The 125,319-nt window shown below is 40.6% G+C and overlaps 7 protein-coding genes and 6 non-coding genes across 13 annotated transcripts in view; 2 read left to right on the top strand and 11 right to left on the bottom strand.

Annotated features, from left to right (window-relative positions):
• tbc1d10b (TBC1 domain family, member 10b) overlaps nt 1–4,425 on the bottom strand; it is a 9,118-nt gene extending 4,693 nt beyond the window's left edge. The window contains exons 1-5 of the mRNA XM_008295343.1: nt 3,968–4,425; nt 1,997–3,031; nt 1,072–1,171; nt 808–915; nt 69–175 (exon numbers count right to left, since the gene is read on the bottom strand). Coding sequence (XP_008293565.1) covers nt 69–175; nt 808–915; nt 1,072–1,171; nt 1,997–3,012 — 1,331 coding nt within the window. The 5' untranslated portion in view covers nt 3,013–3,031; nt 3,968–4,425. The remainder of the gene's footprint in view (nt 1–68; nt 176–807; nt 916–1,071; nt 1,172–1,996; nt 3,032–3,967) is intronic.
• A 1,550-nt stretch (nt 4,426–5,975) lies between these two features.
• hsd3b7 (hydroxy-delta-5-steroid dehydrogenase, 3 beta- and steroid delta-isomerase) lies at nt 5,976–18,702 on the bottom strand. The gene is made up of 6 exons (XM_008295344.1): nt 18,507–18,702; nt 15,993–16,148; nt 11,124–11,232; nt 9,423–9,522; nt 8,737–8,899; nt 5,976–7,139 (listed from the first exon to the last, which is right to left on the bottom strand). Exons 1-6 carry the CDS (start codon nt 18,664–18,666, stop codon nt 6,727–6,729), a joined length of 1,101 nt encoding a protein of 366 aa, XP_008293566.1. The 5' UTR covers nt 18,667–18,702; the 3' UTR covers nt 5,976–6,726.
• Nucleotides 18,703–23,108: 4,406 nt separating this feature from the next.
• Nucleotides 23,109–50,433, bottom strand: setd1a (SET domain containing 1A, histone lysine methyltransferase). Its single transcript, XM_008295345.1, has 21 exons — nt 50,415–50,433; nt 48,512–48,656; nt 48,326–48,424; nt 47,109–47,379; nt 46,211–46,353; nt 45,773–46,029; nt 43,585–45,286; nt 42,063–43,055; nt 41,128–41,295; nt 40,358–40,442; nt 40,128–40,270; nt 39,807–39,840; nt 39,516–39,708; nt 39,308–39,351; nt 37,922–39,216; nt 36,624–36,978; nt 35,861–36,042; nt 31,962–32,072; nt 29,444–29,563; nt 27,035–27,172; nt 23,109–25,736 (listed from the first exon to the last, which is right to left on the bottom strand). Exons 2-21 carry the CDS (start codon nt 48,647–48,649, stop codon nt 25,563–25,565), a joined length of 6,645 nt encoding a protein of 2,214 aa, XP_008293567.1. The 5' UTR covers nt 48,650–48,656; nt 50,415–50,433; the 3' UTR covers nt 23,109–25,562.
• A 1,809-nt stretch (nt 50,434–52,242) lies between these two features.
• On the bottom strand, nt 52,243–60,556 carry ccdc47 (coiled-coil domain containing 47). The gene is made up of 13 exons (XM_008295346.1): nt 60,456–60,556; nt 58,875–59,161; nt 58,671–58,772; nt 57,359–57,533; nt 57,109–57,230; nt 56,954–57,019; nt 56,758–56,859; nt 56,465–56,575; nt 56,216–56,301; nt 56,062–56,120; nt 55,849–55,958; nt 54,445–54,612; nt 52,243–53,208 (listed from the first exon to the last, which is right to left on the bottom strand). The coding sequence occupies exons 2-13, from the start codon at nt 59,151–59,153 to the stop codon at nt 53,128–53,130; spliced, it is 1,461 nt and encodes a 486-aa protein (XP_008293568.1). The 5' UTR covers nt 59,154–59,161; nt 60,456–60,556; the 3' UTR covers nt 52,243–53,127.
• Nucleotides 60,557–62,758: 2,202 nt separating this feature from the next.
• Nucleotides 62,759–69,556, top strand: dcaf7 (ddb1 and cul4 associated factor 7). Its single transcript, XM_008295347.1, has 7 exons — nt 62,759–63,130; nt 63,430–63,588; nt 65,441–65,552; nt 65,628–65,746; nt 65,830–66,039; nt 66,841–66,958; nt 68,254–69,556. Exons 1-7 carry the CDS (start codon nt 62,993–62,995, stop codon nt 68,424–68,426), a joined length of 1,029 nt encoding a protein of 342 aa, XP_008293569.1. The 5' UTR covers nt 62,759–62,992; the 3' UTR covers nt 68,427–69,556.
• Nucleotides 69,557–69,701: 145 nt separating this feature from the next.
• On the bottom strand, nt 69,702–69,773 carry trnac-gca (transfer RNA cysteine (anticodon GCA)). The gene has a single exon. It is a non-coding gene; the product is annotated as a tRNA-Cys (tRNA).
• Nucleotides 69,774–72,654: 2,881 nt separating this feature from the next.
• On the bottom strand, nt 72,655–105,303 carry kcnh6a (potassium voltage-gated channel, subfamily H (eag-related), member 6a). The gene is made up of 16 exons (XM_008295348.1): nt 105,228–105,303; nt 101,110–101,340; nt 98,885–99,034; nt 97,517–97,620; nt 96,172–96,478; nt 94,876–95,078; nt 83,111–83,536; nt 81,166–81,583; nt 79,926–80,125; nt 77,972–78,224; nt 77,261–77,454; nt 75,991–76,087; nt 75,617–75,904; nt 74,516–74,699; nt 73,680–73,887; nt 72,655–72,921 (listed from the first exon to the last, which is right to left on the bottom strand). Exons 1-16 carry the CDS (start codon nt 105,301–105,303, stop codon nt 72,655–72,657), a joined length of 3,606 nt encoding a protein of 1,201 aa, XP_008293570.1.
• Nucleotides 74,403–74,474, top strand: trnac-gca (transfer RNA cysteine (anticodon GCA)). Its single transcript has one exon. It is a non-coding gene; the product is annotated as a tRNA-Cys (tRNA).
• trnac-gca (transfer RNA cysteine (anticodon GCA)) lies at nt 78,615–78,686 on the bottom strand. The gene has a single exon. It is a non-coding gene; the product is annotated as a tRNA-Cys (tRNA).
• trnac-gca (transfer RNA cysteine (anticodon GCA)) lies at nt 78,883–78,954 on the bottom strand. Its single transcript has one exon. It is a non-coding gene; the product is annotated as a tRNA-Cys (tRNA).
• On the bottom strand, nt 79,661–79,732 carry trnac-gca (transfer RNA cysteine (anticodon GCA)). The gene has a single exon. It is a non-coding gene; the product is annotated as a tRNA-Cys (tRNA).
• On the bottom strand, nt 99,072–99,143 carry trnac-gca (transfer RNA cysteine (anticodon GCA)). The gene has a single exon. It is a non-coding gene; the product is annotated as a tRNA-Cys (tRNA).
• A 9,691-nt stretch (nt 105,304–114,994) lies between the features above and the next one.
• LOC103367349 (glial fibrillary acidic protein) lies at nt 114,995–122,178 on the bottom strand. The gene is made up of 9 exons (XM_008295349.1): nt 121,658–122,178; nt 119,211–119,271; nt 119,017–119,112; nt 118,746–118,907; nt 118,515–118,640; nt 116,544–116,764; nt 116,415–116,458; nt 115,262–115,344; nt 114,995–115,036 (listed from the first exon to the last, which is right to left on the bottom strand). Exons 1-9 carry the CDS (start codon nt 122,176–122,178, stop codon nt 114,995–114,997), a joined length of 1,356 nt encoding a protein of 451 aa, XP_008293571.1.
• Between the last annotated feature and the right edge of the window lie 3,141 nt (nt 122,179–125,319).

Here is a 125,319-nt window from a genome sequence, read left to right on the forward strand (position 1 = left end):
GTGTGTGTGTGTGTGTGTGTGTGTGTGTGTGTGTGTGTGTGTGTGTGTGTGTGCGTGCGGTATTTTACCCATGGCCACCACGAGCAGCAAACATCTCATGAAAGGGGAACTGCCTGTGTAGATCCTTCTCTATAATGTCCAACCATTTAGCCTCACCCTGCTCTCTCTCCAGCTCCTGCAATGAACAAATTAAACACAAGCTGTAGATAAATTCTCATTAATTTGTGGAATCAACTATTAATTTATTTAAATTAGACATGTATGTGGATTAGACCGCCAAACCCTGTATGGAACAACAACGGGGACACTAAACAATAAATTAAAAAAACTAAAAGGTGAAAGATAAATTCTTTCTCAGATAACAAGAACAATAGTAAGTACACTGCTGGGCCCCAAACCCAGCCAAGGCCAGACCCTCCAGTGTGAGGCAGGGCCCTGACAGGGAGGATTACTGGTCCTGATAAGAGGCTTACAACTTACGAGGTCTGCGCTTGCGCCCCTTTAGCACCTCTGGAGCTGAAATTGCCCTGCTTAGCCACAAGTTCCCTTTAAAATGGTCCCCACTTTGAACCAATTACTCAATCTAAATACTGTAGCTTCTACACTGTCCGTGAATGTTCTCAAACCAACCACAAAGCTTTATAAATAGAAAGAGAGAGAGAAGTTCAAGAACTAAGACAGTTGGTTTGAAGCAATTCAAGACTTAAGACAAATTCAAGACAATGAAAATCTAAAAAAGAGAGAGGCATGTTTGCTGTTTGAGGGTAGGTGACATCAGTTTTGTAAACGACATGGTAACAGTGATACCTCAAATTTCCCAGCGTTGGCCATTAGAAGGTCTTGACTGTTAGATAGCAGCTGCCATGCTTTGGCTCTGAGAGAAGATGGAATCCCCTTCCGACATCGCATCTTCACCTGTAATGCAAAAACAGATACATACAATATTGCAATATTGGCTATGGCATAATGTTTAACATATCCAGTATAACAAATCCAAGAGCATAGCTAAATGCCGCAACTCACATACAGTTCTCATATCTATAAACTCTGCTGACAGGCCAGTGTTCATACCTTCTGGAAGCGATGTTTGACCCATTTATCCCAGTTGCCGAACATATCAAGCCATTTCATCTCCCTCTGCCTGGCAACTTCAACACGGACTTCCTTTTCACTGCAAGATTGAGTAATATAAAATGACTCCATCACTGACAGAACTGGGAAGTTCTTTTTTTCCTTTTCATAGTCCTGAATATTGCATAAATTTGTAACTCAAATGACACAAAATGAACTACCTCACTCTCACTCTTACATTCATTTGCACCACATTACGCTGAATCGCTCAGTTAAAGAACATTGCTAACAAGGACCAGAACGCACCGCCACCACTGATGGTAAATCAATACAATTTTAATTATTCAGCAGTCGAAAGGGCAATTAGCTTGTCGGAAAAGTAGAAGCAAATCTGACAAAGAAAAAAAAAAGAGGGGAAGAGAGCAGATGGGTGTGAGGGGCGATACCACAGAGACACAGAGTCAGTACATATTGAGTCACAAAAGCGCTCTCAGCATTATCTGAGTCAGACGAAGGGGAGATAAAGGACAGAGAGATATGTTTAGAGCAGCAGAGAAGAAGAGGAAGGCAGGAAAGAGAGGTTGAGCCCAAGAAGAGAGGAAGATCACTTTGGGTTGGATGGAACAAAGTGGCCAATTAAAAGATAGTAAAGCAGGATTTACATTTATCTTTGTAATACAATTCTGAGGCCATAATCTAATGGTGTCTCATATTGCAAATAGTGAACTGTCTGCATGGAAACACAGCGTAAAAAAAAAAAAAAAGATGTGTCTTTTTTCTCTCCTTCGCACAGCCACACTGAGAAAGTGTTTCAGTTCATTTGAATGTAGCTATTTGACATAATAAAAATTACACAGTGAACATGACCAACATTTTACAAATATGACTGGGAGTGTGAATGTGTGATTACTGTCCTTCTCCTTACCCGCTTTCACTGTACTGATTCCCACCTAGGAAGCCATATTTATCCGTGCGTCTGACGGTCAAGCCATTGATTTCTGAGTCTGAGCCCACAGAGCTCCCATCCTCTCCAAGTCCAGACAGAGACTCCAACGTCCCTGACATCAGGCTGGCTGATTCAAGATAGCTAAGGGTGTCAGGAGCTGGCCTGGGGTTGGGGTTGGGAAGGGGGAGGGCAGAGGCTGGTTCGTGGATGAGTGGGACAGTAGGGCTGGGGTGTTCGGCTCTAGTGGGGGTAGCAGGCAGTTCACCCTTCCTGGTTTGGCTAGGAGTGTCGGGCTTTGGGGACAGAGGAGGAGGAGGAGGAGGAGAAGGCTCGCTTTGAGGGTTTTGTGCTTGTTGAAGCAGAGGAGGTTTCTCCTCTTCAGCTGCTGTTGATGCTGAAAGAGCAGGTGCAGGACTAGAACCTGTAGTTGTTTGGGGTTGGCTCGCTGTAAGCTGACCATCATCCACGACAGGATTTGGGTTATAGGTGACATGCACACTGGGGTACAGATTAGGACCAGGATTTAGATCAGGAGAGGGAGATGCCTGTGGCATTTCACTTGGAGCTGATGGCTCACTTGCCAGTGCTGGGGTCTCTGTTTCATTATTTACGAGCTCCACAGCAGCTAGGTCACTGGTCATTGTCTCCTGCTTAATAACATGAGCTGCAGTGTCTGTATCATTCCCTGCTGTTTCCTCTGTTTGTGGAGCATCTCCATGTACCATCGATGGAAGTTGGGTTTCAGATGTGAGTTTGGGAGGACTCAAGGGTAGGTGGGAAGTCAAGGGTGACCCTCCTGACAGTGCTGCAGGAGTGTTTCCAGTCAAAGCTTTATCATTGTAAAGGGAAGACTTGGGTACGGGTAGCTCCCTGGCAGACCCTGGCGCAGGGCTATTAGGAGCAGCGAGTGCTGATGAAGACGGTGGGATGGATGGAGCAGCATGAGGATCACCTAATGCCGGCGGTGACGGCGATAAGGTGGAGAGTTCAGCCATCGTTCCACTCTGATCTCTCCTTTACAAACAGAAATAAAGTGAAGGTCAGTTTTCTTTTGCCAAAGAGTAGCTATCCATTCAGTCATAACTGTAGTGATAAAAAAAAAAACCCGCACTTTTTGAAACAATACCTTCAGATCATAAACAATCAGCAACAAGAAAACTCCCAGCAACATGAAAGGTCAACACTTTTCATAAAATACAAGACCTCTTGCCATTTTCTAGGGAACATAAGCACAGAGTTCCTCTTCTTAAAATAGTATCAGTGAATTGGATTGAAGAAGCAGCTAAATAAGTGAACTATGAAATCCTGGAAACTTCTGCGAGACAGTGTGCAGACATACCTCCCTGTGCAGATCTTATAGACTTGTTTGTATTGTAACGTCAAGTGTGATATTTTGATATATTGATTCTGCAGATAACATAAAACTACTGACAGCATTAGCTATCACAACCTTTGTTTTCTCACTTGTTACAATGAAATGACTACAGTACTAATGTGTAGTTCAAGGACTTTTTAAGCGAAATCACGCCCAAGTTCTATCACACCGAAAATCCAAAAGGTTGCAATGACTACAATGTTACGCTTTAGCACATTTTTACTTAATCTGTAGACAAGCCCGAGTGCCAAATCATGCATCAAAGCGCCCGGACAACCACGGGGATCCAGTATTTTGCTGATGAAGCAGGTTTAAGTCTGTAGTGGTAGTTCCAGGCGGCTATCGGTTACATGCTAACAGCTAATAACACCAGTCACTTTGTTGTCATATCCTCTCCAGAGGCCTCGCTCGAAGCGACTCAACTTCCCGATTCAGCGCACAGGGGCAACGGTTTACTAATAGCCAATAGTCAACACCCTCCCTGTGCCTGCCAGGCCCTGGCCGAGCAGCGTCCACGGCCTTGTCCACCCCGATGCCCCGGTCAACTACAACTTCAACTCCGCTGCTCAACTCACCCACGACCGGCGTGTCACTGCAATCCGTCCGCCTGGATAGCCAGGGGGTTCCTGTCGGCGCGTCCCCCCGCCACAGCTCCGGTTCCGCAATCTCCTCCGCTGAATTAAAAACACGAAAAAGCGACGCCGGAGCAGGAACCGCTGAACGAAAAGAGCTGTTGGAAGAGCAAACGTCCTGCACTCGGCGAGCTAGCTGGCTAAGTTAGCAGCTAGCTAAGTTAGCTTATTTTAGCCTAATGTAACTATTAGCATTAGCGTTGACAGTATTCTGTTTCTGTTAGCCTCGCTAGCAGGTTGAATGTCCCGGTTACCTCGGTTAGACATGCGGACCAGCTTCAACCATTCTCTCTGAGTTCAAGCAACCTTCTAAATGATAGTTTTCATTCTGAAAAACAAGGACTTTCTGTGATTAATTTATCCAAGCATAGCGGCAGGGTGCATCCTACACGGACAGCCTGCATTTCCTACTGACAGCTACGTGCGTGTTCACGTCAAAGTCGTCGGGCACGCACACGTACAGGAGCCTCCCTTTCACAGCAGGAATATGCTATTTATACCACTCTTAAATACTTACTGACACCTTTTGGGTTTTTTTCTCTTTACTACTGGTTTTGACGAAATTTTAAACCACTCGCACATTTATTACCGTGTCTCCTATGATTAAAATATGATTTTGCGAGGAACTCTATGTGCCTAAAAGTGAAAAAAAAGAAGTTCCAAACAAATAGGTTGAATGTTAATGTTAGGTTAAATGATAATAATTTTACCACAAGATATTTCCCAAATCAAAACAGTGATTGGGAGGGTTGAAAACATTTTTTAAAAATTCTATCAATTGAAAGTTTTTCAATTTGTTGGTGTATTCTGTTTTACCAGTGGATGGCGCTATAGCCTTTAATTACAGTGAAGGATGAGCTTTATTGTCATAGTACAAGAAATACAACAACATTTCGTTTGGCATTATCTTTGCAGCAGCTAATATGGTCACAGTACAGTGTTGTGGTGATCCACCAAAACACAATAACTAAATCATACTGATGCATGGTTTCTGACATATCATAATTTAGAATCAGACCACATTGTCTTACGTTACTTTTATTCATAAAGCACATAAAAAAAAAACACATGAATTGAGCCAAAGTGGTGTACCATTAAAATAGCAACCAATAAGACACAGGAAAACACAATGACTAAAATGCAAAACTAAATAAACACACACACACACACACAGAGAGAGAGAGAGAGAGAGAGAGAGAGAGAGAGAGAGAGAGAGAGAGAGAGATACAGCACAATAAAGGATTAAGTCAGGGTGTGCTCTTCTTGGGTCACTAAAGAGAAAAGGTGAGCCTTCAATAGTGACTTAAAAGTTTCTAAAATCTCATCAGTTTTTACTTGGAAATGAAACTGTTCCAGGGATTAGGAGCAGCTGCTGCAAAGGCTCAATCCAGGAGCATCTGGTCGGTTGACTTCAGTATTCCAAGCGGGGTATGAAGATGAAGATGAAGATGTAATATGCTGAATTCATCTATATTTTCCTGTAGGCTATATTAGCAGATGTATCGTTAATAACTTCAATACAATAAAAATCCCCATATCTTCAAATTGCTTCATGTAGTTTAGGAAAACCATTAGTGTTTTTGTTTGGGGATTTGTGAGTCATTCATCTGTTTTCATTTTCGGTGTTGTGAAATTTGCCATGGAAATCCTCAGAAATGAGGGACACCCTTTGATTTCTGAGTCATACATTTAAAGGCTTTCCAGTGAACAGTTATTGTTTATGTTTCTGTAGCAACGTAGTGCTGGAACACACCCATTGAAAGTGGTAAGGTGACATATACACTTGAAACAAAAATGGTGATCCCGCATCATGACTCATGTCTCCAGGCTACGCCAACTTATGTAATGACGTGTGTTTTTCATTGGAACAAAACATCAGTGATGGAAATAAAAACATAACCATTCATCCTTCCCTGTAACCAAGTGAAGAGTCACAAAAGGTAACGCAAGGTAAGTAACAATTTCATTTTATTTTATTAAAATAAGACAATTACCAAAATAACTATGTACTTTTTATACATCATATTAACAATTTTACAGATTATACAAAATAAAAAAAGTTAGTAATATATATTACTGACATTTATTAGTATATGCTTGTAAATTGTACAATTTACAGTGTGTCATGTACAATGTTTTTTAGATCTAAATACATTCTATTTAAGATATGCGCTATACCTTAATGATTTCATAATGTTTATTTATATTTGTTTTAAACACTGTACACGGACATAACAAAGACAGTAATAACAAATGTCTGACTTTTGCCGTGAGCTCCTTTAAGTGGCTTTGGAATGAAGCTTATACAAACAACATCAGAATCCATGTTTAATATTGCCTTCTCCCTTTGTTCTTATGTTTAACCCTGTACTCTCTTTGATACTGGTGTTAACATAATGACATTTGTTCTCAGAAGCTCAATTTAAGATCTCTTATAAATATAAATTACATAAAATACTATTAAAACTTTCACAATTTATTTTTTCTGAATTGAACAATTACTTGTTCATTAACATACGTTCTGTATGTGAGTCTGTATGTATGTGTATACAGTTGAAACTGATTTGTTTTTCTACAAAGCTCAATCATATACACTGTGCATACTGTGAGGTTGTTTTTGCTTTAAAAAAATCAGCAAATTTTACAAGCACAGATACCTGGGATCCTGCTTTTCTGCATAGCAATCTCTGGTGTGTGTTACATCAGGAGTCTTTGGTTTTACTTAAAGGGAATGTCTCGATCCATTTTTGTGTTCGGGTGAGACATTGATCCCAGCCATACAGGGGGCGATACTGGAAATATCGCTGGGCTTTGTCAGTGCTCACTGTGAAGGTGGTACAGGCCACAGCTAATGTGTAACTGTTTAGTAACGGTGTGTAGTTGTATACGGGGCTTACTATCCAGCGGAGCAGGTCATTAAACATGGCCAGGAACCAGAGCATAATTGCAGGGATACGCTTCTTTCTCAAGTTAAAGACGGAGAGCAATATCATGTTGAAATTCTCGTAGCTTTCGTAGGGTGAGTCATCGTAACAGAAGAAAGCTTCTCCTCCAATCTTCTGCGGGTTCTTCCTCAGCGCTTGGGCTGCCAGTAGATGCATCCAGGCCACGTTGCCTAGCAACACAAACAACTGGGTAAATACCAGAATGAATGATGAAAGAGGTACTTTAAAAATACTTAAGCATAGATATGTATAATAAAGGCCTTTGCTATACATATCTATGTACTTAAGCACCAAAAGGTATTTGAGTTCTATAAGAGAATGTTTCCAGTCTGAAGAATTCATACTCATTGTGTTTTACACTCTTTCACATTCTAGGGCCTTCTTTGGAACTTTTCCTTTTCATAGGTTCTAACTATGTGTTATTAAAAGCAAAGCGATAAAAAGTACAGTGTAATGTCAATTACTTAATTACATATAAAAAAAAAAATTAAAAAAAAAACAAGTCATGGCATAAGTACTGACCCCCTTCAAGTCAGTATTTCATAGATGCACCTTTTGCAATTTCAGCGTTAAGCCTGTGTGGATGTATCTCATTCAGCCTTGCACATCTGGACAAGACTGCAATTTTATGTTTAATGTTTTTAGTTAATTGACATTAGTTTGTAGAACTCCATTTTCACTGTGACATGAAAGAGTCTTTCTTTTTCATATGAAAAAGCAATAATAGGGGAAAACTTCCAGGGGATTGAATACTTTTATATGCACTGTAACGCATTTAAAACAACAGCTGTCGAGAGAAAAATAAGACAAAGCCGTGACAAATTTACTTAAAAAGTTTTGAAAAAAACAACGTTCGGATCCAAGTTTTATTTTTTAATTGAATTTACCTGAGTCATTCAGCATACATTTGTTTAATAAAATGTTTTCATTGAACAACACCAATGCAAATGTAAAAACTATAGTATAACCACTGCTAATAAAGAAACAACTCTCTCTCTAAAATTTGTAAGTCAAATACATCAAAACTGTTCCTGAGAAGATCTCTTGAGTAAATGTGCTGAGTTACTTCACAGCTGTGACCACATTATACTGACATCATTGCTAACCTCTGACATGCACATTTCAAACACTGGCAAAGTATTTACAGTGTCCTAATTGGAAAGTTGATTCTACATGTTGTGTAGTATCAGTCTGATATTTATGGTTGACATACTTAATTTGAAATCATGTTAAAATGTCATGTTGGTCGTTATTTATTTGGTCTGGTCAGGACTGGTGATACCATGAGGCTGATAAATGATGTCATCATTACAACAGGAGGGTATTTACTGTGTCCATACAGCTGTAAAAGCAGATGTTGACTGATAACATCCACCTGGTATTGTTAAAAAAAATCTATGAAACATCCCAGCTTTGAATCTTTGTCATGTTGTTCCATGTGTCTGTCTTTGATGTGACAGTATTTAGACTGTAAACTCACTCACTACCAGTTGTTTAGGAGTCTGCATGAGTTAGTTTTTAGGATGTGAAGTGGTAATGCTGGGTAGCTGTACTGTGAAGATTTATCAGATACAAAAACCTTCTAACTTCCTGTAAAACGTTGCGGAAGTACCTCTGTGTGACGACTCTACTTCTGCTTTCAGCCCTGGTCTGAACATATGCAGTTTAGTCTACTCGCCTGCGCTTTCAGAAGTAAAAATAGAGCAAACCGCATCCACAAACTAGTTTAAAATTGATGGCTGTGACTCACAAAAACAGTCATTTTACCTGCATAGACCCGGCCGTGTTCAATGTGGTCTGGGATGCCTCCAATAACCAGGCCTCCCCTTTGAACACTCATATCATAGAAGTCCTTGATAAGTGGATGGCCTTCGCCGTAAATCCCCGTTGGCCTCAAGGAGCAAGTGTACAAACACTTTTCGCCCTTTACCTAAATGGGAACAGGACAAACATCCAGTAAGGAATCAGATAGGACAGAAACGAAACCAAGAAAACGGAAAATTGGTCACAAGGAGGGTGTGGATTTTAATTTTAAACAGCAGGAATGACACTACAACATCCACAAGGGAGGTGATGTGGTATTCTGTTGCCACGTTGCACAACAAATCCCACATTGTGTTTTTGTTTTTTTTTTAGGCTGGAGTCCAACTGAGTCCATGGTATCTACTGCTTTTACACTGTGTTGCTCAGTGTTCAGAGTTTAAAATTACAATAACACACTGTATCTGGGTTAAATAAATGTTTTGTTTTTTTGTATACTTTTATAATGATTTCAACATCAGTGAGTCTCTGAAGTGCACTAAGCACTTCAAATATGCTTTTAATAAATAGTTATTTCTTTCCAAAATGTTGCCACTGTTAAGATTGTAAATGTGCAAAATGCGCTTAACAAGGAAAACACCAGAAACAATGACCATTTACTGGTGAAATAAATACTGTAAGACATTTACTACCTTGGTGCCATTTGCGGCCAACACCATTTTCTCCGCCTCTGTCTTGCTCCTTGGATAGGCCATTGTGTGTTTGACGAGGTATTTCGTGTCTTCATTCCCCCTGTAGAAACAGAAGTCGATCACTGAGTGAGGCGCTCAGCAGAAAGTAAGCAGGCTGTATTTTCTTGACCTTGCCACATGTATGAGAGGAATGTGTTTAAACTGGGCCAAATGGACAGCTCAAAAGGAAACATGCAGAGACGGAGAGAAAAAGATAGTGAAGATTATAAAGCAAACATGACAAAAAAAAAAAAAACTCTATCGTGTTTCCTTTGAAGCTTTCATCTTAACTTGTTTGCATTTGCAGAGCCTGAGCAGAAGCAGTCTGTTCAACATGAGCAGACAAAGGCTCATTCTTAGGGTCTGACTTAATGTTATGATGTCAGCAAAGACAGAATTGCAACAATTCTTTCAATGTAGCTGTAGCTACGTTTATCCCAACCTGCAAGTCCAACAAACACTATTAGGAGGAGTGGCAGTGATTTGTGATACTGAAAACCTTCTCTATTTTATAAAAAAAAAACATAACTACCATTTTATTTAAATGTTTGAAGCCAGATTTGTATCTATCACAGTAAAGACCATGACCTGACTGCATTGTTTCATGGTAAATAATGCAGGACAGACTTTTCCATGTCAGTCCACCATGATTATGTAACAATGAATGCACATGTGATTCTTGTTTCATGTGCTTGATTAAGTTGACTCACAGCTATGCAGACGGGTTTTTATATAACTATTACTGGTAAAGGTTGCACTGAAGTAGGAACCTTGAAAAGAGAAAAGGTGGTTACACCGAATAGGTATCTGCTTTAAGTTTTTCCAATTGTAAAGTCTTTGTAGTAAATGGACCGAAGCAAACGGAAAAACAAACACATACCTGCAACTAAATAAACTGCATCACCATGTGAAATAATCACTGAGCTCTGACTCACATCAGGTGTGACCTCTCTGTTTGTGGATTTTGTTTCTATTTTTCCTAAGTTATCTCTGTTATGGCGTCTTTGCACCCAAGGACCAAAATATTCCACTACAAATCAGAGGAAATGTCACTTCCAGGAGTGTTTTGTTTTCAGGTGGAAATCACGTTTCCAACCACATGTGTTTAGTTACTCCCAAGGTGTTGTGACTAACAGACATGTTGGTATGTGGCAAATCTCCTTCATTAACTAATTATGTAGTTTTTAAGTGGCACTGAACAGCAAGAGTGTTTGTTATATGTTTGTATATGTTGTGTCATGACAACTTGTAAAGCATGTTTGCTTTTCCAGTTGCCGACATGTCACGAGCTGTAACATTACGTAACTTATCTGTCAAACCAGACAGATAGCTGTTCTTTTTTTTTTTCATTCCACATCTGCTGAAAGGAACTTAAAACACCACTGATTGGACCACTCGGACACTGTGTGTGTTTCTGATCATATCTTTCAGAATGGGCCTCATGTTTTCCATGATGGTGCATTCAAGACAAGAAGAGAGAAAAGACACAAGACAGCAACAACAGAAAAGAAAGTAAAGGAGGCAAAGCATTCCTCAAAATGGGAGTCTAAATTACAACCACGTGGGCTTGGCAAGGACAACAATTGGACACAGGGTCACTGAGTTGACATAAAAACCAGTATACCATAATAAACCAGTAAAGAATGACATCTTGAGTTTTACCTCTTAAAGGGGTCTCCATTCATGTTGGGACCAATCACTTCCATGCTGCTGGTATAAACCAGGCATTCGATGCCGCAATCCACACAGGCATTGATGATATTCTTCGTCCCTGACAGGAGAGAAAACATCATTATTTATAGTTGGTAGTTTAGACGGAGCAGAATGGATTTTATAAGGAAACACCCAAGTTTTTCCTCTGAAGCCACATGGCTGGCTTTGACATAGCTAGATTCCTTCCTTGTGTCTGAAGGTTTTACTGAGGCAAAACTAACACGATCCTTTAAAGTGAAGTAAACACACCGTAGCATGTGTAAAAGGATGCAAGTTTTGAAATCATAATTGAATGCATAAGGAGAGAATAAACATGAAATGTATTAAAAGAGGCAATCAGTTCCACATGTGTTCTGCTTAGCTGATAGGAAACTATTTTTCCTCTCTGCGCCATAAAACCCTGATCTTTATTATCATCAGTGGACAAGCAGTGGAAAGAAATACGGTCACTGCGTAGTGGAGGAAAAAAGATCTCTCATTACTGCATTCAACACTTTTTCCAAGTGTTTCCAGTTTCCAATACTAAGGTTACTGTTGAGTTTAAGTAGCCTGGAGTTCAGCTTGAAGTCACAAAGGACACAGTTCACTGTACAGTGACATTTGGTCCAGTTTGGCAGAGGATGAAAAGTCCTGATGAGAATCTGCTGGAATCCGTTTCAGGAATGATAATTCACGGTTCTCCCTTTTACTTGCTTATCATGCAGCTGCAGGGATGTCAACTCAGTTTGAGGGCTTCAACCGGCAGAAACAAAGAGCTACAAGTTTACAGAAAGTTTGAGTTAAAACTGAATAAACAATATAAATGCTGTTTTACTGTCTGAACATGGTGCAGAGTAACTGCTGAGAAACTATAATTACCATCTTCTGTAATTACCACTAATCACCCTGTACAGCAAGGATTGTTGGGAATTGTCTTTGCAGGTATTTAGTCACAAACCAAACTGATGTTGGCACGATGATTGCTTTCAGTAAAACGTGAACGGATCACCAAAGTGCTCCACCCAATTAGTTGTCAACTAATAAATTAATCACCAGCTTTTTTTAATAATCACTTAATCCATTTGACTCATTTTCTACAGTAAACAATTTTCTGGTTTCTTTTCTTCTCTATCACAGAAAATTGGAAGTATTTTAGCTTCAGGATAAAGCAGGACATTTGAGCACACTGTCTTGGGCTTTGGAAAACACTGATCGACATTTTATACCCCAAACAGCTAATCAGTTAAATGAGAAAATAATCAACAAATGAATTGTCAATGGAAATACTGATTTGTTATACAGCCCGACTGCTGCCGATCTTGACTTGGACACACATGTTCTGGAAAAAGGTGATGGACTGAAATTACCAAAATTGCTGTTGTATTCGAATTAGGACAAGCTAAGCTAATCGGTTTGTTAAAAGGAAAATGATAAAGCCAATCTATTTAACAGCAGGTGTACTTGTCAGACCTTTTTCACAGAGGACATTGTGGCTCATCAAATCTGGAAAAGTACAGATATAATAGAAAAACTTTAAAATAACTGGAGTCTACTTAGGTGAGCCAGGTCCAATGTCCTGGTTTTATCCTGATTGTCATGACTTACTTGGACTCAGGATGGGACATTAATGAAATTTGTTCCAGCTATGCTCTTCTGGCTACATCATCTACACAGAGCCATGAATTTTCATCTGTAACCAGTGTCTAATGTTCTCAACTCTTTCACTCAGTAAACAGCCTCACACCTTGGACTCGTACGCAGAAGAGCAAGATTTTGTCTCTGAGATAAAGATTAGGGAGTTAACAGCTATCTGAAAAATGATATGATGCAAGCATGGAAACCCTCTGAGACCAATACAGGGGAAAAAACACCAAATTCTTGTAATATTTCTCAACTGGAGGAAGCCAAACTGAACCGTCTTCACTGGGTGAAACCTAATCATTGCCCTGGTTGCTATAACAGAGCTCTACACAGGTGGAAAAACTAACCATGCAGGAATTTGATTGCTTTTGGTGCATAGAAAAGTGAATAAAACCAGCCTCTGGCAAGTCGAAACATTAGAACCTCCAGACAGATGTGAGTCAACTATTCACTCAATTCAATCAACTGCACGAGGTCTGTTGTATTCGGTTTTTGGAAACATTGTTTGCAAAGCCCCCAGTCAGCTCGGCTTACAGATGACAAAGGTGCCTTTTGTCTATTTGCTGAATCACTGCAGACTATTTCCAGCCAAACAGTTCAACCAGAAACCATGAGCCTACAGAAACTAAAAGTCTTTACATGCATTTTTCTATTAATGTGAACACTGTCCTCAGCCTGGATCGGGATTAGTCCACAGCCACATCAATTAAAGACATGTATTTTTGGTTTTGTAAAAGACATCTGGCATACTGCTGTCAACAAAAGTGCTTCCTTAGTCAGTTAAGCCTCATGGCCAGAAGCATGTTAGGAATTGAGACAAATAAGCAGCGGTATTTCCTGGACACATGTTGTCAAAGATAACAAAGGTAATATTTTCTGTTTCTCTTACGTGCAACTAAACACGCAACAGTAAAAAACTCAACAATATGGATTGTCTGTGTATCCGAAGCTGGATACAGCTTATTCCTCTGAGCCATAGAGCTCCATTGTTGTCTAGACGCTATTCAATATATGCGCCTTCATTACACTGAACATGGGGCTGTAGTTCATTCTGAGTTCATTCCCTATGCACCAATCTGCTGCGAGGACCGTATGGATATTAATCGTCTCCAAAAAAGGCAGCATTTCCTCCCGATTTGCTAAAAACTACATGGTTTAGATGTTGTTTTTTTAAAATGTAACTTTATTTTTGTGATCTGGTATTGGGGAAGGACAAGAATGTTGTTAGTTTCTGAATTTGTTTTTTGAAATGTTGTTTTTGGATTTGTTGAAAAAAACATCCAATGATGAATCCCAATAATAAAACTGCTGACAGGTTGTGTGCATAAAATGAATCATCTCATCACAATGTAATGATCTGCTGGGAAACTCTGAGTCTGGCTTTCATGTGGCTGTTATTATGACATGCACCACCAATCCAAACATTGTTCCAGACTATGCACATCTCCACATGGCAGCAGGACAGTGCCACGCTGCAAAAACTGCTCAGGAACTGTGGCCAGGGCTTCAACTCAGCCTCCAAACACCGACTTTGCCAACAATCTGGTGCCAGACACAGCAGGACACCACCAGAGGTCACGTGTTCACGCCCTAGTGGGTCAGAACATGTTTTGTTGGCACATGGAGAATGTACGCAGTGTTACACAGGTTGTCCCAATGTTCTGGCTGATGTGTGTCGATGACATCACCAGCTTCACCCTTTAAAGGCCCTCCTCGGGTGAAAATCAAGTTTTTTAACCTTGTCAGTATGTTCATGTGGTGATTTTTTTTATATGCTGGAGAATGTATTGTGTGCAGAATACGCAGTCAGAACCATTGCTGAGGATTTCCACATTTAAAGATGTATGGCTGAATTGCTCCAATATCACATCTTGCCAATACTTTGTGCAGAGCAGTTTTACAGTGTAGGTGAGCTGGTGTGCTTGAGCTCAAGAGAGTTGCAGGAACTACACAGATCTGCCCATTCTAGAAGCTGCAGGAGTGCTGAGCTACTTCTAAGCCACTTGTAAATATGTAACTTGGACACAAAGGGGTTACATTTTTGAGATTTAACCGTAGATGGAGTTAATAAATCAGGACCCCTTGTTGGCTGTTAAGCTGTCAACAATGAGGTGGTAACGTGAGACTCTAAACCGCATAATGACGAGGTTATCTAAACTATACAGAACACCCTTTGTCACACAGTGAGATCAAACACAAACATTACCTTTGTGAACCAGATACTTCAGATAAAACACAAACATTACCTTTGTGAACCAGATACTTNAAACACAAACATTACCTTTGTGAACCAGATACTTCAGATAAAACACAAACATTACCTTTGTGAACCAGATACTTTGCTCATTTCAAGGCTGTGTTATTGGACTGTAAGATGATATGAATGTTAAAGGCTCTGACTGATGTCGTGGATCATTACTTTATTAAATCTGAGCAGCTTGGACAGGATTTTTACTTGGCTGGGACAAGGGCATCATTGAGTCGCCAGCGAACACGACTAAAAACTAGACAACCGCACTGACACACATTCTCCTTATATCACTTGGGCATCTATAAAAATAACCCTCTGGAGCCTGTGTTTAGTCATAGCTACAGTTGCGGTGAATGGTGGCACTATTACTGCCAGGTTCCCGAAAGAGAGGAAACTTTGTGGGTCCATGAGGAAAGTCCTGGCTCACATCCAAACTGAAGAAACTCTTAAATTGAATTTCTTTGGATTTGAACTTTATAACACCACACTGAGATCATGTTGTGTTCTGCTGGGAGCTGGGTTCTTGTTTGGGTGGAGAAATGCCTCTCCAATAGCATTTACAGCATTAGGTGACACTGAAATCCACACTAATAGCATTAGGCAGCTTAAGTTTCAAAAAGGGATGATGTGACACAACAGACCTTTTAGTGAACCAGTCATTGTATAATAATAAAAAAAAAAAGACATTTATGGACATGAGTAAAACTAGTTGTTGACCCACTTCAAGCCAGTAATAGCCTGTCTCAGTTTCCAGTACATGAATATGAATGGGTCTTCTAACTTTTCAGAGCTCATGAGTGAAGTAATGCCTTTGGAGACCCTGCAGAGCAGCCACAGGCGTGACTGTCTAATGGAAAAACAGCCAGAAAACTTCACCACCCATTCATGTTTCCTCTCCATCCCTTTCCGGTGTTGTCACTGGGATCACCGCTCCCTTTAGGACTTACCTGTGACGTTGACAGAGAAGATGAGTTTCTCTGGGACTCTGTGCCAGACGTCCACCAGGCTGGCTGTGTGGATGACGACGTCGACCCCCCGAGAGGCCTCCAACACACTGCTGTAGTCTGTGATGTCTCCCTGAATGGCCACCACCTTTGTCCTCTCTGCGTCACAAACAGGAAAGCACACAGTCAAAACCACTCGTGCGATCCAGCATCAACAATGTTGTCCTAAGAATTCCAACAGCACACACAAACACACAGTAAATAAAGCAGGGAGGAGCTGGTTGCTTTGTTTACCGCAACATTACAAAACATCCTTTTGCACTCGTAACAAAAGTGGTTTTCTTGAGAAACGGCTGTCCGGTTTGAAGATATAACCTTCTTCATAAGAGGCAGATTATCTGGGTCATCTTTAATCTCTAAAAATGCACTTTCTTTGGAAAATTCAGTTAAGAAACAGTTTCAAAAGAAAACACAAGGACCTGCTGTTGGGTTTGAAAGGCATGTTGTATTTACAAATCTGCCAAAATTAGACCATTTATCAGAGCAAGAAACTGCAAAAACATAAAGAATCAACACATCTGTATTTGCTCGTCAGTCCCCAAACTAATCATGTGTGACTTGTCATTCATTTGGGAAACCTAACCAAATCGAAGCTGAAAAAACGTTTCAAATTTCACCAAAACTAAACAGTTTGACCTAACCAGATATCTGTATAAAACAAAAGATTCTGCAGACTTGGTACAACTTTGAAGCCATTAGTTCCTTAGCTGTGACCAACAGTCATGTGACTAAATTCATGGGCTTTTTGGTTGAACTGCAGGCCGTGCAGGCTGACACTGAGCAGGAGACGAGTTTGGAAACAAATTTAAACTATAAAATATGTAGATTTGCCATGTTTGCTTTCCAGTATTGGTATCACCTGTGGGTGCTTGGGAAAATGTTGCACATGTTGACTGCGGGTAATTTAAATTTTTGTAAGATAAATATTCAAATCTTTGTTTTTAAAGTCTGATGGCATTATAGCTTTCTTATCGTGCAGAGGAGACATATTTGAGTTCTCCCTGCCTCTAGCCATGGTTGTGCTGTTTCCATAGAGGGGCAGGACTTGTTAAATGTGACAGGAGATGTTTTTTTTAAAGCATAGAAACTGCTTGCAGGTTGAGAGGGTTATAAACCTGACAAGTTAAGGCACTTCACCACATTAATGCAGAGGGTAGTTCTGCTCCCGAAACACTGCTATGAAACAACATGAGACAGCTCAGTTGGTGGAAAACGCATTTCACCGGCACAAGACGCACTGTGCCTTTTCAGTTGGGCAACAACGTTGTTATCATCATTCATTGAAGGTCTTGAACTCATTGTTTATCTTTGCCTTCATGCACTGTCCTTGAAATGTTGATAAGTACGGTGCTGGACTTTTGAACATCAGGTTAGAGATCCTTGCTTACAATTGTGCTCGATACAGATTGGAGATATTTTTACTTATTCAATATTTCATGGAAACTTAACACGCCCGAATCAACATCTCATGTTCCTGCAGAGTCAGAGGCCTCACAGTCACAGCCAGCCTCGGTCCCTTCACACAGTAAACAACACAAGCTCATCAAAGCACTTTCCACTGTGGCATACAGGCGTCATTTGTGGTCGTGAATTCCTCACACTAATGAGGCTAAGAGCTTTTTGTCGCACAGTCTAATTAACTGTACTTAAGGCAACCATATTTTATATATGTCTCCTAAACAGGAAGAAAAACACTGCTTAGCTGTTGCCTTAGTTAATTAGTGTGTGTTTCAGAAACAGATGGCATGTGAAGCAGGTCTGCTGGTTCTATGGAAAACACAACACGCCTTTCCACTTAACTGAAAGCTGTGACAATGAGGGCAAGGCGGTGACAAGTTAGAACATCTTTATCCTGCCACAGGAAATTTTGGAACCTTGCTGCCATAACTGCAGGCTGACCCGGTGCCTGCACTGCATATGAGATATTACTGTGTTGGTAGTGGGGTTCCTGTGACACAGAATCTGGCTGTATTTCAAGATCTCATCACTGGCTCACACTGCTGGTGCTTTAGGTAGCTGCCTTGATCAATTAACCACTTCTAATTAGGGGATGGGGTATACTCAGTCATCAGAATCACAGTACAGGGAGACGAATGTGGCAACACAAAGCACACCTAATGAAGTGTCACATCAAGCCTCTTGACAACCAGGAATCTTTCAGTGTTTTTCAAAACAGATGACAGATTATGCAAATTTAAATTCCACAGTCCTATTCAAGCAGAGACACTATAAATGTTGAAACCCGTGTATAAAGGCGTAATACAGATTAAAGCAAGAGCTCTATAGTAAACCATGTATCGCCGAATTGAAGTAGTGGTCATGAAATGAGAAACAGCTGGGTTCAGTTCTTTAAACAATGTACGTGCACATGCCGGTATAAGATTAAAAGCTTAAATTAGCAGATTTTAAAATGCAGTTCGGCAGAGAAAGCACGGATCAGCGCCTGTTCGTTTTTACCTGTGCCGAGTCCCTTTAAATCGGAGTCGATGTGTTTGTCAAACACTCGCACCTCCTCCAGTTTGTCCTCCTTCTCCAGCAGAACCCTCAGAAGGTGTTTGCCGAGAAATCCGCAGCCTCCAGTGATCAAATAGACGAGACCCTGCCGGTGTTCAGACATGATTGCTGCCTGCTGCTGCTTCCCTGTCGAGCGCCTCCACTGCAGGATGCAGCGCTCACAGCACTAATGTAGCAGAGAGAGGGGGCGTGGCAAAGGTTGGGCTGCTTTTTTTTTTTTTTTCCCACTTCTGCTGCAGCATAAAGGGCTATAGAAGTATGTATGGAAGCAAATATGCAGATTTGAATTATGTTGACTTTTCACGTCTATTTCTGCTTCACTACATTTCTATATATACAGTGGTATGAAAAAGTTTGGGCACCCCTGATCATTTTCAAGATTTTCCTTTATAAATCATTGGTTGTTCGGATCAGCAATTTCAGTTAAATACATCATATAGCAGACAAACACAGTGATATTTGAGAAGTGAAATGAAGTTTATAGGATTTACAGAAAGTGTGCAATAATTACTTCAACAAAAGTAGGCAGGTGCATAAATTTGGGCACCTCAACAGAAAAATTACATCAATATTTAGTAGATCCTCCTTTTGCAGAAATAACAGCCTCTAAACGCTTCCTATAGCTTCCAATGAGGGTCTGGATTCTGGTTGAAGGTATTTTTGACCATTCGTCTTTACAAAAACATCTCCAGTTCAGTCAGGTTTGATGGTTTCCGAGCATGGACAGCCCGCTTTAAATCACACCACAGATTTTCAATAATATTCACGTCTGGGGACGGAGATGGCCATTCCACAACGGTACACTTGTTTCTCTGCATGAATGCCTTAGTAGAATTTGAGCAGTGTTCAGGGTCGTTGTCTTGTTGAAGTATCCAACCCTGGCACAACTTCAACTTTGTTACTGATTCTTGAACATTGTTTGCAACAATCTGCTGATACTGACTGGAATCCATGCGACCTTCAGCTTTAACAAGATTGCCAGTATCTGCACTGGTCACACAGCCCCACAACATGATGGAGCCACCACTAAATTTTGCTGTGGGTAGCAAGCAATCTTGTTAAAGCTGAAGGTCGCATGGATTCCAGTCAGTATCAGCAGATTCTTGCAAACAATGTTCAAGAATCAGTAACAAAGTTGAAGTTGTGCCAGGTATGGATACTTCAACAAGACAACGAACCTGAACACTGCCCAAATTCGACTAAGGCATTCATGCAGAGGAACAAGTACACCGTTGTGGAATGGCCATCTCAGTCCCCAGACCTGAATATTATTGAAAATCTGTGGTGTGATTTAAAGCGGGCTGTCCATGCTCGGAACTTTCTGTAAATCCTATAAACTTCATTTCACTTCTCAAATATCACTGTGTTTGTCTGCTATATGATATATTTAACTGAAATTGCTGATCCGAACAACCAATGATTTATAAAGGAAAATCCTGAAAATGATCAGGGGTGCCCAAACTTTTTCATACGACTGTGTATGTAGGCCTACATTGTAAAGATGGTCAATGCCTGACAAACAAAAACTGTAAAAATAAATTCCAATCCTAATCCTAATTCAAATGACGTTTAAAACAATAAATTCACATTTCAATATTCTTTCTGCAGTAAAACACTTTTTTGACATTTTTTTTCCTGAACTATTACAATAAAAATATTCAATAAACCAATACATCAAATGGTTTTGCAGTGAAACTTTGTTATTTTACAGATTTTACCGGCATTATTAAAACTGAACGCCTTAAATAAAGTATCCCTGTGATAGACTGGTGACCTGTTCAGGGTGTCTCCTGCCTTCGCCCTAAGTCGGCAGGGATAGGCTCCAGCCTCCCCCGCGACCCTAGTGAGGATTAAGCGGTGTATAGATAATGGATGGATGTTTTTACTTTGACATGAAAGTATCTTTTTTGGGGGGAATTCTTGTCCAGAAAGTCCAATTATACTGGCCACAAATGAATGCTGAAACGCAATAAAAGGGAAAAGCATCCAAAGAGGGTGATTTTTTTTACTGGCACTGTAAGTGGACAAATAGTTGAAATTTTCATGACCTGGCAACCCAAATGTTTTATAGCTGATGTGAACTCTGTGTTGGAAATGGGAGCTATTTTGGTACTAAATGCTGCTCTGAGTGAGCAGCGGTGACACATTTAGAATCTAAGAATAGCGACTGTGCACAGCTGATACCACTTCAACTGACCAAACTCCCAGATTAGCTCAAGTTTCTCAAAAGACAAGAACATGTTTATTATGAACTAATTATTATAATGTGGTCACAAGGTATTGCTTCACAGAATCAAGATTCATGTTGGAGTAACAAGTCATTACTTTATGGAAACCTTTAATTAATATGTTGAAGAGTGTAAGATGGTCAGAAATGTAAAGCCAGCATATTTTCTTTTCAGCCCATGGAGCTGTCAATTATTATCAACTAATCTTTAAATATCCATCCATTATCTATACACCACTTAATCCTCACCAGGGTCGTGGGGGGGCTGGAGCCTATCCCAGCCGACTTAGGTCGAAGGCAGGGATTTTTAAATATGTACATTCAAAATAATTTCCTCATTTGACTCATATTTCAGAAGGATGAATGTATTTGCTGATCGGTTAAAACACAGTTTAATGGGTTACTTGCACTCACTAAACTTTGCAAATTTTCCAAAGAGGCCTTTAAAAAGTGGGTCATTCAGAGGCAGCAGGAAAACTGGTCAAAGTTCAGTGGTTGCTTTTATGGTGTCATCTGAAAGGGAAGCAGGACTGCACGATGTGTAAATGTGACAGTTAGCACACATCGGAGAATTTTCATGCTTTTACATCTGTGGCATTGTCACATTGCACTGCAGCATAGCAGATGCAATATTGAACATCCCTACTCTGAAAATTCCAATTTTTTTTCCCCACCTTGTTTACATGTCCACATGGGGTTTCTTTATGTGCTGGGACACACATCATGAGTGAAATATGCAATCAATGCCAGTGATCAGGATTTCTGGAAACTGCAGTGGATTGATAAAGGTCTCAAAAACATGGATTCAGACTTCTGGGGTTTCATAAGTATCAAATCTAATTAACCAATCCTGTGAACTTGGAGGGTGGGGTTTTATGTATTATTATTCTCCTTGGAGTAGTTTTACATTGATTGAGCAGAGCCGTAGAAGAACTGGTTGATGGGTTTTTAATGATTTCATCAATGACCAGAGAGGGACTTTAATCCTATTCAGGACTTTTGGGGTCTTTTGGACCCCAGGCCATTTGGTTTAGGTGACACGTATTGCTTTTTTAATTTTGAAGATGTTTTTTTTAAATATAAAAAGAGGGACATTTGTCATGCATTTGTAACCAAAAACACATCAACTTATCAGAAAATGTATTTAACATAGTATAAAAGTCTATAATGAATACCAACAAATACTTTGCACATAAAGACCTTCTACGTATGGCAACATGAAAGTCCTGAATAGGGCTAAACATCCTATTTTTTGCACTTTGGCAGTCAGCACAAAAAATAACTGCAGCCTCTGAGAGTGTCATTTGTTAAGTGTTGTCAAGATCAGCAGATATTTTGACCCGATTAAGGCATCAGGCGAAAAGTCATGGGATTAAAGTTCTGGCATGGCTACAATTAAAATTAAAGCAGAGACATAATCTTCTTTTTTTTTTTTTTAAATTGCCCTATTCTTCCCGCAGCAAAACATGACTGCCTGCAAATGCAGTCTCAAGATATGAGGAGTGGGGCTACAGAAGTCCGGTCAGCTCATTTCTAACTTCATACCCCCACATTTGTTTGGTTTTCTAACTTGCAGTCTTCAGGCCCAACAGAAGCTGTTTCTTGTAACATGTTGCAGTTTATCAACACTCTGAATCACTAAAAGCTTCAAAACTTGTTTAGATGCTGCCTCCACAGTCCTGCACTACATCCAAACAAATGCTCATTTGGACCATATCGTACCATAAAAGGTCAGTGTTTCATGTAGTTAGCTCTTGACGAAACTATCTGCAAAGAATTGCCGTCACTTCTGAAACAATAAGGCAACAACCTGGTCAAGAGGCGGCGGTTAATAACGTGACTGCACACAGAGAAGCAATATCCTGCCGTCTCATGACTCAAAACAAATCCGACTTTGTGTTTCCTCACACGCAAGAGCTACTTCCCCGTTCAGCTCTGATGACAAATGTCATCTTGCATGATGTTAGAAGCAGAGCAAAAGCTCGACAGATGTTTGTCGTCCAGATGTGGATTTTTCAAACTCGGGTCACCATCTGCTCTGTGAGCTTTTCTACCTTTCCACTTCCCTTTGTCGTCATCTGGTGACTTACAAAATCTTTTAGGTCAGATTTCAAACTTCCTCTCACCTATGTCGACGGGAAATGTTGCAGATGTGCTGATTTCCGCAACGGTTTCCTGTCGAGACTAATTGCTATTTATATGTAGCTTGTACACGGCGCATAAAGGCTTTGAATTAGCACTCGCGATCTTTCAGAGAGGCTGTAAAGGAAGCCCACACAGTCATCTGCAGCTCAGTGAAACACAACATGAGATTTTCATTTATTTAAAAAATATTTTAATGCACCATTAATAAAGGGTCCAACGCATTAATACAAGAGAAATATTGCAAATAATATTAAAATAATCATCAAATTAAAAGGAAAAACAATAAAAAATAAATGAATGGAAGGTATGTACATGTTTCCTCCTCATGGAGAGAGGAAAAGGAACAACATATTTACAGCTTGGAATCAGTGTGTTTCTACGAGAAACAAACACCTCTACAATATTTACATGTACTTCTTTGATTTTTTTTTTCCTTTCATCTTTTTGTCCTGTAGTAAAGAGGGTTGGTTTGTACTGAAAGGCTTTCATTGCAACAAGAAATATCTTACACATTTTGTGTTTGGGAGGGAACAAAAAAATAAAAAGGAGAATAGTTAAAAGTTCAACATTGAAGTCAAACTTGGACGGCCATGGCCATATGAAAAACAGGGACAACATGTAGACATCCCTCTCATAAAGTGAGCTGAGGCTCATCTGCCTACCAGGCAAACAGACGCCTTCCACTCATCCACACTGCAAACGCTTTCGAAGCCGGACATTTGTTTGCCTTATGATTAAAAACTTTTCAAGGAGGGATATTTGATACGGGGTGAACGACACACTCCCAACAAAAAAAAAATGCATTCTGGAAAGGTCCTCAACACAGAGGGAAACTACAAAACTAAACCTTTTACGAGATCAAGTCAAAAAACAATGTGCCTTTTAAAAACATCTCTCGCACACAGAGTGACGAAGCATCGAGGGAACAAGTAAACAGGGAGCGAGATCCTACAAACACTTAGGAAAAACAAGACCTGTTGATGACTTGGGTCGTGTGTAGACAACAGCTGCAGAGCCGACATCATTGCTCACATTGCTCATCATCCAGAACTTAAAAAATACACCCAAGTATGGATATACAATGGAATTTAAAAAAAAAAAAAAAAAAAACTTGACAGGCCGACATCCTACCAAACAAATGCTCAGTAAAAAACAAAACAAAAAAAAGACCTTTTGTTGAATTAGGTCACTGATATAAATGCCTTTAACCAATGTGTACATAAAGCCAAAGTCATTGTTCATGGACCGACTTATGCACTTTAAACGTATCTGGAGAATCTGAAAGTATACTCACAAAAGGAAAGATTAGGGTCTAATCAAATGTGTCCGAAAACAGAAAGCCTTCCTAGTGAACACGGTCAAACTTTAGCAGGTTACAGTACTGTTGATGCTGAGATTATGACAGAAAAAATGGAGTTTCCGTAGTTGTGGTGATGAAAACAGCCGCTGATATGACTTCATGATATTGTGCTGAACTGCATTTCGCAGATAATTAGCACACAAATGTGTTAAAAGCCATTACATCAGTGTCCATGACCTGGGGAGAGAATTTTAAAAAAGAGGACATGAGCCAGTTCTATGCTTTTCTGATCGTGCTGGCAACAATTCAGCAGCCATGTTAAAAAAAAAAAAACACTTTTAGCTGAAACTTAACTGACACATATTTTCACGGTGGGTTAAAAAGGCTTCACTCTCATCCAGACAGAAGGTTGTGGCAAATCAGGAGAGTAACAAACAGCGGAGGAGAGCAAATGACAGTTGTATAGGGCTGGTGAATCACGAAGCCACTGAAGACAGTGGGTGGGTACACTGAAGCTCATTTCACTGTAAGATACTTACAGCTAATGCAACTAAGTAACAATACCATTAATAACAGCAATAGTAATATTATATAATACTATGAAATTAAATAAAAAAGCTCCAAAACAACCTTCACACTTGGAAATCTTGCATAACTGAAGACCAAATTGATTGAAGTTTGTCATCTTAAAAGTGCGCCCGTAACGAGCGCTTTTAAAAACCCTGAATTTGTCTGGTATTCCTGTGCGTCTGTGTGCGGATCTGTATGGGTGGGTTAGTGGGTGCGGGAGGGGTTTGACACTGGAGGAGTGATCCCAGGCTGTGAGCTGATGTAGACACAAAATACCGGTGTTTTTTTCTTTGTTTTGTTTTTAGTTGTTGCTGTCTTCCTCCAAATGGGTTTTGGCATTGAAACAGAAATACATTTCATGCCTGGGTTAAAGGAACAACTTGCTCAATATATATCACCCATTCAAGTCCAACAATACTGCCACATAATAGCTGATGCTGAAGGCCTCCTCCTCCAATATTCACAAGCCAAATTACACAAACCCATCAAGCACCGGCTTACCGAACTGCCTAGTGAATGAAAAGTGTGCGTGAAAAGTGCAAGTGTGTGCGGCTCCATTTCCTAGGTAACGTGAGGGTGACTGTAAGGGCGTCTGGAGGAGAAGCAGGGGGGTATTGGTAGGGGGTATTGGTAGGGGGTGTAGCTTTGCTTTTTGTTGCACTCTGGGGAAGGTGAACCAGAAGGTGGGAAGGTGGGGGGGTGGGCGTCCGGATCTGGCTGGCTGGCTGTTGGCAAGTGACGGAGAGAAGCACGTTCACTAGTTGAGAGTTCCACGGCAGTTCTCTGTTCCACACAGGCAAGGGATCTTGTTCTCCTCCAGAGGGAATTTGTAGTCATAGGTGATCTCTTCGTTGACGGCGATGGCCTGCTTCGAGTAGATCACAATCTTTTTCTGGGACTCTATTGTGATAACCTTGGCATAGCAGTTTGGCTGGAGGAAGAAAACAGAGAAAGACTGATAAGCAACAGGTGCAGAAATCGACGTCAACTTAATGAGTGTCCGTCTAAAACATCAATACAGGGATTGGTACCGTTAACACTGTAATGCTAGAACTGCTTTTACTGATACTGCTCATCAGTCCAGTACTCTTATCGGTACTTCATTGTTTTAGTTTGCTTGTTTTATTTTAAAAGAGAAAAAACTAAACAAATTAAGAACAAAATAAAGATGTATTTGTTTTTGTCATACATACTGTGTCAAATTAAAATTTCTATAGACACTAATGTTGTGTTGACGGGATGATCAGAGCACTGTGTTACAGGTCTTACAAAATAAAACATTACGCATTGTGTGTCATTAAACTGTCCAGCATTATCAAAGAATTTGAAGCTCTACCTTGAACAGACATCAACCCTCCTATCACCTTCAAATTTATTGACCTCTTCTAGCCTTGGGTTTAATTTGACCCCATCAATTTAAACCTCCAGAAAACTATCATCATTGAAACTGCTACCCAAGTTTATGTGTAAATTGCCCTTTAAATAAAACTGAAAAAATTATGTCAATGACTTATTTAGAGACATTAAACATTGAATAGACTCAAAATGACCCCAATGATAATCGGAGGGTTAAGTAAATGTCAGTACATTGTGCTGATAAAACCTCTTTACTTCTGAGTATAAAATTAATGCAGGTCTTCTGCAGTATTTTTACTGTGATTTTAATGGTTTAGTGAAGTTTAAGTACCTCTTCGACCACAAACACCAACATTTAGTCAGAGAAAATATAAAGTAAGACAGAGTTTGTCTGCAGTCTCCGAATCACTAAATCCTGCTGCTCTGTGCTCTGAAAAAAATTCTGTACGACAGTTCAGATGATGCTCTGAATTTCCAACTGACTTTATAACCACAGACAGTGAAACAAAAGGCTGGCATTTACTGACATTTAACCATTTAGCCATGTTGATGCAGTTGAGTGAACTTTAATTATATTACTTAACGTCTGTCATCTGTGTGTTGCTGCATGGAGCTGCAGATGAGTAACAGAGATGTTCTGCCCCTCAGCGACCTGGTGTTCTGTCTATCAGAGCGTGTTGCCCCGACAGACAGAACTCCGTTTTGGAGAACGGAAATGCATCATAGACACAGACGCATCAGACACATGTGATGAGACAGAATGTGCAACACTGTGTTCATCTTGCTGTCTACAGCACCATTAACAGAACCGTTTCGTTCCAGGGGCTGGGTACCCATCCCTAGATGTGGACGAGTGTTTTTATAGGGACTCACAGTGCAGCAGTGGTTGATGAATCGTGCCAGGTTTCCACACTTGGTGGCATCTATAATTGTGTCGTGGTCCACTCTGAACAAGTAGCTGCTCCCGATGCCCTGTTGCGTGTAGCGTTTCTCTCGATTGTCAGCCACCATCTGAGCACACAACACAAAAAAACATGTTGACATCAAACCAACCTCAACATGCAAACATCTGGAGAAGTGCATGAGTAAATTTCATTTGCTGTCATATTTAAATATATCTTCCCGCTCTCAACGAAGGCAGACACTTTCTCTCTCGCTCCCAACCTTGCCCTTATCTGCCCTGCTTGCTGCTCTTTGTCTTGTACTGTCTCTGTTTGAATCTATCAGAGCCTCTCTCTGCATTTCACTCCAAAACCTAAAATCATGGATTTGATCAGCTGGTCTCTCAACGCAATTGATAAAATTTTCTCAACGAGAAGACTGGGCAAAGGAGAGCCTGCCTGCCCTGATGGAACGTTTGCAGCGGGATACACGATGGACTCCTGGAAGAAGTGGAGGGTCGCGTGCCTCTCTATACTTTCCGTGGAGGATGTTGAAGACGTCTACTTCATTGGGATCATGATAACAGGCTGCCTGCTGTTTGGAGTTTGCAGGTTCCTGCTTTTTTGCAAAGTTCGGAAGACGATGGCTGCAGTTTCGGCAATTGAGAAGCTGCCTGTCATTGAGGGAATGGTTCAGGCTGTCAACATGCAGACTCAAGCGATATGCGAACTTAATCGCAAACTGGACAGGATTCCAGAACTTATTAGCAAGATGGGCACCAACTTGGGGTAGTTGGACAGACCGATCCAGATGTAATGGGCCATTAACTTTGTCTCTGGACCAGAACTCTTCAGGGTCGTCTCCACGGCAACGGCCGTGTCTCGTCACCAGCATCGGACGGCAGAGGCAATGTTGAGTCTAGGCGGCGATGAAGTCCATGGACTTACACATACACGAAGACACACAACACACACACCCCCTGGACTCAACACCTTGGTTGGCTCCCCACCCCCTCTCCCTCCCTAGTCACAGGGCAGTATGCTGCAACACGCCTCGTGGCTGTGCGCTCCCCCAGCGTCTGAGCTGTGACACCTCCCCTCCCCAACACCCTTCCCCCTCCCACATGTACAAGTCTCGAGTTTTGTTGTGATGTTTTATTATGTTGCTTATGTGCTGAGGTGTTTTTTTTCCTAATCCCACACTGTGCCCCCCCTAGAGGAGCCTAGTTTGGGAATTGCCTTTTTTCCCCTCGTCTTCCCTCTTGTTTTTTCCTTTTCCTATCTAAAATAAGGGGCGCTGCTCATGCTGGTTGACCCTGAACAGTTTCTCCCTCCTGTCTCCCCCGTTTTTGGTCACTGTCTTTTTTTATGTTTCTTGGACGGGATGTAAGTGGTAATTTCGTTGCTCTGTACTTACGACATGTGCAATGACAAATAAATTTGATTCTGATTCTTCTGATATTTATTAGTGATGTTAATGATTAATTGTAGTCGCTAATAACTTACATGGTTAAAAATATATTAACTGATAGCGCAGAACAACATGCATGTCAGAAAATGTATTGTGGATTTGGTGCAGTATCCATCAGGTGGGTGGCATTATTCAGATGGAGTTCCAGGTGTGTTTGGTGACTGCACACATAGTTCCATAAAACAAGTGCACCTCACCGATATCTAATTGCTAACTGTGGTCACTGTGTTGATGAACTTTGCAGCATCAAGTTGTTGAAAAGTTGCTTGGCGACTGACTGTCCGGTTTAAGTGGCTACCCGAGGCTCAAGCTGTTTCAAAAGCGAATGCAGGCCAGGAGCTGAGTGTCTCAGCAGAGACAGCAGAGAGCACGCATATAGAGACGCTTCTTATGTTCAGGAGCAGCAGGACTTTCCAACATCACTCAAGCTGAAGTGTTAAAGTGTGTTGGCGACACTCTGCTCCGAGTATAAACATATTTCAGAGGCGACAGTAAATACTAGCACATTTTCTGGACTGATAAAGTTGCTGCAACACTATCTGTCAGCATCTGTTCCAGCTGCGCAGCTGTTTCCAGCAGCTGGATCAACTCCGTCATGTATTTCTGGTAGAAGGATAATTTTGATATCAAATCAGCGCCTTGAATTATTTATAGGTTATTTACTGTTTACAGTTTATTTACTTGCTACAGTAATCTGGTGTTTACCTTGTCTCTTGTCTAAATTCCAAAGGTAACAAGCTGATTTTGCAGTAAATATGAAGCGCCAGTGATTAAAAAAAAGTATATGGAAAAATATTTGCTGTATTCATCCAACAAATAACTGATTATTGATTATTAATGTGGCCAACTATCACTTAAGGAAATTGTTTAAAGCTTGTCTTTCAAAGCAACAAAATGGTTAGTGGGTTCACACAAAAGTGCAAGTCGTACCTGTCTGATGTTTTGACCCACATACTCAATGACCATCTCATCAGCAGCAATGGGCTCCATGGCGAACAGGCCCCACTCATGGATCCTGCTGCGTCCAAAACGAAGCTTCTTCTTGCGGAACTGCATAAGAACAGACAGGACTCACTTTAACAGCAGTCTATGTAGAAATTTCTGAAACATATAGGCCTTTACGTGAATACATAGTGAAGTAAAAGGGGCAGTTTTAATACTTCCATGGGTGGTTTGGTCTTTGCCTTATGCAGCAAAAGCTTTGAGGCTCAAACAATTTTTTTTAAAAAGCTGATAACTGTTCTGTGAACTATGTGTGAAAACCAGCAAATGTGTTGTTACACAGTGACTTTCATTTTCACAAGAATAATGAAATGCTCTTAGACATACTGCTTACAGAACATGCAAGAAGAGGATGATGATTATAGTATTTTAGCTGTCTACGCCTTCATTCTCGCACTTATCACAGTTCCAGTGCAAAATGCTCCCCACCCAAAGACTTGACCACCACCCTTTTTTATGGTGTTACTGATGTGTACTCAAAGCAGAAGTAGCTCTGTCACTGAGCTTTCCTTTGCACAAATACTTCAAGCAAGAAAAACACAACAATCTGTCAGAGCTAAACAAAATAGCACAAACACAACACACATTTATTTAAACATGAGAATTTGTTGGCAAACAAGCTGAAAACCGTTCTAAAAAAACATCCTAGAGTCAACAGGACTGTGAGGACAGCCATCAGGCCTATTTTCTGTTGATGGAAATAAAACAAAAGACGCATGTGAGCAAACTGCTTGTTAACGTATTAAGTTGTTGGATTTAATAGGTGTCGAGACTGGAACAGCAGTTTGCTCTCATTTCTAGTGTTTCTGAACGCTGTGTTATGCACAGGACAATGTCTACCGAGCTGTTCATTGGAGAAGGGACATCTTTTTAGATTCTGATAATATCATAAAGGGGTAGGAGTTATTTTTGGTTGAAGTCGTGGCTTCAACCACCTTAAAAATGCTGTGGAGAAACACTTTTTATCATGTCAGCTGGTGGAGATGGTACTTTTGGTCAGCAAAGACTCATCTGTAATTATCTTTTTTTTTTTTTTAAGTACTGCAACAAATCAAAGAGAGCTCTTTATTTGTATTTGTGGTTGTTGAAGATGTTTCAACTTCCTCCAAGAGGACTCCTCAGTTTAAATTGGGTGGTGAAAAGGTAGGTATGCTAATAATCATCAGCTCATCAATTAACTGTTGTTGATAATTATACGTTCGTATAATTCACTTATACGAACGTATAAGGCAGAAAACAAGCACATGCATGTCAGAAAATCCACGGTAGACTAGCTGTAGTACCTGGTCTTACTGTTTAACACTGTAGCAATCTGAGGAAGTGGTCACTGGGATTACAGTTAGTTCTGTGTTTGTGAACTGAAAGCATCGTAGAAGTATAGCTAGCAATGGGACACAATGACAGAAAGACTTCCGTCGTGGGCAATAGCTTGCGGACAGCACTCATATTTACAGGAAGCCATACTCCGTGAGAAAAATAGGCTGGAGTAAACAAGGCATTTGTGACCTCTGAATTGCATTCACATTGTGTTGTTGTTCAGTTTGTATATATAGGTCTGTACACTCCTCGCTGCATTGAACTGCATATACAACACCGCTCAGCTTGTGCTTGTTTTACCCTCAGGGAGAAACAGTTTTTGTTTAGGAGTGCTTTCAGTCCGAAATGCACCAGGATGTTGTGTTTCGGAGGAAATTTGGAAGACACGACAGCAACATGCAGGACAACTTTGTTAGGCCTATTGTTCTTTTCTTCTCTGTCAGATCTTGTGCTGTTTTTTCCAAATCTTTCTGCTGACTAAATAGAAACCCAGATGAGACGTTCACAGGTTTTAAGAGTTTTTCCAAGATGCGTGGACTCCTTTTCTCTTCCCCTTCGTCTTACAGAAAAACACATAGTCAGGGAAGTGGTGCAGGGTTTTTATAACCACCAGCTTATGATCCAGTGGGTGGCTCGAGACAGAGTAGGTGTTAGTCTGTTTGCGAGATTTCCGGTAAACTGTTCAACACTGAAGTTTACCAAAACCTACGCCAAATCCTACTTCCCCACACATCAGTCAGAGCAGAAGTGGGCCTTTGGATGAGACAGGTAACAACAACCAAAAACAGGTCCAGTTGTCTGGTCTTCTACTCAGTGCTTCGGATTAGTATAACCTGAATGACTAAGAATCTAAGAAGACAACCTTAATCACACATCTCTGTCATCACTACCATGCACTGTATCGGTATGTTTTACAGCCATTCAAGTATGTTTCAATACTGAAATATGACTTCATCTTCTTAAGGAATTACTGGGGTAATTTACTGGTAAATGCAAGGATCAAAAGTCAGTCAGGAAGGACTGTGTGAGGACAATGACGAGCTATAATGCAGAACAATGGGCTAAAAACTGTACAGTCAGCTTGTGATTCAGTGGCTACATGCAATACCATGGCTGCTGGAGGTCGTACCTTAAGCTGGTTGAGTTTGAGCAGGTCAGAGTCCATGACAGCCGTTGTGCCGATGACGGTAAGGAGGCGGCGCTGCTCTGAACGTCGCTCTGATAGCACTCGATTGGCTCCCTGGCAGGAAAGAAACATGAAAGAGCTATTAAAAAAATGCCACAATAATCCCTTTATCACATGGCCTTGAGTTGTAGGAAACGAGAGATGCACCTTGACCTTTATTTGCCTTAACATGTCAGTGTGGGTGAGGTTCGTTTTGAAACCAATGACTGAGATCAGAGGTAAGAGTTGAAACGACATCAGCAGAAATGGAGGAAGAGACACAGCAGCTTCATTACTGCTGATAGGGCATTGTGAAGCAACCAAAAAAATTCAAGAAACACACTTTAAGACTAGCGTTTCCTATACATGATATCAACAATTATTAGAAGTTGTATTAAATTGAACAAACCTTCAAAAACTCTACTAAGCACTAAAACTGCCTCGAATTAATATGGAAATTTGAAAAAGGAAGACAAGTAGAAGTCATTACTGACCAACAGTACAGCTGCAGGATAAATGTCAAACCATGAGGAAAAACCAAATGTATGAAAAAAAGTTCAAGAAGTGTATGTATGCACGTATGTATTAGTTTGTTTCCATTATTTAATGTAATGTTTTCAAGTTAACAGAATTATTTTACTTTATTTTTTAACCTTAAAACACCAAAACTAACTAGGACTTTACCCTCCCAAGCAAATATCTGCAGCTCATGCCTCGTTTTCAACAGTACAAAGATAAATACAATCCTTATGATATGAATCTCTATAAAATAAAATGCACCCTTAGTTTTATAAATTAAATATATGGATTAAACTATACATCAGCAGTACAGGTTTTGAATTTGGGTGTTAAAATCATGTTAAAATCTATGTTACAGATGGTTTACAGCTGGAAGGAAAGTTGAGCTTTGTTGCAGTGAGCAGCATCTTCTCTATCTCATAGAAGAAAACATGACTCACATTGTTTGTGCAGCTGGTAAATCCAGATCAATAGCACAGCATGTATTCAGAAATGTCACTTTTTTGTTTTTGCTTGCATAAATTATTTACTAGCAAAGACAGTATTGAAATTGTTGGAATGGAAATGTGACTGAAAGTAAAGAGGGCTGCATTGAAAGGACATAATAGTAAAAGACTGATCAGAAACACACTCCCTGGAACTCTTCAAAACAACATGATATGTGCTTTGAAAACACTGTTCACTCCTCAGACCACCAGGTAGCCTTATCCACATTCCTGTGCACCTGGCAGGTGCAGACTGTACTCAAAACAGTGCTGACGCCACAGAGCTGCACAGCCACTTTGATGAAGACAAAAAATGTTCACTGATATGCTGTCCAGGTACACTCTGTAACTCAGTACTGCACGCAGTCAAAGTGGAAAACACGTCACTGGCAAATCCCAGTTTTGCACTGCAGCATAACACAACTATGGTGATTTTCCCCTGAAAACCCCAAACCCCGTACAAGTATTTCTACTTTCCCTAACAACAGTCTGGCAGCCTGTGAAGAATAACTGACTGTACACGGGTTCAATGTTAGTGCATCGTGTGGGTGGAAAAATCAAAAAAGGGAGTCCAACGAATTCTGTCACTCCTGATGTGATCGGAACAGATATATTTAGGAGGAACTTAATGCTAAAAATAATACAAGTGAAACATGACTAAATAATTAAATATTGGGGGGGCGTGTGTGTGTTAAAGAGAAAAGGGGAGAATAAGAACATCTGAGCCCAAAAACTAAAAATGTAAAGATGGATATGCAATTTAGCAGTGAAAACATACATATTACTTAGTAATTTGAATAAATAATATCAAATGAAATTTTTAAAACTTTTTCTACATATTTGACCAAGAAAACTTTGGATTCTCTCTAAAGACAGTGTCTTTTAATAAAAGATGACATATTAAAACAAGAGACACATAAAACTGACATTTTGTAGTCATTATGACAGTTCAAATGAATAAAAACACGGATTTGTCACACCTACACAGAGAAAATACACCTATACATTTGTCACACCTTCCACCATTTATTAAATTAAGAAACTCCTTGGGGAGTGGCAGGTGGAACCCGTCTTTTTTTTAATTTTTTTTTTAAATGAATGTAAAGGAAATTCAAGATCTGATATAAAATAATTTAGAAACAATATGCTCATTTTGGCTAACATTGTAGTAAGTTTTAAAACAAAAATTATGGTCATGTTTTTTGCAATTATGTAGTAAAAGACAATTACAGATTAAATTATTCTAGCACGTGGCATGCAGATGTAGCAGTGGGTTTGGGGTTGGAAAATACTCGACACTGGGACAAACTTTATATTTAGTGAATTTGGTGGGCGAGAAATTATGGTCCAGGGTCAGCATGACTGTGTTTTCTTATTTCAGAACATGTAAAACAGAATTGTGATATAGAGAGATTAAATATTTATTGACTAAGTCACGACGGCAGGCTTAGTTTCATCTCTTGGGTAAAGTGTTGAAAGTTATGGCTATGTGTCTGTGTGCAATAAACATTTGAACATCTGCCAGCCATCTGTCTCACAGAACAGCCTTACATCAGTTCATGCCAGCCTGATGACACTGGTAAATCTGGAAATAAAATGAGTGCAAATAGGGTTTTCAGTGGTTTAAAATGACAAGTTATCCTACAACAGTTATTTACAAAACATAGGACTTGAGGTTAGTAATGGTAAAATCATTAAAGACACGGTGCTACTATTGTGATTACTGAATAATCTGCTTTTATGAGCACTTTAAAGAAGAAAAAAAAAACTTTTGTTTGAATGCACAGATAACAATATAAACGTATATATTAGCCACAGTATCTTTAAACCATATAAAAGAAAACTCAGTTTGAGGTTTGTGCAGCAGTTCATCCACGACTGCAGAGATGGTTTGACTTAAAATTCCATTTCAGAAAGTTGGCAACATGCAGTTCTGAAAAACTTTAACTCACCTGTTATGTTACTGGTTAGAAGTAATACAGGCACATTGTTTATAAAGCGCTTTGCCGTGTTCAACCATAAGCCAGCTTCTCGTGTGTTGTGCCAAACCTCTGGACAGGCAACACAAATGGCCTAGAAGTTAAGAGCTGAGAATCCATATCACTATTCCACACATCCATCAATGCCCTTATTTACCTTTTGGAAATATTCAGTAATTATCCCAAATCTTAAAATCACCAGTTTAACTGAGCCAAGTGACTGTGGGCAAACAGTTATTATTTCCCTGCCAACTCAACTCCTGAGGGGTGTTATCATGCATCATATTAACTTTATGTAATGATAAAACTCACAACCACTGGACCCCCTGAAGACTGTTTACATAGGCAGTTAAGAGTTGGAAAATATAATTTCTTTCCCCACAATGTGGTTATCTGGAACTTTGTTAGGATGCCAAGTGAACTTTGCCTCCACACAATCAGACCTGATTTACTTGCACACCGACATTTCAAATCTCACTGCAAGACTGATTCAAAGGGTTTTGCTAGTCGTCGTACTTGGATTTTATCCTGTTCTCTCAACATGAAATGCAACAACAAATGCAGGAACAAGCACACCGGACTCTGCAATCTCACCAAGAATAAGAGTGAAAATCATCCCAATAAGCTTTCCCTGTACTTCATTCTTAAATAGCACACTTTCTTTTAAAAATTGACAGAAGCTTTCTACTGGATCATACTGCAATGTTTTTGGTTGCTGCTTGATTGGATCACTACCTAAACACGTTAATCAGAGAAAGACATGAGCTTATTGTTGTTAAATAATTGCAGTAACATTTCTCAAATGCAGCATAGTCTGGGTTGACATAAATGTAAGCTGACTTATGCTGCAGAGACACAATAAAAATGGGAGTCTGCCTACCGAAGTGTCGACATTCTCCACCTCCCGGATGACCTGCTCGGGCAGGTCAAGGTCCAGGTAGACATCCTTCTCCTTGCGGCTGATGGCGTAGTAGCCCTCACTCCTAGCACAACCGGTTACATGCTCACGTAGCTGTCCATCTGCGCTCTTCTTTTTACGCCGAGGGTTTGGCAAATTGGTTAGTGCAGCTCGAAGGTCAAGGGCAATAGCAGGGAACCAAATGACAACATGAATGACAAAAATGTATGAAACTTGTGTCAGTTTGAAAAACAAAAACATTTTACACAGGCTACTAACTGATTTAAAGGTTCTATGTTGTGCCCCCTTTCAGGAAATAATACAAGTCTCACATGTCCCCACAGTGTCTCTCTCACATTTTCAGCATAAATGTGCTGACACTATGGATTCCTATTGCTGTGGTGACAAACCCATCAGAAATAAAGGTAGTCAACCGTGTAACTCAGATGATTATGTTCCTTCTTGCAGCCAACAGCAGATCATTTGGTGTGCTCTAATTGTGTCTGAGATATGTGGAGGTTAACTATTTGTGGGGAGACCTGAGGAATGGCAAAAGTAACCATCCTCATATCCTAACAGCTTTTACCTCACATCTCTGAGTTTAGAAAGGCCACATAAGAAAATAAAAATGGATTTCCACCACATTGGACCTTTAAAAACACTCAACAATGTCCTTGGACATTGTGTTATTGCTGTCGAAATTAATCCCAGTTGTCAGACATATTAAGGTCACTGAAAAGGATATTAGTATGGTTGACCCAGTGAGTGTCATTGAGCCAGTCAGAGCTGTGGTCGTCCTGCAGCAGCTTCTCATAAGTCTTCTTCAGCAGCATCAGATCTTCACCATCCAGACCAGAGTTCCAGATGTCATACAAGATGGTCATCTGCTCAAACTCACTGCGGTTGTCAAACTTCATGGCTGGTGGCTCAGGTGCTGGGACAGGTTTTGTCCAGCGCTGGGACGACGTTACCCCCGCCTCCTGCAGAAAGAGCCGCTCGCTCTTCCTCACCTCTTCAACCACCTCGTCCTCGGTGTCTGAGCTGGACAGCTCCCCTGACTCAAGCTCCTCCACATCCACATCTTCCTCAAAGTCTGAGTCCTGCACAGAAAGGTTATGAAGCGTGGCTTTAAAGTTACACTGACATCCAGGACACATTAGGTTACATGGACCTGGTTGCGTGACAAATAACATATTTACTAGATATTTCAGCCTATTCCAATATTAAGGGTGAATGTCAAAATACAGTTATTTCCATTTCTGGAAAAATGCATATATGCAGGATTAGGACACTGAGTGACTGATAACAAATTTTCTTTGGAAACAGACCCAGCGTATTGTTTGGACCATCATCTGGAAACTAAACTGAGTACAAGAAAAGAGATGCCTTCGGATCTGTGACTCAGTACAGGAGATGACTGTGACTGATTGATCACGCAAGTGTATGTTTGGTTCACTGTAATTACTGAAAAAAGCAATGCTGCAAAACAGGAAAGGGCACCATAAGACGCAAATGAGTGAAGAAAAATCTCTGGACAAACATAGCAGCCTAAACACGTAGTTAGTGCTTGTTGCAGAATACCTGGCCGATGTTACTTTTGAATAACACTTGAGGCAATATTGGTAAGTCTGATGAGCCTTATTGTGCAGCGTTGCCACGGGCTAAATACATCTCTGCCTCCCTGTCTGCTCGTCTGAAAACATCTTCTGGCTAAAACACATTGAGAATCTCACAAGCTAGCGATTTGAATCTAGTTGTGCCACTTTTGCTTTTTTTTTTTTAAACGAACTCTAAATATAGTGCAATTCTTGGCACAAGCACAGGAAAGAATAAATCCTGTAATTTCTTCACCTGGGGATATAAGACATTTCCAAAAAACATCAAAAGTCTGTTTGTCACCATTAGAACGGAAACGGAAAATCGCACCTAAAAATGAGTCCTGTTTCTATTGTGTTAGACACCTTACAGATTGTCTGTGACGCTGTATATGATTAAGACATCCTCAAACATTTATGGGAACAAAGAAGATAAAGTCTGACGTACCTCTAGTTTCCGCTTCCTCTGTTTCTTTCCTGGTTGCTCTTTCTGTTTTTTTGTATGATGAACCTCGAGGTTTTCTTTGTCTTTCCTCCTCCTCTTTTTACTCTTATCCTGTTCAAGTTCCAAACCTTTGCCAACCAGGTTCTTCTTCTTTGATGATGGAGATACAGCTGCAACCTGGCCCATGTCCTCAGAGTCACACAGCACTCCCACTGCAGACAAGTACTCTCCTGTATCTCCCCTGGACGGTAGCGCCTCTCCAATGACCTCCTCTGGGGCTTCAAGCACCCCAGAAATAGCGTTGAGGTCTGCTGGGAGCAAGACAGAAGAATCTTGCCTGGAGGAAGTCCTTTTGGTAGCGGGTGGCGCTGAGAGAACAGGGGGTTTGCAGTAATTGTGCTCCATAAGGACAATTACACCTCCTGCGCTCATAACCAAGGCCAGTGACTCTGGCGAGAAGAGATCCTCCTCCATCTTCTGTTCCTCTGCTTCATCAGATGTCTCCGTCTCCTCGGAGTCCCCAGCATCAGGGTCCATTTTCAAGGCTATGTCAGCCAACACAGATAGGTCAGTGGTTGAAGCAGAGGCCAGCTGCAGGAGGCTGGAGGCTCCCAGCTGCTCTCTGAGTCTCAACCTCTGCTCACTTTCCTCCTCTTCCTCGTCTTCCTCTCTGAGGGAGTGACAGGAAGAAGCTGACATGCTGGATGTCCGAGGTCTGCCTCTGGACCGTTTGCTGACTGAAGGTGGAGGTGGGGCCTCCTCGAAGGCCATCCTGCACATAGAGGCATGATCCAGCGGCAGGTTCTGCACAGTGCGGCATACCATAACAGGAGGGGCGGGAGATTTGGGAGAGTCTTTGCCTGCACCCCGTTTGCCAGGGGATTTGACAGGGGTGGTCTGGGGGGAAACAGGGGGTCCTTTTTTGGACTCCTCAGAGTCTTGGGTCCGACCAGATGGGGGAACAATGAGGGCGTTGCCTTCACCTGGTTTTGAGGCAAAGGGGAGAAGCTGGATACCCTGACTGGGACGAGATGAGGAGGCAGCAGTGATGGGAGAGTCTGGAAGCCTGCCAGAGAGGAGGGAAGATTCACCCACCGCTTGTGATGAAAGTGGGGATTGTGGTGCAGTTGGCAGTTGCGTTTTGCTGTCGTTCTCGTCTGTGGAGAATGAGACGGTTTTCCTGCGTTTCTTGAGAGGGGGCACGAGAACAACTGGGGATGAAGGGCGCGGGTATGGCGGCGATGAAGGGTGCTTGGTCGGTGCTGCTGTTGCATCAGCCTTGCTGTCTTTTGAATCACCTACGGGAAGATGAGAGTTTTTAAAAACTGATCCAAACTAAACATAATTTATTTATATTTTTGCATTTGTTGATGATGACTTCGGACTAACCTGTTTTGACCTCTGCCTTTGAAACAGCAGCTGCGTTATTTTCCCTGTGAAAAACAGAACAAGAATTTGGCAAAGGAAGAAAAACAAAATGATGAAAAGCACAACATTCAGTGTTTTGTAATGTTTCCAAATGCACTTCTAAGGACAGTTTTCTAATCACACTGATTAAAGATAATATGGTACAAACACAGAACATCCAGTGTTGTACCTGTCATCCTCTTTCTCAGTTGTGCTGTCCATGGTTGATTCATCCATGGTGTCTGGGCCTTCACTCTCAGCCCGCTCTCCTTCCTCTTCATCCTCATCCTCAGAAGAGGACGAAGATGAGGAGGCTGAAGAGGAAGAGCCTTCAGAGGACGAGGAGAGACTCTCATCATCACTATCAGCACTAAGGGCGTCATCTGAATAAAAAAAAAACAAAAACAAAAAAATGGTATCACTGCTGCCCTAAATAAAAGTAACACAGACTTAAAGATGTGGATTACTGCTTGTGCTTTACCATCAGACTCCTTTTCACTTTCTTCTTCATCATCCTACACAAGAAAAAGGGTTTTTGGTTAAAAACGCTGAAAGTGAAATGCTGCCATCTAGCTGACAACAATAAGATTTTTATCAAACTTCTTGTCAATGTTAAAACATATAAACATTCACCTAGTTACATGCCATATGGATCAAAAGTTATTTATTGGATACAATGCTCAGTCTGCTATTTAATGAGTGATTTAAAAAAGTCTGCACACGCTCATTTATTTTTAAGTGACGAATCACTGTACACCAAAAACCCACCAAACATGTACATGTAAACTTTTCGGACCCATACCTTTTCAGTTGATGAGCCATCAGACGTTTCTTCTCCCTCACTGTCAAGCTCCCAAGGTTTACGACTCCTTGGCTTCTTTTTCCTCCTCTTGTTGTCCCTTTCAGCTCCATGCCGGTCTGCCTCTGGCATTCTCCCATCAGCAGCTGGAAGCAAGAAAGCAGTTTCAGCTATTTGCACCAAGCCTCGTATCCAGCCATCCTGTTAAAGGTTTTAATGTCAGCAAAACAAACCTTCTTCATCCTCATCTGGTGGCGTTGAGGGTCGCGGCCTCTTCATATCTCCCTCTTCAAGCTCCAGAGGTTCTTTCCTTTTCACCTACACAATTGGACACAAACATTTTGTAAAAGAAAAAAATCATCACTGCCAATAATGTGGATCAAGAGTTCTGGCCATTTTTCAAAGCTACTTTATGCTAACAACAAACTTCTTGTTTTTTTTCATATCACTGTTCGAGACAAATATCAACATAAATTCTCATCGGTCAGACAATCGCCGGTCTCCTTTTCATTTGGAGAAAACCACACATACACAGCCTTCCTGAATTAAAGTTTTTTGTTTCGTTTTTTTGGTGGTAGGAGGAACAGACTACCTGTGAACATTTCACAATTTTGAACTAATGGACTCTGCTAAATCTAACTGATTTAGCATTTAGGCTATATTTGCTGGTTCCAAATGAACTGAGACCATGTGAAAGAAGTCATCAGTGTGGCTGCATGTTGTTCAAATGGATGGCCCAACAGTTGACCAAAACTTTCTTTGGCTGACTAAAGTCCTGAACTCTGCTATTATTAAGCCTTCAAGTCTCATTGTAATCCAGAACCAGCATGGTCTTCTGTTAAGAAGCAAAGTGCAGCACTACTTTAACCTAATGCAGACATATTTCTTGGTAACTGTAAATTACATGTACATATATAGACAAATTACATGTTCTCAAATATACAGTCTGAGCAGTCAAACATGGAAAAAAAGTCCAAGATTTGCAGTATTGCAGTGCTTTTACCTTGAAGGAAGGCAGCCGTAGTGTACCACGAAGAGCAAAGCCCTCCATGCCACCACTCTTTGCCCAATCCACAAGAGACATGTGAGGCTCCCGTGGACGGTTGACCTTTTCCTCTTTTTTCTCATCGTCCCGTAAGGCAGACACTCCCCTAACCATTGTCTGGAAAGGCTGGAAAAAGAAAATGTTGAAGACTTTAAAAGATTAATCACATCTTTGTTATGATATTTCCATCTAACAGCATAACAGTCCCTCTTTCACATAATTTGGTGCCACATGACTGCTTAAAATAAAGTCAAACTGACATCTGTGATAACAAAACATTCCTTTGCTAGCTATAAGACAGTAAGAGGTAATAAAGTATGTGTTAATATATAACTGTAGGAAGTGCAATTTTAGGAGCATGACAACATGTAAAGAGGATGTCAGTAGTTATTAATCTGATCAAAAAATACAGCCTGACATACAGCTGAGCGATCATTTGATTTTATATAGAAATTTGAAGCACTTCAATTATGAAATCACAAAGGCTAAAATTTAGAATAAACATTAATCAGCATATCTGACCTGATGTTTAAACTAGCTGTATATGCATTTTTATGATATTTCATATGTTAATGCTTCATTACATTGTAAATCTCTTACACAGAGAATACTGAACTAAAGTCTGACTGCAAAACAAAACATTGTATCACAAACAAAATCGCATCCGCCAGAAAAATCACAATTACATATTTTCCTGACATCCTTCAGGCCTAGCCTGAGGGAAAGGACATTTTTTTAAAAGAAATGTAGTCAAATTTCAGTTCAACAAACATTTGTTTCAATATTCCTACAAAAAAACAGATAAAATAGCATTTTTTTACTTTTACAAATAAGCAAAAACAGCAAGTTTAAAAACACTTAATCCCATCCCTGTTGTGATTAGTCTTCCTTACCTTGGCCTTGGTCTCCTTCCTCTCCCACCACTCGTCAAAGGTGGCAAAGGCTACGTTCTCCACCATCTTGCGGTTCAGATCTCTCTGCATGATGTTTTTCATTTCCTGGATCAGAGTGGCCAGGACCATCTGTACCGTGGCCTCATGTGGATTCTCAGCCAGCATGGGCATCTCCTCTCCTGGTGCCCTGTACTCCTCTCCATCCCCAGGCAGCATGGTGCCGTAGCCAGGTGGGGGCATGTAAGAGGGGTAGTGTGGAGGTAAGACATGTGGCGGCCAGGCAGTGTGGGGAGGTGGGATGCCGTGGTGCGGAGGCGGTGGTATTTGTGTGCTGTGGGGGTCTGCGTAGGGATAGGGCATGTGTGGGGGCATGTAGCGGTGGTCTTGGTCATAGTGAGCGCCTGCCCCACTGCCTTCTTGGTCCATGTAGGGGTGGTGTGTGTGAGGTGGCGGCATAGAATGGAGATGGTAGGAGGTGTAGTCAGCAGTGGCTGCCTCGCCCGGGCCTGGGGTGCCATTGGATGACGACATGCGCAGCTGGTGGAGGCGACTTAGCATGTGGGTCTGCATTTGGAAGGACATGGGGGTTCCACCACTGTACTGGTTCATCAATTCCATGGAGGTGGCATAGTCATACATGTGGTGGGGCATGGGAGGAGGATACTCAGGGTGCAGCTCCATGTGGGCAAGTGGAGGAATCCCTGGTGGAGGTGGAGGCTGGAGGGAGTAACCAGGGGGAGGTGGAGGAGGCAAATGAGGAGGGTAGGAGGGTATGGGAGGGTGCATGGAGGTGCCAAAGTGCTGTGCTGAGTCAGAGATGGGTGGGGGTGAGGACGAGGGGTCTGTTGTTTGGGAAGGCATGGCAGCCTGAGATGAGGATGGTGAGGAAACTGAGGTGACGGATGGCTGGTGGGTGGTCACTGTTGTTATGGTAGTCGTCTCTTCCTCCTCATCTGAGATCTCCATGTCTTCCCCTGAGGAATGAGGGGAGGCCTGAAGGAAAACAGAGTTTACAGTTTTAAATTTGGAAATCACTCATGTGTTTAAGCACCATCCACAGAGACAAACACACTCACAAAAAGAGAAATCTCCACCACAGAAACATAGTGACACAATAAAGAAAAAGGAAACATGTGAGGGTACTTCAGATAGTTCTTGGCTTCACCAAGAAACAAGGGACACAACTTCCTTTTTAGGGCATGACTGTATATATTTATGTTATCGTGGACAGTGAAATATGGCTTTATAGTATACAATTATGTCCCAAAATGGGTGTTACATTCCTCATCTGTAGCTGAGGCCAAGAACTTTTTGAAGTACCCTTGTACACACTAAGCTTAAATTAGGTGTTGACAGTCTTCTTGTCTTTTTTGTGTGCACTGAAGATGTTTTTTTCCTTCTTTTCTTATTGTTCCTTTGCACCAAAAGATCCTTTGTTTGCTCACCTGTGTATTCCTTTTCTCTTGTGGTTAGCATTTTAATTAACTAGTTTAAAAATGTATAACAAAAGTACTGATCATACCTGACTCTGCCCATTATAAGGTGGTGTGTGTGCTCCTGTCCTGCTCCGTGCATCAGCAGATCCGACCTGGGAAGACTCTTCCTGCAAAGCTCCAATCCCAGACAGGGCAATCTGGGGTTGGGGTTCCTCAGGGGGTATGATGTGGGGAGAATAGGTGGAGGAAGGTGGTGTGGCCACTGCAAGTACAGTGGGACTCTTCCTACCTTCTCCACCTTTCCCCCGTTTCCTTCCTCTGTGGCCATCTCTGTCTTTTTCCCCTTTCCTCCTATAGTCCTTCTCCCCATTGTCTCCCACCTGCTCCCCTGTTCCGTCACCTGAACCACCTCTTCGCTCTGCTCCATCCCCACTTCTGCTCCTTTGCTTCTCCTCTTTCCTGTCTTCCTCATCTTCCTCATCAGACGCAAGAAAAGAAAATTTAGCTTTTTGTTCCTTTAGGAGCATCTCGATACGAGAGTCGAGACTGCTGCTGTGGTAGACGAATGGTAAACTCTCATTGGTGGAATCTGGCTCCGGCGAGGAAGAGTCTCGTTGAGGAGGCGGCGGAGAGCTGGAAGAGGAAGGAAGATGGTGGGGAAGGGAGGTGGAGGAAGGAGAGTTCGAGGAAGAAGCAATGGAAGGGTGGGGCGGAGAAGAAGGTGGCGGTGTCTTGGGCGGGGCTGGCGGGGTGCTGGGACGGCGTTTTGGCTTTGTCCATTGCTCTTCACGAACCGGACTGTCTTGGTTGAAGTCCAGTGTTCCGAGCGTCTCAGCTACAGCCGCTGCAATGACAGAGGCTGGCGGGAGTGGAGGAGGCGGTGGTGGAGGTGGAGGCAGTGCACTGTGGTGACCAGCATGGTAGTCTTTGTCAGCACCTACCGAAGGCAGAGGGCCCCTCTCTGCCATGCTCGTGCCCCCTAGACGGGTGGAAACATCCAATCCCTGAGGAGGGGCTGGGGCAGGCTCTTTGGAGGAGGAATATGTGGAGTAAGATGACGGGGGAGGAGACATGCTGTTGGAGGAAGAGCGGTAAGAGTTGGAATTGTATCTGGGGTCAGAGCTGTTGGAAAAGTCACTGTCTCTGTCCCGGTCTCTGTCTCTATCTCGGTCTCTGTCCCGGTCCCTGTCCCGGTCATGGCTGCTTCTCCTACGGCTGCTGCTGCCATGGTGGTTGTGAGAATGATGGTGGTTGCGGTGTCTCTGGTGGCTGTGCTCACCTGACCGAGAGCCCAGGCTGTCTCGCCGGTACCCCCTGTCATCCCTGCGATCTGAGTGGTGGTGGGAGTGATGAGAATGGTACTTTGAGGAAGAGTTTGTGTCCTGCTGGTGATGGTAAGATGACCTTCTGGAACCGATGCCCCCAGGCCCATACCGCCCCCCTGAGTCTCTGTCACGGTCCCTGTCCCTGTCCGACATCGGGAGCTGGTCATACTGGTTGCCAAGGGGAGGTGGAGGCATTGAGGAGTGGTGTGCCATGTGTGGCCCAGGTCCTCCAACATTGGGGTAGGGAGGGTAGCAGGGTGGCTCATTGGGACGGTATGATGCGGTTGGGGGGTACATAGGGCGACCTCGGTGGTACACCGAAGGTTCCTGTGCATCGTCAGAGTAACGAGACACTTTGTATCCTCCGACAGTGGATGAGACTGCAGAGGATGAAGACGAGGAAGGTAACATGTCCTGGGGAGGGTAGCCGCTGCCCAAAGTGCCAGTGTTGTAGCCAGTATGCCTGCAAGACAGAGATGAGGGGGGTACTGTACTATTTCATGGACCGACATTCACAGCACTTACTTCACTTCCTATCTATGTTCAGTGCCGGTTGAGTCAATGATTAAAAGCATAAACCACCAAATTTAACTCAGAAAAATCAAAGCAGATGACATAAAGCTTTTGATGCTATCATACGAATTTATGTCCATCTAACTGACACGCATCTATAGAGCTGTACTAATGAATGCATTTAAATGTGACTTCGGTTCCCAGTTGCATCAGCTGCTTTCGTCTCTTCAATGCATAACATATTAATGTTAAATATTTGTACTGCAATGTAACGGGAGCAAGCATCACTGCACTGCGTCTTGTAATTAAACCGATCATGATTTATACTACAAAGTGCAGTGCGACAACATACTCCAAATCAGACAAAAAACTTGAATGTGCATCGTGATATTGACAGTAATGCGAATAACTTTCTGTATGCTAAATATCAACTAACCTGCTGCCAGTGTAACCAGAGTCTTGTGAGAAAGGAGTTCCAGACCTGGAGCTGTAAGGTGTTCCTCCACCACCCTGAGATGAAGCAGAGGAGCTTGGGGTGAAGGTGCCTGCCATTGAGGAGGGGGGTGTGTCCAAACGCTGGTCACTGTAGACAGTATCTGCAGAACAAGGTGTGATGCTTCCCGATGTGAGGGCTTGGACTCCTGCTGCCAAAACCGCAAGCTCACTGGAAAGCCTCCGCCTGATTTCCGATGACTGTGCAGAAAGGGAAAACACATTAGAATTTAGAAAATCAATCAAGAGCAAAATGATCACTTTCTAATTACATAATCTGATTCCCAGAGAGAGTGTCACTGCTGACAATACTTATGACATACCTAAATGCATGGTAATACTTATTCAAATAACTGAAGAGACAAACACGCTGTGACAATACCGTGTCAGGCTGTGGCTGTGGCTGTGGTTGTGTTGGGGCCTGAGGCTGGAGCCTGTCTGTCAGAGCTTTGCCTCCCAGCGGCACTGTCTGAGGAGTGTAGGACCCATTTACTATCAGGTCGTAATACTTCTGCCTCTGTTGACCTGCATCAAAAACAAAAAACACAAGAAGATGAATGCAGGCTGTGAAATGAGCTCAGCACTGACTTATACTGTAACTGCTTTATAATTAGGTTGTCACAGCAAAATTCATTAGGTTCGACTGTCAACATTCAGGTATAGCTGATGCTTTTTTCTGTCTCATTTGTTTGTTGCTTAGAGTGTTGGTGAACAGGTCCTCTCAAAATCTAGCTAACAAACTTCATTTAAATTTAACAGGGAGTTCAGGCCAGGAAGGAATTTTTTGCTTTTGATGAAAACTAGAAGAGGTGCTGATAGAAGAATCTCAAGACAAGATACACTTAAAAACCATAAGCTATAGCGCAATCTTAAATCTAACAATGAGCTGACATACATATGTCACATGATTGTGTTTCAATGTGTATGCATAGATCCAGGCACAAAATAAAAATTCCCCAACCTTTTCAATTATTAAATAACACATTTAAAGGCTTGTGCAGCCTGTAGGAGGCATGCATTCCTTTGCTGCTTTATAGCTCAAAGTGAACTAGCTTTTTAGAAACAAGCATATGTTATACTTCCATTTGGGTAAATAGCCAGATTGTTTAAATGTATTTTGATTAACTAAACCACAGCTTTGAACCAAAGTGCCAAATGTATGTCATGTTTATATTAAGTTGTCACTGCACAAACACTGCTATTAACAAAATTGTCTGAAGTGTCACTGTAATAACCAGCTCACATGTTAAAGATGGCTCAGAGGAGGGGTTTTTGCTCACCTTTGATGTCCAGCTGTGCATGAATGATGTTACCCATGACAGAGGTGTTGTGCAGATGCTTGACTGTGTCCTTGGCTCCTCTGGTGCTGGTGAACAGCACTCTGGCCAGGCCCAAGTGTTTCCTGGTCTTGGGGTGAAACAGGATCTCCATCTCCTCCACCTCACCAAACTTGGCGCACATTTCTGCCAAGAAGGGCTCCTTGATGTTGTCATTGAGTCTAGCAAAGGTCACCTCCTTGAGAGGAATGGGACCCACATAAAACTCATCCAGCTGTGAAGAAAAACAGCAGCATCAGGGAAAAGTTCAGAAGAAATGAAGCTTGTGAGATGTGTAACATGAATCTTGTCTGGTGTTACACAATGTATCGTTTCAGCATCGAATAGTCATATCGCATGAAGTGCAATGTGAAGGAAAACTAACTCAAACACATCATCGTGTTACAACATTTTGTTCTGCTTGATGCAGAAAACAAACTCTCACGGTTTTCATTTTCTGGCTTACACTACATAATTGACGACAGTTTAAGGGTTCTTGAATTAGTTTTTGCTTTTTAACTTGATTTAGAAGACACAGAGTTTGTTGACATGTAGGCTCCACATTTGTAGAGCAACACAAATTAAGAATAGGAAAGAAACACTGAAAAGGAAGACTTGGTTGCAAAAAAAAAAAGGCAATGTCAGCAGGATGTAGATCTTTTGACTATAGAAAGGATGATGTTCATCAAAACAGAAATACTCTGTTGGCAGTGTTTTACAATTGTTGCACACTGCACAAGACAACACTTATTTTTTTTTGACTATTTAACTCGGCATCATATAGCTCTGTATGGTGAGTGCAAAGCCAAATCTGAGTGCCATCCAAAGCAAAATCATACTTTGGGTGCGTTTACCAGTGCCTGAAAAGTCGCGGTTTGCAAACAGCATTTTTGTCTGAATGATCATACAAGTGAGAACAGAGGGGACAAGAAGCATTGGTTGCCTGATGAGCGACACTGAGTCTGTATAACAAAGGACAAAGCGGTGAACATGGTGAAGCCTGCAGCCGTGAACAAGTGGAGCAGGCAGCAATGCTTTGGCCACAGACTAGATGTAAAGGTGGGGAAGTTATAACCATATCATATTTTACGAGTTCTTCCTCCATATTGCAGAAAACTAAATACTGCAATGTCAGTTTCTGCTAATACTGTTCAGCCCTAATGTTGACCAGCTGTTCTCACCTTAAACTTCGGCACTGGCAGGGATAGTTCTGTATATCTGGACCACAGTCTCCGGGGTCGAGGGTCCCGCAGTTCACCCACGGGAGGAAATCCAGAGTCCTACGTAAAAATAAACAGGATGAAACTCAAAGATGCAGTTTTGGGTTGACAGATATTACTGGAGATAAAAACTGCAAATAAACTTACTGGCACACTGAAATGCACTCCATCATATCTGTAGATTTTCTGTGTGACCCGCCTGATGGCTGGGTCCTGGACAAGTTTGTAGCTCTTCCACTGCAAACTGACAGCTTTTTGTGTTTCTGCCCCACTGTCTGGATCCATCCTACAACTGAACAGCAAAAGACACCAGGATTACAGACTGCATTGGGGACAAAATTTACCAATGCCACGAACAATGAAGCTTTCACAAACCAGCGGAATAAAACTGATCTCAAACGCAGCAGTAATTGCACTTCAAATATGCTTGGCTGCTAAATTAACACAATGATGAGTCATGTTAGTTTGCCAAAGATTAACTTGTCAGACCATTATCTGGTGTTGTGCCAAACTGTGATCGTCCGCTCAAAGCAGACTGCTGTCCATGAAGCAATTATACTTATGACTCTGCATTATTTTACTTGCTCTATGTGCTAGATTACAACCAAGAGTTGACTTTACCTGTTGAAATAGCTTTAAAAGGTTAGTTCAACTCATATAACACAGTTTCCCATTTGCCAAAAAGTTAATGCAGTTGCTACATTGTGACCAAAATGTAACCAATGCATCACAATGACTTCATTTCAGATTATGGTTATATTTTTAAAATTAGAACTGATAGAATAATTGCAAAACAGACTATTTCTATAGTTTACATATAAAAAAAAATCTGTCAATCATGCCTTAAAGTCTAAACAAAAGTGTTAAAATATCAGATAAATGCAGCCTAAACAAAAGGCTGATCAGCAGCTCTCAAAGCCCAAGATGACAAACGTTTTGTTTTGTCCACAACCCAAAGATAATCAGTTTACTGTTACAGAGGAGAAAAGAAGCCAGAAATAATAATAGCTGACATCAAATCGATCAATGGCTGCAGCTCTAGTTTAATCCCAAATACCACGTCTGACTATGATATAAATTACACACTTTTGTTTGGTCACAATTAATCAGTTACAAGAAACTTTCACAAAGCCAAGCCTTTGCTATCACCACAGACAATAAAGTTCTGTGTATATTCACGTTATGACTGTTTAATGCAGATAGAAGCAGCTGGAGACGTATGTAAGCGGGGCGAGAATAAGTTTTACGCAGATGGTCACTTTTTCTACATGACCCCTGCTCTAATAATTTTCACTGCAGAATAAAATTATTAAACTTAACAGGATAATAACGAGGACGCTGTCAGTGGCGGTTAAGATGCTGTCAAAACAATGACCAGCGTTACGTCACTGACGAGATAGTTAAGCTAGCAACCTGCTGTTAGCACAGGCTAACTAACAAAACGTAAAGAAACTGAGCTTCCCAGCGTCAACACAGACTTCACGTTAAATGCAGTGAATTCGGGTTCCGAAATATTCCATAACGACAACATTACCGGCTGCTCTCGACCCCGGCAGCGTTAACTGTGGTTAAATTAGTTATGCCTCCTCGCTTTAGCAAGTTAACGCTACCGTCGGCTAATGCTAACTAGCAAGAACATCAAGTTAGGAGTTAAAACTCTCATCTCGTTCACCCTCCGCCCACATCGGTTACATTTTACCGGCAGCATTCACGTTATGCGTGTCTCTTCGACGCTCTACTGACTTGTTTTCCCCTAAATTAAGACCCCACCTCTCCGAGAGCGACTGCCCGCTCATCCGAAAGTAGCTCCCCGCTGCTACAGTGTAGGCAGCTGCAGCCAGGCCCGGGAGACGGAGGAGAAAAACACTGAGTCCCTAACAGAAACGGGACACCTCCGACCCGGCATTAAAGCAACGCTGACGAGCTAAAACGATACCGCTATCATTCCGATTCTTAGTCAAGACAGCAACGCGCCTCTTGGAGCGACGAGGGCATTGTTTTCGCTTTAAAATCCATATATTGTTGAGAGAGCGGCCATCGCGTAACCAACCTGAAAGCCTCGCCTGTTCTCCATCAGCGTTTGCAAATGCAGCCTTCGATTACGGAGCCGCTCTTTCTTTAAACACCGGACACCGAAAAAAAATACAGACGCCATCAAATCGTCTTAACACACTTTAAATAAAATAAAATAAAATTTATTTTAACAAAATAAATCAATGTATTTTAATTATGAACAAATTAATATAGTTTGAAAATAAGTACGAATCTGCGTTTACAATTACAAGTCAAACAAAGTGACTAAAGCGCCCCCTAAAGGCCGATCAGTGACATAACAACGAACCGAAAGTAAAACAACACATTTTAACACATTTCTGAACCAAAATGGAGCGACTTCATGTGTAAAAAGCTACATTATTAGCTAATTTACAAACCTAGAAATAAATGTAGTGGTGTATCTTAAACATAGGCTACTTGTTTTTATAAATTTAATTTAGGAGAAGAGATGCAGGTGCTCCTAACACAATGCCTCAAATCTGCTGCATACGTTGTTAAAAAACACAGAAAATTCTGTCCACACCCTTATGATAAATAATCAACTACAGAAACTTATAATAAAGCAATAAAATGTGTTTTCATCACTACTCGACAACCTGTTGCCATAATGTGCAAGTTTATGTACTAATTAGAGAGTTCTGTACTAGTTATGGGAAGTATTTGCATACAATAATGTCACTGCTCCAGATACCCTGCTGACATGAAAAAAGCTCAAAAGAACAAATTATTTTCACTTTAGTAAATCATTCAGATGTTTCTGAACAGTAAACTAATATCTACTCATATTTATCATGATGCAAAATGTGTTTTATTGTTACAAATTTCCTCTTGCATTAACAAAAGCAGCTTTTTAATTTGGTAATTTCACATGTTCACTGTTCAGTAGTATAACAACACAGTAAGACATTTTATGAGCTGATCATAGGTTTTGTACATTACATTTTTTATATGTATATATAAAAACATGCGTGAGTAAACAGTAAAATGTTTACCCCCCTCCCCTTCATCATACTTCATCATACAGTATTTCACTGATCTATTATTACTATGATTAATAATATCTGAGAATTTCAATTGTAAAAAATCATAAATGTAATTAATTTATTGCAATTTTTCCTAAAATATACAGGTTACCCTAAATAACAAACTCCAGCAAACCCCTAATGAAACTAATTATCTAGTACAACAATCCTGCATTGAAGGTTATAGTGTCTAGTTTTTGTTGAAATTATTTTAAAACGTGTTGATTCAACTAAATTTAAACCAACTTCACTCCAACTTTACTTTATCCACTTCATTTATATCAATGTGAGCTGATTAAACACATACAATTTCCAAATGTGGTGGATTTTACTCTGCCTTATGTCTTCTAAATTCAGGATTATACATATAGATTTTTTTTTTTTTTTTTTACAGGGATAAAGGCCACATTTCTCAAAAACAACAAACAACAAAGGAGGCACAATCTATAGCCTCCACTGTGAAGTTTCAATGCAGGCTTGACATTTCAGGAAGCTTGGATGTATTTCAAGATTGTTTTAATCATTGTTAGTTGTAGATCATGTACTTAATAAAATAACACTTAAGTGATATGTCTTACATCTTTTCCTAGTATTGTATACTGTGTCATCTTCACCACTAGAACTCAAGATTTGATGGAACTCAATTTAATGCACCAGTACTTAAAACAGTTGGGATAAAAGTGTAGCTTTTGTTAATTCATGAAATTCCTTGGTAACTTTTGAGACTGTATTTGTGGTTTTGTATTCAAGGACTGTGTGATTAAATAAAAACATATAGTTCTTTATTTCAGGGGGAATGTCGTTTTGTCATATTCAGACTTTTATTGTAAAAAAAAAAAAAAAAAAGCTTCTGGCCAGACAAGATAATTATATCAGCGTGTGAAGAGATGACCACATTGATGTAACCAAATCTGGTTCATAGACTGCTGACACCATCCACAAGTTAAATTTAGCATAAAGCCTCGCCCATTCTGGTGCCTGGTATAGACCCTCAGTCTCTCAACGACTAACATCAACTATCTGTTACCCTGTCCAACACGACTATTTTATGACCTACAGGCGTCATTTCTAAACTCATCATAAATTACCTTGTAACTACTTGAAATTTACTGTTAAAAACAAACAGAAACAGTTTTCCAACAGAATCCAGTGCATTTTATTATGTTTGCTCAGAACATGATGAAAAAAAGGCTGCAAGAAACCAATATTACTGGATATATAAATTAAATTTTCCTTAATAGTATCATTTAAGATCATTTTAATGCTAATAAATTTCCAATGAAACCACAGCAATGCTTTCATTCGTTTAAAAAAATGTGGCTCGATACCAACAAATAGTGTGTTCCTTCCCAGCAAATAAAACAGCTCACTGAGTGATGCAACTTCCAAACAGATCTTTGATTCATTTTGAGTAAAAATCCTGGCGTGAATGTTGGTGACACATTTGACGGTGAAAAGTCCTCATTTGACACTGACAGTTCACATACGGTCATAAAGGTTTTGCCACGTCATATGGAGCAGGTGGTGACAACAGACAGCGAAGCCAGACACACCCAGAGGCGCAGGAAGTCTGTTTGGAGCTGTGAGCGACTGAGAGCCATGAACTGTGGTGAGAGAAGCTGGAGAAAACTGAGCTGAGCACTGCTTGTGTGTGCTTGTATCCCCCCCGATCCCTGGGGTGATCTTTCACATGGCTTTAACTTTGATCTGCTTCATCTTCATCTGCTTTTTCTCAATCTTCTTCTGTTCACGTCGCTGGGCAGCTTCCTGAAAAAGGAACATGATGAAAAAAGGTTACATTTAAAAAGGAAAGATTCAACATTTTTGGGAAATTCACAGGTTCGACTTTGTGCTATTAGTTAGGATGATATATAACACTGTTGCCTGTAGTGTTTGAAGCCACATCCAGTAGCTTGTTGACTTAGCTTAGCAATAAAGTTTAGAAAAAGAAAGAGCACAGAATCCAAAAGGACAAGGATGTCCAACTACATCCGTTTATACTTTGCAGTATGTAGGTCGACATGTTTTTCTGGCCAACTATCCACTGCACAAAGAAAGACATGTCATGGTGTCTTGCGCGAGTGTAAGAATTGAGTCATCGAGAGTACACAGACAGATGACAGCTCATTTCACACTACAGTCTGGGACAGATGTATGGGCAAGGTGGTCAAAGTTGAAAATGCAATGTTATGATGTTGTAGTATGTCCCAGTTGTGTGTATACTGCATGCAACAGTGCATTTTGTAAGGGCAGCAGCAGTGTGTAAAGAATAAAGTGTGCAAATTAGAACACAGAGTATTTGTTCTTTGGCTGCAGTTGCTACACAACCTACACAAACTCCAGTTACTCCTCCAAGCCACAAGAACACTGTTAAACCACAGCACGTTATTTTGTTGGTCCTGATAGGTGGGTTTTGTTACCTTTGGGCGGAGCCAGGCCAGTCATTTCTCTCTATTTGCAGTGTTCATGCTAAGCTAAGTATGATGATTTAGGCATCATCATTGGTATCAACTGATGAAGATTTTAAAATCAAGTTTCAGTATCCCGAAATACATACTGAGAGGCTTAAAGATAATAGTTGTATCCAAAGATATTACTTAAAAATAAATATTTCATGTTGTAAATGTAAGCTGAAGTTGTTTTCTCATTTAGCCCAGTGAATGAGTGTTGGAACAGACATGCGAGTGTTAATTCCATCGCAGGAGAGACCTGATGTTTTCTGGTATTAGGCAAAAAAACAAAAAACAAAACATATGTGCACTTATTGGCAATCAGCCAAAATCAGTTGAAAATATTGGCAAGAATCCAATATTGTGCAGAACTAAAGCTATCAGGTACTGGCTCTACTTACAAACATATTTACGGTACTATTGGTTAAATAAATAAAAGAAAGAAAGAAAGAAAGAAAGAAAGAAAGAAAGAAAGAAAGAAAGAAAGAAAGAACATTTCTGACACTGTCCAATGACTCTACATCATTTCGTGTGGATTGTGTTAATTCCAGACCTCCAGACGGCGTTGTCTCTCAGGGTCCTCCTCATTCATGATCCTCTCCTTCTCAGCTCTCTTCTTCTCCTCACGGCGTGTCTGAGCTGCCTCCTGACGCTGAGCGTGAGTCTGCTTCAGGAAGTTCTCCTCCACACGGGCCCGGTTCCTGTCAGCTTTCTGTTTGCCCTGAAAATATAGACAGCATATTAAAAATAATCTTTACGCCATCTGTCGACACTGCTTGGTGTTGCTGTAACTGCAGGCAGCGACTGCGTTAACCACAGTTTAGAACTTTAGTGGCTCCGTCAGTGTGTGCGTCAAACAAGCTGTTTTTAGTTGATGTGTGTTAAAAAGATAAAGCTATCTGGAGCTGATCATTTAAAAAGAAAACGAGGGAAGAGGAGGCAGACAGAGAGAGGTCCTGATGATCAGAGAGCAGGTGGAGGCAGAGAGGCACCGACAGAACCAGTGTAAGAATAAAGCCATTCATTCAATTAGAATGGCTGACACAGAAGCAGGGCTGCAAAATGAAATGAACAATAATCACAATAATGATTTTAGCTTTGCGCAATTACATGAACATGAGCGACTGTGGTATTTAAGGGTAAAAAAAAACAAAGGTCTTCTCGTGAAATGCGGAGTGCACCTACGAGCGCTGTTTTTTCCACTCTTAGAAAAGAGCATTTGTAGAAGAAAAATCACTTGGTGTCATCTTGGACAAATCTGACATTAGAACACCCTAGTTTACTCGTTTTAAAGTCATTTTTATGGTGGCACATCCGTCTGAGGATATCGTAGTCACCAAGCAGCAGCTACCGCAGCTTGCAATCTGGGGTGTTCAGGGAACATTAGTAAATTGTAAAGTTTATCGATAAGAAAGTGTTCAGCAAGTGATGTGTTTTGCCTGCGACCAAATAAGAAAGTTGATCGCACCCTGGAGCCCTGTATGGGTTGTGTTTGGGTTGTGTTTTAGGTGGGATGGGCACCTTTAGAAATGTTGATGAGGACTCCATTGTTTGCTTTCAGACGAACTCTAAATGACTATTTTCAAGACATCAGCACTGCCTGGCACTGGTTCATTCACCTTAAACAACAAATTAGAGGTGTTGCTCTCCTTGTTGTCTCTGCTGGCAGCTACTATGCATTTAAGAAAATCTCTGGTTTTACTTTTTACCATTGCTGTTCCTACTTTTAAGTACTTCCTACAACTAACCAACCAACTTCCTCCATGTTTACACCAGTACCCTCACCCTCAGTGGACGTGAAATGTCAAGTGAAATGCCTATTAAGGGGTGTTAGTGTGAGATTATTTCTGAAACCACATCTGGACAGAGATTTGCTTCCATTCAAAAAACTAATTTTAAAGTGAAAACATATGAGTGTGGATGTCGCTTGGTGTCATAGTGGGTTTGTTACACTCACCTCTCTGTTGAGGCGGAGCTTCTTGACTTTATCGATGCTGTAGATCACCATGTTCATGAGAGGAAGCAGAGTGTCCATGTCTTTGGGAGAGGTGTTGCCCATTCCAGGCACTACACACACAGAAACATTTGGTATACATCAAATACATAAGAAAAATCTAATCCTGAGATATAATAAAGATGTTCAGGATAGTAGGAGGGGACAAGTGCTCACCATTAAATGTAAACAGCAGTGTCTTCTTGGTCTCAGGCAGCTTTAAGGGCTGACCCTCCCTGAAAAACAACACAGGAACTATTAGCATAACGGAGATAACACTAACTACTGTAGAAGAGACGAAAAACACAAAAAAGATTAAATAAGCACTTACTCTTGCATAACTTTTGGACCAGAAAATTGGTCCGAGAAATGGATGGACTCAACCTTATCAGCATGGTTGGTGATATAATGCACCATCTACAAATACAAAAAACAAACAAACAAAAAAAACAGATTGTAGTGACAGAGCTTCATTTAAAGAAGCTGTTTTCATCTATCAAGACACCGCGTGCCGTATTCTGAGCCCTCACAGTGCCTTTTATACGATAATACTGTCTGAGATGTGAGCATAAAAACACACCTTGTTGTCCATCACCCCATCCGTGACCTCGCCCATTTCAGTAAGAATAGCCAGAGATTCTGGGAGTCCATACTTGGACCCAGACTTCGGCTTGTCCCCGCAGAACTCACTCTGAGCAAAAATAACAATCTAATCAAATCATTGTTTAAAGTTTAATTACATGTTAGTAAAGAGAGTGAGAGGGATATTAAAATTCAAAGCTGTGTCCGAGTAACTTTAATGATCAAAAAACAGATCAGTGCAATTAGTCCAACTGTGTGTAGCAAAAGTATGAATTTGTGGAGGATATTCACCAAGTCCTGCATCTCCTTCTGAAGCCGGGCCATGGCCTTCTTGGTGCCCACAGCAAACACAAACGTATCCATGTCCTCGTCATTCAGAGTCACTTTGATTTGCTACAAGTAAACACACACACACACACACACTGTTAGACAGTGTGTCTGCAACACAACTAAACGCTAAAAGAGACATGACACGACTGATACGTACCACTTGGTCACAGGCCGGCCTCATCATCCTGGCCAGAACATTGAGCAGGTCCTGCCTCTTCAGGAACTGAACAGCAAACAAATACAAAAGCATATTTAGAAAAACGCACCGACACCAACAACACAAACCTGCCTACGGTAACACATCCCTCGTACCTTGAGTTGGATCAGCATGCCTTCACAGCACACACGTCCAGAGCACCACAGGTTGTAGATGTGTTCATTTTCCTGATTCAGTTTCCCAGTGCTCACCGCTTCTTTACTGGTGCCGTCATCACCTGGACATGCAAATGGTTGACAATTAAACACAACATCCACCTCATTCTATTACCATTAAGTCCAGGAGAAAAGCACACAAGTAGTATTTCATACACTGCTGTTATGCAACAGAGATGAAAGAACTCACCCACTAGTGCAAAGTTGCTCTCTAGAAGCTCTCTGTGCGAGTTAAACCAGGCCTGAGCGAGGCGACTGTTTTTGTTCTTGCCGATGATGTAGTTCATGATGTAGGCCAACAGGCCGGTCACCATCAGGATCTCCATGTAGTAACTTTCCCAGCTGTTTTGCAGATGTGCAGGAACCTGCAGAGAGACAGCAAGTTACCATCAGTACTACAGCTCAACTAAGAATGAATGGACTCGATATTTGGGAGGTTTACAAAAATCATATGTTTTTTGCAAACAATCTTGATCATGTCATACACTACTGAGACATTTTATAGTTTTGAGGGAAAAAAAATACTTCTAAGTGCTCTCTGATGGATGGAATATGTACCTGTAGCATAATTTTCAACCTGGTTTGGCATTTCTGCAACTAAAATTCACTGGTTACCTGTTTACTGACATACACACAGACGAGAGCCTGACACCAGATTTTTGGCATCAATGCTGATACTGATTTTAGGGAGCAAAAAATGTTCAAATATTCCAGCCCTGTCATTCAGTAATATAACTATTAATTTAGTGGCTGACAATCTTATATTAAAAATACAAAATAATGGGATGAACGTTATCTTTCCAGCAATGCAATTTACATTTATTTATTGTGAAAACATTGCTTCACTCTGCACCACCGTCTGCTCAGATGTAATGTGTACTCTGCTACATGTGCTGCAGATCTGTGATGAATCCTTTTCTAAAATACCCCCAAAATTTTGCAAAAGTTTACATATCAGCCCACATTAGACAATATATATGCTGACACCAATGTATCTTTAATAGGCCAACACTAACTCGAACACAGGCACACACAGAATCTATAAAAAGCTGATAACAGCCAATTTACTGGCCTTGCTAAGTGATCAATGTCACTACAATCAGCTTCAGTGTGACTGAACCACTCATGACTTAGACCAAAGGCAATCTGTTGCCAAAGGCAACGTTTTCACTGTTGCCATTGTCTGGCTTTCACAACAACAAATTATGTAAATTGAAAACTCTTTGAGCAACAAAATACCACAACAGCTACAAAACAGTGGAGCAATCTGCATTTCTACTGCTTTAATGTTTCTTTGCAGTGGCCTCAGGCAGCTGCTAAACTGAATTTTCATTACAATGGAAACACACATGAATTTACAGTGCTCCCCGCCCTGAACAAAAAACCTCTTCTGCAGGCAGCAGAAATGGTGTGCACAATCACAGCCTCAGCAAATCACATTAAGCAGAGGATGATGTACCAGAGATGTTTCTGAGCAGATTTTAGCAATAAATCCAGCTCACCTTGGTGATTATAAGGGGGTCTTTCATGGAGTGGCCTGGTTTATCCATGTCTCCAATCCCCTCAAACTCCTCCTGGTCATATTTGCTGTATATGTCCTGATCCTGGGGAGATGTGAAATTAAATTTACCTTGTAACAAATAATTCAACAGGATATATTAAGGAGTGTTGCTCAAATATTCAGCTGTAAACACTGACACTTGTACCTGTGTCTCTGAGTCCTCAAATCCATCCTGGCCATCCTCCAGCTCCACAGTGGCTTCATCTTCATCCTCTTCAGGCTGCGAGGACGGCGAGACGCGCGGTGGAGGAGCGGTTTCTGCCTCAGCCGCCTGATCGTCGTTCATGTCCTCAAACTCAGCAAAGTCATTGTCATCGAAGTCTGCGAGGTCCTCCCCATCATCAAAGTCATCATTGTACCTTCCCCTGGAAACGGGAAGAGCCAGGAGGAGCAGCAGCGTGGGGATCAGGAGGACACTTCGCATCGTGGGACCTGCATTGAAACAGAGCGAAAGAAAGTTGACACAACAGATGAGAAAATAAGGGTGCAGACAGAATTGCGAGACAGAAATAGGAAGGAAAAATCTTTTACAACCTGCTAAAAAAAAGGAGTGAAAGAATTCAAAACAGTTTACAAAGTTGTCAACTGGTACAGCCAGGTGTTGGTGTATTAGCAGTCAATAAATGAGATCAGAGCAGAGTTGTTCAAAATGTTTACTCTGAATCAGGTTCTCTAATCTTACATGTGAGACAGTTTTTCAAATCAACATTGGATTTGCGCATCTGTATCCAGATACAAACTTTTCAAGATGATCAAATTATTATCAGTGCTCTAAATTAATAATTGATAACATAACTACTGCAGCTCTAAGACCACAACAGGACACTAAGTAGTAAATAAGGGCTTGTCCAAGATTGAACTTCAAGCTAAAATTAAGAAAAGGTAGCATAAAGCATGTTGTGTTTTTATTTTTTTTTTAGATTTAATGACCTTGTTTTGATACACATTGAGAAATCATAAAAACTACCTTCAGATAAGATAGGTGGTTCCAGTTCTGCTCTGGACTAAACTATACTATGCAATTTAAAGAAAAACTAAAGAATATTTAACGACTAACTTAAAAGACAATGAATGGCTTAATCACTGTAGCTACAGATTAAAGCGCAACATATTATTACAAAGCGGATTTTCTCGTGACAAACTCCAAAGAGGAAAAGATCCCCACGGAGCGAGACGAATAGGAAAACAATGACTAAGGAAGTAAAATAGAATGTCCCCGTGGTTGCTCTGCGGTGTCACTTCATCATTGCCACTTAAAAGCTACGATATAGTAAGTTTAACAGTGACATAATGTGGCACCGTGAAGGCCACACCGGGACAAACTTAAGCAGCTGCACCCTAAAAACAGCTGAATGCGGATATCCAAACTGGAAGCTGCCGTTAGCTCCACTAAGTGAAACCAAGGGCTGCTCGCTAACAAGCTAAAATAATGTTTGACTTTTTGTATGTGTGGGGTTTTTTTTTTCAAGTGGCGTTAGAGTTAAAACTTGTTCACTATGTGTAGGATTAAACCACAGCCCAAACCCATCCCCCTCCCAAAACCAGCACTCACTCACTTAATCATTAGCTGTTAGCAAATCTGGGATTAGCATGCTAATGTGGCTAACTAGCATGGCACCTTGTTGCTACAACCGGGAAACGACCTGAACAGAAAGCGGCGTGTTTTCTCCTTAACATGGCTGACAAGTAAACTATTATGAGTACAAGCGGTAGAAAAGCAGCTCACCTGGAGACTGACTGTGACAGTACCGGTTTAGATGAAGACCTGTCCTTATGCTGTTGAGACGACTGAAGCTGGAGACTGACCGTCACACACACGCGACCTTTCACAGTAAAAGTGCTGTCACGTTGGTTGTCATTGGTTGGCGCCTCCAGCGGCCACAACGCGTAACTACAACTATTACTTATACAATTGCAGTACAAAATGTTGAATATGTAATGTAATGTAATGTAATATAATATAATATAATATACATCTGTAGTGCCCTGTCTTGATTTATGATAGGTCATTTTGGGTTTCAACTTGATGTAATACATAACAACCTATGTATTAGACATTTTTTAAGCTTATTTTATTTCTAAATTTGCATTTATCATTTATTTATTCACAGTCTTTTAATCTACATCTATGCCAGTGACTTAAGGAGCTACTTCTAGCAGGTCAGTGATGTGTTTCAATAAAAGGACATTGCTCTTTTCATCTAAACATTAAACACATGAATATAAAAAGGAGAAAATCGAGGCATTAAATGACTGCAGAACTGTTGGATGTTTATATGATATTGTGTTATATATTATATGAGGATGAAATTCATGATTAATGCACAGAAATTCAGGCAAGACGCTACAGGTGGGAATGGTACACTTTTTAACAAACACTATGAAACGTCCCCAACTGATTACTTACTTTACGATTATTTGCATATTTATCATTACAATTAAATATGCCAATGATTTCCTGTCTAATTAAGTTTAGGCTACTTTGCATCAGATTTTACAGCACAAATCTGACCTTTGGGGGAAAACAAACAGCTTCAAAATATTTGATTCATTTCGTTGACATATTAGAGCCATATTCTCAAGAAAAAAATCATTCATTTATTTGTATTTATAAGCGTTTACTTACATATATATACAAAGTTAAAACTGAAATGTTTGTGGTATGCTAGAGCAGTTTAAGTGGAGATTTAAGGCTCAGAGTAAAAGCAAAAAACTCAATTTCAGAAAAGGACCTTTAATTATATGTATTTTAACTGAAATCTGAGGGGGGCCAATAGGCAAAGTTTTGTAAAATAAAGACGTAAATGTATATTTTCACTTTCGTTCTATTAGTCTGAAGGAGACATATTATGGTATCAAAATGATCCAAAAAAAAGTGTTTTTGTCTGTAGTGTCTCTTCTTTAGTAGAATAAAAATAAATCACAGCAGGTAATAAATAAATAGTAAAAAAAAAAACAAAACAAAAAAAAACGTATTTTCTTATTAACATAAATACATTGCTTTTAAATAGTCAAAAAGTAGGTACAAAATGTAACTAAATGTCTTGTTTGGTTCTCTAGAAATCACAATGCTACTGATGTTTCTAATTTCATACTGATTATGACATTAGAAACACACACACAAAAGAACATTCTCTCACAGTACATGGAGATAGGACAAGAAACAGTTGTGCTGCTCCATCAAAAACATGCGGCCATGATTTGTTACAGTTAGTTTTTCTGCCCTCTAGTGGTCACTGTGAGTAACTACAAGTTTTGTCAATTTAAACATAATAGCGTATGTACACTTCTGGTTTAAACATTTCAAAATAAAGCAAAAACAGAAAAAAGCTACTTATTTGCATAATGTAATCAGTGAAAGATAATGAACATTGTATGTACACTGATTTACTAATCATACATTGGCATTGTAACATTCAGAACACTACGGATGTTATGCCCAAACCTTTTCTACCCATTTATGAGGCTGTTCAGTGTTTCCCAAAGCCCCAGAGGACAAATGTCTTATACTGTCCACAAGCAAAAATATATTCAGCCTACTGTCATTTATGAGGCAAGAAACCAGAATATATTCAACTTCAAGAAGCTGGAATCAGGGGGCATTAGACTTAAAACAGATCAGTCGATTATAAAAACAGGTAAACCTTTATTTAATAGTTGATAACTAATAATTAACGTGTTAGAGCAGCTCTAATACAATGCACGAAACTATATTGTTAAAAAGGGTTTGTGTGAGACGTTTATCAAATTTTTTTTAAACAAAAGCAAAAACAAAAACAAACATGGCATAAAAGATATGAAACCATAATAAAGTACTTTAATCAATCTATTGTTGCAGCTCGAACACCAATTACCTACAAATATTCATTTAATCAAAACAATAATTTTAAACATAAATTCGGAGTAATAGGAGTAACAGTGAAAGAAGAAGAATCTATTAATATGATTTATTCGTCATTTATTAACGTCAATTTGAGTGCTGAAACGTGAATAAGTCATTTTATATTGAAAGTGCGAAGCCGAAGTCGCTTGTGTCGTTTCTAACTTAACGTCTCTTCAGGTCGTAACGAGCAATGCTACTCTTTGTTAAGTAAAGTGCTGAGAAATCTTAATCTGAGACGGGCTGTGCTTAATTAGATAGTCGTTATCACTAATTCTGCTCATATTTGTTCTCGTAAGTTAAAGTATTGGGTTACAGTTTGCCTGCGGAGCTACTTATTTCGCACTTAGCTAACGCTAGCGTGTTAGCTGCGGTTCGGGAGGATGTCGCTTCACGGCAAAAGAAAAGAAATCTACAAATACGAGGCGCCATGGACGGTGTACGCCATGAACTGGAGCGTCCGTCCCGACAAACGCTTCCGACTGGCGCTGGGGAGCTTCGTGGAGGAATATAACAACAAGGTGCGCAGTGTGCTTTCGGCCATTCATCAGCTAACGTTACGCTAAAGACGTTAGCGAGTTGATGCTAATGCTAGCTGTCCTACGCACCGAGAGATAAAAATAACGATGCTCGTTTCGTTTTTATTTATCAGAAAACAAAAGTGCCAAAAATGTCCATGTGTTCATATTCAGCAAGTCTGCCTTTGTGTCCTTAGTGACAATGTCTGTTCGCAGCTCCATATATAGTTCCTACTATTTTTACCCCTGCATGTAAACAGTGGTTTGGTTTATACTGAAAGAAGGTGTTCTGTGCTGCTCAGGTCCAGCTGGTGGGTCTGGAGGAGGAGAGCTCAGAGTTCGTGTGCAGGAACACATTCGACCATCCTTACCCCACCACCAAGATCATGTGGATCCCAGACACCAAGGGGGTTTACCCGGACCTGCTGGCCACCAGCGGGGACTACCTGCGCATCTGGAGGGTAGGATGTCTGATGTTAGGGACTCAAACTCAATGATCATCAAATAAGGGCCAGAGCAAATAGGAGGTCACAGACTGAAATCTGGCCACCACAACCAACCAACAGTGAAGCCTGTAGACCTGGACTTACTTCCAGTCACCACTATTTTTCTGACAGAACTTTTTTCAAAACCATTTCTCTGTCGTTGTTGTACCATACAGATGCATTTTTATGGCACAACATCTCAACCAATTCGAAATTTCACAATGTTGTCACCTAAACATGTACTGACAGTATAAAAATGCATTGGTTTTAATATGTGGGTGAAGAATCTGTGCAATGTTTTACTAGTTATAAAGTGTGTATGATGTAGGTTTAAGCTGTGGATGTAGCTGAAGCTCTTGTACAGACTCTTCAAAACAGTAGAAATGAAAACTACTTCAAAACAATTTGGAAACAAACTGCTGAACAATGCGACACTGACCCACAACCTGCAGCCAAAAGAGGGAAACAAAAAGCTGGATGGACGCAGTGTGACGTCTCAGCTAGGTTGGAGACATAAAAGTCTTGTGTGTCATTTTCAATTTAAATAGAAATGATCTTATGAGCTTTATCAGCAGTTAAACAAGTATAACTTGTACCAACTGCTTCAGATTTTTAATCAGTTGTTTTTTAATCGATCAAATAAACTCGTGTGTACGTCTACATAGCAGTCTTGCCTGCATAAGAAAATGATTAAAGTGAGTGACCAACAAAAATGAGTATTTGCCCTACAGTTATTTGCCATGTAGGAGATATTGTGCAACCCCGATGTGAGTAGCAGTCATTCTATAAATAAAAACAGTCTGGCTCCACCATTGGGGAGAAAAAAAATCCTGTTGCAATTATTTTAACAGACACTGCAACAGGAATCAGAATTTTAGTGGGAATAATAAGTTTGCACTTCTTTTCTTGGAGACATGTATAAAAAAGGTGACTTTTGCTGCGGTCGGTACCAAACAAGCCTGCTCCCTTACATCTGGATAATGTGATTCATACGTGTTTCTGTACTAAATTTGTTCGGAATATAAGATAGTTAAGACAAAATTATTTCGTAAATCAAATCACAATATGTGTCAGTAAAATCGCAGTTACATATTTTCCCCCAATCCTTCAGCCCTGCTTCACCGTATTGAGATTTCAATTCAGTGTTCAGCTCTGTCATCAAATCTATTGGAAATTTCAAAACCAACCCTAAAAGATCTAAATAAATATTATCTGTGTGTCCAAAGTCAAAAGAGGACTTGTCCCTTTATGCCATAGAGCTCCATTGTTGTCCAAATATGATTAAAAGTGACACACTGGGTCACATCTTCATTCATCATCATAAACACACACTGTGCAGCTGTTTTTTCTAAGTCCCTCATACATTGTCTCACACAGATCAACAGCTGCTTTAAACAGTGTCTAGCTGTTGTTGTTGACTTTCATCAACTGAAGCCACATATTTGTGACACATGACTAAAGGCTGAATTTTGTGTGGCACAGACATGTTGGGGAAGTCAGACAGTACGGAGAAACTGACAGATACAGGGACGTTTTGGTCTTTTTATTTGATCGACAGCAAAACTGATTTCCAGCCTTATTTAACTGAAACTGTCCTGCAGCAGTCCATGACTTTACTTAAAGTGACTAAAAAGAAGACTTGTGTGTGTGTCAGTCCCCAGTCATGCTCTGTTGTAGCATGAACACAAACTGCTCTGTTGGTGAGATCAGTTAGTTTACTCCTTCAGCTCGGCCAGCTGGCAGCTGTTAAATTGTGACTCTGGCTGGTATATAGTGCTTGTTTTTAAAAGTCTGCTCACTGCCAAATTCTTCTGCGTTTGTCTCACAGGTCAGCGACACAGAAACACGTCTCGAATGTTTGCTGAATAACAACAAGAACTCAGACTTCTGTGCTCCCCTCACCTCCTTCGACTGGAACGAAGTTGATCCCAATCTGCTGGGTAAGAAATCCACCATTTGAGGAAGCTCTCGTTTGGATTTGGTTTTTCCTTTTCTGACTGTTGTTTTTCCTGCAGGCACGTCCAGCATTGACACCACTTGCACTATCTGGGGGTTGGAGACCGGTCAGGTGTTAGGACGAGTCAACCTGGTGTCCGGACATGTGAAGACTCAGCTCATCGCTCATGACAAAGAGGTCCGTGCTGCGAAATGCATCCCTGTGTGGTCGTTTATTCACAGAAAAAAACTTGAATTCAACGCCTTTCCGTGCCTGTGCAGGTGTATGACATCGCGTTCAGCCGTGCAGGAGGCGGTCGAGATATGTTTGCGTCTGTGGGAGCTGATGGCTCCGTCCGCATGTTTGACCTCCGACACCTCGAGCACAGCACCATCATCTATGAAGACCCCCAGCACCACCCGCTGCTCCGCCTCTGCTGGAACAAACAGGACCCCAACTACCTGGCAACGATGGCCATGGACGGCATGGAGGTCAGTTTGCTGTGGACTCCTTACTGTCGCTATGTGTCTGTGCAGCTTTTCTGGCTTATTGAAACACAGAATCCCCAAAATGTTTTTTTAAACACTTTAAACTCTATGACATCAGTGAGTGTAAAAACCCAAAGTATCAAGTTTTATGGATATTTAACCGTCTGTACCCCAAGTGGTTTCTGCCAATTTTTTGCTCCTCTAACAATTTTACTCGCTGTGGCCTAATTTTTCACTGCAAAAAGTCCAGCGCCTCTATGGAACCAGCACAACCCTGGCTCTTTTGTCCAGTATAACAAACTAATAACTGCACAGTTGTGTCGATTAGTGCAACAGTTGTTTCGTTTTTTTTAGAGAATCCGGTAAGTATAAATGGTTTATTTTTGCCAGATTTCTAAATCGCACATAATGAAATATCAAAACTTGGTTTTGGGATTCAGAGGGTTAACTACAGTTTGACTTGATGTTGTATACATAGATAATATAACTAAGCTGAGTTTTTCTCCTGGTTTTGTTCGTTGTAGAGTTTCTAATTCAATCAAACGGTCTTTTTCAGCATAGTGAGGAACCATGTACGACTTTTTATTGATTTTGGCTTACATTTTTAGATTGAAAGTTAATCCTTCACCTTTGAGAGGTCAGATTTGATCATCTGCAATCTCATGATAACTAAATCTGCTAGAGGAAGATTTGTGGTACAATGAAAAGCTACCGCTGCTAAATGTTTGTCTTCTTAATTTGCTGTTTCCTATGTCAAGAACAACCTTTAAGTTTCAACCTGTCATCAATATTTCTGTGTGATAGGTGGTCATCCTGGATGTCCGTGTGCCGTGCACTCCAGTGGCTCGGCTGAACAACCATCGCGCCTGCGTTAACGGCATCGCGTGGGCTCCTCACTCCTCGTGTCACATCTGCACTGCAGGTGAGCAGGAGGTCAAATCGAAACCAGGACATAGGCAGAGGTGTATGGCTTCAGCTGCTGGTAGAATCCAAGATAACTGGAGTTTAATATTAATTATAAGGCTCATCAGACACTAGAATGCTGCACAATAGTTTTGGTGGCAACTGTTTAGTCTTTGGTTGTAAAAGTAGAAATATGACCTTCACCTCACTGTGGATGTCAGATGACAGCGTTTTGCACTGTTGCAAAAAGCAGGTTGGCCTTATTTAGCTGAGCTTTTCTATGCAGGGCTAAAATTAGGCTGAACATGGCCCAAGGCAGTTCTTTTCCCCTCTAATCATCACCATCTCTGCACTTCACGCTGCTCCAGTCTCAAATATTTCTTTCAGTGTCCAGGGTTGTCTTTCCCAGAACCACTGGTCGGTCGATATGCTTCTTATCCGACTACACTTCTCATTCCGTACAACAGTTCAGTTGATCTTTAAAAAAAAAAAAAATACAATAAAAAATTAAAAGCTGAATCTGAGATGGTGGAGCAACATATTTCTTAAATTCTGTCCAGTTGGACACTGACTGACAACTGGCCAAATTTTTGTTTGATTGATGTGTGACAGATAATAGCAGAGGTTGTAGCTGCTCGGATGGATTTTGAGGGTAAAATTAAAAAGAAATAAAAAATACTCTACAGAATTTACAGAAACAGAATCTGAAAAGGTGGAGCAACATATTTCCTGAATTCTGCCTGATTTGAAATGGGCATTTGGCCTCTTTTTTTTTTTTTTTTTTTTTCAAAACTAAGTTTTCAGTACTGGCCCTTGAAAGTGGAAGAAACTATAAAATTTTCAAACAAGGGTGATACTTGGGCCCCATAAAGTTCCTTTAAGGGTAAATATATATGGATGTATCTATATTTCTGAGTGAAAATACAGTTTTTGGTTGACAATTCACCAAATTTTGAGGCCTCCAACATCAGTAGAATTTGATATGAGGCAAATATTATAAGCCGAGGTTTGAGTTTTCCAGATAAGATGTCTTTTTGAGGGTCAGAACTTTTCACAGACAGGTTTTTGGTTCTAAATATCACATAAGTAACAAAATCTGAGCCAGTGCAGCAACATTTTTCCTGAATTCCTGAATTGACATGGATGCTGCAAATAGGCTTATAAGGCTCCCAGCTGTGGCCCATTTTGTTTGTCTAGATTTTTTGCTGAACGACAAATCAACTGGTTTAAGAGTAGGTATGAGTTCAGTGAAACCAAGACTTCTTTTGTACCACTGCCGCCCCTCTAATGTCCACTGTGCCTGTCTTCTCTTAGCCGACGACCACCAGGCTCTGATCTGGGACATCCAGCAGATGCCCCGGGCCATTGAGGATCCCATCCTGGCCTACACCGCTGAAGGGGAGATCAACAACGTGCAGTGGGCCTCCACGCAGCCGGACTGGATCGCCATCTGCTACAACAACTGCCTGGAGATCCTGCGCGTCTAAAGCAGCAGAGACGGAGCGCTGTTTCAAATTTGGACTTTTTTCCAGTCCTCATCCGTCTTCTTCCTGGACAAGGATGAGGCCACGAGTGAACTTTCTGAACGTGTTTGGAGTACCACATACCTACTCCGCAATAACCTGGTTTACATTTTGGGTTTTTGTTTTTTTTTTCCACGTCTTTACTCCACTGTTCTTCTATTAAAACGTGTTTAAGCTCTTATTTATTTTGCTCACAAGGTAGTGTTCAGCAGCTGTAAGAAGCACCAGTGCTTTGAGCTCTGCGCTGTTGTCGATGAAAGTCAGATTTTTATACTCGTAGGTGTGATTTCAGCCAGCTGTGAGATTATTATGAAGGGTTTAGATGTTGTGCATTTCATCCGTTTAGTTCGTCAAGGTTGATACAAACGGCTGTGGGTGGCAGAAGATGACCTCTCTAATACGTAGGACTATGTTGTAGCCTTCTTGTGGATACATACCATATTACTGGTGATTCATGGATCAGTATATTCTAGTCTTGTTTACCCTAGTGGCAATTTAAGCTGTTTAAATTTGTCAAATGGGTGTGTGTCCAGTATCCTCTCTTCAGATAATCGTGTCTGGGCTCAACTTGGTGACCTGTGCTACTTTGAAAAATTGTACATTAACTCGAGAGGGATTCATGTCGTCACTGCAGTGGTGTCTGTCATCATATGGTATGTTTTAGTTTGACTGGTGACGCTGAGAAGCAACCAGCAACACTGAGAACCTGCCAGAGCAATGTTGTTCAGCCTTTTAGCTCCTTAATAACTCTCCTCCTCTTCTTCTTCTTCTTCTTCTTTCTTTTTGTTTGTAGAAGATTGTGCTTGGAAAGCTGCATTTTTTTCTTTGTTAGAGTGAGTTGTGAAATGGAAGGAAAAAACAATTTTCTGACTGCGTCTTTGTCTGCCTCTATTTTTTTTTTTTTTTGTTTGTTGTTTTCAGTAATTAAAGGGTCATGTCCTTGTAGCATGCCATTACAAGGCAAACTGTACATACATATAAATATATCAACTTAAGATGTTGGTAAGCCAAGTGTTCATGTTGTAGCTTTTTTCATAAAGTTTATTATTGAATTTGCTCTAATAAATTGTATTCCTCCATGTCTTAGAAACTAACTCTGTGGTGGCGTTTGCTTTTTTAGTGAAGTTTTAATTGGTGTTAAGGTCACACCAGGTCAATCTTTATGTCACACTGGGAGTTAATTAACAGTATTGCTGATTTTGCATGGCCTCAGGTCAAAGAATAAGCATAAATTAACCCAGGGGGCACCCAGATTTGAACTGGGGACCTCTTGATCTGCAGTCAAATGCTCTACCACTGAGCTATACCCCCTCTGCTGATCAGCTGGCTGAGGTGTTTCCAGAGACCAATGTTTACCTTCACATGAGACGTAAAGCTCCTCCCTGTCCTGCTGTCTTTTTTTCTATCAGTTCCCAGCAGCAGCCTGTATTCATGGTCCTCTAAGCCGAGCAACGCAGTGGATTTGCCGAGAACCAGCAAATGTCAATATAATGTTTAATGTCACTGCTTTGGCAGGTCATCTGTGGTCATGTTCTTTTTAAAGTGCCTCTCCAGAAACCCCTAAAAAATAATCTCTATCAGTGATTTAAAAGTTAGTTTTTCCATGAAAATATTTCTTTCCGGACCTAAAGTGGCTTAGATGTAATTCTACACTGTTGCCTCAGTGAGAATGTGCAGATTTCTTTAGAATTAGAAGATCCATAAAGTGCCAAAAACAGTGTTTGAATGGCCACTTGAGGCTGCCTCCAAACTGAGCCAATGCCCCTAAACTTCCATGTTAAAATGTCCTAAAAACATATAAACATATCTGGTACAAAAAAGTGGTTTAGGTCGCTCTATATATATTCCCTGTTCATGACAACATTATGGGGAGTGATTTTTTACACAACTTGCCCATTTAAATTGTACAAGGGTTTAAAGTTCTGCATGATTAAGGCCACGGCCGCTTACTGTGACTGTAAAACTACACAACACATACGCAAGTTGTAATATGGGAGTAATTCATCCCTACATCTTTAAATCACAATCTGATTCTGAAGAAGAATAATGCTGCTGAAAGTCCCACCCTGTAAGTAAACAGGACTGGTTCCTTGGGTTTGTTACGCATGAAATCCCACAAGTCTGAATTTGTGTCTCTGAGACTGTCATTGATACGCCACAGTTTCAAGACAGAAATGCTCAGCCATGGTGATGGCTGCTTGTTTTGATCATGATTAGTTTTCTATCCTATTTAAAAACACCATATTTTGCATAGTTACATCTGAGCTGGTTTAAGGCAGAAAGGGATTTATTTTCACGGAAAAGACACACAGAATGAGTTTTAGGTGTTAATGACCGAAAAGGAACTTAAGAACAACTACCAACACATGTGTCAGAGATAAATAAGGCACTTAGAGGTTCAGCTCACAATAACAAAGCAAAAATGACTTACGTTTTTAAAAATAAAATAAGCTAAAGGAAATAATTTACTCACTGCACGCACTCTGGAACAAACAGGACCAGCTTAGCTGAAGGACAAACTGACAAAGACACTGAGTTCACCTGTCAGCTGCCTGATTAACACACCTGCACCTGCTTCCAGGTGGTGGGATCCTGACCCAGCAGTCATGTGACCCCCACTGCCAACAAGAAACCTAAAATTAGATGAATATATTACCTAATTTATGAACCTTTTTGTCAACTATTGTTAAGCTTTAACTCTGACATTAAAATTATGCAGGTGAATTTATAATACACATCATATTTAAGGGTCTTACAATTAATATTTCAATTAGTACTGTCAATTTGTATAATAAATAATATTGTGGGGTTGTTCACCTGATAGTTAAACTAATCAGGCACGTTTCTAAAAATAAATAATATTGTTGGGTTTTACCCTCTATATGAGTCATGTAAATTTCTATTGTACATGCCATTTATTTACTCATGGTGTGAATGTCTACTCTGCTCATTCTGCTTATTTTCTACATCTGATGGTGCAGCCAGTGTTACAGTAACAGATTGGAAAATAAAAGCATTTTTGACTCCCACAGTAACTCTCCAGTGTGTCTTTAATCTAAAAAAAAAAAAAAAAAAAAAAGATAAATAACAGGAGTTTGTGCTTCAAGAAACATTATACAGAATTACAAATGCTTCAAAAGTCATTACATTCACCTTGTGGTTGGAACTGTGAAATCATCTTTACAAGCCTCTTCTCTGTGCCTGCATGTGACTGACAGTTACCATCCACTTCACTTGTCACTCAGCTGATCTTTCACAACCTTCTGCAGTTTTTCCCTTTACAGTCTATCCACCGCGAGTCAGAATAACCGGGAGGGAAAAAAACGTCCTCCAGCGTTGGCACCTTCAGAAAAACACATCAGGTGCGTTACGAAAACCACGCGACCGCGCTGCTTTGAAAAATGAGTCGACAGAAGTCTGAGCCCGACAGCAGATGAACAGAAAGAAACAGGGAAGACGAGCAAAGCAGTCATGATCAGAACAAAAACTGTAAGAGCTACATGTAAATGTACAAGAAGTTTTTTCAGCACTGTTTGATTGTGTACATCGTAATACTTTCTCGTGATCAAATGACACGCCTAACAAGTATTACTGATTCATGTCAGAATGTCACAACAGGGAAGATGAGATGAAAGTTATGTTAATTCTGCCTTCAGCCTTCATCTCTCTCAGCCATTTGCCTTTTGATATTTTTCAACATACACCACAGCAACACTGAACCTAACAGTTACATTTACTGGACGTGCGCTCCTTAAACACATCTCTAATCATATGAAAATAATCTCCGTTCCAAATAAATGAATACATTTTTCTACACTAAATGTGCAATTCTTATACAAAGTGAATGCAGATAATTCTTCAAACGTGTCTTTCATGTCTCTCTTCAGGGATGCAGTTTGTGTAGCTTTCAGATCGAGTGACTGCTTGGTTTTCACACTTGTTCCACCCCGCTGGGGAGGAGTAATCTCTTCGTTGCACAGGGACCTTAAGGGTGAAGGAGTATTGAGTCTGTGCGTAAGAAACAGGAGGCACTCTGAACCCTCTGCGGCATGGAAGTCCATTCATCCCACGCTCCACAGCAGCATCTGACCAGGAGAGGGGGTTTCAGGGGGAAGGACGTGACGATCTGGGGGGGTGGGGGCATATGGCTGTTTTGTCCAGAGATTCGGGCTGCTGGGTGGCATTGGCTGTTCTAGCTGCCCGGCAGGACCGGGTCAGACACGTGCCTTTGGATCTCCTGCATCTCTGTGGAGGTCTCCAGGTGCTCAGGGAGGGAGGGGAAGCGCTGGGTGCCACACAGCAGTCCAGGAGGCTGCTGAGGAGGGGTGATGTCCACAGAGGGCAGGCGTGGAGGGTCGGCCTCCGGCGACATGGACATAGTGTCGTCTGACGCCACAGTGAGGTGGATACCGCTGGACAGGGAGTCCTTGGATTTGTGCTGGAAGTCAGAGTCTGGACTCTGGAGGGACAAAGAAGCAGTTTTAACATTTTTGTAACTCTAATCGTTTTTTTTTTTAAAGAGATTTTCCCTGTTTTGTTGAATTCTGGATAATAACCAGAACATTCACACAAAAAAGTATTAATTTACATGACAACTGTGAAGAGAAAAAACATCAAAAACATAGATTTTTAAACATGGTAATTTGTTGTTTTACAACTGTAAAATGACACTATTCAATCAGAACATATATATATGTATTTGACAGATATTTGCTGTTATGTGAAAAAAAACATATTAAGGACGGGAAATGCTAAATAATTTTTTAAACTGTGTGTTTATTTTTTAACAGATTTAATTTTTTTGTTAAATTTTGCAGTTATTCACATAATTCAGATGAATCAAATGACAAATAAGCATAAAGCTCTGAGTATCCATTTTTTTAAACAACACAAACAGATGTTAAATTGTTCACATTTGTGTTTTTGCTTCAGAATTAGATTTTTAAGTAAAAATATACAGAAAAAAAAGTGTTTATGGTTGGACACAATCACAGTTGCTGCCTTGTTTCTATTTACTTTTTCATCGTGTTCCATCTACCTGATTTAATGGTTTCAACTTTAATATTGACTTAGTTAATTTAGTAATTTAACACATTTTTAAAAAGTTAAAATCATTTTCGGTAGTAGGTTTAGTCCCAATAGGGTTTAAAAAAAAAAAAGAAAAGGTGATTCACAGGTCAGCAAACTTGTGATAAGCGCGTATAATAATCACAGCACCTGTATGAGTGAGGCAGTGCTGTCGATCTGCACCGGCGGGATTGGAGGGACGGTGTGGATTGTGGGAGCTCCGGTGCTGTACAGTGTGGTGGGGTGAGGCGGGTGAGGGCTGGGGGACACAGCGCTGTAGGCTGGAGGCACTGGAGCCATCTGCCTCTGGAGGAGCTGCAGGATCACGTTGATGTCTGCTGTCATACGGGTCTCCAGTCTGGACAACACAGAAAAAGGACATGAGGAAAGCTTAAAACACGACTGAGTTAAAGCACAACATTTGCACAATGATTTCTGCTGTGGCGAAAAGGTCAGTTCCTCTGTTAAGAAGCGCTTTGGAAATATTCATTTTGTCCTCAGCTGTGTCCTCATCTGCTTTTAAAGAAGTGTCCACTAGGCTTCTCTCTTGCTCTCTCTACAGCATCTCTCACACAAACATTTAGCAGACAGGCAGTTAAAATGAAGCACATATGACGGCCTTAACAGATTTTCCAACAATATCAGTCTCACCCAAAGGTCAAAGGTCAAAACATCTTCTTATATTTATCCTTTCATCCTCGTCTCTCTCCTCCATGTTTCCTACACTCATGCAACTGACATTGTGCAAGCCTGCAGCTGGGAACTGATATGCAAACACAGAAGCATTACAGGGTGGAGCTTCATGTAGAAAAGGAAACAGTGACACTGAAACAATACAAACGAAAGCCTCCACCTCAACCAGACTATCACACAGGGGGTATAGCTCAGTGGTAGAGCATTTGACTGCAGATCAAGAGGTCCCCGGTTCAAATCTGGGTGCCCCCTCTTTATTGTCACTCTTCCGTTTAAACATAAAAACCAGTTACCGGTTTAACTGGGACTGCAGCAGCTCCAGACGGGATTCCAGTTCGCTGGGCCGGTCCTCAGCGCAGGGTGGAGGGTGAAAACTGGCTCTGACTGACGACGGTCGCCTCTGGCTGTCTGAGAACTGACTGGCCCTGCGGTCTGGCCAGTATCCATAGAGGCCAGACATGCTGATAGGGGCTGCTGCTGTGCAGAAGGAAAGGAGAATTCATGTTCAATCTCTTGTCTACTTTTATTTGAAGAAAGAATGTGGGCAATACAGACTGTCACAGGGTTATTGGACTTCTCATTCCACTGTTGGTTTAGTTTTGTCTCAGCCTAGAGGCTCCTTTCACTTTTGTTCTTGTTAGTTTCAGTTTTATTTTTACTACTCTTGGTAGCACTGACATTTGAAATGTAACACCTACAAATGTTAGTTTACATCCTATTTAAGATAACTTCTAGTTGCAGCCAGTTTAAATTACACATGTAAAAGATGTGCAAATGTAGTATAACATTTCCCTAATCGTTTTCATTTTGGCTTCATTTTCAGATTGGATTTGATTAATGTTAACTCCAGTTTGAATTGTGTGTTCTTTTATGTGCATTTCATTTTATAGCACTGGTTTAAACGTGAACTTTGGACCTGAATTTAACTCCTCTGGATTTGTTTTGGCACCGACCCCCAATGACTGGAGGCAAACTCCACCCGTAGTCTCGCTATAATTCAGAGAGGAAATTGAAGGAGGAAAGGATCGACATGAAACTCCTGAGTGCTTTTCCCTAATTTCACTGCAGTGTCTCATCATATTGAAATCACATGTCATCATTAAATTAAAAAAAAAAAGGAGCTCTGCCTTGTTTTATAAAAGACATGATATCCCTGACACATCTGGAGCAAGAATTTGGCATCTAAAGTCACCTTTCTAGCAGAGGAAGACATGTAGGAGCAAAAGTGAGCTGGAAAACTATGACTTATTGAGAGAAAATGAATATCAGGGGCAAACTCTGAGGAGGACACAGATTAAACTGTGAGCCCGACCTCTAAAATGTCTTGAGGCTCTATCAGGGGTATTGGAAACTAAGCAGACATGACTGATAAATGGATTGAAGGTATTCTTTGCCTGTGTATGGAGGACCTCCGAGGTCTACCGGTGGTCCCATCCCAGCAGAGGGTCCGCTGTGAGGCAGCAGGTTGACCACAGCCGGCGGGTAATCTCGGGTGTCGCCCCCGGGTGGGTACGGCTCCCCCTTGCTGTGTCCCACGGGCTTCATTTCCTCATCACTCGACTGCGAGCAGACACTAGCGCTGCTGCAGAGGTCCTCCCACTGAGATCCTGCCATGGTGCCCCGGTGGTGGTTCGCCATCGGACAGGACTGATCTGGGTACGAGTCTTCGCGGTCCATCCCATCTGTATGCACACAGAGTCACAGGACAGGCGCGATGAGACAATGTAGAGATATTTAAACATTTAGAAGTGCCTCGTCTCTCACTCACCTGGCCTGTTTCGGCGACGCAGGGAGCGACGGTGCCTCGTCAGACGGTAGCCACATTCAGAGTCCCTGCCCGGGGTTGTCTGGTTTATTCTATCTGCCTGATACATATCAGCTTCAGTAATTCAAAAACACAAATCAAGTCTCATGCTTAAAGGACAAATAACAAATCTATGGGGGTTTTGTTTGTTTGTTTGTTTGTCTGTTTTACAAATGTGGGGCCTGTGTCCTTTCGTTGAAGAATGTTCCCTGTATAAGTTTGTATAATTGTGAGTCAAGAAATAATTTTGGCATCTTTTCAATTTCAACTCTTAAGCTTCTGAACCTCAAGTAATTTCTGGATGTTTTTCACCTCTGTGGGCTTCTTTTTTTTTTACTGCAATATAAAGTCTTGCACCTCCATGGAAACAGCACAACCATGGCCAGAAGTAGAAAGAACTCAGAAAAAATCCTTCTGTTTGATGATAAAAGTTGAATTTCTACGATTATGTATTGAAAAAAATGGAACACACATTTCTAGATGTTTTCCAAATGCCTCCAGGTGTTACAAATACTGGAAAAAAATGGTGACTCTACATACTATCGATCTTTTACTACTTACATTTTCAATTTATGTCCATATTCTCAGGTCTCTGCTCTATGTATGTGAACACAGGCTGCAGTTCATCCCAAATATGTAAACAGTCATATTGTCATCACAGTATTAAACAAGCCTGAAATAAAACTATGTATGAACCACTGTTTTTAAAAAATCTCTGGCAGTGTGTTTTGTGTCATAAACTTGTTTTTGTTTTTAATAAATGGCCAGTGTGAACAAATGAGTCAGTAACAGTTTCACCATTGTGCGATGAAGTCCTACAAGAGCCTGATTAGAGTAAACCTGTGCAGAAAAAAAGAATTTTGATGAAATATTCTGATTTTAAGCTCAGATTTAGTTCCATTTTCTACACTTTACAGATGAGTATTTTGCGGACCAATGAAAAATTTAAAATCTAACAGTCCATTCTGTTATTTGTGACTCTGACAAATGCTGTAATCTGATGATTTTTGAACAAGATGACATGACTTTTAAACCTTTTGGGGTTCAGAGGGTTAACATTTTTGGAGCAGGCGTGCTGTGCCTGTAGACACAAATGTTTGTCAGTGTGTGTTTGTGGATTCTTTAAGACCCACTCAAAATCTTGAATGACTACAAACCACATGCGTTCACAATGAAAACTTCAGTGCACACTACGAGGATGCTGCGTGCAACATCGTCCCCTGGTGGCACTCACATCTCTCAGGTTGAAGGTGATCTCCAAGTTGTTCCAGAACATGTCGGCGAAGTCAGGATACATGTCGAGCACCTCCAGCAGGTCGTCCCTCAGGATTTTGTGAAGGTCGCAGTAGGTCAAAGCTCTGACGTCAGCGCTGGATTTCCCCGGCCTCCCATACAGACTGATAGGCTCACCAAAGATGTCATTCTTTCCTGCGTAAATCACAGCAAAAAGGAAGGACCAGCATGGGGAAAGAGAAACAGTAAATCAATACATGCTTGGCAAAGTGAAAACAGTTTAGTGACAACATTTTGATGGATGAATCTGAAGCTAAAAAAAAAAAAAAAAAACTAAAGCGACAGTGACACGGCTCTACAACGCTGCTGCAGCTCAGCGCAGATTAATGGTCCCCACAAACAATGACCTATGTGGCCTGGATCTGACTGCTGGCTCTATTGATGATCAATGCCACTGTGGAATGGAAGTGGAGCTGTGCCCAAACACCTCTGGCGACACAACAACACACAGAGAAGTGTGCGTTGTGTTAGCGTGGTGTAAAGGCCAATGTCACTTGTGACTGTGGCTTTGCAGAAAACAAACAGATACAGAAAAGTGACAAAAGGAAAATCCCCAAATGATACTGAAATAGTTAAAAATGAAAACTAATCTGTTAGAATTTTTGATTTTCAGTTGAGATTTGTTGATTGCTTAAGTGAGTAACCAGCTCACCCAGTATGGCCACCACCACGTCGTCCCTGAGGATCTCTATCGAGCCTCTAGAGATGAAGTACACGGCAGTGAGAATGTCCCCACTGTGGACTAGAGTGTCGCCCGGAGGAGCATGGGTGGTCTTGAATCGCATGGCCAGAGCCCGCAGGCAGCCTTTGTTGGCACCTCGAAATGCTTTGCAGTTCTGCAGCAAACTGCGGTTCAAATGAAGACATATGTCAGCCTGTAGACACTCAGGGAAACCCTTTAAAACCTGCAGAAAAAAAGCAGAGGGAACAGGGTGAAATTAAATAATTCCTAAATGCATTTGTCCTTTGCAACACAGTTAAATGTCCTGTATCTTTGAAACTGCAAAATCTAAAAGTGGAAAATTAATCTGAAAGTTTCGTGAAAAAGAACTCGAGGGGGTGAGAGAAGGAGAGCGATGTGTCGGATTGATTGGGGCGGGGCTTAAAGGACAGGAGCTCCAAGTGATGATCTGTTCTCACATTGAATTGGCAGCCGCTAATGCTGCTCTCTGGCTGCGTCATGCTCTGGTGCTGTGAGCAGCAGAAGCCCAAGCAGCGATATGACGCACATCATCCCTAAAATATGGGTCTCTCACTGGGGCAACCTCAGTGGAAACTACTGGGTCTAAATGAAAAGGGGGCACCCAGAGTTGAACTGGGGACCTCTTGATCTGCAGTCAAATGCTCTACCACTGAGCTATACCCCCTACAGGAGGCTTCCTTTTTTTGGGATTAAAGTAATATGTGTGTATATGTGACACTTAAGCTCAGAAGAAAGATGAGCTTCCACATGAGCTATGTCCTGTGAGGATAACCTATATTGTAGAAACATACAGTCCTATAACATCTGTGCTGATCAGGACACATAAGTGAAGTAAATGTTACACAGTGTCATATGTAACCAGGGGGCACCCAGAGTTGAACTGGGGACCCTTTGATCTGCAGTCAAATGCTCTACCACGGAGCTATACCCCCTACAGGGGAATCCCTTTTTTGGATTAAAGTAATATGTGTATATATATGATGCCTAAAATCAATAGAAAGAATGGTTTCTGCATGAGCTGTGTCCCGCAGTGCATTGAGGATAACATATACTGTAGAAACATACAGTCCTATAACATCTATGCTGATCAGGACACATACATAATCACACCCTTCCATTAAAGAAAAGACAAAATTCACAATAGTCACTCAAATAAGTATAAACTGAAAAAAGTAATAATCAATTTAAAAAATTGCTAAATTATAATTTAGTGAAATAAGACATTGCTTTTGAATTGTGGTTGAAAAGAATAATTTAAAAATAACAAAAACTGTCCTGGACAAATTAGAGCACTTTGCTGATGAGCAGTGGGCCTAAATTAAAAATACCTGTCAACAGGTGCAGATTGAGTTACAGAAAACACTTGATTGCAGTGATTTGCTCAAAAGGGTTGTTCAACAAAATATTAGTTTACGGGTCCCATCATGCTGGTTTGCTTGTGTTTTTTTTTCTTCTAATATTTCAGTTGAACCACAATTCAAAGGCAATGTCATGATTTTCATTAAATTTTATTTATTACTTTTGTCAATTTCAACTTATTTCAGTGACAGCTGTTTTTTTCCTTCTTTAATGGGAGGATATGAATACATTAGAGGAGACTGTAAGTAAAGTAAACGTTACACAGTGTCATAGTGAGCCAGGGGGCACCCAGAGTTGAACTGGGGACCTCTTGATCTGCAGTCAAATGCTCTACCACTGAGCTATACCCCCGCAACAAACACTGACTCAGAGACCAAAAAAATCATTTGCAACTGAACATTTTTACATTTTTACTAACCATCTATTTATTTTATTATATTGTTTTATTTTTAAATTTATTCTATTCTAAAAATCCAAACAAGGAGCTCTCACCTCTTGTGAATTATAACAGCATACTGCGTGCATGAATGTCTGTATGACTTACAGCGTTCATGTCGATGCCGTTGGTGTAGGACCAGGCGTGTTGGAAATACTCCTCCAGTCTTTGTCTCAGGCCTCCTGGGATCTGGTGGAAACGGATGAACTCTTTGACCCGCAGCATCTGCGTGTGGTAGCGAGCCGTGCCGGAGTAAAGTCTCTGGATGATGGCTGACACGTTCCCAAAGATGCTGGCGTACATCAGAGCTGAACAGGACAGAGGACAGGAAACAATGTATGCTGGAAGCGTTCTGGTACCCATAGGATTAATAATACTTCCGCTAATACTATACTACTATAATACCCTCGTTTTGATTCCAGCCACAGGCGTTTGTTTCATGTCATATCTCACTACCCATGTTTACCCAGTGTTACTTTGAAAAATCTCAAGACATACATGTTTCCAATTGACTTTTTGTTGTTTTTAATGGTCTTAATATTTTAGTATCATATATTTATTTTACTTTAGAATTTTATCCTACAAGTTGCTGTCCTGTTTGTCTTGTTTTTTTTGTTTTTTACTAGTATTTCATAATATTTTTACAAGTTTGATTCCGTTTACACTTATGGCCACACCACTGTGCCCAATCCCATCTGATCTCGTAAGCGAAGCACGGTCAGGCCCAGTTAGTACTTGGATGGGGGACCGCCTAGGAATACCTGGTGTTGTAAGCTCTGCAATGTGGCTTGGTGGTTAGCACTGCTGCCTCGCAGCTAGAAGGTTGCCAGTTTGCATCCCGGTGAGGACAGCCATTATCTTTCTGCGTGGAGTTTGCATGTTCTCCCTGTACAGCGTGGGTTCTCTCTGGGTTCTCCAGCTTCCTCCCACATGTTGAGGTTAATTCTAAATTGTATTGTATTGTAAATTGAATGCGAATGTGCTTGGTTGTCTGCCTCTATGTGTAGCCCTGCGATGGACTGGTGACCTGTCCAGGTTGTCCCCTGCTGTCGCCTTAAGTCAGCTGGGATAGGCTCTAGTGAGGATTAAGCAGTGTATAGATAATGGATGGATGGATATTTAAACACAACCCCCCTTACTATACTTGAATGATTGGATACATGCAGGAAGAATTCCATTATTTCTGGGTTTCAGAGGCAATAATTTGGCTTCATAACTAAAATAAATGTTAAATTAACAGACAGAGTGTCTGTATTTTCACATGAAAGTGTCACTAAAAGACCGAAGCTTTGAACATTGTCACATAACCTTCTTAAACACCTTCAGACCCTCTTCCTGCTCTACTCACAGCCGATGAGCATGACGCAGATGGAGAAGATCTTCTCTGGGTTGGTGTTGGGCGACACATTGCCGAAGCCCACACTGGTCAGACTGCTGAAGGTGAAGTACAGGGCGGTGACATACTTGTCCTTGATGGAGGGTCCAGAGGTGGCGTCACTGTCATTGTAGTGTTTACCGATCTGGTCGGCCAGGTTGTCCAGCCAACCGATCTTCATCCCGCCGATGCGGGCAGAGCCGGTGCGCTCCACATTGCCGATGGCGTACCAGATGCAAGCGAGCCAGTGAGCGATGAGGGCGAAGGTGCACATGAGGAGGAAAAGGACGGCTGCTCCGTATTCTGAGTAACGGTCCAACTTCCTGGCAACTCGCACCAACCTCAGCAGTCTGGCTGTCTTCAGTAATCCAATCAGAGTCGTTGTTTGAGGCTGTAAAAGCAGTCAGTGTAGAAAAAATGTCAAACTGGTGAAACATTTGGTTCATCATAGGATCTTAAACATATGTTTGCTGCAGATTAATCTGTCTTTTTGCAGAGGACAAATTAAATTAAAAGAATGGACTCACTGCATCTCAAAACCTCTAAATGTCTTCACAACAAATTAGAATAGTTGTTGTTTATATAAAATTACAATACTCTGCTGCAACACTTTGCACTTTAAACATTGACCTGTTACATATTTATTAAGCCTTTTTTTAATGTATTTTTTCTTTATTGCCTTTATCTTTGTATAGCTTGTGTTTTACTCAAAGAGTGGCCTAATAAATGTCATTATATTGCTGTGTTGCACTGCACTATGATGATGATCAACCTTCTTAGTCTAATCAAGCATGTATTGGATGTTTTTTTAATGTATCATATGACAAAAAAATTGACAGCATTCCCAGATTATCAGCAGTTATTAATTCATAAAAGCCTGTGATGGATCTGGAAATTGTGTTTTTGTTAAGTAAAGGATCTTAAACGTGTAAAGAACGATTTAGCAGACATCCAACCACTTGCTTGTATCGGTCTCTCTTGAAAACCAATACACATTTCTTCTGTTTTCTGTCATTACTGTCCACTACTATCCCATAATTTTTGCTGCATCATACAATGAACCTCTTTCACCCTACAGGAACCAGTCCCGGGATTAGACCGTATCTGTTTTAAAAACGCAGCTGCCGCCATTTTTAGAAAGTTGCCAAGTGCAGCACATTGACTGAGGAAGCCAGACGGTACGACGATGACTAATATGAATGTGACATTTGTTGTGCTTCATCATCTGTTGCATCAAATTTGCTTTTCGATCAGATTCATTAACTTCAGGGCCGCTGAATCATTCTTACAAGGCTGGTATTTTATTCTCTAATTTGCAATTTGATTGGAAGGATCAATTTTTTTGTCCATTTTTGCCACAATTGTCCAAATCTCAGTCTGTCTGCATGATAAGAATAAGGATACTTGTTGTATTTAAAGATTCTCTCAACTGTCTCCTATTCATAGAGCCCAAACTTGTTCATTTTGGCCTTGCAATGTTGCAGGTTTGCTGACAAAGGTGAAGATTGCAAAAAATAGCCTACACCTTAAGGAGTTAAACACCTTTTCAATTTCCCCTACATTGATAAGGACAGAGGAGATAGAGCCAAGAAATACGAGGGGAGAGGCAGGGGTATTTCATACAGCAAATCTAACCTCCATGAACCTATTAAGAAATACCAGTAGGTCTTTTTCTCTGCAGAAATTTGGACATGTCGCAGGAAAAGCGCTTATAGCACTAAAAATGGCTGGATTCCATTTAGCTGGTTCACTAGCTTCACCTACTAAGATTTAAATGGACAAGAGGATGATATTGGAGACATGCAAAGACAGAGTTTGTCATCTTCTATCTGTTGCAAAACACATGGAAACACTAGAAAAAGCAGAGTGTCAGAGTTTTAAGGCTCATGCTATCTGCTGAGTGTTTTTTTTTTCTCACCTCCTCTGAACCAGAGCGAAATATGAGCAGATCAAACGGGATGGCAGCCACGATGTCAATGAGGAACCAGCCCTTGAAGTAGTGCTGCGCAATGTGTCCCGGGTGGCTGACCACCTCGTCGTTGTGGTTGACGTAGGTGGTCCTGAAGTTGATGAGGATGTCCACGATGAACATGACGTCCACCACCAAGTCCACCACGTTGAGCGGGTTGCAGGTGTAGCCACAGCTTCTCCTCCGGTCCTCCTCCACCTCGTTGAGGAGGAAGGCGGCCGAGTACGGCGTGAAAATGGCCGTGTAGATAACCAGCAGCAGGATGACCCAGTCCCACACCGCTTTGAAGGGGCTGTAGTGCAGGATGGTCCATTTGTGGATGCGTGGGGCCTGGAGCTTGTACTCCGGCAGCACGTCGGCACCGAGGGACAACACCTGAGGAGGGGAGGACAGGGAGCAAAAGAGGTTTGTTTAATAACCGTGAAGTTTAATTGACTGAACTGAAGCATGTATATCAAATAGGAAGAAGTTTGTCCATTAGCTGATTTATCTGGTAACTTATTAGAGCATGGAAAGTGATTACACTTTGGCACTCTGTAATCAGGAAAAACCGGCAACTAACATTTTCCACAAGAACAGAAATGAGTTTGAAATAAAAAGTGGGGGAAAAAAAATCAGTATTTGTGCTATCTAGTAATAACTTTTTATTACCTCGATCATTCAAATACCATAAAGTAAATATAGCTATTTTTTTAAGAGTTAACATTTTTCAGCAAGTTCTGCTTTTCATATGAGATTTAATGTTCTTGCACTGTAATGCAGTTCACACTCCACTCTTGATTTGTGTGTAAATGGCAGATTTAGATTTTATTTATGCACAGCTTGTTTAAAACTGCATACTGACACATTCCTTTATATTTAATCAAATTTCTGTATAAAACACTAAACAGTCAAATCTCATTAGAGCTGCTATAAGTTCATAATTTTTCATTTTAAAATGCTGGTAGTGCTTTCCCACAGCTGCACATACACAAATGTGTGTTTTTTGGACACCAACTAAGCTGAAGTTGAGGCAAAGACAAAAACATACTTGAAACAAATGCACATTTACCATTTGACAAGAAAAGCCTGAAGCAAAAGTTTTTTTTAAGCTGCAGGAAACCCAACGTGTACAGTTGTGTGATTAACAGCTGCTCAGTTAAACTTTTATATTTGCTTCCATATAACACTTTATCCTCAAAGTAAAGTCCAACTTGTTCCAATATTTGACTCAATGTTGTCTCACATGATAACACTGAGACCTTCACACAAACACAAACAACATCACTTCGCCTGGCAGGGAAAACGTTCATGCATAAATTAGCAGCTGCACACATTTTGGGGGTTTGACACTCACTTCCACTCGATCAGGCTTTAATGGAAAACACACTGTGCCAAAGATAAGCTGCTACTTTCTCAAATTGAATCACAACAAGTTTGGCATGAGGAAATGTCACAGTGTGTTAACAGCACACAGTTTCCTGATGTGACACATTTTTAATGCAGCAAAACTTTTAAAAACAACTCCAGCCTCTTCTCTTTTAGAGCAGCATCCTCATCCAGTGTTGCCAACCATCAAGTCAAGCATCTTTAACAGGTAAACCAACACAGAGCAGTGAATTAACAGGGACTGAGTCAGCGATGAGTGAGAGCCCACTGACCGGTACGACTAAAAGAGCCTCCATGTCCAGGTTGTCGTCCAGGCGTCGACCACAGCAGCAGAGGAGGAGGCTCCTCCAAACCCTCTGCAGCCCTACCTGCCTGCAGTGCAGCGGCCATCTCCTCCCCTGCATCACCTTCTCGCAGAAATATCTCAGATCTGATTCTCACAAACACCACAATCCAGCTCTAAATCAAAGTCCTGTCCTGACTGAATCCTCTACAAACTGCCCCATTTAATGAGCTTCACCTGCTCGTACTGCACCATGTGACCGCCACTCTATCTGCACCATGTGACCCCTGCTGTGAGCGTTTTTGGTCAATTGTGGACCAGAATAAGTGCTGGCATCGACTGGGCACCATGCAGAGGAGTGGTTGTAGTTAATTCTTGTTAATGGCAAGGTCGAATTGTCATTGTGGAAGTGAAAATGCTCCTTTTGCATGCTTCTCCTGCATCAACCAACTAGCCAAAATACGTGGTGCATTTCTGTGCTTCCATGTCCTCGCAAACCCTTTCGCGGTTGGACCCTCATTTACATTTGAGTTTGCATAATTATGAGGAAAGACGAGTGCAGATGCAGCCTAACGCGAAACTAAGATCACACAGGAACCAGAAGCAAAGACTAGCCAGATAACATCTATTTAGAAAAAAATCCCCTCCAAAAATACATTTTTCCTTTCTCTCTCCCAGCTTAAATGAAAACAGTGGCCAGAAATAGTTAGTTTCTCAAGAACTAAATGTGCACTTGGCCATATTTGGTAGAAAAAGTCTGATCTTCAGTAGGAGTAACCAAGGTTTCTATAGTTCTCCATTATTACAGTGGGATGCTGGCCACTGCTGTTGCTCCATAGATCTGTTTTAGGCCGATGAACGGCATAAAATATTTTGAAAAAAAGCATAGGGCGGGAAAATTCCCAGAATTTATTAAATTCTTCAACCAGAGCAACCTGTGGCACTCCTTCGTGTGTCAGCAACAAACCACGGTAGCTGAACAGATGCGAAAAGACAACACAGTAATGAGAATGTAAACACACGAGCAAAGGTTCACTCATCCAAGAAATTTTACGTTATTGATGTTGTCCCCGGCTCTGTTTCATAACGACCACCACAGAACAACTGCCACCACCAGTTTGCACGCAACCGCTCTCTGCTGGTACTCTGACTTTTTCAACTGCCACAGCAGGAGACCACCATTTACAGACGCTCATATGTACAAGATTGAAAAGAGAGTTGAGGTGCGAAATATGAAGGAAGTTCAAAGATGTAAGTGGATGTAAACAACGTACAACAAAAAAGAAAAAAAATATATGTGAAATTGCTGCTTCTCCAGGATTAAAAGAAGTACAGATTAAATGAAAATCATAAAAAGACATTATGGTGGATAAAGATAAATGTAAAGTGCAAAAACATTCACTAATTTTCATTCTGTGCAAACTGCATCCATAAAATTACAATTTCTGGCTACTGCATGCTCATTATTCAGTTTTACTACACTGCAAACACAAAACACATCATCTATTTATGCACTTAAAGCCCCACAATAAAGCCAAAACAGGACCAGGATGCTATTAAAAGCAGAATAAACTGAAGATTCTGTACATAATTTTTGTGTAATTTGTCCAAACAAGACAGCAAAGCGACATGACCTCAGCCTAACCTGAATAAAGTGGCTTTTTCTCACCTGTGGAGCTACAGTACTGTGTGAAAGGTTGAATAAAGAAGGAGAGGAACAACAGGGAAGGGGACAATAATGGCAGCTGACAAACAGGGATATGGAGCTGGAAAAAAGAAATAAACAGGAGAGTTTGAGGGGAACAGCAGGGAGCATGTAAGACCCAGGAAGGCTGAAGTACTCACAGGCTGAAGTTTCTGCTTGATGCTCATGCTGGAGCGCAGCACAGGGTAAAAAGCAGGAGAAGACTAAGACTAAAAGAAAGAGAGAGAGCAGAGGAGAAGGAAAACCTCTGTCCATCGAGCTGTATCTCCCTCCCTTCTGCTCCCTCGCTCTTCCTCCCTGCTCGTAGCCCTGCCCTCGCCACGGGATCCCCGTTCAAACTCATAAAAAATGATGCAGCCGCTTTATGAAGGACGCCACCCGCACTAAACAAGCAATAAAAATCAAAGCAGGTCCCGTTTGAACTGATAAAAATATGTAACAGCAAGAACCTTTTAGATTTGATTGAATTAGGCCAGAATATTTTATTGTGGGCTGCACATATAGGCAGTCTGAGTTATGGTCAGCTCCCGGGGAAATTATTATGATGATTTGCATCTTTGTTTGCATGCATTGTAATACAACCACATTGACTGATTTCATGTGTGTGCTTTTGCCTCTTTGAGGCATGAATTCATGTTGTAGTGTCTCTGAAGTAACTTTTCAATTATGCTCTCTATAAAACTACATGTGTAATGTTGCAATACCATTATATATGCTTTGAAATTCTTTGAATGACTGTATTGCTCTTTATATTTTTGTCAAATCCTATGATTGAATGCATTAAAAGAACCCTGAAAGAAGCTCATATTCAACCCCTGATACTCAGCAGGATTAACATTTTGATAGACTTGTCACTAATCCACATTGTGAGCACATGTTGTTTTCATTTAATAATGATACACAAACAATTACAGACACAGATACTGAAAATCACAGCGCCAACGTACAAAAACAAAACCCCAATCGATTCAAACAAGTGATTTCTCTACACTGTCCTGCTTTAAGTTGATTCAAAGCCAGGGGGCGCCACAGAAACACACTTCTGCTTCATTAAAACACACACACACACACGCACACACACACACACACACACACACACACACTGCTCTTACAGCGCGTTTCTACAGTTATCGCAGCCTGGTCAATCCGGCTGTGTGTTTCATGTTAAGCAGACAAATCAATACGAGCAAAGATCAATGACAACCTTCATTTCCCTTTTTTTTTAAGATGCCAATCGAAATCCAATTATAAAGATAATTTTATTGTATAACGAAACCTAACCAATTGAAAAAGGCGAGGCATGGTTCAACATTTAGTTACAAGCACATGGTCTTTCGCACACTTGGTAATGGTCCGCTGCTGCAGTTTGTTCTCACATGGCAGCAGCAGCAGCAGCAGCAGGGATCACTGTGACCTGAACCTGACCTCGGTCTGACATTTGTCTCTGATCTCTTGACTGTGATGCTCCAGGAAGACAGCTGAAGTTGTTTTAACAGGACAAAAAGTCAAACCGAGATAGAGACAGTGTTAGGCGGACTGCGATTTAGTGTGCAGCTGGAGGTTTGATGCCTGCACAGATATCAGGCCTGCCGCCCTCCACTTCCATTAGCTCCAGAGGCCAAGGTCACAGGCAGCATCAAGCCACCGAGAGCCGTTCGATAGCCCCACAGTGGCCGTCCCTTTTTTACCCGCTTTCATAACCGAATCTCGACGGGATCCCCTTCTCTGCTCCCACAGATGGCTCCACAGACTGTCTGTGATCCCCACACACACCCACACTTTCCTCATAGGCATCCTCACACACTCACACAGTAAATCCACCCTTATTCTACCCACTTATATAGCAGTGGTGCTCAAATTAAGGCCCGAGGGCCAAATTAGGCTCATGATAGAGTGCTTGCTCGCTCACTGATCATTTTCAGATTCTCAATGAAAATAAATTGATTTATACCAGGAATTTTAAAGTCCAATAATGTCACTTGGCTGCTGCTAATTTCAAAATAATTAAAATAAAAGTTGTCTTATTGGCCTTTTTAATGTTTCCTCATTTAATCTGTTATTAAAATAGAAACAGGGTTTGTGGTGCAACTGAAACAGGAGCTTCTCTGTTGAGAGGAGAGCAGAGTTCTAGAGTACAAAAGGAGGCTGGAGCACATTGTTAAACTCTCTGCATTATGAGTCCAAACTTTAAACACAGCAGATGAATGAAGAAGTGAATTTTTCAGGTTTCCTCTAAGTTGTCAGATTTGACAGATTGGCTGGTTGTAGCTGCACTTTTGCACCTTTCATCCCTGTAACTTTAAGAGAGGGTTGTTTTGTGTCTGACAGAATGACTTGCTTGGTTTGTCATGCTTCCTCTGGACTGTCACCCCTGACAGATGCTTGTTCTGATGTCTTTTGTGTTTGCCTCTCTGTAACTTCGGGGGAACTCTGTGTTCCTGCGTTTCTGACATGATGTTGGAGTCGTGACACTTGAACGCAGACCACAGCAGCTCTTACATTTGAAAATCTTTTTAACCAATGACCCTCTGACAACTGCACACCTGATTCATCTGGAATATATCTGTCTGCCTCCTGTCTTTGTCCACTTTGGCTCTGATGAAGACACAGTAGTAATAAAAGGCTGTGAATTTAGCAGTGTGCCCCCTTTTGTACTCTGTATTCCTAGGAGCTTCAGCAAAAAAGCAACTGGACTTCTCTTTGCTATTCTAGAAGTATTACTGGTTAGTTTTTAATGAGCCCCTAGACTCCTGCCATTTTTAAAACATGGCCCCCTGACATAGCAAGTTGAGTATTCCTGCTGTATACTGACATTGCTTTTCCAAAACTGACAGAACAGACTCAGCCTGTGATTGAACTACTTTTATAACTATACACAACTTTTTTAAACAAATGCCTGTTTTAGTTACTAAATACAACAGATAGTATTGTTTTGATGAGCAGTCAGTCACTGGAAGTTAAAAAAAAATGTTGAGAGGATGTTCAAAAAGGTAAACAGATGCAATAACATGGCTGATAATACAAAAGAAGAAAAATTATCTTTTGTTTTGTGTTCCTTCACTTGGATGTTGGAGTATTTGCAGGGTTTGACCCTGAAAAGCTGTTTTTACATTCATCTGCTGTGCTGAAGTTTAATAACACTTTCGGATGTTTTTAGTAGACATAGACTGCTGAATGTGCCCAAATATGAAACCACGATTACCAAAACGAGTTACAAATTGTATTACTACTTTAAATGATCTATTTTTTTGTCCTCTTGGCACTGGTGACAATCTTTTGGAGCTGACTTAAAGTTATGTAGGGGGCACAAGAGAAATCCTCTATTCAGGAAGAACACTGGTGCTAGTCGGACTTTGTGACTTTACAACTAATTAGTCATTTCAATGCAGAACTTTCACAAAGAAGATGTGGAAAACCTGAAACCTTAAGTGCACAAACACTAAGACAAGAAGTTTTCCGTGAAGCAGGAGAGCTGTGATATTTGCAAATAGAGTCTTAATTTTCTCAAAAGACAGAATAAATAGACTGAGAGTGTAAAATGAGGCAACTGAGTATTTTCTGTCTTTAAAATTCATGAATTTCTGTAAAGATCTCACAACTACAAACAGCTAAAAATGCAAAGTCTAATGTTAAGAATCTATTCAAAATGTATCATAATAAACACATACAGAATACAACATTTTAAAAATGCAGGATTGTATTTTCCATTAAGTAAAATATCCCTATTTTTAAAAAAATAATTTAACCTTTTTTTTTTACATAATAAGAGAAATGAATGACTTCCTCCTCGTTAATTTATTTTGTGCTGTAGAAAACATACTGAAAGAAAATGATTTGCACTTGGGATAAGTCATATATTTCAGCAACTTTGCTAAAAACAAGATTTAAAGACTCAGGCCAAGTTTTTGTTACGATGAAGAAGTGGTGAGGAAGGTGGTGTGTGGTCTGTCAGAGAGCGACACAGCAGGGACGGATCACTGCAATAACTGCCGTCCACCTTCCGACAGAAACATAACAGAAAGTACAACAGATCTAAACACTCGCCACCGCTCGAACACAGAGGAACGCTCACTTTTTATCCAAACTTGTTGGTGACGTCGGCAGAGTCGAGATAACAAGTCGAGCGTCCTGCCAGGCCTTTCAGGAGGCCTTCTGTTTGTGCAGTCACTTTTTCCAGGGCCACAGGAGCCACGCTGCTGCCACATTGTGCACTGAGTCACAGCCGGCTGTCGATGCCACAATCGCTCCCGGCGTGAAGAAGTGAGCGCAGCGTTCAGTCAGAGCAGTCCAGTAAGGAAACAGTGCAAACAGCATGCACATTTAGGCCTATTATCTGAAACTATGCAAGACAAACGCACATATGCACACTTATGGTAAGTTTTGAAATAATTTTGTAAGAGTGAAAAATTCTGTCAAGGCAGACTTAACTAATGAACTGCCATTAGATTTCATCAAATCTCTTTTTGTCGCTTACTGTGTGTGACTTTGTGTTATCTAAATTTAACTGTATTTTCGGAGTGTGCTTAGAAGTTGTGGCAGTTTGTGTCAGAGAGGCTACACCTACACAAATCTGGCTCCCAATCACTGGCATTTATCTGCTCATACAAATATATGCCAAATATGGGGAGGATTGGATGGCCTATAGTTTAAACGAAGTCTTTTTTATTAATAATGCCCAACTTACAGATGACAAACTGCTTTTGGTAAAATGCTTTAGTAGCTATGGACTAAAATACAAGGTTCTTTACAAAAGGCCTTGTCTTCGTCCTTGGCCCATGCTTTAGTTTTTCACCAAGTTCCAGTGAAATCTAAACTACGTTGTTCAGATATCCTGCAAAATAACAAACTAACCAGCGAAACAAACTGACAACTGGGGCCAGAAACTAATCTCATGTTGGTCAAAAAGAGGGCCAACTGACCTTCATGGAAGCCCCACAGATTAACTGGGTTAATGTGATGCACTTAGGGAGCTCCAGAGTGTCCGACTGACAGCTCTGAACGGGACCAAACAGGTCATTACAGCATCACAGTTTACTGTGTGCTTGTGCCACCGTGTACAATACTGTTACGATAGGTTTAGACATTTTAAGATTTTCTACTTTAATCCACTCACATTTATGTAACAGCTACAGTTGAAACTACTTTGCAGACTTTATTGAATGATGAATAAACTGCAATTACAAAGTGCCTTTTTCCAAAACGTTGGGTTTACAATTTGCTTCTGACGTAACAGAAACCGTACTATTTATAGCCTCACTTACACACAACCTACCACGCAAATGGCAGCAAGCTACTATGCAAGGTCAATGAGGACAATTTGACATATGTACTCGACATATAAGAAGCTTGTAAAATTCATAAAAACATGTATTATTGTTATTGTTTTTATTAATATTATTATTATTATTATTATTATTAATAATAATAATAATTATTATTATTATTATGAGTATTATTGTTGTTGTTGTTGTTGTTGTTGTTGTTAAATGACTGCATATCTGGAAAATGTAATATTATAATATGTAAAAACTCACTCAAGATTTTTTTTTTTTTCCAAACTGATCTGAAAAAAGAAACTTCCCAAAACTGCTCCTAATTTTCTCTCTATCATCGAATTGTTTGAAATAATCTGGTACAACTCTTTAATGTTAGTACTTTTACTTATATTTATAAACTTTACTTGCAGTTGGGTGTTTTTCCTCTGTAGTCATTCCTCTACTGTTTGAGGTTACATTGAGCCAAAATGTGGATGGAGACACCACGGTGTGATGACAGGTGGTTGATGAGTTTGTTCTGCTGCTGTTGCCATAGAAGTCACACCTCAGGTGAGATTATTCCTTCACACTTCCACCCTGTAACTGCTGATGCCTTCTGCAACTTCCATTTATAGACACCTCTGTCTGAACTGTGTGTGCAGAGACACAGACTGGATGTGACAGTGTTGTGAAAATCAGCAGCAACAATGGTTAACAGTCTAAATTTATCAGACAGAAGAGACAGGGGAGGAAATGTAATATGATTGAACATATTGCTTTTGCAGGTCAGCAGACTGGTACAGTTCACCCACAGACAAAATATTGTGAAATTTAGTCACCTCAACATCTCAATCTGAGGCTGACATTGACTTGAAGGTAGCCAAATCAATAAAGCAACAGTACGCAATGTAGTAAAGGATTTTGTTTTGGTCATATTTGCTAAAAATCTCTTTACATCCTGACAGGATTCAATAAACAAAGAAAAAATTAAAAGGAAAAAAAATCTGCGATCTGTGGCACTCACAGGTCAGATTTTACAGTTGAACCTAAACCTACGGTATCTTGCACTGCTAAACAAACAGCAGCCTCAATTTGATGAACCAAATTTGAAATTGTACAATGTGTTTTTCTTTAATTTATTCCTCAATTAAAAAAAAACAAAACAATAAAAACAATAAAAAAACAAATCTGATCATTTGTATTATTTGTGTGAAACTAAAATATGAAATAGCTGAGTAAATTTTTCCAAAAATGGCAAAATTTCCATAAAGACACTAAAAAATAACAGTGTGTAGTCAATAAGGGTATAGAAGATTTGGATTTTCAATTCAGAATCAGTGTCTGTGTTCATGAACTAGCCTCCGTTTGCTGTACTTTGCTGAAATGACAGTAAATTTCAGATTTGTACCTGAATTTGTCTGACTTTGAGTTTTGTTATAGAAAACTCTGAAGTTTCAAAGTTTAGACGGTTTTTCATAATACTTTCTATTCGACAGTATATCCCGTATTACAAGCTATAAGGCAAAAAAGACTAATGAACAGTCTAGAAGAAAACAGCTCCATTCATCATTTCATCCATTGAGAGCCAAAGTTGACGACCATATTGGAAAACACTGTAGAAAATCTCAGTGTGAATGTCTCTAAATGTGAAAGCAAAGCATTGGAAATGGTCTAACGTACAGCAGGACTCTGGCATTGAAACTCCAAGCTTCACAAAACATGTAGTTTGTTTCGCTGGTTCGTGACACAGAGCATACAGACAAAGCAGCTGCTCACTTCTCACTGATGTTTCTGTTTCTTCACCACCATCCTCATCATCACCTGCAGACTGCTTAAATAAATCCAGTTATTTTATCACACTTTGCAGCATCAACGTCCTTTTTCCTTTTTTGGTACTCTGTCTGCACCTTCAGCTGCAGGTTTTCTCTTTCTACCTCTGTGAGTGTTACTGTCATGATCTCAGTTGTGATGGCAGCTGCTACCTGCGACTGTGGATGTCACCAGCTGTGTTGCTGCACTGTTTGAAAAAAAAAAAAATCTTTTGAAACGCGGGTGAAAACCTGGCATCGAGGGTGCCAGAAAAACAGTGGAATGCTGTAACTGCAACTGCACAATACTGTGTTGTCTGTTGCTAAAAAAGTCAGATTATGGCATTCATTTGTACTTGTGCATCTTTCAATGCTCTTTGTGTTCTTCATCCTCCTCTAGTTTCACTTGGACACGTTTACACATATCTGTGCATGTTTGCTATCTGCCTTCTTTGTAGAATACGTGTCAGCAAGTGTCATTTGATGGGATTGATTTTATCCTAGTGGCTTTAAACGGGATGTTTTGTAGATGTGGTGATGCAGTCTATTTCAGAAACAGCGTGCATTCATGTGTTTTGGACTTGCTCTTACTGTTACTACAATCCTTCATACTCTAGCTTTAATCACACACTGCAATAAATAAACAAATAAATAAAACAGAAATTCATCCATCACTAAGGTCTTTCTTCATGTCACTCTGCCCACAGATAGAGACAATGTTTTCCAGTAATTCCAAAAAACAATGAGCATCGATACAAAAGCAGTTATCTGCCGTCTTCTGCGTCATCCTGATATGAACGTCTTTCTAGCAAACTCCTGGGATAAGGGAAACTGTCCTGGGAACACGTGTTGTTATCTCACCTAATGGACTGATTTATTTTTTGTTTCAACAAATGCAAGTTTCATCTGGTTTCAAATGACTCTTTTCTACTGAGCTCCATCCTTGATGGCCGGTCAGCGGCTGCAGGCACAGACGTTATTAACCTTTAACCGATGAGGATGGATGACAAGAAGTCTGGACAATGGTACTTTTCTCTTCGAGACATTCAGTCTTCCAGCCAATCTCAGAGGTGAGACAAGTTGTTTCACTTCTCAGAGATAAGATAGCAGCTCACTGGGTGTAACGAATTTTTCAATTTATTATTGTTTTTTGTTTTTTTTTTTCTTTACATAAAACAGATAAAAAACAAAATAAGAAATGCCGCAATTAGGACCCCAGTAGCTGTGACAGAATGACTGAGCAAGCAGGGATTCATTGTCTCTCTTTTCCCCTGAGACACTAAAAGACACCTCACCTGTGTTACCTGAGTGACCTTCTCTGTGACGTTCTGGGTTCGGTCTTTAATCTTGCTGGGAGCGATGATTTCAATCTCGGTGGGAGAAGGCGGTCTCATCCGGTCCGAGCCGAAGGTGAGTGTAACCTGAGGGATCCGGCCGATGGTTCTGTGTCTCATAAGGTCTGAGTCCGAGGTGGAGTTCAAAACGCTGGGCTTCAGATCTGCAGGAAAAGAAAGGGCAACGAAAGCAGTGAGCAAAAATTGAATTACAATAATGACGTTATCCTTAAAAAACTGACGTGATTACTTTTTTATTGGTGCATGTAAAGGTTTTTAAGACATATACATTCAATTAAAGAGCATCTACACAAAATCTTTTGATTCCATTTTCAGTGAAAGATCAAAAACAGACACACAAACATGGTGAAAATCTAAGAAAATGTCACACAGAATGAGAAACCTGTATCTGCACAGACAATACAAGTTCCCTCAAAAAATACTTCCCCCCGAGAGGAAAGAGGAACAGATGTGTACTGATGTGTGATTGTAACACAAATGTATCGCAGAGGAATTGATCACTGTGTGCCCACTGGAATAACCATCAGGCAGCTGTACGTGATCAGAAAGATGTTCTGCGTGTTAGAAACCTGATACATCCAACATCTCTTTATGTTTTTTTTTTTCCTTGTCTGACAGAGAAAATGGATTTTTCAGTGAACGGTGATGTGAAATCTCCTAGCTAACACGTTTTTTGTTGCTTGTGGATAATTTTCCTTGCATTTTTTAAATCAAATTATTTTCTCGCAATATAGAAAATAACAATGTCAGAGATCCCCTCTGTGTCTTTAAATGAAAATCATTTATTCATGCTAGGATGTCACATGAGAAGCTTGGAATTGCAATAATTTAGGATTACCAACTGCTGTCTAAACCATGAGAGCAGGGCTCCCAGTGATGTATTCAATATTACTTATTAAAAAATTTGCTGATATCATATGAATACTAGCATGATTTATCTGGTCCCCTACCCCTACAGTTATTTTGTTGTGATTTCCTTAAGACCAATACGTGGAAAACAGCAACCAGTCAGCAGGTGTAATCTGATTTAGTGTCTTATATTCCTGTCTCAAGTTTAACTGGATAAAAACAAATGTTAAAGCCCACTGACTCACTAATATGAGGAAAATATGATTTGTGAAAAACTTTGAGCTCCCCCGAGAGACAGACACAGAAATGATAGCTTCATTTTACAAGTAATTCTATATTTTATCCACAATTTCATTTCCCCTCTGAGGCGCCGGGTCAGACACTCACTGCTGTTGGTCCGGGGGTCTCCGGGTCGGCTGTTCCACTCCGCTCTCATGCCGTCGATGTCATCCAGCGATGAGGCTCGTCTTAGGCTGCGAACGCTGTCCCTGGAGCAGCTTCGAGGTAGCGTCCCCCTGGGGAAGGCCATCGCGGGGTCCAGTCGGTCTGCCAGCAGGGAGCGCCGTTTGGTGGACTGGGCTGCTGGGGAGGGAGGGTCCAGGTCCTGCTCTATCAGGGCCTCCGTCTCAGACTGCATGCAGCTCTCCTTGGACGGGATCCGGAACTCTTTCAGAGGAACTTCCTCACTGTTTGGCTTTTGAGGACAGAGAGCAAGAGGACATTACTTTGACATAATAGAACCATAAAGAAACAGGATACTTGAAATTGTGAAAAACGATATCACTAATGGATACAACAATGCCTGGACGGGGACGAGTCTTTTTTCTTGACCTAAAAACATGAATCAATTGTGAAAAACATCATTAGATTCATATACGTTTCATGATATTTTGAACTTTGTGTTCTCCTTTACATTTCCACCTTAAATTGATGCAGAAAAAGAACAAACCGGTGCATAAAGATTCACTAGAATGCAGAAAATCAAGTGTTTGATCTCACAATAGTTAAATGAAACCTTTGCCCCATGGTAGAAGGTCATACATCTGCAGAGTCTGGGCACTTCATGCATTTAAAGATGGTTAATTAGCAAGATTGTTTTTAGGAGCAGAAAAAAACCACATACAGCAGCTTTGCATTTTGTTTTCTCCCTTAAATGCATTTGACTGTGTTTTGCACTTTAAGGATGCTGGACTGAAACAGAAAAGGAATGTCACTTCGCTGCCAGCATGTAAATTCCAACAGTCCCAACATGTAAATTTGCACTGATCCAATACAGTTCCTGTGTCAGGTACGGATCCCGTCAGGAAATAGTTTTACACAAGGTGAAATTCATCAAAACACCAGAGAAGGATAAACACAAGTGAAGGAAATATAAACTGAACAGCGGTTGATTTTTTTCCCCTCCGTTCTTCCATTTGGTGTCCTTTGGGCTGAGAAATGAGTCTTTGAATTTCAAGCACGTCTCGCTGCTGTTTGAGGCATATTTAACAGATGGAATTGCATATGTAAATGCATACATCAGTGAAAAGCCAACAGCAAAGGGGTTTGTTGTTGCTAAATAAATGGAATGTAAAACTTTCTTTGTTTTGTTTTATGTGCGAACTGTAAAAGCAGTGCAAACAGCACAATTCTGTCCATTCCTGGGATTGCTACATGTCACAGAATGCAATGCATGGACACATGCTAATGCATCGTCTCTTTTGTGATGCGAATGTGTGCACGCCAGCCTCACCTGCAGATAATCCACAACCACGCCTTCAAACTGGTCTTTGGAGAGCGAAGGCCGTCGCATTGACCGCAGCACCGGCAGCCTCATCTTCAGCCTGCGATTCTGACCTGAAGGAGAAAAGCTCAGCTCAGCAGTGATCAAAAACTACAGATTCATCTTCTCCACATGCAGCTCCAACTTTCTTGGATTAGACAAAAGTGACAAAATGCATTCTGTTTGTAAATCTGTCTGTAGAAATGCTAACTGAGTGTGTGAGCCAGCTGGTCAGTCATTTCCACGGGATTGGAAACTGTTAAAGTGGCAAAAGACAAGTTGTTTTTTTTGCTTTAACTTTTAATCATTATGAAGTAGATGTTGATTGAGTGGAATGACAAAAAATATTATGTTACAGATGACAAATGTCTGGTAATTTGGATCAATAAGAAGCTGACATTTAAATGTCACAATCATGGTAACATTTTATAAATGTATTTATCAGCAGTGAGTCTTAAGGGCTTTTACACCAGCCATCCCTCTACATTAAGATCTATTACTGCTGGCTTTTTAACCCTTACATGAGTTCATTGCTGTTATTTTTAATTTGGTTCCTTACTCAACATGCTTAAATAATTGGATTACATTACAGCTGTTTTTACTGATCTTGGAAAATCCCGTTTTACTCGCTGTGCACCTGCACTCTGCAAAACAGTTTTCATTCCTCATTGCTATGCAGGTTTTTAATTTCATCTCATTTTACTTCCAGCTGCTCCTGCTTGAGTTGATTCATTCATTTTTAAATTGTAAATGCTCTAATTATTGTTTTACTATCTCACTAGCTTTCCATTTCATATTTGTATTGTTATTGTTATCCAAGTTTCTTACTAGTGGCCATCATCTTTTATTTTATTACGCTGCAAATGAGGCCTGCATACCTTAATGCACACTGAATTTAAATGAAGTTTGAAATAATACATTTTGCACAATCTAATGGTGACAGAATACATATTATTATACCATCTGTGTTTAGATTGGTTCACTATGAGCCTCACTTTGAAACTCTGTCTGCCTTTAGGTATGGAAACTCCCAGGACATTTACAGCACAAAGAACAACCAGAGTAATTATGGAAACTCCACCCGGCAATAGAAAAAGAGCCCAATTGTCAGAGGAAATGATAGAAACTGAGCTGTAGCAAGCAAGGGACGGGCATTTAATTGGGTTGAAAGTTGTCAGTTGCCATTTTAAAGGTGGGAACACGTGACGTATACTAATTAATGTAGATTTCTAGAAGAAAGTAGCTGGATTTACAGCTAGCAAACTGAATTTTATCAGGAGGCGAGAAGCACGGCACTGCCATCAACATAAAACACATATGGAATTGTAAAGGCTTTACAGTAAATCCATCCTTGAGCGACTCGCTGCCTGAGGCCGGATTTCTTCAGAGAAGGATCGATGAGCTCCTGGTAGTCGAGGATGAACATGATGACGAGGCCTTCCTCGTTTTTTACGGGGACAATGTCCACCAGGCAGGGTCTGCAGGTCCCTGTGGACACCCAAACACAAGGATTCAATAGGAAAGCAGGGGGCACCCGGATTTGAACCGGGGACCTCTTGATCTGCAGTCAAATGCTCTACCACTGAGCTATACCCCCCCATGTACCAAGTGCGAAGAAAGGTTAAATGAGCAAACATGTCTGTCAGGTCTGACTTCACCTTGCAATCAGTGTGGTTTAAAAATAGCAACAGGAGAGAGGGCAGACACACAAACACACACAGAGTGGACTATACATCCACAGTGTCTGCATTCAGTCCCATTCACATAGCCACCATGAGGGAACTCGCACAGAGATTTATTTTGGAGGTAAAGAAAAGAAGAAAAAAAAAAGCCGCAGACTTGTTCTAAATCACTTTTTTTTTTCTCCTGCCTGTTCAGCCGGGGAGCCCAGTAGGAAGCAGGAGACAAAACAAATAGATGCCGTGTGGATTTGAGCTGGCATGCTGATCGCATTTCCATGACAACAGCACTCCAGACTGCACGCCTCACGCCCCAGTGGATAAAGTAACAAAACATACATGTGTGTTTATGTCTGTGCATGGACGTGGACAGTAAATGTACTTGGGTGGAGTGTTTGCTTTTCTCCAACATGTGGTTTTCAGCTCGGTGGCTTAATGCCAATGAGAGATAAACAGGTGAAGAAGGATTTAACTGCTTGGAGGCGAAGGAGATCAAGGAGGTGAAACGCAGACCTCTGCAGAGGACGGTGCGTTACTGACAGCCGAAATGAAGTCAAGAGGATGTTGTTGAGCCTTAAGAGGAGATAACATTCAGTAAAATACCACCGCGTGAACTGTGGATAAATGCTTAACCTTCTGAAAGTCAAAACACCCATGAAAACCACTAAAATGACATCATTTATCAGCAAGAAACTGTAAAAATAGAAAGAATAATTCAACCTTAAACTTTCTGATGATACTTGAACTTATCATCTGTGACGTGCCATTTTGCCTGGAAAAATAACCAAATATTATGATATTTCATCAAATTCAATTTAACCTGTGTCTTATTCAGATGTTCGCTAAAAACATAAATCATTTGAACTACAAACTTTCTGTAAAAACAAAAGAAATTCCAGGCTCCCCGACGCAACCGTGAAGCCATTAAAGACTCCAACATGTGACCAACGTCCACGTGACAAAAATTCAGGGACTTTTTGGCTGAACTGCCGGCTGTGTTTACACAGAGTCGATAGGAGATGGAAGTATGGAAACGAACATAAAATAAGCAGAAAATGAAAAAGGAATTTGCAGAAACCAAAATTGGAGGGCCTTTTGACTTTGTCTTCTTTTTTTTTTTTTTCGTTTTTTGGTTTTAATTGAAAATTGAAAAAACAAATAGGCCGTGTAATTTTATTTTTTCAAAAACCAAAACCGGACTGTGTTTGATTGGTTTTTCATTTTCTGATTCCGACACCTGAAACTGTTATTCCATTTTTGATTTTAAAACAAAGGACATAATCTTTTTTCACATCTTTTTTTGTGTTTTCGTAACACTAATGAATTGGGGATGATTTGTTGATGCTGGGAGCCAAACCAAGTGTGCATCAATAAAAACATGGCTTAAGAAGAGATTAGGAATATGATGCTGCGTCTGCCTGCCCGCTCTCTCTGGGTGGGTGACTGTGCCGAGAACACACTCTGTGTTACTAATTACCTCAGAAAACAGGGAGAGGCTGGTTTTTAAAAGCTGCCTACATGTTTCTGGAATGAGGTGGATTGCCTTGTTGATCTAAATGATTTGTACCAAAATCATCTCTGTGCAGATCCTGACACTTTAGCCTGGTTGTTATGAAAATGAATGCACTGATCAACACACATAGGATATTCTAAAATGCCTGAAAGAAGCCCAAATAACTAATTGGTGGTTAGTGTCCTGGTCTGGATTCTGTCCAATCAAGAGGACGACACTGTGGGACATATGGGTGATTATGGTGACAGCGTCTTCGTAACAGTCAAGCTGTCCAGCTGGCCTGGTTTTCTGACGGGCAGAAGGCTCCTTCTCAATCTGAGGCTGCAAACAGGCTTCTCAGCCTTCCCTCTCGTCTTGCTTCAGGGTCTTACCTTCCTTGGAGTAGTAGAGGATCTCCACCTTGCGCTCCTCAGAGCCCAGCAGGGCCTGTCCCAGCTGGGAGAGGGCGCTCTTCATGGTGCCGGGCCCCACCAGGAACTGGCAGGTGCAGGGCTGCTGCATGATCTCGGCTCTGGTAAAACCAAACATCTGGCAGAAGCCTTCGTTGCAGTAAATGATGCCGCAGTTCTTCATCTGGGCGTTGGCGATGAGAAATTTGCGATCTAAAGGGTGGAAATAAAGGCCAGCGTCATGTGATGATTTCAAAAGGAAAGAAATCCAAGGGGCAGGGCAGTGACTGTGGATGGAAGTTGACCAGGATCAGAAAAACGTATTGATCCACGCTGGGAAAATGTTTGAAAAACTGGACTGTTTCTCTTTGTTTCTTGCTTGAATATTAACAATTAAACATTATATAGTGAGATAAATCTGATAATAACCAAATAATATCCATTTTAATGACATAAATGCATAATATAAACATTTCTTTCATTTGTAAATTTAAAAAAAAGAAACATCTGCAGCAGTTGTATGGGATCCTGCTATACAGGAAGTCTACACCCTGGTTCAAACCTTTGCCGAAAGCTCACTTGAGCTGAACATCGCAAAAAACCAAGGAGCTCTGCCGTGGGTACATGGGGAAAAACCCAGCAGATCTACTTGTATCACTCAACATCCAAGGTCAGTCGGTGGAACAGGTACAGAGTTTTAGATTTCTCAGAACAGAGATCGATACCTGACTGTCCTCCTCACAACATGCTGACTCTGTCTACAAAAAGGCACAACAGCGTGTCCACCTGCTCAGGAAATAGAGAACTTTTAACATCAGCAAAGACATTCTAACTCTGGTATATAGATCACTCATCGAATCCATCCTCAGTTACAACATTTCATCCTGGTTTAACTTTCTCACTGCCAAACATAAAGCAAAACTCTCCAGGATAATAAATCAAGCCAGCAAAATAACTGAAACATCTCAACACCTGTACGGGCACTCTGTGATGAGGAAAGCCACCCTCATTACTGGGGAACCCTCCCACCCCCCTGCACTGTCCCAACATTACATTTACAAAATATCCTTCATCCCATCTGCAATAACTGCCCTTAATAAGAACACATAGACTGTGCTTGTGTTTGGCCAATAGATGCTTCAAATATGGATCCGGCTGCAAAGAAGCTTTAAATTGATGATTCACACACATCTTTAACAAGTCAGTCACCTCCAGGTGGAAACCCAATATTAGTGTCACCAATTCAACATCCAACCAGATATGAAATGTGGTGACAATCTCCCCTTCTGTTCTATAAAGCGCAGAAAGGTGTTTTTGCAGAAATGTTTGATGTCACAGTGAAGCTGATCTTTGACCTTTTGGTCATTTGCTCTACATCTCTGAACTTGTAACTGCTTATTCTGCATTTAGACCACAGATCAGGGAATCAGCTGCTCTTAAAACATTGCTCTGTCCAGGCTGACAACAAAGGGTAATCGTGCTGTGGAACAAGCTCCAGCGTTACAGTGAGAGCAGCTCAGTCGGTGCCTCAGCTTGATAAACTTTAAAAATCCCATCCAGTCATTTGTATAATATTCTATCATGTCATTTAAAATGTTTTTTTGTCTTTGTAATGATCTATTGTCTCTTTTAATGTTTTATTGTTGCTTTTTTTTTGTTTCAACATTTAGGATAGATATACAGAAGCTGAAATTATAATGTTTCCACATTTGAAGGCATAAAAAGCATCAGAATTTAGCTTGCATCGGTGCCTAATTAAAGTGATCACATTTGATTCAGTCACTAAACGAGAGAATATTTACAGCACATTTACAATTACACTGATTACACTCTGTTTAAGCTGTAATCAAACAGGCTCAGATCAGTGCAGCGTGTTGGAAATCTTGTGCATGGCTTTGTGTCTGACATTTTAATGAACTATTCTTCATGCTCTCCACTCGACAATCAGCTGAAGTGGAACTAATGAAGTCCACCTTTCCATCGTGCTAATGCTATTAGCGTCACAATTTCTCCAGAGGGACTGAGAGGGGGCAGGTGGGCTCTTCAACCTGAGAGCCTCTGCACCGCTCTCAGGCAACTTGTGGGAATTTAGTACAAACGCACAAAGAAATAGGTTTTACACGCACGTTTTTGAATGACAAAAGGCTTTCTGTTGTAAATGAATGTATATTTTGGCAAACAAATTCTTTCATGGTGCAAAGGTGACAAGTCTTCCTTAATATTATTGTAAAGTCTAGTTGCAGTATTAAACAATACACCAGTTAGGGAGGAGTTCATTTAGTAAAATTTTACTAATAAGTAATTATACATGAAAATACATCATCGTGTTTGATGAAAAATGGCAACAGTCTTTTTTTTTTATTTTGAGAAGCTACAATGATGCTACTTTGATAAAATAACTCTCACAACAAATTGCTTGTAGCCAAAAATCTCATTTTCTATGTTTGGATTTATATCATAAATGACTGAGCTGAACTGCAGGTAGTGCAGAAACTGTGCAAATTGGAGAAAAACTCTCTAATTGGATGGCACATCTTGGGAGCACTGCTGTGTCTTTCCACCAGTACGTGCTGACACTCCCTACAGGAGGTCAAACCACCTCCGTCTATAATCTCTGCTCATGTGGGAAACACTGGGGCTCAACAGAGTCAGCTACAGCAGTAATGGTTTCTCCTGGGATGTCTGATCTTTGATTGAAAGTTTCTCTGCTCTCCTTTATAGTATTTCTGAGCTCATATACCATCCAGCTCCTGTTATTGACGGACTGTGGCACCGGCAAACAGCCACTACGGCCAAAAACGCGGATGCGCAGAGTGAATTAGGGCAGTTTTGTTCGAAAGCTACTAATGGAGGAGTTCAATGAGCTGGATGAAAAGTCCACACGTAACCTCTGCAGCGTCTGACTGACCTCTTTTGTTATGTTGCTGTGGAAGTGGGTTAAACAGCTGTTTTGTGTTTGCAGCCCACACAGATGAGAACAGAGGTGGAGGGGGGGGAACGACACTCTTCTCTTGGCTCTTTAAAATAAATGGGTGAGCTCCTCTGGTGGAAAAGCACATCCTGTCCAAAGTCATTATCTGGGGCTCAAAGCGGAAACGCTGATCGTCACACTGTTGCTTAGCAGCACCGCTGTGGCACGTGCACTCACCTGGTCACGCATGTGCATGTGGCTGCGCGTGCACGTGTACATTGAGGTACAGTAGGGGCATTACATAACAGAGGAACTTCGCAGATTTGAGTGTTATTGGCCTCAGATTCTGTTCCATCAACTGTTTCTCCATATTTCCAATCAGGATGGTTGTTTTCAGTCTTGAGGGTAGACGTGTGATGTTTTGTAGTGTTTTTAAACTACAAATGATATTAACAAAGACTTAAACGTGCAATGTGGCATGTGTAAAGAGCCAAAAAAAAAAAAAAAAAAGAGCTTTAGGTAGGAGAGGAACAAAAACAAAGTCGAGGTCAAAGTCGCCATCACATGCAACATCTGTGTTTTATCAGTGATTGCAGGAGAAAGGAGTTCTTTTTTTTTTTTTGTGGAGCCTCTTTGTTGCCAGTGGAACATGTGAGCTAATGGAACATATTGTAAGGCATAAGGTGAGCGCTGACAAACAAACACATGCAGGTGCAATAACCTTCAAGCATAAAAGCAGCAGCGGGGGTCTGTTACAAGCTATAATAATGTAGCCTGGCATTAAAAAAAAAAAAAGCCTGTCAGTGTGCCACCTGTTCAGGTAATAAGAGGGACCAAATGATCTGAAGAGAAAACGTGTGAAAATTAAAGGATATGAAGCCAAATAAGAAGGTTTCAACTACATTAACAAACCTGAGATTAAATATTTATGGCACAGTACTATTACAGATTGTGAACAAATAAAACTGAGTTCCAGTTGAAAGACTTTTGTGCAGATTTATCGTTTTAATTGAAAGTATTTATAGGCTACATTAATATATCAAGACAATCTGGGTATAAATGACTATGCAGGGTGATAAAAAGTGAAATATAATATGCATTTTGTAAAATTTCTTCGTTTTTGTTGCCACTTTGTGGAGTTTAAAGGTCACTACAGACTTCTAACTTGACTCATTTCATGCGCACTTACTTTGCTCGTCGAATTTCCTGATGATAGTGTCCAAGTAGGTGTTCTGGAGCGCAACATGACCGCGTCTCACAGGCATTTTGGTGCTGACAGAAAACACTTCTCCGACACATGAACCTTACTAGTTTTAGAATAAACCAAGCAGCAAAGAGATCTCAAGAGCCACCGGCGACAAAAAACACAAAAACGGTCCGTTTCCACTGAGAGGACGAGCGTAAAAAGCGGGGTTTCTCTGGCGTCCCTCGGAGGCTGCAGCTGATGTGGTGAGGGATGAAGCGCTGGAGAGGATGATGGAGAGGAGGACTGGTTGCCAGGGAGATGGCAGATGCAGGATGTTGCACGCTGATAATGTTGAGGGAGGAGAAAAAAAAGTAGGCTATGAAGCTGGAAACATCTTGTGAGTGTTCAGAGAACCTGTTGTGGGAAGAAGTTGTGCCGCAGCGCGCAGGATCCGTCAGTTTGGTTCAGAAACGCAGCTTTCTCCCTCAGGTTGGACTCTGTCAGATAAGGACGCCGGAGAAGAAGCTGCTCTGAGCCAGATCCCCTGATCCATCCCCCTTCACCGCCCCCCGGACCAGCAGGAGCGACTGTCAATTCAGCAGGACAACAGCAGCAGCGGTAGTCTGGCTTTCACAATAAAGACCTGCTTCTTCTGGGTACAGGTGCCAAAACATCAATATTCAATTTAAAAAAAAAATATTTCACAAATGTTAATTTGTTCTTTAACAATATATAACTACAAAATGACACTGTTTCACTCTATATAAATCTGCTAAAATGTAATAATGTAATCTAATAATTTTACAGATTTTCCCTGTTTTATGAAATTAGAGAAAAAAAATCTAGTAAATAATTTAAACATTTGTTCTTTTACCATGTGTCTGTAAAATTACATAGTTTCACTGTATTTAAATTTGGAGCCTATCCCAGCCAACGTAGGGTGAAGGCAGGGGACACCCTGGACAGGCCACCGTAATCTTATGGTCATCTGTGAAACTGCACTCAATTTCATCTATTATCTATCCATCCATCCATTATCTGTACACCGCTTAATCCTCACTAGGGTCGCATGGGGCTGGAGCCTATCCCAGCTGACTTAAGGCGAAGGCAGGGGACACCCTGGACAGGTCGCCAGTCTGTCGCAGGGCCACATTTAGAGACAGACAACCAAGCACACTCACATTCACACCTACGGACAATTTAGAATCACCAATTAACCTCAACATGTTTCACTGTGGGAGGAAGCCGGAGAACCTGGAGAGAACCCACGCTGCACGGGGAGAACAGCAGAAAGATCCTGGTGCCCCCACTGGGTCCTGAGCCGGCGACCTTCTTGCTGCGAGGCAACAGTGCTAACCACTGCGCCACCTTGCAGCTCTGAAAATATCACATTAAATTAAAAATCTTTTTTAGCTTAAATACAGCAAAATTATATAATATATTGTAGGAGAAGAAAAATTGTTTGTAAAAATCTAGATTTCTGATGGGGACATTATGTACAGTTTTGGTCTTTTTCTACAGTCTACGTCAAAATTAATATTTATCTTGTGATTTTACTAAATATTGTATGCAATTTAACAAAAAAAAGGCTTCGGGTTAAAATCTTTATAACAACAGTGAATTATTTGTATAAATACAGCAAAAAATTGTGTTTAAAACAACATTTATTTTTTCATAATGCAGCTAAGTTTGATTTATGTGGTAGCCTAATATAAGGCAATATTGCATGATGTGATGCAAATGTGACAAGTTGTGTATTGCTCAAAAGCACATGTGGAATTTTTTTTCCCCCCAGAAAATTCAAAATGGTGATAACTTTCATTGTAAATTTTTTCCACAGCTTCTTACTGCTCCTAAAGCTTAAAATGTTTCATTGACTTACCAACCATTCATAGTTTTTAGGCTTACATGTATAACTCAACTCTTTTGATGTCTTATTGTGCTTTATCTGCACCACATAATACATATGACTTTGAGGCTTATGGAGGTGTTTTATTTTGAAATTTGCACCCTGAAGCTATGGTTATTGCATTATGGGTAACTTGACGGTGGTCTGACACTGACAGAGTGCAGACCCCCATCAGTCTACTCTGCTTCACTCCACATCACAAGTCTCTGGGCTCAAAATAGCAGCATCCTCTCCCTCTGTGGCTGCCATCACACTTGTGGAGTATTATATTAGTCTATAGTAGCGATAAGCTTAAAATGGCACTCTTATGTGGTTGTGGGTGTATTTACGATGACTTTATGTTTTGTTTTTTTCAAATCTCTGAGAAAACAAACATGTTTGGTTTGTGTGCTAGAGCAGCTCCTGTCTTGTTTTGAAACTGAATTTTAGTGGGAGAAATGTAACAAAGGCAGAGCGGGCCAGTGTTATGAATCACAGCAAACTGATGAGCTGGATGAGTGCCATTAAAACAGAGAGGGAGCTGTCAAAACAAACAAGAATCCGAAATGAAAAATGAAAACAACTCGACTGTAAAGTCTGCCGAAGAGACAAAGCAGGCTGTTTTTTTTTTCACAGCCTGTGAGACTGGAAACTTTCAGTCTGGATTTTACTGCAGATGTGAGAAACATGACTGGATTTGAGTTACAAATGTGGTTAATTCAGACATGGCTCAATTCAACTTCAGTTTTCTAACTTAAAGGTCTCAAAGAGGAGACAATTACCTGGCACCGGCAGAGAATTCAGACACAGAACAGACACAGTCTCTGTTGTGTACCTACGTAAAGGTCACCTGGGGAGGCTCCAAGTGTCTTCTTGACACACACACACACGCTGCACGTTGTTAGCTGTGTTTGGACGTAGCTGCCACAAAGGAGTTTCATTGACCAACTGAGCCGAAAAACATTTATCACCAAGTGACACTTACAGATCTACCTCTTTTTTACGGTCGACCCTGCAATCATTTCCATCTTCTGAATCTAAAATGATTAATGTCAGTATCTCCAGCATCCTTATTGGTTTGTTCTTTAACGATTGTGCAGGTTGGTTGACCTGGACAACTCAGAAGTCATCTTTCCACTTTGTCTGGAGAAAAGTAACTGTTGGGAGCAGATGTTTGGTGATACAGACGGTAAAGGGTGTTTGGAGATCAGAGGGATGGGTCAAGGTGGTTGCTCTGTGTTTTGTCTGGGCGGTCTCGATGAAATGAGGGCTAAAATTAACCGAGGACATGCCTTCCCGTGACCGTTTGGTGTGAGATACAAGTAAGACAGGAATGTGCACTGAAGAGGGCAGCGAGAGTCAAAGAGCAAACGGCTGCCACACCAGAGTCTGTAGGACCTGCTGCAGCATCCTGAGAAGAACAAGATCATGACCTCTACGGAGGAGGTTATGAGTTTAATATGAAGGGTATCTACAAAGAAACCCTTAAAGAATGAATACAATTTGATTGAAAGTTTTGGTCTAGATGTGCATCCAAGTTCTAATCCACAAATACTTTATGAATTATTTCTGGCACATCCCACATGTTTTCGTCTAAGAAGTGCAGCTAACATCATTATTAATACTATAAATTAATCTGCTGATCATTTTCAGAAATCTTCAGGCTCATCTCTCTCTCATGTTCTCTGGTTTTAGTTAACGCTGATCTCTCTTTCATTTTTCAGTGGCTGCTAGTCAATACGGGGCACAAGGGCGCCGCCCCACTACGAATGACCAGATAGAAAGTAGTTCTCAAACACAATGTTAAAGTTGAATTAATTATAATAAAATTAATAATAACATGCATATCCTTTTGTCATATTAACAACATTTGTATTATAAACAGATTTAAAATTAGTCTTTACTGCGTGTTTACTAATTTTACACTTCCTGGATGCTCGAACAACTTTTCGTGATCATGTGACCTCGGCCCGAACTCTGATTGGCAACTTTGCTGTACTGCAGTACTTACTTTAAAAATGAGATCTTCTCATGAAAGACAGAGTGCACCTGCATTCTCTGTTTTTTTCCGCTCATAGAAAAGACCGCGGGTGGAATATATGTAACTGGGTGTAACCAGACAAATCTGACATCAGAACGCTCTAGTTTATTATTTTTAGAGATCAATTTTTGGTCACACACCTGTCTGAGCACACCACAGCCACCAAACAGCAGCTACCGCAGCCTGCAATGTGGGGCGTTTAGGGAGCATCAGTAATTCGTAGAGTCCATCGATAAGAGAATGTTCAGCAAGTCATATGTTTTGCCTTTGACCAGGTGGGAGGTGCAACAAAATGAGAAAGTGGGTCGTACCGGTGCTACCAGTGAAAAAGTTAGTCTGGAGCCCTGAATAGTTTTGTTTTGTTTTGTTATGTATGTTGTGTGTTTTGAGTTTGTACAGATCCTGTAAATATTGATGAAAGTTTAATGAATGGTTTTGAAATGTAGTTCTAGTCAGTCTTTATAATGTTAAATTAGATTACGATTAGAATATCCTCCAAAGGTAGACAATTTGCATTCCTGTAAATAGTTGTGCCTGATGTTACTCATATTCTCATTTCTGATTTTAAAATAAAAGGTCATTTGCAGACTGTGACACCCCCCACCACCACCAAAAATGTTCACCAGCTGCCACTGATTTTGATGCAAACTTTTCTCATGTGTCCTAGCTGTTGGTTTTACTCACCATCTTTGTCTTTTTCTCGTCCTTGTGATCCACAGACTGTTTTCACCTGTTTCCATTCACCTCGGTGTATTTAGCCTGGTGTTTTCATTCTTTCCCTTTTACCTTCGTCAGTTTGCTTGTTTGTCCACCTGCCTGTTCACCTGCTGGAGTTCTTCCTGCACTGTAAAAAAATAAATAAAAAAAAAAAGGAGGGAAAATAATTAGTTTTTTAAAAAAGTAAAAATCTGGAAGCAAGGATGCCAAAACATGCCTTTAAAATTCTGCACCGTTACATTCAAAAATTGTAATGATAGTAAAAACAACTGCAACTTTATGTAAAATACAGAATTTTTTTTTTAGCTGATTTGAATACAGGTAAACTGTTTAACTTTACAGTCACACATTGTAAAAGAACACATTTGTGAAAATACAGATTTTTGATGTAGACATTGGTTCCAGTTTGAGCTTGTTTTAGTCATGGTTAATCTGTAAATAGTACTTCTTTTCTGGGCTTTTACCAGTTATGATCTGTAATTTAACCAAAACAGGGAAATTAAATTAAAGTAAAGTAAATCCCTTAAAAACAGCAACAAAAAAACTTTAAAACTGTTAAAAAAAAAAACCAAAAAAAAAAAAACAAAGAGAAAGAAAGAAAGTTTTTATAGTGTGCGCTCCTTTTGCTGGTTTGTGCATTTAATTTTTTTGAAGTATTTCTGTTTTGCTTTTGTTCCTCACTTTGTTTTTCTTGCTTGTGTTGCCTTTTTGGATTTTTGATTAACCTTCATCTGCTACCTGTGTTTTGATTCACCTTTTGTGCTCGGCTTGGTTATTAAAACTTGCTTTTGTCTGCATTTGGGCTTTAGCTGACACCCCACACAACATTCACATCTGAGCAGCAGTTAAAAAAACAAAATATATTCAGTTCTCTGTCACATAAAAGAAACAAAAGAAGCAAATCCTATTAGTTTAGAAGCTTGAATAAGGTATTGTTGCGCAGTTTTGGCTGAAAGATGAAATAAAAGGTTATTAGATTATCAAAAAGCTGCCGATTATTCTCTTTATTAACCAAACTGAGTAGAGCAGGAAGGAATTGCTTGGTCTAAATAGTCCTGTAATGCAAATCCACCCGATAACCAGAGTTCACAGAAGTGCTGGGTTTTTTCTTGTCTTCTATACATGATACATACATTCATGACAGCTTTTGTCACTTCTCACCTGCTATGGAAAGATAATGCACTTAAAAATGCACATCTCATTCACCTTTCGCCCCTTCCCGGACCTGTGGAAAAGGACTAGACGGGAAACAGCTAGACGTCAGGCCCTGAGAGCTTTATCTACTTGGAATTCCTTCAGCTCAGGGTCGCCTTCGGTGCAGACCTGAGACCCTCCATTCCTCTGATAAGAGCTGGGCAAAACAGATACATGCTGTACTGTGCACACACTCAGTTACTGAGGCACGCTTCAGTACACACAGCACTCATCTTACCAAGAGGAAAATTAGAAGAAAACAGTGGAAAAACTATTTATCTACTGAGGCATAGTGTGAAAGTGAAAACAATGTTCATCTCCATATCTGGTATTAGTCAGCTACCACAGACTTCCATGTTGGGTCATGAAAAGCATTCATAACTTCATTTACGCAAATGTTCACTTTGGCAAACAACAACAGTGAATAGATGCATTTTTAGGAGCCATATTAAGAAGGTTTTCTCATGCTTTCATTTCTTTCCTGATAAATAGGCAAGCATCAGATAGAAAAAAAAAAAAAACACAAGACAAACAAAAGAGAAGGAGCAACAGATTAAACACATTTAAGGAGTTTGAATACTGTTAGTCGATTTTTTTCTTGCTTCTCTTCACTCTAAAGCAGCAATAAAACGTTTATTTGAAGCAAGAAGTGTTAAATCTTTTTCTATTAAATTGTAGTCTGAGCCTCCAACTTTGAAATATTTTTCACATTGTATCTGATTGCACAGGAACACTGTGTGAAGCCGCACAGACAGACAGACAGCAACACCTGATAAAGTGTGTTCAGTCAGCTCAAGCTCAAATAAACGAAAGAGAAGTTCCTACTTTTTTTTTTTTTTTTTTAGAGTTAAGGAACCAAAAATGAGTCAGCGACTGAAACAACTTGTAAAATATCTATATTTTAATGTAATCACACAGTTCAGTAAACTTTTATGAATGAAAATCAGATTTTTGACAGACTCATATCGTGTTTTTGCACTCTGTTCAGAGGTTGCCTTGTTCAGGTCTCCAATGACCTACTGCTAACCTCAGCTGTAGGTCTTTGCTGTGCTTTGATTTAATCTCATTTTAACATTAACTTCTTTAGTGATGTGGCCCTGCAATGTTTTGCTTCTTACTTTTCAAACAGATCCTTCTAAGAAGAAACTGGTGAAACATCTTCTTAAGGTGCCACCTGCGGAGTTCTTCAGGGCTCGATTCTGGGTCCTTTTTACTTGTCATTTATTTACTGTAATTCAGACATTTTCTTAGTAAATATAATGCCCATTGCCATTCTAGCTTTAGAAATAACACTGATTGTTTTGTCTGGTTTTGTCCCATTAGCCACCTATGTTAAAAAAAGAGACCTGAAATCTCAAAGTGCTTTTTGATTCATGCTTCTCCTTTAATGCTTCGGTGTAAAAATCTTTGAAAGTTCATCTAAGTTTTGAATGTGTTTTCAGAGGTCCAGCCTCTTTCCAAATTCTCTTACGTACAAAGTTCCCTGTTGGTGTTTTGCTGCACAGTGTTTATGCGCTTTGCTGCCGTGAATCAACACGAACAGTAAACACTTGATTTGTCATTTGTCATACTGACCTACATTAAACTTTGGAACATACCTTTGAACAGAATGATGACTGTAAATTTTGTCTGTCATCACTAACAATGGGAACCACTTCAGCAAAGCATCTCTTCATGACCAGTATAAGCAGGAGGAATGATTTCAGCAAGAAAATACGATTTCTTTGTGCATATTAACACCTGGATACCATTTAAAGACGCAAATCTGTCCTTTAAACACTTGACTAAGTCAAACTGAAGTAAGCAAGAAGTAGACTTCTTGTAAACTTGTGCTCAGGTGCTCGAGTGGAGGATTTAGTGCATCTCAAGCAGCACTATTTTTGGTCACAAATGATTTCTCTGCCTGAATATACAGTAACGTGGCTCATAATAAGCCATGATGTTACATGAAGTGAACCCATCTGCTGAGCGGCATGGCCAGCCTGAAGGGCAGCAACAATCAGCTATGATGAATAGTGTCTGTCTCCTCCTGTCAGCCCTCAAATAGCCTGAAGCCAATTGTCAGCATATATAGCAGTCAGTTCACAGAGATGAGTGCTGATACAATTTGTGTCATATTTGAATCAGAGCCAAAAGAAACATGAACTAATGAACCAGCACAAACAAAACAAGATCATGTTCAGCAAACAAAATGCTTTATTGTTGTTAAGTTAACATGACATCAGAGCAGGTAGTCAAAACTAATGTTATATTCACATCTTCCAAAAAATTCTATCTAGCATTGACATTCAAAAAAACAAGACAACAGTGAATACAAGAGAGTGCTGTGTGTTATAAAGAGAAATTGGGGTTGAGCTAAGAGTGAGGGTAGAAGGTGGGAGGCACGAATCACATGGTGTCCTTGGCGACAAGCACAGACACAGCCAGCTTTGGCGTAGTGGCGCTCTCATTAGTGGCACTGCCTGTCAGCACAGTTTCACTCAGAGGGGCTTCCAGCAAAAGTCAGGGGGGGCTTAGATTATAGTGTTTGAGCTGTGACGTCCGTCCATCCTTCCAGGCTCCTTCGTTTGTCACTCCAACGCCCTACCCGTCTAAACAAAGCAGTGCATCGCGGTGGGATTTGGTTGGAAGTCACCACGGCGCTCTTGTGTCTGTCTTTTTGCTGTCAGGAAAACACTAGAGAAAGTGGTTTTTTGAGACAAGAGAAGCTGGAGGGTAAAGGTCGCATCAGCTTCTGTCTGTCCCTATCATCTCTGTCAGATGTGCCGGCATGCCCTGACACATCCTGATGTCAAACATTATGATGTCTTTATCAGGCTGTGTTTAAGAGACACAGGATTGAGGTAAAATGATGGAAGAAACTTTAAAGACCTTATACACCTATTGTACATTTGTTTTTACTTAGTTTGGCTGATTAGAAGGCAAGTTACACTTTTTACAGGGTGTATGACTATGGAAACACTGTAGAAGTCAACATGATCATCAGAAATGGTGCCAATTATTGGCAAAGAAATCACACACTGTTGAAGTAAAAAGTGAAGGAGATGAATTTCTGTAATTTTAAGTGAAACTGTGCATTTTTAACTCCAAAAGTCATACCTTAATTACACTTTTAGTTTTATTAGTCTAATGTTAAAATAATAATGTACTGCACCTGCCTGGATCTTATATGTTGCACAGGTCATTTCTTTATTTTCCTCCTGCTTTTGCAGCACTAACAGTTAGGTTGAGATAAAATGACTCCCACATCAGTACAAAAACGATATCAGCAAGCTCCACCCGAGAGCTGAGACTGACTGAGAACACCTGTGCACATGTGCAGGACACACAGGCACTGGCAACAAAGGAAGGAAATGTTCAAATAGCACCAGACAAAGGGTTAAAAATCAGCTTCGATCCACTTGTCGATCCACCAAAAGCCGCTGTAACATACACATATCTCCCATTCTTCACCTAAATCCAATTCCGATGCCTGCAAACTCCCTCCTGTGCGCCACATTTCACGTACACATGATCACACGTCAACCTCCACCACGCTACATATTAGTTTAACTCGATCACTACATTTCAAGGCCTCTTCTATGGCAGCTAATCGGAATCAGTGCTAAAAAAAAAAAAACAATCTGCTCTGACAGCCCAAGTTATTATTAAAAACAGGTTACCAATAATTTCTGGTTATTTAGGCTATTTAGCTGTACAAAAAGCTAAACTGGGATGTTTTTGGCAGAAGTTCTAAGTGTGTTTGATGGTTATGTTGTGAATAGCCATCAGGTGATGATAAATGGAGAGAAAAATTATATGATCAATTGGATAGGTAGCTTTGGGGTTTGAAATCCATAAAAAAGAAGAAAGGAAACAATTAATAGCCAATAAAAATCACTATCCCCAGATGGTGACCGGAGACATGATGGTGGAGTTGCTCTGAAAACTTCAAGGAAGGTCTTTGTGTTCAGTGGTTGATTCCTTAATGATCTGAAAAGAGAAGAGATTTCAGTTAGAAATAGGGGGAAAAAATTAACAGATCTCTGCTGGGGGTTTTGTGTGAGTTGCATGAGGCATCAGGTGTGCTGAGCCTCAGTGAAAGAGTGTGAAAACCTGCAGGAGGGTTCAACATTGCCCTCCAGAGGGAATGACTAAGAGGTGCAATGTGCAGATTAAACTGTTTCAGATTCATACTGGCGGCGTTAATGCACATACCTCCCCATCTCTGGTCTCCACGGTTCGAACCAGGATGCTCCTCTTCACATGGGCCTCTGGGGTTTTAGTGTCCAGATTAGTCTCTAAGCAATAAATGAAGGAGAAAGAAGGGATGTTTAGTGCAGCCCAAACAATGAGAAACCGTTAACTTCTTTTCAAAAGTGTTTTTTTCCCCCTTTTTTCTCTGCCTTAAAGTATAATTACACAAAACATTACCAAGATGATTACAGAGAAGTGACCCTCTGATCTATCAAATCCACATTGGGTTTGGATTTTCTGTCATTTTTATAACAATACACAGTGTGACAAAAGAAAACACGATCACATGATTCAGCAGTCACACAGTAATGAAGTGCATCATGGAGTTGCCCAACATCTCAACACTGCAATCTTTATTTTCACAGATGGGTTTCTGGCTTCAGTCAAGTGCCCTCCGTCACAGAATGAACCTTGAGCAAAGGACTAACTCCGAGTTCTTGGCTAATTTGGGAAAAGCTCCAGCAGAAACCCTTTCCATGCTGAAGGATGTGTACGAGGAGCAAACATTGTCCTGTATGTGTGTCTCAGACATCGTCAGTGGTCCTGACCTTCATCTTTGCCCCTTAGTACCTTACAACAAAGGCTCAGGTGTGATTTTGGACAACAGAACAAATTAATTCAGTTGGTCAGGATAGGTTTTCCAACCAGGAGTTACTTTTCGAATCTAATCAGTCCCCTCTTTCACAGATCTGCAGGTAGGCATTTAAGTTTTTATTCTAGACTACTGCAACTCTGTACTTAGGTCTACTTGTATCAGAAACTTATTTAGTATTTTATATCTGTTGAACTTGTTGTCTAGTTGCCTGTTTTGGTCCATTCTATGTTTCGGTTCTTAAAATATTGTACAGAACTTTGGCCTACAGTTGTTGTTTCAAAATGTGCTATAAAAAAGCTTGACTTGATTTTAGGATGTGTTCACAGTCTCCAGAAGATGAGTCCTAATGTTTGTCATCACTGCTCCAATGTATTGTTGTCGTGGCACATTTAGATGAAAATGTATTCTATTTTACGAACAAACATTGTTCATCTGTATCTTTTGAAGTTTGAGCATCAAAAAAGCAAAAACTGTTAAATCAACTAAGGGAGGAAAATATGAGTTCAGTTTGATGCTGACCTCTAAACTGCAGGTTGGAAAAGCTCTGAACCGGAATAGTGATCCTGCAGGAAAAGAAAGGAAAAATCAGTTTAACACTCACTTGATTCATTACTTTAGTCAAATCCAGTCATGTTTTCCAACCCTCACCTGCTCTCCTCTCCCTCCAGCAGCTTCCTATAGGTGGCGATCTCAATGTCCAGAGCCAGTTTGACATTGAGGAGGTCCTGGTACTCCTGCAGGTGTCTCGCCATCTCCTCCTTCAGCGCCTGGATCTCCTCCTCCAGGTGGCTCACCGTATCCTGGTAACCGGCCGTTTCCATGGCGCAGCGGTCCTCCATCTCCCGCAGCTGGCGTTCCAGAGACTCGTTCTCAAGGAGAAGAGAGAAGAAAACATGATGAACTCTGCTGCTTAAAGTCATTTGGTTTTATTATAATCCTAGGAGTTTCACTAAAAACCACCTGGACTTCTTTTTTAGGCTCTTGAAGATGTTTCACCTCTCATCTAAGAAGCTTCTTCATTTAGAACTGACTGATGGAGAGTCTCAGGTGTATGTAGTCAACTAAAACTGTCACGGCTAATAGCCGTAAATTAAACACCCAAGACTCAAACACCTCGAGGTGTGGATGGTTGTGAAGCTGCCTGGTCAGAGGTGACTCAAGATGTTAATGGTGGTCAAACTTCCATCTCAACACTGCGTTACAGGTGCTTAATAATTGCTGTTGTCCTCCCTAAAATAGTTTTTACTGTCATTGCCACCAAACCAGTTATTCACAGCATCACAAAGTCATGTCAGATTGTGTTTGAAAAGCTTACATTTTACTAAGTAATATGGTAAAAACAGATATTTGCTAAGTTAACACTAAAAGTTACTATGTATAGTTCTTGTATTATAAATTGCGATTTTTTTTCCTTTACACTAATATGCTCTCCTCAGAGAGACAAATGCACGATTGTCTCAAATGAACAAAATATTTATCAGGGTAATCCAACTTTATTTCCAAACCAAAAGCAAAATGTTTTTGACTGGGAAAGTCAGTCACGTGATCTCAGTCATGGGAATATCTAAAACATGCAGGATTGCGGCCCTCGAGGACCGGATGTCGACACCCCTGGTGTAAATACTCTCAAATTAAAGGACAAGTGTGTAGCATGAACTGACAGAGAACAATGGAAGATGCAGGATTGTATACACACAGAGATCTAATTAGGGAAACAATGAGATTAACAAGACACAGGTGAAATGAATCAAGAAGGGAGGGAAAAATAGACAAAGGGAGGCAGTAAAAACACAAGTGATGCACAAAGAAAGGTGTTTTCACAGTAGAATAGTAAGTAAACAGAACTGAAACCAAAGACACTACAGAGTAACTACGGTGATCTACAGGTTTTCTGTCGTCGTTTTTTCCAATTTGATTTTGTTTCTTCATATTTTTGCTTCTTTGATAATAAGGATTCCAGCTCCCTTGCTGTTTCTTCTGCATAAAAGTCTGACTCTCAATTTGTAGAAATTTGGTTTCCAAACTTACAACACAAATTGGTTTGCCAGCACCATTAACCACTGATTCCTCTTCTCTCTTCTTTGTTGGTGCCACAAAACTAAAGCTACCACTTCAACACAAAAACATGAAAGATCTCTCCAGTGTTTGTTTGTTTTATCCATTCTGGGCTACCGTAGAAACATGGCAGAATCCATGGAAGAAGACTCACTCACATACATGTGAAAACTTCATACGAAGCTCACAATAACACAGCGATGTATACTAATGCAATTAAAGAATTTCTGCTGATAGATCCCCTTTAATCCTACACACTGGTCATTTAAAGCTTTTTAGAGTCAGCACTTCAGCTACAGAGTTGCTGTTTAACTTCAAAACTAACGTGCTAGAAAACAAAGCCAGCAAAACCAAAACACAATGTTGTAAAGAGTTTTAAATGCAGTGAAATATTTTAGAGCCAAAGTTCATTTTATAATAAGTTCAAGTTTAATGTTCCTTATAGAAAATACGACCATCTCAGCTGACTGAAGAAGGAGAGAGACAACAAGGACTGGTCACTGATTATTACTCAGTACATTGACAGATTTTCACATCGTGCTTTCTGTGGTTTGATGGACTTACTGTGCCTCGGAGAGCCTCCAGGTCGCAGGTCACCACTTGGATCTGACGCCGATATTCGTTGGCCTCCTGCTTGGCCTGGCGCAGGGCTTCTGCGTTTCGATTGGCTGCATCTGTCAGGTCAGAAAACTGTGCGCAAAAACATACAACAGCTTGTTTACACGTCTAAGGTTCATTATTTTCTTATTTGTTATATAGTCTATTCATCTTTATATCTTAATAGAATTCTCGGACCTTGGACCGGTACCATTCCTCCGTCTCCTGCATGTTTGAGGAGGCCATGGTTTCATACTGGACCCTGATGTCTCTCAGAGCAGCAGTCAGGTCTGGTTTGGACACATCCAGGTCAACGTGGACCTGCTGGGCCAGGATCTGCTCCTGCAGCTCTCGCAGCTCCTGAAAGGAAAAAAATTACAATTTACACGAATTACACAGACGTAAATATACTAAAAGTTGCCTCACTATTTCTCATCTTTCCCCTCCTACTTTCAGTTTTTATTCTTACCTCCTCATGAATTTTCTTCAGGAAGTTTATCTCATCCTGCAGGGCATCGATCTTCCTCTCTAACTGGACACGATTTAGAGCCGCCTCATCCACATCCTGTGCAAAGAAGGCGTCACACAGAGGGATGAGATCGGACAGTCGGACATATTGAATGCTTAAATTATTTAGTTTGTGATTCTTGGGAGCAGAATTACCTGTCTGAAGCTGTTCAAATTGTTCTCTGCGTCCTGGCGGAGGGAAACCTCGTCTTGCAATCTGGGTCCAAAAAGGAGAAAAGATGACAAGCAAAAATATCACAAAGCTGCTTATTTCTCCTCAATTATTCAAGAAAAACATGCTTGTTTAAGTGCATTTGCTCTAGTAAAGCAACACCTTCATCACTGCCACAATTTCTTTTCAAAGTTCTTAATAATTTCCAGTTAGGCCATCGTATATATGAATTCTTTTCCTGCTAGCTCCTTCATAGTTAACCGGTAGGAGCAAGCACACAGTTTTCTGCAATTCAAATGAGACTTTTCTATAATAAGGACTCATACTGTGAGCTCTGAAAACATATTTTAAACATTTTCCTCAGACTGTTACTGTGAGCTCCAGAGCTGCTCCCCGTGCTGCAGAGAACGAGCGGGGCTCAGCTGAAAGGGCAGCTTACGCATCATTACACATTCACTCCAATCTAACAGCCAGAGGCCTTTCCCACGGGATGGAGTTCACACACACAAGTATAAAAAAGATCCATGTAAGCACAGCGTCATCCACAGACAGACACCACCCTACAATCCATCTGCCCTACACACACAGAAAGACGTGGAAATATAAACGCTCAGACTTGGGGTAACATCTGTACAGCTTCACGCGGAGTTTGCTGAATCAAAGTGCTTCGAGGGGAGCAGCAGAAATCACAAAGGTGACCTCTGACCCTCTCAGCCGCGTCCATCGCTATTCACTCTGCGTTCTTTCAGAGGACCAGCAGCTGCAATCAGAGGAGTCTGGAGTAGGTTTGTTCACCCTCTGAGACTTTCAATCACTCACTCTCAACACTACAATTAAATTACAGATTCACACCACGAGGGGATAAAAAAAAAAAAAGAAAAGAAAAAAGCTTGATATGTGACAGCAGTGAATCAGTGTTTTTGGTAAAACAGGGGACAAGAGAACATCTGCCTGGCTGTCTGCTCCCCTTTTGTGGAGAGCTGCCATTGTGTTTGCCTCATTCCTCCACACTCGCTCAATGGCGGCGAGGGGTTCAGTCAGGATCAAGTTTGTAAAGAGGGATCCAGGAGCAAAGCTCAGGCAGAGCACAGCGGTCTGCATTCCAACGAATCACAAACAAAACCCGATCTGCATATAAATGCATGTGTAATTAAAAAAAGAAAACTGGATAAAAAACCTTCCACCTATGCAAAGAGTCTGACTTATTTTGTGCCAAGATACATAAAATCTAGTCAGAATGAATTTGTTTTCCTTGTGCTGTAAACCCAGAGCAGCCAGCAACACTAAACCAAAGGTAAGTTAAGCAAAATCTGCTGTCTACACATTTGTGTGCAAACTCTGACAGTACAATTAAGTTTAATGCATCAGATGTATTCTGAGTGCTTTCAAAGAAAAGCAAAGACTCCAAATAATCTTGCACACGTACTCCAAGAAGAAATTCAGAGCTTAATGAAAGCACATACAGAAGAGTTTCTTCCTCCTCCCTTTTCTTAATTCACTTAAAAAAAAAATTTAAAAAAGTCAGGTTATAGTAAGAGACTCTTTAGGTTTGGTTTGTAACAGTATACAAAGTTTATGCAGACTGTTTCAGTGACATACAGCTGTAAATGTCAGTTCTGTCATTAGCAAGTCCAAGCAACTAAAACAACATATTTAATTTCATTGTACATATATATATATGTGTGTGCGTGTGTGTGTGTGTGTGTGTGTGTGTACACACGCACACATAATTTTATAAAACTTGACAAAGAGTAAACAAGAGACACAAAGGGGTGGTACGACTGTGATCATCCACCCATAGGAGTCCCGCCCTGTTTACTCCTACACTCTAAGAAGGAATACAAGGCACCTATTGCCAGCATGTGATCAAATGCTTGTGGGCAAGAGAAAATGTCTTATTTATTGATCTAAATAAACCACTTTAAGTTGCAAAAATAATTTTGATGGCTTTAGTTGACATAAACAATGTTGGTAATTGCATCAACTTAACACAAATTTCTACATGAGTCGATTTCAAACTTAATTCAAGTTGAGGTAACTTAATATAATTGGCTTAATGAAATCATTTGTCTTCACCTTGAGGTCACGATTTTAAGCCCCCTCTCCTACATAGTTCACATTGAAGCAACTTAAATTTATCAACCTGAGAATGAAGTTGAAAACACTTGAAAAATTCCTTTAAATAACAAGAAAATAGTTGTTGGATCAATTTAATCTTTATGAATAATCAACTGAAAAACTTTTTTTGTTGTTGTTTATGTTACTTATCATTAAGTAAGTGGTAGTTAAAAATTCTTTTTATTGTAAAGGACGAGGTAATTCCCCTTATTCTTTGTAGTTTGTTGCTTGAACATAATTTCATTAGAAGTTGTCACAACTCAGAAAGATAGATTTTTGTTCTTGAGCCCAAGCGTTGTTCTTTAGAGTGTACCTCTGCTTCAGCGTGGCCACATCTGCAGCCAGGTTGTCCCTCTCGATCTCCAGCCGAGCCCTGCCGGCGGTGAGGCCGTCCACCTGCCTCCTCAGCTCCCTCAGCTCCTCCTGGTAGATGTCCCCCAGGCGGCTGGGCTCCTTCCCCTTCAGCTGGTTCAGCTCCGCCACCAGCACCTTGTTCTGCTGCTCCAGCAGGCGAACCTTCTCGATGTAACTGGCGAAGCGGTCATTCAGGCCCATCATCTCCATCTTCTCATTGGTGCGAGTTTCCTTGAACTGGGCCTTCATCAGAGAGTCGGCTGAGAAGTCCAGCCGATCAGCGGGGCTCCCCAGCAGCAGGGCCGTGCTGGTGGAGCCCAGGGAGATCCTGGATATGGGGCTGGAGTGGGTGAGGTTGCGAGGGGTGCCATGCCAGGAGAGGCGGCTGGAAGAAAGGCCACCGACTCGGACTGCTGTGCTGCTCGAGCCCTGGGGCCCGAACCGCTTTCTGTAGGAGGACTGGACTCTCTGACTCTCCATGATGGGGAATGAAGCTCGCTCGGGGCACAAACGGGGCTTTTATAGAGGCAGCCAAACCCCCCAAGTCCAAGGCAGAGAGGCCACAGGGTGGGGCAGGGAGAATGGAGGGTGGCAGGCGGTGAATGGGACAAAAAAGGGAGAGCGAAGGGGTGGTTTACATGACACTCAGAAAGCTGTGTGCCAGGGATTGTCTGTGCTCGTCCACTCAACTACAAATGTCTCTTGGCTTTCTCCCTCTCCTCTCCCCCCGCTCTCCTCCCCTTCTCCCCCAGCCTCTGACTCACTCTCTCTCACTCTTACTTTCACCCCCTTTTTGTCTTTCTCGCTTTCTTTCTGCTCCAGCTGAATGAAAAGGAATTTGTGTGACAGGGTCTGGCTACCAATTCAACCTGACCACACATGCACTCTCAGAAAAAAAACAAAAACAGAAACAGAGTTTGATCAGACAAAGGGATGCTGGGAAGAGCTCCTCGCTCCGAAGTCAGAGAACACAACTGCAGATTGAAAGACGGAGCAGATGTGGTGGTATATATAAAATGCATTCCTGAGCGTATCAGAAATGTCCATCATTTGAGCCTGTAGGACTCAGTGGAATTGCCCTTTGGTCTGCACTGTGTGAGGAGATAAACAGCATGTAGGACAGAACCCCTGAGCTGTTGTCTCTCCTCTTTGGATCACAGTTTAGGGCAGTTATATAACAAGGACATAACTGCCTGCAATTATTCACCAAACACCTGCTCTAAAGGGAATAATTTATCATAAAATCAGGTTCAGAGGGTTCAGCAAGAAAGGTGTGGTTAAAAACAACAATAAACAGATGATATAAAATGCATTTCCAGGGAACTGTGTCAAGTATTTCTGAGGTATTTTAAGCCTTTAATTTGAACAATAATGTCATTAAAATATAAAAGAGAGAGAGATGCATCTGCAGCTGGGTTCAAACCCAGATGTTGATGTTTATGGTTAACATAAATGAAACTTCTAAATCTGCTTTAAGAACATTTTCATGCTTGATTTCTTTGGACAAAACAATGCGTTAAAGTGTCGTTTTGTTTGTATTTGTCTCAAAAAAAAACAAAAAAAAAAAAGCAAAAGAAACCAAGATAACAATAAGACTGTCATTAGGATTAAACTACCATGACTATTTTCAAACTTAACATTAAGGTAATATTGTAAGATCTTAAGTTCAGTCATTAAATACATTATATGATGCGAAAAGTTACAGTGAAAAACTGTAATTTTGGCAACTTGGCAAAATATCTCTAACTCATCATTGCACCTTTGTTTGACCATTATGCTGCAGGAGAACTTGCACACTTTAATTATAAGCAGAGAAAGAACACAACAGATACTGCGATTAAGACTGTAAGACCGTGGGGTGTTTACTGTGGGCTTATTAGATGTCTTGCTGCTTCCAAAGACAGACGGATGGTAGAGATGAGGGGCCGACTTAATCTGAACTCCAGGAGGACTAAGAGGGGCGGCGTTACGGAGCCATTTTCATCCATTACCTTGACAACGGCAGGGCTGGAGCACCTCAGCTGATCTTTTCCTGACTCCTCTTTGAAGAAGACACGATTTGTGGAGACTGGTTTATTCCTTAAAAACAAGAAGTATGAAGGCATTAGAATTCTATGACACAAAAAACATTGTCAAAAAATGATAGGATTAGTAAAAAGATATCAGACAGGCGAAAAATACCCTGGAAAAAAACAGTTAATCGTACTATTTAGGTAATTAAAATCTAAAGTGCAAAAACATATATGCAAGCTCTCGTTTTTTCCCCTTATTTGCCAATCAGATGCAAGGAAAAAATATTTAGGTTTTCATTTTTGTCCTTCAGTGATTTTACAGTGAATTTACTAAAGTAAAGTAACAACACAGCAAAGTAAAAATATTTAATTACATGCAAAAGTCCTGCAAGAAATATTCTACTTAAGCATTAGCAGCAACATGTAGCTCAAGTATGAAAGCATAAATCCTTGTTTGGTCCCTCTGACTGATATATTCTTATATGTGTCATTAATAGATTATTATTAGTGAAGCATCAGTGTGTCAGCAGCAGGTTACTGCAGTTTGAACTCCTTTATATCTAGTTCTATAAACAGGGACAGCAGATAAATCTGAGGGTGTATCACATGATTAATAATACTAATAACTTTATTTGTATAGAACCTTTGGGAAACAAATTTACAAAGCGCTTTCCAAAAAAAAGTCAAATTACTCAGATGTTAAAACCAAATTCAACAAATAAATAAGACAACAGTCACTGCGCCAAAGTGCCTTCCTGTACAAACAATTATGACTGATGTCAAGAAAGAAACGTTATAACATTGCAGACTCAGTAGTATTATGTCGGGTGAGATTATACTTGAGTACTTTACATATTAGATACTAAACCCTGCGCAAGTTATATGAAGTACTACTTTACTTGACTATAATAAACATCAAGGCTGAGACCTGACAAAGGTACTGCTTGTGGAGAATAACCTAATTAATGTTCATTCCATCACTTAACTTAGCCTAACCAAGCTCAAACCCTACCCAGTTATTAATTTTGGAGGCAAACCTCTCTAAGTTATGCTTTTTTAAAATGAAAGATAAAAGTTGTCATCCACAAATCTGTTGCATGTTTTTGTCTAATCTTTGATTTTTGGTGAGAAGTTGGACTATTTGAACATTTAGTACAATGAAACCACATTTAGAGAGAAATTTGCTTTTTGGTGGAGCTTTTAACAACTCATGGACGTCTGAAACATCTGACCCAACAACACAATGCTTTTTGCAAGAGCCCTTTCATTTATTTAATTTAGCGTGGAGAGGCCTGGTTTAATCTTTAACTATGCGCTGTGTTTTAGAAGCTACTTATAGTATCCATTGCGTATAGTCTTACAGAAAGCTGTCAGATAAATGTGAGTTGTGTAGAAAGTACAATATTTTGTCCTGAAATGTAGTAGAGTTGAAGTATAAGTACAGGACTTGATAAATATGCTTTGTCACTTTAAAGCACTGGTAGTTCACTGTTGTATTTTTCAGCTCTTTTATTTTCCTATTAGTTTCATCGGGCTCTATATACTCCACATTTTTCTTATCAATTATTTCAACTATGTTCATGCGTTTTACTGTTCTTGATTTGTTTTT

The sequence above is a fragment of the Stegastes partitus genome, unplaced genomic scaffold (genome assembly GCF_000690725.1).
Source record: "Stegastes partitus isolate 25-593 unplaced genomic scaffold, Stegastes_partitus-1.0.2 Scaffold1038, whole genome shotgun sequence".
NCBI lineage: Eukaryota > Metazoa > Chordata > Actinopteri > Pomacentridae > Stegastes > Stegastes partitus.

Excerpts from the sequence above, each read along its gene's own strand:
- dcaf7 (XM_008295347.1), top strand. The coding sequence starts at position 62,993 with ATGTCGCTTCACGGCAAAAGAAAAGAAATCTACAAATACGAGGCGCCA. Across the intron at positions 63,131-63,429 it reads TGGAGGAATATAACAACAAG|GTCCAGCTGGTGGGTCTGGA; the intron begins GTGCGCAGTGTG and ends TGTGCTGCTCAG. Across the intron at positions 66,040-66,840 it reads TGGCCATGGACGGCATGGAG|GTGGTCATCCTGGATGTCCG; the intron begins GTCAGTTTGCTG and ends TCTGTGTGATAG.
- LOC103367349 (XM_008295349.1), bottom strand. The coding sequence starts at position 122,178 with ATGGAGAGTCAGAGAGTCCAGTCCTCCTACAGAAAGCGGTTCGGGCCC. Across the intron at positions 119,113-119,210 it reads ATTTGAACAGCTTCAGACAG|GATGTGGATGAGGCGGCTCT; the intron begins GTAATTCTGCTC and ends TTCTTTGCACAG. Across the intron at positions 118,641-118,745 it reads AGGAATGGTACCGGTCCAAG|TTTTCTGACCTGACAGATGC; the intron begins GTCCGAGAATTC and ends TTTTGCGCACAG.
- kcnh6a (XM_008295348.1), bottom strand. The coding sequence starts at position 105,303 with ATGCCTGTGAGACGCGGTCATGTTGCGCTCCAGAACACCTACTTGGAC. Across the intron at positions 77,455-77,971 it reads CGTGGTGGTGGCCATACTGG|GAAAGAATGACATCTTTGGT; the intron begins GTGAGCTGGTTA and ends TGATTTACGCAG. Across the intron at positions 75,905-75,990 it reads GCGTCGCCGAAACAGGCCAG|ATGGGATGGACCGCGAAGAC; the intron begins GTGAGTGAGAGA and ends GTGTGCATACAG.
- hsd3b7 (XM_008295344.1), bottom strand. The coding sequence starts at position 18,666 with ATGTCTGAACACCGGCAGGGTCTCGTCTATTTGATCACTGGAGGCTGC. Across the intron at positions 16,149-18,506 it reads TTTAAAGGGACTCGGCACAG|AGAGGACAAAGGTGGTGGCC; the intron begins GTAAAAACGAAC and ends TTTGTGACGCAG. Across the intron at positions 9,523-11,123 it reads AATGGAGACCCCTTTAAGAG|GGGGAATGAAGACACGAAAT; the intron begins GTAAAACTCAAG and ends CTGTTTCTACAG.
- ccdc47 (XM_008295346.1), bottom strand. The coding sequence starts at position 59,153 with ATGCGAAGTGTCCTCCTGATCCCCACGCTGCTGCTCCTCCTGGCTCTT. Across the intron at positions 57,534-58,670 it reads ACCCCCTTATAATCACCAAG|GTTCCTGCACATCTGCAAAA; the intron begins GTGAGCTGGATT and ends GTCTCTCTGCAG. Across the intron at positions 56,860-56,953 it reads GGCCGGCCTGTGACCAAGTG|CAAATCAAAGTGACTCTGAA; the intron begins GTACGTATCAGT and ends GTTTACTTGTAG.
- setd1a (XM_008295345.1), bottom strand. The coding sequence starts at position 48,649 with ATGGATCCAGACAGTGGGGCAGAAACACAAAAAGCTGTCAGTTTGCAG. Across the intron at positions 39,841-40,127 it reads ATGGCTCATCAACTGAAAAG|GATGATGAAGAAGAAAGTGA; the intron begins GTATGGGTCCGA and ends TTTCTTGTGTAG. Across the intron at positions 32,073-35,860 it reads TGGAGAATGTCGACACTTCG|GGAGCCAATCGAGTGCTATC; the intron begins GTAGGCAGACTC and ends CTTTCCTGCCAG.